Source organism: Ictidomys tridecemlineatus, chromosome Y, assembly GCF_052094955.1.
Source record: "Ictidomys tridecemlineatus isolate mIctTri1 chromosome Y, mIctTri1.hap1, whole genome shotgun sequence".
In the NCBI taxonomy this organism is placed as follows: domain Eukaryota; kingdom Metazoa; phylum Chordata; class Mammalia; order Rodentia; family Sciuridae; genus Ictidomys; species Ictidomys tridecemlineatus.
In genome coordinates, this window is record NC_135494.1 from 12,805,467 (window position 1) to 12,949,645 (window position 144,179).

A 144,179-nucleotide genomic window follows, 5' to 3' on the forward strand; every position below is an offset into this window, starting at 1 on the left:
GATAAATATTTAAACTTTCAAATAAATTTTTACTTATTTATTACCCAAATACCAAAGGATGATTTTGTTCACTGAAAACTTTAAAGAAAAAATGTTTTTCAAAGACAAATTCATTTCATGAATGACAGCAGACTTTGGGTGTTCAAGTAAAGTAAGCATTTTCTTTTCTTTTCTTTGATGGATCTTTATTTATTCATTTATTTATATGTGGTGCTGAGAATAAAACCCAGTATCTCACACATGCTAGGCAAGTGCTCTACCACTGAGTCCCAACTTCATCCCCTACATATATACTATTTTGCTTGTATTATTATACATAATATTTGGGTTTGTTTTTACATAATCATACATATATACATGGGATATAATTTACTCTATTTCAGGCTCCAGTTTCTCCCCTTCTCTCCCTTCTCCTTCTCCCTATTTTCCTTCCTCTACTCTTAAAGTAAGCATTTTGTATAGAAGTTTTTTGGTAATTTTAAAGAGAAAGGTAATTGGATCATCAGAGTACAACTTTGCCCCAAATATCTCAATCCATACATTGATATCAGGATGGCCAAAGCTTGGGAAAAAAAGAAAATTTTTTCTTGAAAAAAACTCAAAGCCCTGGGTACCTACTATTTATCCATGAGTCTTTCAGGCACTGAGTGACTATTCTAGATGAGGCACCAGAGTGAAGGAATACTACAGCATTATTCAAAGTGTAGCCATTCATCTGAGAAGACTTTCTGTTATTACTGAATTTATTCATGGGAAATAGTCATTTTTCCTTCTCAGTCATAGATGTGTGAAGAACAGTTTAACAAGTTGAACTTGACAGTTTCTTCTACCACAACCTGGTTTATTAGTTTCTCTTGAAATGAAGAATTTTTATTGAATTTATTAAAAATATGTGTGTAAACTATTGTCTTCTACTCTGTCCTCAGCAGCAAGAGAACTGATGTTCTATTTGCTTAAGTTCATTGCTTTTTACAAAACATCTCTAGGCTTCACATTTGGATTTCCATTTAAATTCAGCATGATGTTTATGATAGTGCTTCCCTTATTTCCCTATTTCTTAACACTGTGATATTTTCTTATATTCTCCTACTTTACAAACACCTAAATATTTTACTTAGTAATTATCCCAATGTGTGTGCATGCATGCCCCCCCCCACACACACACATGAAAAATGTTGATTCCACTTCTCATGGAACTTAGCTTTTAATTCAGAAGCATTTCATGATCTACATCCTGCTCCCATGGGACTCTATCACTTCCCTTGACTGATCCTCATGTGTTTTATTTATTTCAAAGCTTTTTACCTTCATTTCAGGAGCATTATGTCAAGAGTATAAATAACATTAAATTTCATTGGAAATAAATTTGATAATATTGGAGAGTTAGATTATTAAAATATTTTATCCCATCATTTCATACTTCCATGTAGAGACTCTGATAGAAATTATAGCTACTTTAAGTGTTGTTTGGATTAAAAATTTAAGATGTGGGCTAAAAACCTTGAGTAAAATACCCAAATTAGAGTCATGGCTGTGTTATTTAATGCAGTTTTACTAAGTTACCACAAAACTCTGGAGACACACACACACACACACACACACACACACACACACACATTTTTAAAGAAAGGAGTCTTGGAGGTGTCAGTCCTCTCCTGGGGAAAACAAAAATGTTTAAAAATATATTGTTTTTTTGACAACTAACATTTTTCAAAGCAAGCTAATTTAGGGTAGTCATTTATCCTCTAAAGCATGAAGTCTTGAGTGTACTACATTGATTCTCCCAAGCCAGGCTTTAACACAAGCCTAACAAATAAGATAAACCCAGCATCAGAGGAATTATCACCCCAGTTCTACAAGAAGTTGAAAAAAGAATGAACACTAATTGTTCTAAAATTATTTTATGAAATAGAAAATAGCAAAACCTTCTAACCTCCTTCTATGAAACTAATATCAACCTGATGCAAAATCCAGATAAAGACAAATCAAGGAAAGAATATTTCAGACCAGTATTCCTGATGAACAAAGATGTAATAATTCTCATTAAAATTATGGCAAGCAACGTACAAAATCATATTAAAAAGATATTACAACATGATCAGTAGGGTTTTTCCCAGGGATGCAGGGTTGGTTCAACACATGGAAATAAATAAACATTTTTTAAGTAAATAGATGTAAAGGCAAGAGTAAGAAAATTATCTCAATAATTGCAGGAAAAGCATTTCACTAAATACATGGTCAAAACAGTAGAAAACTATGTATAGTAGAGATATATCTGAACACTATAAAAGCTGTCTATCCTAAACACAAGGGAAACTTATACTGAAAACAGAAAACTGGGAGAACAACAGATTACAAAGAGGAATGTGGACCCACAGCAAAACAAAAACAAAAGAACAAAAGGGCAGGGGGCAGGGGTGTCAGAAGGACAGAAGGGGGTAGCCAGAGCAAGGAAAAGGCATAGTATTTTTTTCTTCACATTTTTTTCAAAAACAAACACAACATACATGCACACACAACTGTTTCTTCCCTATTAGAAACATAAATAGTGCAAAATCGAACACTTTGTTCTTCTCTCTTCAAAAGGCAAAAAAAAAAAGGAAAAGAAAAGGCAGGCTAGAGGCTGCTCCCCAAGAGCCCGCTTACACAGGAGCAGCCAAGGCGCTCAGGTTTGTGCAACACAGGGAAGCTTGGGCAACAGAGGCAGCTCCAGGGGAAACAGAGGCAGCGTGAAGGGGGCGTCATTTGCTCGACCCCTAAGGAGCAGGGGGTCCAACCTGTCAAGGTTCAGGGTGCCCTCTTTAAGTTCTGGGAACCCCCGGCAATATCCCTGGGGACCATGCTCTCTCTGTGTCCTGTGTCCTGGTCATCCTCAGAGAGAGGGTCGCCAGGGCCACATCCTCTCCAAGTACTGGGAGCCCAAGCCCCCCCACCAACCCACCCCTCAAGGAGCAGGTCACACACACATCAAATAGAGCAGTAATCTCCAAGATATATGAAGACCTCAACAATATTAATGCCAAAGAAGAGACATAACCCATCAATAAATGGACTAATGAACTGAACAGACACTTCATAGAATAAGAAATACAATTGATCAAAAAACATATAAAAAAGACCATCATTTTTAGCAATTAGAGAAATCCAAATCAAAACTATTTCAATACTTCATTTCACTAGAATGTAGTCATAATGGCAATTATCAAGAATACAAGCAATAATAGTGTTCATGAGGATATGGGAGAAATAGTACACTCATACATTGCTGGTGGTCACATCAATGTAGAGTAGGTCATTTCACAATGTCTAAACTAGGGAACCAACCTAGCTCTCTTCAACAGAAAAATACATAAATAAAATGTGATACACACACACACACACACATACATACACACACGCACACGTGTGTGTGTGTGTGTGTGTGTGTAATATTACTCAACCCTAAAAAGAATGAAATTATGCCACTTGCCAGCAAATGAAGGGAACTTGAGAATACCATGCTAATCTAAAAAACCAACAGAAAAGTTCCAAGCGCTGAATATTTTATCTGGTGTGCAAATGCTATTCACAATAAAAGAGACTAGAGAAGATTAAATGCACTTTGGATTAGAAAGAGAAAAAAGTAGGGAGGAAAATAGGTATGAGGTTTTGAAGGATAATGAAATGGATCAGATGTTATTACCCTCCATGCTTATACAATTACATGACTGGTGCAATTTTACATCATGTACAACAAGAAAAACGTGAAGTTATACTCCATTTATACATGCTGTGCCAATGCATTATACTGTTTAGTATAGATAATTGTAACAAATGCCAAAAAGATAGAATCAAACAAATTGCAAACTATAAAAATTAAAACACTGTTGTACTGAAATAGAGGCAACGTACAGACCAATGCAAAGAAAAGAGAACAAGGATAAGCCCGGACATTCACTTCACAATCATCTTTGAGGAGGGGGTAAATAATACAGAATGGATAAAGGATAGTCTCCTTAACAAATGGTGCTGAGTACACTCTATGTCCACATGGGGAAGAAAGAAAACCAAGACTTTTTTTACACCATATCAAAACATCAAGTCAGAGAGAAAAAAATATAACAGTGAGACGTGAGTCTGTAAAATTTCTGGAAGAAAATGCTTGGGTTCCATTTACTAATCTTTTCCCATCCTACTAAGGTGATAAATATTATCTTTACTCTGATTTGATCATTATACAGTGTTGCATGTGTCAAAATATCATGCTATACCACACAAGCAAATGAAGTTGCTATTTTTCAATCTAAATTTAAAAAAAAGAAAGAAAGAAGAGCATAAGTTTGTGAGCAAAATATAAAAGAAAACACAGAAGAAACACTTTACAACATTGCTTTAAGAAATGGTGCTTTGGCAATGACAGTAAAACGAAAGAGGACAGAACCATAAACAGACTAGTATAATTTTATTAAACCAAAAGCTTCTGCACAGCACACTAATGCATGAACAGGGAAAAGATTTAACTGTTAGAATGAGAGAAATTACTTACACATCACCTGAGAAGATTATAAAGTCTAAAACACACACAAAAAAATCCCTATGAAAAACCAGTAGACGAGCTGGGCACATTGGGACATACCTTGAATATCAGTGGTTTGAGAAGCTGAGGTGGCAAGATAACAAGTTAAAAACCAGCCTCATCAAATTAGCCAGGCACTAAGCCAGTAACTGAGTGAGACTGTGTCTCTAAATTAAAAATAAATAAATAAATAAATAAAAACTCTGGGGATGTGGCTCAGTGGTTAAATACTGTGGATTCAATCCTTAGTGGCAAAAACAAAAGGAAACAGAATAGGGCTGGGGATGTGGCTCAAGCGGTAGCGCGCTCGCCTGGCATGCGTACGGCCCGGGTTCGATCCTCAGCACCACATACCAACAAAGATGTTGTGTCCGCTGAGAACTAAAAAATAAATATTAAAAATTCTCTCTCTCTCTCTCTCTCTCTCTCTCTCTCTCTCTCTCTCTCTCTCTCTCTCTCCTCTCTCCTCTCTCACTCTTTCTTTAAAAACAACAACAACAACAAAAAAAAAAAAACAGAATAGTATGTTGTTTCCAAAGGAATGTGATTCAGGTAAAATGGGTGCTAATCTTCAATGGATATAAAAGTTTAATTGTATAAGATAAATAACTTCTAGATATTTGCAGAATACTTCTGTACTTACACTTTGCAATACTATAATGTTCACTTATATATGTTTTCAGAGTACATATATCCTACTCAGTGTTCTTACTATTGTGCAAGAGAGGAATGAAGGAAGCAAGTGATGGAGGGAGGAAAGAATGATGGAGAGAGAGAAGGAGGCAGAAGACAGAGAAAGGAGGCCTACCACATGATGCTCTTCTACACAGTCAGGATTCCTGCTCAAAGTGGACCTGTCCTTTATTGAATATTGTGCTATTGCTATCATAATTTTTATTGATTATATCTTACTACTTACTTTTCATAAGTAAATTCCAAGAAGACAATGGACCACAGGTATGAACACAGCACACAAATGTAACCTGCAGATATATCACATTTGGCCACCTCATGCATACTGAGATTTCATTCCCATCAGCAAAGAAGTCCAGTGGGCCAAGAAAATATGGGAGCTAAGAGAAAGTTGGGTACAAATGACCATGTCCTATCCACACATAAGTAAAAAAAGGGAGGATGATAAAACCCAGGGAGACCACACATTAATGTCCAAACAGAATTAGACTTAAATATAGAAAGAAGACAGCTTTGTCACTCAAGGTACTTCACTGTGTCAGCCCATCTCTCCAGCTGAAGATAAGGGAAAGTAGGGTGATCCACAGTCACTTTTCTTCCAGTTATTTCAAATTCATTAACAAACCAGGTGGAGAAACTTTCACAGTTATCAATGTGTAGTAAAAACAATTGCAGTGGTTCTGTGTAACATATTTACTTCTTTGGTATTAATGAAACCAACATGTATGTGCAAGCTCTACAATGTGACTTTTTAGTAAGTTTGCATATAGAATTGATGTAGTATACTTAAAGATGAATGTTAGAAGTCTTGCTAATAATTAAAAATGTTATAATAAAAAGAACAATTATAAGACAGACAAACTGTACCATGATATATGAAGAGACCACAGAAGAATGAAATAGATTTCTATGGCATGATGTCAATGGCACAGGTCACCTGCTTTTAGACAGGGACTGTAAGTTTTCATTTTGCATTGGACCTGAAAAAGTACACGTTTCCCTAAAAATACCAGTAAAAAGGTGTATATTTCCCTGGAGAAAGTGCTGATTCTAGGATCTGGTAAGATAAATTAAAAAATGAGCCTTAACATATGAAGGAGGAAGAGAAGAAAGAGTAGGAGGAGAATCTTCCAAGGTGTCCCATATGTGGATTTCTGAAAAGTGACTTAAGAACTAATGTAAAAGATCCTGAAATAGTGAAAGTTGGAAAAATGTGAGCAATAAAACAAAAACCTTTTACAGTAAATTATAAGTGAAAGCAGCAAATGAGTCTATATTTACTGATAAAACATAATAGACTTCATTGATAAAAAGTGATAGAAACAGACAATTCTTTTATATAGAAGAGTTCAAAACAATGCAGGATAATAGCATCCCCTCCTACATGTGGAGCTTAGAATCCTTGTTATTTTATGGATGGGCAGATTCAGTGACTTGATTGCAACAAATAATGAAGAAATAAGGAAAAAGTATTACATTTCCAAAGAATGAACCTGGCACAAATGACTTTTGACAATGGATGGACTGTAGCACTTTAAATGTTTCAGTGACCATTAGGTAACCTCATCATGCTGTGACAACAAGGCATTACAAATCCATACTATTCCTTCCAAAATTATTATTTTTTTAACAAATAACATAATTTTATTTTCTCATAGTTCTAGAGACTGGAATGCACAAGATCAAGATGCTAGCAGGTCCAGCTGTCTGGTGAAAACTTGAATACACATTCTTCTCATCAGTGCATGGAACAGTCTCCAAGATAGATCATAGGATAAGCCCCCAAATAAGTCTCAACACATGTTAAAATATCAAATTAATATTCCCTCCCCTCCCATCACATCTCTCTACCCATTCTACTGGGACACTTATCTCTCTTTTTTTCTTCCCTTCCTCCTCAAACCATCGTGTATGTCCATATATCTATCTTGTGAAAACATTCGGGTCTCCCTCCATTTTCCATGCAATTGCCCTTCTCCCTCCCACTCCCTCCCACCTCGCTGCAAATGCAATGATTTTGTTATTTTTTAGTGCTGAATACTATTCCATTGTGTATAAATGCCACATTTTTTATCCATTCATCTGTTGAAGGGCATCTAGGTTGGTTCCACAATCTAGCTATTGTGAATTGTGCTGCTATGAACATTGATGTAGCTGTGTCCCTGTAGTATGTTTTTTTTTAAGTCTGTTGGGTATAGTCAGAGAAGGGGAATAGCTGGGTCAAATGGTGGTTCAATTCCCAGCTTTCCAAGGAATCTCCACTTATTTAATTAGTTCTCTTTATAGGTGATTGACAGTGACCATTTTCACAAGCAGGAAACAAAGCATAAGAATACTCTCTCTCTCAGTGTTGAGTGCCTACCTTTCAGTGATCAAATAGAATAATTAGTTTTAATTTGTTTTTAATTAACAAATATTTATTGCATATGTTAATGGAATTGAGCATAATAATTCCAAATGCATGGTACTCAGTGATCATATTTAATTATCTATCTTCTACTTTCATCCCTTGCCCTGCCCCAGCACCCTTCCTACTATCCAGAAATTACTATGTGGCTTCCATATTCCTTTTAAAAAATCAACTTCAGGGTGTGGGTAGCAGACATGATAATAGAAAAAAAATTTCTGCAGCCACAAACAAGCAACTGCAGGAATTATCTTTTTCCATATCTCAGAGATTATAAATGTTAACATCTGACTAAGTCTCCCTTTATCTCATTGTGCACAATTAGAAAAACAATCTCCAGCTATTGCCTTCACTAAGCTGACCTTAATTTTTCCATAAATCATCCAATTGCTCTCAGTTCCCACAACCTAAAAACAGGGATTTCACTGAGATCATCATAAACCACTATGGTGCCAAATCTCAAGGTCTCTCCTTTGCCACCATGTAGTTCACTTTTAGTGGTTTCCAGAACACAAGGTTCTGCATTTCTTTTTAAATTCATCTCTTCCAGAAATCCATGTCATTACATTTCCCTGGTTTTCTATCTCCTTACCTGGATGCTATCAGAACTCTCTGCCTTTTTCATAGACTTTTTTTCTCCATTGATAAATATAGGTTTCTCTGAGCCCTAGATCAGAGAAATGGTCCCTGTACTTCTATATATTCACCCACACCCAGGGTCATGCTCAGTCTCATGGCAGTATTTTCCAAATTCCTCTGCCTCCCAAATATTCATTTTCTTCCCAGTCCTCTCCTGTCACCTTAAGACATGTTCAATTGGATATCTAGGAGAAATCACAACATCAACACAAAAGCCTTCTTTAAGACTAGCACTCTTTTCCCTGCCTCATTTGGTCTTTCTGCCCCATACAGGATTGGTTATCAGCAACTACCCTAGAGTGCTCAAGTCAAAAATTCAGCAATTGTCCTTGGTCTTTTCACCATTACACTCACCCCAAACCATCCCCAAACCTTGCTTATCTTAAAGACAATATTATAAACATATATGTGTGTGAGACAGAGAGATTCATATATTTAAAATCATAAATATATAAGTATACAATTATATGTATATTAAATATCTATAAAATATATAATTATAAATAAATAAATCAGGTTAAACTAATTTTATTCCTATTACCAAGTCATGCCATCATATTATATCATACATATTCTATTGGTAGTCATACCCATTGGGACAACTTCTGCTAAATGGTCACAAATTCTCATATCAAGGAACTTAAAATCTGCTTTTGCCAAAAAAAAACACTGATTATTCACTTAGGCCTACAGATGCCCAATAAGTGAGATAAAACTTGACATCTCTGAGATATATTTATTCTATTTATTGGCTTATAATAATCACAGCATAGAAAAGAGAAAGAAATACCTGCAATATTAGTAAGAACTCCTGAAACATCACAGGCACAATAGGTGTAGGAAGAGGCCATGACTGAATTGAAACACTTACCTCACTTCTGAATATAATTTTGAAAAAAAATACACATACACAAATACACAGACACACACACACATACACACACAAAAACATACATATATACACTAAGTGTAATACTCCCTTTGTTTGCTGGATGATTAATTTCATACATGCAATTAATGAAGATTTGTACGAAAAAAATGAAAAAGCTGCTTGTAAAACAAGTACTGAAGGGCTTTCTAAATGTTTCATAACCAAGCCAGCCAATAAGTAGGCAGACACTCTGGTGGACACTAGAAACTTAAATGGCTTTGCAGATGTGTAAATATTCATAATCAGTCTCATTTCATCTCTTTGTACAACAACAACAACAATAACAAACTACCACCACAATGTTCTACCATTTGTTTGATGGTACACGAAGCTAAAGCCTTAACAGTATTTTTACTTCATTAGATCATTCAAAGTTAAGCACTCTTTGGAGTTAATCTGCAAATTAAAAAAAAAACTTATAAAACTAATTTTTTTTTCATTTTATATCCTTTCACACTTTTTGAATAAACATAATATTAAAAATGAAGATAGATCACAAGTTAATAAATGTATAGATATTTATTTGCTATCAAGTTAGAATGATTATTTCTCTATGAATCATGATGTTATTGATAACAATTAAGAAGGAGCTTAATTTAATCTACCTCCCCATCCCTAGTACAAATTTCTCTCTAGCACTTCTGACACCTTTACCTATCATATTGTGTTCAATGCTGCAAACTTCTGAAACATTTATGTAAAATGCTCCAAAAGTTTGGAACATTTTCTTAGTGGTATCTTCCAGAATGGTTCTATGAAACTTTGCACTACCATTTGCTCAGCCTAACAATTTCTTAAGACAATGAGATGTTGATTCTTCATTTTTTTTTGTTTCACCCAAACATGAAAAGCATCAGTTATGATTAAAATCAATATAAAGTGAATATATAAATTACTTTTCATAAAACAAATGAAAAGTGATAGCAGCTGTCACATTTTCTAAGGTTATTAGTAATTTTAGAATTTTAAAACATGACTTTTACATATATTTCAGGTTTGTATTCCTGTTTCAATAACAAAAGTAGAAATACATGCTAAATGAGCTTAAAAATCAGTCTGCATTAAAACAGTGGGTTTTTAGACCTAGTTGGACAAATAAAAACCTGGGCTTAAAGAGGGGACTCTATGGGTTTTAAGTTAGGGGAGAAAAAAGTTTATGCCACAATTACTTAAATAATTTCAATTAAAATCTATTTAGCAAATTGTCTTAGAAATATCTCTTTTTAACATCAAAACAAAAAAAGCTTCTTCTTATACTTAAAAAGAAAATTCTTCATAAATCTTTACATAAGTGTAGCTACTTGGCAGAAAAAATATACTTTTCTCCAAGATTACATCATTTCACAATTTTTTTGAAATTATCATCCTTGACACCTTTGCATTCAGAATATTGTCTTTAGATTAAACATAACTAGTTTTTAAAAATACCAAATATTCTTGTTAGCCACTTAAATCTCCAAACAAAGAAAACCTGTCTACCATTATACAAATATATTGAATGTAAGATAGGCAAGAACACCTAATAACAAAGTGACAATTCTGTAATAGATTGCTACTATTAGACAAAAGTAAATAAAACTGTCATGATAAGATAAAAGAATAAATATAAATAAGCTGTGATTACTGTTTTGTCATTAGAGAAAGGAATATCCATCATAGCTCAATAAAAATTCAAGGGAAAGCCCACAGCTGTACAAGTAAAGAACAGGCCTGATCAAATCACTACTAGAAGCTAGATACAATTCAGGGATAAGAGTGATATCTAAACATCTATCAAAGAATAGAACAATGGGCTGCAAAAAGAAGGCGAGTGTTTTCTTAGGTTAAGGGTATGCAACATACTGAAGAATAATATTACATGGGCACTGGGAAAAAATAATTAAGCTATTCTCAAAACAGCTCTTTATTAAAGACTGAATTAAGACTATTAAGTGAGGATATTCTTTTCAAATCATTGGTAGTCTTAATTTGGTCACTTAATATGTAAATTGTTCCAGCAAGTATAATCAAGTGTGTCTCAAACTTTAATGTTTAGAGCAAATTAAATTCTAAGGACACAGAGAAAGCCAGGAAAATGTCATGCAAACATGGAGACAGAAGATGGCAATCTATATGTCAAAGAGTGCACTTCAAAAGAAATTATTCCAGCAATTGCCTTGATATACAAATTCTAGAATTAGAACAAATAAATTTCTATGTAACCCCATCAGTGCATTGTCTTACATCAGCTCTGTGAAACTAATGCAGCACATTTGGACACACATACACTGTCCCTCCCCCTGGCTGAATGAATGTACAATTGGATCACATCACCTTTAAAAAGCATTGAAAGTCTGACCTACTGCAAGAAAAGACATTTCTTACTAGAATATTCTTAATGTATGCAAAAACACAGCTCCTTACCTGATGGGGATATAGAGATTTGTGATATGGCACACTAATACAAAATATATACTATTTTACCTCCTTAATTAATATAACTCTTTCTTCTCTTTGTGTCAAACATACCTGGTGAGGATGTTTGTATATAATTTTCATAAAAGAACTAGAAGGCCAATGGAATTTACTGGTTCATGGGCTACTTGGGGCAGATGGCTAAAACAAAATCAGTAACATTACAAAAGAAATATTCAGTGCCCAAAAAATACTGACATTGATGTGAATGTGATTTTTCTGTTATTTCTACTTGTATGTAATCTGAATATCACACCTATTATGTTGTCAGGAAAAATAATACAGTCCAGATTATTTTGGAAAAGGCATGTAGGTCATTCAAGAGGTAAAGTTCTAAAAGTTTAGAGGATTTCCAATCATGGGTATTTGTTCTGGAATATTCTGACCAACTCCAGGGTTTTTCTGTGGAGACAATTCTCCAGAAGGCTCAGCTAACCTCAGACCTCAGATATCATTGTGAGTTTTGTGGTGCACTTGCTCTTTCCACAGGAGACAGAATTAAAATGTAGCTTCTTGATGGTCTACAAGAAGCTCTGCAAAGAGTTTGTCTTACATGTAGGACAGCAGTTAACCCTAACCATCATGGCTGTTTCCACAGGTGAAACTCCCACTGAAAAATTTTATACACAGATTAGAAATAGATGAATATATGCATAGGCCTCCATACATTAGATTACAGAATAAGGTCTTTGGATAATTATTTTAGTAGAAAAACTAGAATCCAATATTTAAATATCCACCCTACCACACATGTCCCAATATAACCTAATTCTGCCATTGCATGTGCCTGCAATTACTACCCACCCCTACACACACAGAGAGAAGGGGAAGGTCAAAAGACATTCCAGCTGTGATCCAAGATGAGGACGTGCCTGGATTGCTCTTGTCTGGATTGCTCTCTTTTACCTGTAAATACATCCTGATACCCTGGTGTGAAGGCTGAGACAACATGTAAATTTGCTCAGGACATTTTTGTGCCTAGAACCATGAAAGGTTTGCATACATCATAAAAAAATATTTTTCTCTTGTGCATTTTCATTTTAATGAGAGGAATAATGCACCCTCTCTGGAATGTGTGAGGCTGGTTACCAGAGTTCTAAGTTCTATTTGGTTCTAATGCTGAATAATTGAGTTTGATTCTTCAAAGTTTCATCACCTAGGCCACTTCCTATACTGAGGCCACGACAAAACATTTTTAAGAGTGCTGAATTTTTGTTTTTTTATCTGTGTAAAAATACATAAATGGATATAGTCTTTTAGTCTCTTGGGAAGTTGTCAATACATCTTGTAAAAGAACTATAAGCCCAGTGGAGTTGACTGGTACATGGGCTATCTGGGGTTGAGAGCTAAAACAAAAACAGTAGCAAAAGAAAAGAAATATTAAGTCCCAAGTAAACCCTGACAATGATAAGTGCACCCATTGGTGAAGGCTTCCAGCAGGCTCGGCAGGTGCCCTAGAGGAGACTTGGACCTGGATGGCAACATTAGAGCTTGATTTTTTCTGAGTTTCATCTGGAGGCAGAATGAAAGGATCAGAACAGAAGAGACATCAGAGAGCACAGACATGTGTACAACCCAGCTGTCTCTGGGCTCCCTTGCTCTCTTGTGAGGCATTTTTTAAGAGAATTACCTGTGGTTGCCACATGATGGCAGCATTGCACAGACCAAGGCAAACCTGTGCACTTTGTCTGGCTCCCCCCCCCACCTCACCTGAAACTTGGGCCCTGGGCGCTCACCTGTCTTTCCTCAAAAGCAAAAAAGAATATGCCCAGGGGTGCATCCATAATTAGAGCTGGACACTCTGCACTTTACAGAGAAAAAAAAATAACATTATTAACTGCTCACCTTTGCTTTCTTGTTTTGATGCAAACAGAGCAGATCTGATTCAAAGCAGAGTTCTGTATCTTACTCCCCAAATATCAGGGTTTCAAAAAAATCACATATTACAGACAATACTAATTGTTAAGAGAGGGTCAAGGGTCTCTCTCTTCAAAGAGAAAAAAAATATTTGTCTTTCATTGTGAATTCAGGAAAACTAATTCCAGATTTTTCTAATTCTATGAATAACTCCATATATGTGCCAATAAAAAAAATAGCTGAGCTTAATGCTAGCACAGACCCTTGATCATGGCACCCTGCTCCTCTGTGCCCTAGTTAAACCATGGGCTTCCTTGAGATTACCTGCGTCCTTGGATTCCTTTACCTGCATATCAATGCAAAAGGGGTACAGTCCCTTCTGCTCCTCTTTGCAGCATTCTGAACTTCTACCTCATTTTCAGGACTGAACTCCTTTGCATACTCCACTTGGGGAGAGACTCAGAAAATTCTGGAATAAACCTAAAGACATTTCATTATCAGACAATGATGCTATCAATTTATTCCTATGTTCCTATGCATTATTTTTAAATTTACGTTATTTTAGTTGTTCTTAATTAAATATGTCCGAATTTATTTTGGTAAAATTAAACAAGCATAGGAATTCCTACTTATGATTCATAATTGCCAGACACATGTGAAGAACTGCATTTGATCCTCAACACCACAAAAAAATAAATAAAATAAATAAAGGTATTGTGTTCATTTATAATTATTCTAATTCTGAATCTCATTGTTGTGGGTGGATATGATGGTGGAATTTATTTATATATTTTTATATGCATACAACCTAAGGTATGTTACCTTCATTCTTCTGTCATTTCTATTCCTATCTATTCTATCTTTCTTGAATGCTTCTTTGGATAATCTACTGAACTTCTCCTATTTCCCTCCCTCATTTATTGTGGTTTACCCTGGACATGCCAGCAAAAAATTTCACCTATTGTTTTTTTGGATTCTCCTTTTTCACTTAGCATATCAGTCTCCATATCCATTTATTTACTGGCAATGTCATAGAGTCATTCTTCTTTACGGCTGAGTAATATTTTATTGTGTGTATATATACAACAATTTCTCTATTTATTATCTGTTGATGGGCATCTAGCTTGGTCCCATAGCTTAGCTATTGTGAATTGGGTTGCTAAAAACATTGGTGTGGCTGTGTCACTGTAGTATGCTGATATTAATTTCTTTGTATATATGCCAAGGAATGTGATAATTGGTTCAAAAATCCTAGTGTTTTTTTTTTTTTTAGATCTGCATACTGCATTCCACAGAGGTTACACAAATTTGAAGTCTCACCACAATTTTTGAGTGTTTTCTTTCCCCCACATCCTCACCGAAATTTGCTTTTACTTATATTCTTGATAATTGACATCATAGTTAGTATGAGATGATATTTAGTTTTAATTTGCATTTTTCTAATTGCTAGAGATGTTGCCTTCTCAGTGTTTTTTACTTTTGCTTCTCAGTAACAACATCCATTGTATTCTGGGGACCAGATATGCTTTATTTATGAAGTGGGGACAAGATTTCACTTGAAAGATTGACTGGGAAGATTAAAGCACATGACCATGAGTCCAGGAATGACTTGTACACAGTTTTCTTGCCCATGATTATGAGAAAAAAATACATATGGGGAGAGAAGGTAAAAGGGAGAAAGGAGCAAGAAAGGAATAAAACATAGTGGGGCCAAAAACCACACCTTTCCTAATAAAGTGTAGGTTAATGAAAACCAGGCCTGGTCCTCAGATCTTGAGGAGAGAGATGGGTTATTTACCCAAAGACCAGTTCCTTAGCTAAGCCAAGCTTAGACTGGTAGCAATGTGCCCAAGATGCTCCAAGCTATGGTGTGCCATGCATCTCTGGAAGTAAAAACTTGAGGTAAGTATCTTCTTGAATTTTCAAGGTTAAATTAATGCGGCAAGCCTTTTGGGGCAATTTGGTCCAGGAGCTGAGCATAATGCTGGCACAGACTCTTGGTCATGGCAGACATGACCCACACTACCCTTGTATTTTCTGGCCAGTAGAGGTAGCAGTCCCAACAGGGAAGGGGACCACAGCTCTAGTTTTATCCCAGTGTTAACAAGCAGCATGTCAAACTATGGCCTTACACAGAGCTGATGAAGGAACTCCCTGTGTGATTCTGCTGGCAAAGTGAGCAGCAAGAAGAGAGACAGAAAAACAGACACAGAGAACTGTGGCTGTGGCACATGGCAGGTACTAGTGACCTTGAGTTCTCTTACAATACTGAAGAAGGAGCAAGATGTAATTGTATACCCCCTGAGGTCAGGGTCAGAGCTCAACCCCCAAGCAACACAAACACATTCATTCTTATTGGAATGTCCATGCTAAGCCTTAAAATTGAAAAAAAGAAATCCTCAAGACCATATGCACTCTGCAAAATACAGTGTCATTCTTCTTGGTGTGGCACCTCCTATGAAGGAGGACAGGTTAGGCACCTGGATGAGCTTCCTAGCATAAATTCTTAGAGACAGCTGTTTAAGGCATGCAGGCTGGAGTTGGGTATCCCAGGCCACTCTGAGGCACTGAGTGGTAACAGGGATTAGACTTGGGTGATATCTTTCTATATTTGAATGCACTAGTCCAGAAGTTCACTAGGTGCACTATAGTTGTATATGGGTTGAAACATTTTGCTCAAGAAATGTAGCATCACCTAGCACAGTAGTAATCTCATCACACATGCAACTAACTATTTTTTTTTTTTACATATGGACATTATCTGAATTAAACCATCCATATTTTTAAACCATCATTCTTAGGTCTGCATAAGAGCCTTTAGAAGAGTTGCACCATTGATACCCAGCCATATTGCTATCTTGGATGATTAGGTTCCTTATAATTTTTAGCTATTCAAAAAATAATCTGTAAAATATAAAGATTTTACCCCAAACTAATAAAACAAGAAGTGAGTGTAGAGAAAGTATTCTTGGTTGGGGAATAATTTCTGTTCTCTCCCATCCCTTTTCAACAAGATCACACTTTCTTGGAATTCTAGGTGTTTGGGAGAATATCTGTCCTTAAATTGTTTGGACCTCTGCTCCTTAGACTCTTTGTGTGTCTCACCCATACTCAGCTGTCTTTCTGGTGTAGTTGTACTGAGTTTGAATAGGTAGGATGCATTGACCCCCTAAAAATGACCCTTACCAAACTGAGAGAGGAGCCAGACTTAAACCAAGTTGTGAAATAGGGCTGAGCAGAAAGGAGCTAAGTGGCCAACTGTGAAAAAAAAGCCACAACCTGCCTTCTTGAAAACACAATGACTTCATATTGATTTCTGAAACAGAGTAAATGTCCTTTATGTGCAGCCTTCTGGTTTAAGCAGTCACATGAAGCCTTCTCCATGCACAGGATAAAAAGTCTTGGAGTCTTCAGAATGAGGGCAAGGTGTGGTGGGTTCTTTATATCCTTTTGTTTTTTCAAGTATTTTTTTTTAATTTCTATTTCTATAGGATCATTAGCTACTAGGATGTCATGTGGTTCATCTGCTAGGTGAGAGAAAGTCATTATGACTACATGGCTGTTCCACAGAGACTAAACAAATTTAGAAGGAGAAGTTTTCACATTCTATCCTTAGAGAAAGGAGATCAATGTCATTTGTGATAGAAATAATCACAGTTGAATAAAAGAAAACCTTGTGCAAGGAATCAGGGGATATTGATCAAATACAGCTCTATCACAGCTGTTTTTGGAAGATAGTTAGACTAGGTCCCTGAGAACTGACATTTTTCTCTTCACAGTGACTGGTATTTGTTCTTACTCTCAAAGACCCTCCTTGATTTTGGGGTTGGTGGCCTCTGTGTCTTCCCCTGAAATTTGGTCTAAGACAGACATTTGTGCAGCAGGTAGGCAGAAGAAAAGTGGGCAAATATGTGTATGGCCTAGCACTGCCGGGCTTCCTGGATACACTGTGCAAACCTGGTGACTTCTTCCCTGGGCACTTAAAGCAATAATCACACTAAAGGTAAAATGAGAATTATAACATGATACAATGTTCAGGCAAAATAGTGCTAGAAGAAACCAAGGCCCCTGAATAAATTTATACACCTATAAAACTATGTGTTCAGAAACTAGGGTTGCAGTGGCCACGACCTAGAGCCTGAGGATAAGATGTGGAGACTTGGACACATTTTGGGTAGGATAACATGGCATCCTGGTTTAGAGGAGCTGGTACTTCCTTAGACTTGCTCTTAGAGTGCAGAGGAAATTGTAGGAATGGAAAACTGCATGTGCAGGAGGAGAATAGGGTTCATTTGTGTTCTGGTGTGACCTGGTAGCTCTAGTTTTCAAAGTTGATTCTTAAGATGACACCTCAGTTTGGGGATGATATTAAATGGTGAACATATGGCTAGCCATTCATTTAATACTTTTATCAAATTTTAAAACTATTTTTTATTTGAGGCAAGCATTACTCATTTTGATTTAAAACTGCCACAAACACTTTAGGTTTTGAGGACATTTCTGTAAGTATAAGAGGCAAGTTGACTTAAGAAAAATAAGTGAACAAAAAACAATACTAATGCCAAAACTGCAAATGTGATGTGGGAATATATATATGTATCAATCACTAGAAGGTATCAGTAGGCAGGAAGCCTCCCAAACTCAGGAACAAACTTATCAGTACAAGGCCTATGTGAAGTTCTATCAGGAAATCTTTATATTTCCTGCTACCCCTCTTCCTCCTCTATGTCAATGAGAAGCTTTTTGTACTTGATAGAGACTAGCCTTGAGCTGGGAGGTCAAGACTGATTCAAAACAGTCTGGATTTGTCTTTATATTCAGGTCTACCACTTTCAAGGCCAGTGGCCTTTGACAGGAATTTTAACCCACTCTGAGTACTGTTTTCCTCATCTATGAAGTGGGGATTTCCTGAGCCCTGAGTGCTTGAAGAGTGTCATGAACTAACATAAACTTCTCAGCTCCACAGTACAGACAATCGCTTCCCTGAAGATCAGAAGGGAGTCTAATGTGTTATTTGTCTCCAGTGTCTGTTTTCTCTTCTTCCAGAAATTGCTTGTGTTTTTTTCTGGGAATCCCCTTCTGCATTCCACTCCATGTGGGGTGAGTCAGACAGGTTACCCAGACAAGAAGTCTTAGCCTGAAGCCCCCTGAACAAGCGGCACTTAACCTGCCAAGTTGGTTTAAGCTGGTCTGGGCATACTGTTCCAGAGGCAACAAATAACTGTAGAAAGTGTAGAAAGTGAGCATGGAAACCTTATTGCCCTGTAATGAAATGGGAAAATGAAATGGGAAGTGAGAGATGAAATAACACTGATTCCTGAAATCAGCTGTGCCTAAGTCAGAACTACCCACAAATATTTTACTTGTAAAAAAAAAAAATTGGGGGCCAGGTGCAGTAGTACATGCCTGTAATCCAAGTGGCCCTGGAGCCTGTGGAAGGAGCATCCTGAGTTCAAAGCCAGCCTCAGCAATACCACGGTATTAAGCAACTCTCTCTCTAAATAAAATTCAAAATAGGGCTGGGGATGTTGCTCAGTGGAGAAATTAACTCTGAAAGTGTTTGTTTTATTGTATTAAACTTACACTTATAAGTGGGCATACATTTATAGCCAATAATTTGTTTTTAGTTTCAGGCAAATTATTATTATTTTTTTAATAGTTCTGCAATGCATATTAAAACCACATCAACTGAGATAATTTTCTTGAGTGAGTAGAACAGGTAAAGCAAGGTTATTGTTTCCAGTTTCTTGAGTGTCCCTTGAGCAGGGATAACTTCTGATTGGCTCTATGTACTAGTGGTTTGAATAGGTTGAACAGAATTTGTGGGTGGAGATCAGATCATTGCTTATTTGTAAACTAAGAGTCGTGTATTCAGTCAAGCATTTACCAGAGACCTTTATGCTGCAGATACAGGATGGAACTGATTCTCTGATGGAATTCTTCTGGTTATCCAGTGCACAGCCTTACCATTTATTTTGATAATTTTCTAGCATAAAACACCTTACATGCAAATCTTTATTTGAAAGTGATGAAAATACGCATGTATCTTGTGGAGACATCTCATTCCTGGCCTCAAATACTGTGGATGATGACCATCCTAACCTCATTGGTTATTTGAACAGAGAAGTGGGAACCAAAGATCTTTGCAGCACAGGAACTGGACTCAACCTTATCTCCTGGTGGTCCTAACCACTAGAGTATGAGGAAAAAGACATTCACACCATTTAGCTTTATCTTAGCTCTATCTTTTGGCTTTTTCTGAAAGAGCTGGAGACTACAACTCTGTAAATCTTGAAAGTGTAGCTAGAGAAAGTTTAATGTAGATCATGAGAACTTTTTAAATGTTTAATGATACAAGGTTGGTGACTTCATATAAACTGAGACAGTAAGAAGGCCCCCTTCAAACTCTTAATTTTTGTAACTAAGTCAGAAAGATTTCAGACATTTCACTCAGAAAAACAAGAATTGGTTTATTGAACAGATAAACAAGGAAAGGGGACACTCTCATAGTAGATAATGGGTCCTCTGAAAGGAGAAAGAGACAGTGTGCCTTTCATGCAATCCATTTTTGTTGGGTATCCCAGAGAAGTTTCCAAAAAGTACCACCCAGGCCAACAACTTGACTTTGAACTGACAGCTGGATGACATCCAATTGTCAAGTCCCCACTGCTACGATAACTTTAGGTCACCTTGGCCAATGCAACTGATTCTCACTGAATTCTTTTTTTTTATTGGCTATTCAAAACATTACAAAAATTACAGAATTACATTGGTTACACATCCACATTTTTACATAATGCCATATTAGTAACTGTTGTATTCTGTTACCTTTCCTATCCTCTACTATCCCCCCTCCCCTCTCCTCCAATCTTCTCTCTCTACCCCATCTACTGTAATTCATTTCTCTAATTTTTTCCCATTCCCATCACAACCTCTTATATGTAATTTTGTATAACAATGAGGGTCTCCTTCCATTACCATGCAATTTTCCTTTTCTCTCCCTTTCCCTCCCACCTCATGACTCTGTTTAATGTTACTCTTTTCCTCCTGCTCTTCCTCCCTGCTCTGTTCTTAGTTGCTCTCATTATATCAAAGAAGACATTTGGCATTTGTTTTTTAGGGACTGGCTAGCTTCATTTAGCATAATCTGCTCTAATGTCATCCATTTCCCTGCAAATTCCATGATTTTGTCATTTCTTAGTGCTGCGTAGTACTCCATCGAGCATAAATGCCACATTTTTTTATCCATTCATCTATTGAGGGACATCGGGGTTGGCTCCACAGTCTAGATATTGTGAATTTTGCCACTATAAACATTGATGTGGCAATATCCCTGTAGTACACTCTTTTAAGGTCTACAGGGAATAGTCCAAGAAGGGCAATAGCTGTTTCAAATGGTGGGTTCCATTCCCAGCTTTCCCAGGAATCTCCATACTACTTTCCACATTGGCCACACCAATTTTCAGTCCCACCAGCAATGTACAAGAGTACCCTTTTCCCCACATCCTCGCCAGCATTCGTTGTTGTTTGACTTCATAATGGCTGCCAATCTTACTGGAGTGAGATGGTATCTTAGGGTGGTTTTGATCTGCATTTCTCTGACTGCTACAGATGGTGAGCATTTTTTTATGTACTTATTGATTGATTGTATGTCCTCCTCTGAGAAGTGTCTGTTTAGGTCTTTGGCTCATTTGCTGATTGGGTTATTTGTTTTCTTATTGTTTAAATTTTTGAGTTCTTTGTATTCTCTGGATATTAGGGCTCTATCTGAAGTGTGAGGAGTAAAAATTTGTTCCCATGATGTAGGCTCCCTGTTTACCTCTCTTATTGTTTCTCTTGCTGAGAAAAAAACTTTTTAGTTTAAGTAAGTCCCATTTGTTGATTCTTGTTATTAACTCTTGTGCTATGGGTGTCCTACTAAGAAATTTGAAGCCTGACCCCACAATATGTAGATCTGAGCCAACTTTTTCTTTTTTCAGACACAGAGTCTCTGATTTGATACAAAGCTCGTTGACTCCACAGTATGTAGATCGTAGCCAACTTTTTCTTCTATCAGACGCAGTGTCTCTGATTTGATATCAAGCTCTTTGATCTATTTTGAGTTAACTTTTGTGCATGGCGAGAGAAAGGGATTCAGTTTCATTTTGTTGCATATGGATTTCCAGTTTTCCCAACACCATTTGTTGAAGATGCTATCCTTCTTCCATTGTATGCTTTTAGCCCCTTTATCAAATATAAGGTAGTTGTAACATTGTGGATTAGTCTCTGTGTCCTCTATTCTATACCATTGGTCCACCCACCTGTTTTGGTACCAGTACCATGCTATTTTTGTCACTATTGCTCTGTAATATAGTTTGAAATCTGGTATCGCTATACCGCCTGATTCACACTTTCTGCTTAGAATTGCTTTTGCAATTCTGGGTCTTTTGTTTTTCATATGAATTTCATGATTGCTTTATCTATTTCTACAAGAAATGCCGTTGGGATTTTGATTGGCATTGCATTGAACCTATAGAGAACTTTTGGTAATATAACCATTTTGATGATGTTAGTTCTGCCTATCCATGAACAGGGTATATTTTTCCATCTTCTAAGATCTTCTTCTATTTTTCTCTTTAGGGTTCTGTAGTTTTCATTATATAAATCTTTCACCTCTTTTATTCCCAAGTATTTTATTTTATTTTTTGAAGATATTGTGAATGGGGTGGTTTTCCTCATTTCCAGTTCAGAAGATTTGTCGCTGATATACACGAATGCCTTAGATTTATGCATGTTGATTTTATATCCTGCCACTTTGCTGAATTCATTTATTAGCTCTAGTAGTTTCTTTGTAGACCCTAATGTGTCTTCTAGGTATAGGATCATATCATCCACAAATAGTGATAATTTAAGTTATTCTTTTTTTATCTTAATGCCTTTAATTTATTTTGTCTGTCTAATTGCTCTGGCCAGTATTTCAAGAACTATATTGAATAAAAGCAGTGAGACAGGGCGTCCCTGTCTTGTTCCAGATTTTAGAGGAAATGCCTTCAGTTTTTTTCCATTCAGAATGATGCTAGCCTGAGGCTTTGCATATATAGCTTTTACAATGTTGAGGTAAGTTCCTGTTATCCCTAGTTTTTCTAACGTTTTGAACATAAAGGGATGGTATACTTTGTCAAATGCTTTTTCTGCATTTATCTAGATGGTCATATGGTTCTTATCTTTATGTCTATTGATGTGGTGAATAATGTTTATTGATTTCCATATATTGAACCAGCCTTGCATCCCAGGGATGAATCCTACTTGATCATGGTGCAGGATATTTTTGATAGGTTTTTGTATATGATTTGCCAGAATTTTATTGAGTATTTTTGCATCTAAATTCATTAGGGATATTGGTCTGTAGTTTTCTTTCTTTGAGGTGTCCTTATCTGGTCTGGGAATCAGGGTGATATTGGCCTCATAGCATGAATTCGGAAGTTCTCCCTCATTTTCTATCTCCTGAAATACATTATGGAGTATTGGTATTAGTTCTTCATTAAAGTTCTTGTAAAACTCTGCTGTATATCCATCCGTTCCTGGGCTTTTCTTGGTTGGTAGTCTTTTGATGGCTTCTTCTATTTCCTCACTTAATATTGGTCTGTTTAGGTTGTTTATATCTTCCTGACATTGGATTCTTAACCATAAATTCTTGCAGATTTTAGAGCTAGGAAAAATATTTCTATCTCTCTGGGTTTAAGAATGTGGTACATGGAAAGAGTCACAAAAGTTCCCTTCTTAAGGGTAATACAGCTTCTTCTTATGGACATTATTTTATACCTGATTTTTTCTTGCTGACAACAGTTTATTGAGGAATGTGATATACCCTGACAACTTAAGTCAGGCTGGGTGGCAGGTTAATTTCTTCATGATAGAAAAGCATGTGGTGGTCAACACAGTGATCCCCACTTTTATATAATTATTCCCTGAACCTCATGCTCTCACCACTCAAATCTATCCCCTATCATTTAGTGAGAAGTAGTTTAGCCTAAGTCATACTATGGTTGATCCTGCATCCCAAAGACTGGGCCCCAGACAAACATCAGTTTTACCAGAGAACTGAATAGAAATGTGAATTCTCAGGTTGCAGTTCAGCCTTACTATATGAGACTCAGACTGGCTCAAAAATCTTAATTTTAATTATCCATTCAGTTGTATGGTTGGGGCTTAGAATCTGTGCCCTGATTTAGTCTCTACTCCAAGAACAATTTTTTTTCACCACTTTACAAAAAAAAAAGTTATTATGACCTCATTAACTTACAGCTTAATGACTTGCATCCAAAATTGTCTAGTTTCAGCCCTGATGGACAGACCCTGAGATTTAAGGGGCTGGGTGTATGGATCTCTACTGCTGAGATGTTCAGGGAATCCTGTTGCAATGACCGCATTAAGACCTTCAATCACAACACCCACAGCTAAGAGTCAAATCCCTGTAAACATTTTAACTGTTACTTCTCTTCCAGATATTAAAGCAATACCCAATCTCTTGTTTAAAACCTCTAAAGGGGGCTGGATTTGTGACTCAGTGGAAGTGTGTTCTCATAGCATGCATGAGTCACTGGGTTTGATCCTCAGCACAACATAGAATTAAAATTTAAATAAATTGCATCCACCTCAATCTAAAAACAAAATATTTTAAAAAATAAAAAAGAATCTCTAAAGGCCATGTTACTGCACTATAACCATGATAACCATGGACCATGGTTTTCTTAAATAAAGATTCTGGATCATGATGTACAGATACCCACAGTTGCCTAATAAGACCACTAGATGGTGAGCATGTTTTTTGTTTTGTTTTGTTTTCTTTTGTTTTTGCCAAAGGAGGGCGCTCTGCAGGTGACTGGGGGCTTCTGTTGGTTGCTTCCATCATTTTCCCTTAAGTGTTCTGTGCTGAGGCAGGTTTTACTTCAGATTCTAGGAAGTTATATGAAGCTAGGGTCTTTAACTACAGTACTACTCTAGTACTGTGGCTAGAAATTTATTTAGAATGGTACAGGTCCTCCTCTTCATATAGGACAGGCAGACTATTTCCCCACAGACTGAAGTCCTGGTGGTGGCACAGATATGGTCATAGGTGCTAATAATACCAATCTGGAGGAGAAAAGTAGAGACAATATTTTCTTCTCCTGAAAAGTATAATCTGGTTTTATAGAACATGTGGCCTGCCTTTTTTGATGCTTTAACGTGTTTATAAGGAAGGTAACTGAGAAGGTAGGAAGATATCTTGAATTTGAATCTTAGTGTACAAGCCTAGCTCTACTCCAGACTATTGTGGACTTTATCTGCTAATGTACCTCTTCTGCAAACCACGTTTACAACAATGGTGCAACAGGAATAGTGCCTGCACAATTCCCACATTCCAGGTGCAGTGCCCCTCTTTTCCACTCACCTCTGGCAGCCCTTTGTGCTCCCCAGCTCTATGAGAGGGAAGGCCTAACAGAAAGAAGGGGCTTCAGTGCCTCCTCATAAAAAAAATCAAGTGGTACAGGTTACAGATGTAGTTGCTCTGGCCCTTTTGAGTTTTATAGATTTTACATATCCCTAAGAGTGCCTTGAGTTGGTTTTAAACATATGTAGAAGATGCACATAAACACATACTCTGTCATAGAGAACAGTTTTCTACAAGCAGTACTGAAGAGGCATTTGGGAAGCTCCAGGGTTCGTCAGGAGATCAGGGTGTGGGAGATGATGGATAAAATGGGAAAGAGACTTTCTTGTATTTGTGCAGGAAGAAAAGATGAGATAGCATACGTGAATTTAGGGTTAGTATGTTATAATTTCAGTGAGCTTTAGAGGACATGAGCCATCTCTGGTATTCTGGTACCTGGACATGCCATGATTAGATCAGACAAAGCTGACTTTGGATGCTGGGAGCATAATAAGAAAGATATTGGTAGTATGGAAATAATATTAGTTAATTTTCACATGAACAACTTGGGAAGATGGCTAACTATTTCTAAGAATTAACTCGCTACAGAAAGTCATGACTGGGAGAAGTAGAGCATGCCTGGGTGTGGTGGTCCATACCTATAAATCAAGGGATTCAGGGGACTGAAGCTGGTGGATTTTAAGTTCAAGGTCAGCTGGAACAATTTAGTGAGACCCTGGCTCACAGTGAAATATACAAAAACACATCTAGGTATCTTCTTCCGGTATGGTAGAACAGCTGTAGAATGCTCTTGAGTTAAATCTTCAGTACCTTCCTCTGCCCCCAACATACACACACACACCCACACACATACACACAGTCAAAGAATTTATCCCCTTCATGTTCAGCAAAGCCCCATTGTCAAAGAAAGAGAGTCCAGGCTGTAAAAGGCTGCAGTAACACAGGTACATTCTATTTCCAAAAAAAAAAAAAAAAAAGGAAATGACTCTGTAGGTTCTTCTAGAGGCTTGATAGAGAGCAAAAGGGAGTAGAGCTCCCTCAGGAAAGAACCTGTTTGCGATTATTATTATTTTTTTTCTTCACTGACCCTATAGACCCTTGTGGGTGATTGCAGAGCAGCAGGACTTCTTGTTATAATAGAGTATCTTCCAGTGAGGCATAAAGGTTGGCCAGCAGAGCAGAGAAATCTAATGCCTGTCAACAGTCTCTCTTCTGTTCTTTGGTCCTCAATTTATCACCAAGTGTTACCTGCCTGTGGCAAGCTCAGGATGTTTGGGACAAGGCAAACTACTCAGGTAGAGAGATGCGGGCAGGGGCCTGGCTTTGAATCTCACTGGACCTTTTTTTCCCTCTCGTATAGCAACTTGGAAGGGGAAAGTGAAACACTGCACAGAAAATTGTGGAATGTGCAGGATCAGAAGTTAAATGTTTTTCTTGTAGATGGCAAGATAATGTCCCAGGCCCCCTGCTTCAGCATGGGGTTGCAAATTCTGATTGCCTGAATGTGTGTGTGTGTGTGTGTGTGTGTGTGTGTGCACGTGCGTGTGCGCATGTGTGCATGTGAATGCAGGTGAAGTCCTCAATGACTCACTATTCATTACTGGAATAGAAGAGCTGGAAAGACTACATCCTCAAAGACTGGTAAGGTTTGGGAAGGGTGGTAGATCTCTTGGTCAGAGAGTTAATAGCACCACAATCAGGGTCAAATTAATAATTCTTCTGCCTTCAAAATTTAGGTTTCTTCTGATAATATGCTGTGTTTCTCCTTTTGCTCCTTCTTTTGTTTCTTTCCTCCTTCCTCACTACTTGGAGACAATCATAGTGCTTAAAGCACTTGGGAGAAAATAATAAATTAGAAAAATACCAATGTTTTTTTTCCCCCCACATGTATGAGCTACCCCAGAGTTTCTGAGCCTAAGCATGGTTAAACTTAGAGACCAAAGACTTATTTTTGGCAAGGGGCTTGCCAACCATGATAATGTATAGTAAACCTATTCCCTACCTTGAAAATAAAAAATGCCTCTAAAATGCTCAATGTCCACTGGGTGTAACCACTGCCATGGCTGAGAACTTCTGAGCAGTGAGGTATAAAGCTAAGTTCACACCTGCAGTGGAGTTTACAAAGATGTCTCTGTGTCTTCTCGGGGTCTCTTTTCTTTAGAGCTATGATCTTCCTAACTTCCTAAGCTTTGCCACATTATTGATATTTGTATGGTTTCTCCCAAGTATGAATTCTCTGGTGTTGTTCTTTTATTAACAGTTTTGTCACCTTCTTTACGTTTCTATGGGTTTTCTCCAGTGTGAATTCTCTGGTGTTGATTAGGTCATGATTTTTGAGTCTGAATTGTGATCATGAACTAACTACAGCTATTATCATTTTTTTTTAAAAAAAGCTTTTTAAATGTTGCAGTTGTTCAGACTTATGCACAGCAAAAAACTGAGTCTGATGACCAAAAAACCTGAGTCTCAAACCAAAGTGCTCTCTACCACTGAGCCACATCCCCAAATCTTTTTATTTAGAGTTAAGATCTTCCTAAGTAGCTTAGATTCTTATAAAATGGCTGAGGCTGGTTTTGAAGTGATCCTCCTTCCTCAGCCTCTCCTGCTGCTTGGATGAAAAGTGTGTAGCACTGTGCCCAGATGAAGACTGAGTCTTCCAGAATCCTGAGAGAACCTGAAGTACTGCAGTGGAAGAGATGTCCTCATAGATTATTGACTGTTAAAAACATCATTCCCTGGAAAGAAGCACCTTGAGGAGCTGAGGATGGATTCTGGGAAAGATGTTAACTATATGAGCTTTCACAATGTGGCTTGGGACAGACATTTTTCCTGGGTGACACAACTGTATCCCTGCAAGTGTTACTAGCAGGATGGACTCATCAGTCCAAATGCTTTTCATTGACACCATTTTTTAACAATTCTTTTTTTTTTCAAATGTAACACAATCATTGATTTAAAAAGTGTGCAGGGCTGTGGTTTTCTTTTAAGAGAAAAAAGGGCAACTATGTTTCATCAGGAACTGGCTCAGTGTTCTCAAAAACAGATGTCAGATATATGCAAGCAGAGCAACACATTGGTACAAAGACACACAGTGCTACCCCTGGTCTGATAGTAACTGCTATAGTATGTTTAGGGGTGGAAAAAGGTAGTATGCTTCTTTCTCATATGTGCTAACCCTCTGGAGGATCAGGTGCTCAAAGTCATGGATGGAGTCTCAGGGCTCTCAGGGTCATAGACAGGCCTTCTGCTGTCTATTCAGTGTGAGCATTCATACCCACTACATGTGTGAATTTAACCACACATATATTGTATTTTGCTGTTCAAAATCTTTGTTTCTCAGCACCTGGTTTCAAACTTGTGAACTCTGCATTTGATGCAGAAAGCTAACATGTGTCATTTGAAAAGCTAGAATCTGATACCTGAAGTGTGACAAAAATATCTTTTTAATGCTTTTTATGCCCATAAAATCCTGAGTAAAAATTAACTAACCTCAGAGCGAAAGACATTGACATGCATGCTTGTCATCCAAGAAGCACAGGAGGCTGAGGCAGTAGAACCACAACTTGAAACCCAGCCTGAGTACTAGAAGTGAGGCCTTAATCAACTCAGTGAAATTGTGTCTATAAATAAATACAAACTAGGGCTGGGATGTGGCTTAATGTTTGAGTGCCCTGAATTAAATCCTCAGTATACCCCCAAAATAAAATAAATAAGACATTGACAAAGGAACATGCTGTCCATCTGAGGTTATGGGAAAAACATTGATGTGATCATAAACTTCAGGCATAAGATGATTTTATTAATGTGTCAGTTTGACACAAAAGAGGCCTTTACGTGCAGAAATAGCTTTGGAAAAAAATGATTTGAATTTAATCAATTCAAACAGAAACTGATGAAAGGACAAGTGAACCTGGAGAGGTCCACAGAAGGAAAGAGGGCCAAGTGTCCAACCATGCTTCCTGCCCACTTCCATGGGCTCCTGTGTAATGGCCAGTTGGGCAAGGGTTGAGGTTTTATGGAGTGAGCACTGCAGAGCTATCTCTGGACAATTGTAATTTTTCTTTCCAGTATGAAGTTTCTGGTGACCAATGAGGTGTGATCTTACAACAAATGACTTTTACAGTCTATAGATTTGTGAGAATTGTCTCAAGTATGAATGACCTCTTTCTTGTTAACAGTTGAAGCACACTTAAAACTTTGCCACATTCATAATATTGACATGGCTCTTATCCAGTATGAATATTTGGTGAACAACAATACTTTTATAAATAAAATAGCTTTGCCACATTCTTTGCTTTTCTACAGTTTCTCCCCAGTATGAATTCTCTGGTGTTTAGAAATGTGTGATCCTTGATAAAGAGCTTTGCCATATTGTTTACACTAGTATGGCTTTTCCCCAGTATTAATTCTCTGGTGTCAAATAATGTATGATTTTTGGTTAAAAACGTTGCCACATTCTATTCAGTTGTATGGCTTTTCTCCTATATGAAGTCTCTGGTGTTGACTAAGGAGTGACTTTCAATGAGAAGCTTTGCAACATTGATATTAGTATGGTGTCTCCCCAGTATGAATTCTCTGGTGTTGCATAAGGTATAATCTTTATTAAAAGCTTTGCCACATTCTTTACATTTGTATGGTTTTTTCCAGTATGAATTTTCTGATGTCCAGTAAGATGTGATTTTTGAATAAAAGCTTTTCCACATTTTTTACATTTGTATGGCTTTTCTCCAGTATGAATTCTCTGGTGTAGAGTAAGGCTTAGTCTATAATTAAAAGCTTTGCCACATTCTTTACATTTGTATTGCATTTCTCCAGTATGGATTCTCAGGTGTTCACTAAGGTGAGATTTTGAATTAAAAGCTTTGCCTCATTCTGTACATTTCTATGGCTTTTCTCCAGTATGAATTTTCTGGTGTCGAGTAAGGCTTAGTTTATAATTAAAAGCTCTCCCTCATTCTTTACACTTGTATGGCATTTCTCCAGTATGGATTCTCTGGTGTACACTAAGGTAAGATTTTGAATTAAAAGCCTTGCCACATTCTTTACATTTGTATGGCTTTTCTCCATTATGAATTCTCTGGTGTTCAGTAAGGTGTGATTTTTGATTAAAATCTTTGCCACATTCTGTACATGTGTATGGCTTTTCTCCAGTATGGATTCTCTGGTGTACACTAAGGTAATATTTTGAATTAAAAGCCTTGGCACATTCTTTACATTTGTATGGCATTTCTCCAGTATGGATCCTCTTGTGTTCACTAAGGTAATATTTTGAATTAAAGGCCTTGCCACATTCTTTACACTTGTATGGCATTTCTCCAGTATGGATTCTCTGGTGTACACTAAGGTAATATTTTGAATTAAAAGCCTTGCCACATTCTTTACATTTGTATGGCTTTTCTCCAGTATGAATTTTCTGGTGTCGAGTAAGGCTTAGTTTATAATTAAAAGCTTTCCCACATTCTTTACATTTGTATGACTTTTCTACAGTATGGATTCTCTGGTGTTCACTAAGGTAAGATTTTGAATTAAAAGCCTTGCCACATTCTTTACATTTGTATGGCTTTTCTCCAGTATGAATTCTCTGGTGTTGAGTAAGGCTTACTCCATTATTAAAAGCTTTGCCACATTCTGTACATTTGTATGGCTTTTCTCCAGTATGAATTCTCTGGTGTTGAGTAAGGCGTGATTTTTTATTAAAAGCCTTGCCACATTCTTTACATTTATATGGCTTTTCTCCAGTGTGAAGTCTCTGGTGTTCAGTAAGTTGTGATTTTTGATTAAAAGCTTTGCCACATTCTGAACATGTGTATGGCTTTTTTCCAGTATGGATTCTCTGGTGTACACTAAGGTAATATTTTGAATTAAAAGCCTTGCCACATTCTTTACATTTGTATGGCTTTTCTCCAGTATGAATTTTCTGGTGTCGAGTAAGGCTTAGTTTATAATTAAAAGCTTTCCCACATTCTTTACATTTGTATGGCATTTCTCCAGTATGGATTCTCTGGTGTTCACTAAGGTAAGATTTTGAATTAAAAGCCTTGCCACATTCTTTACATTTGTATGGCTTTTCTCCAGTATGAATTCTCTGGTGTTGAGTAAGGCGTGATGTTTTATTAAAAGCCTTGCCACATTCTTTACATTTGTATGGCTTTTCTCCAGTGTGAAGTCTCTGGTGTTCAGTAAGTTGTGATTTTCGATTAAAAGCTTTGCCACATTCTGTACATTTGTATGGCTTTTCTCCAGTATGAATTCTCTGGTGTCGTGTAAAGCTTAGTGTATAATTAAAAGCTTTGCCACATTCTGTACATTTGTATGGCTTTTCTCCAGTATAAATTTTCTGGTGTTCAGTAAGGTGTGATTTTTGATTAAAGGCTTTGACACTTTCTTTACCTTTCCAGATTTTCTCTCCAGTATGATTACTGTAGTGTTTAAAAAGGTTTGAGCAACACTTAAAGACATTTTCACATTTCTTCAATTTGTAGGGTATATCTTCATTGTAAAGCCTATGGTTTTTAGTAATGGATGGAATTTGAGGAAAATATTTTTCATATTCTTTACTTATGGAGGATTTTTCACTACTCTGATAAACAATTGAGGGATCTTTAAATGCTTTTACATATTCTTTAAACTTGTAGGGGTTCCCACAAAAATTAATTCTCTGGAGTTCAGAAATTCTTGTAGTTTTACTAAAAATGCTTTCACACACCTTATATCTGTAATTTGTCTCTTGATTATGAAAGCTTGGATAAATAAATTTTGGGCATGGATTAAAAACTTTTTCACTTTTATCATTGTAAAGCTCTTTTAACTGATCACATGGATGTTTTCTAGGATATAAAAAAAGGGAAATTTTAATGACTTTCACAGAATTTACATTGTTTTACACCAAATCTAATATACTGCTAATTACTTTGGGTAGAGATTGTCTACAGGTCCTGAACAGAAATATTTGTGGATATTTACAAAATGGTGCATTTCAAATTATTCAACTTACTAACTAAAGAATGAAATTGACTACAGAGCAAATTTTGTATCTTTTAGAGGAAGGGTATAGTTACAAAATGCTGTGCAAATATATTTAAAAGCACACATGAGTCCTCAAATATGACTGCCATATTTGTTGTTGTCTCTTTCCAGCTTAGCCAATGCCCCATATCCCTACAGTTCCAACTTGCCTCAAACACACTATTGTTTGGTTTTAATTTGCGGGAAATCCTGCAGGCACTGGAACATAAACATGGTGCTTATGTGTCAGAGCATTTTCATGAAGCCAAAGACCAAACTGCATCTGAGCTGGGCTGCTCAATTTTCCAGCAAAAATATATATCACTGAGGGTGTTGTTAAAATTCTTTCTATGTAACTAGCTCACTGAAATCAGTTAGAAAATACTTTGGATTTGTTGAAAACATATTCCTTGAGATGCACAGATGAGTAGTGCTATGGCCTGAGATTTAGTTCACTTGGGACATGTATAGGATCCAGGAAGTCTCTGGATCTTACACTTGGAAAGTTTTTCTCGTTCCACCCACAACCACAGAATGTATAGATATTTTGGGTATTCACTTGGAGATTGGTCAAAATCTCTGTTGATGTGAAAGATAAAGCAGTGCATGTCAGATGGATCTGCTGAAAGATATCTATGAACTCCACATGAAATTTTTTTTTTTTAAAAGCATGGAATCCATTAGGAGAAAAAGACTGGTATCTGTGAACTCACAGTTGAAATCCAGCTTGTTTGAGACTATCCAATACATGTTATATACTACCTAGTTTTGTCTAAATTCAGCATGGCACTGGAGATGGTATCATCTATTGGAGCCACATAGCCACAGCATCATAAAGATGGGTGAGCTTGCTAGAATGCCAATTTACATGTTTAAAGAAAGAATTTTACTGTTGAAATTTTATTCCTACATTTGATGTACACTCCCTTAAATAAAGAATGGAAAAATTATCAAGTCATCTTTTTTTTAGATCTTATGTGGTCTAGAGAATCTATAAGGTGCTTTACCTCTTTTATCATAAGTTATGGCCTTGTGTCATATTCCTTTATTTATTTATTTCAGATATTCATTTTTTTTTTCAGGTGGCTCATCACTTTCCAAGAAGGAAATGACTCAGGTGGAATGCTTGAGGTCCTATGACATGGAGTGATTATGCTAACTTGTAAGTCATGAATAGATAGGTAACTACACAAAGAGTGTTTCAAGTTGAATTAAAATTATAAATATTTACAAGCAACCTTGACTCAAACCATCAAGTTTCAGGGAGAAGGGTCTACAAAATGGTATCCGGAAACAGTAGAAAGAATCATGGAGTGACAAAGACATTATAGATCTTTGTTTCCTAAGGAGGAGAAATTTCATGGTAAGACATGCCCCATTCAAAGGTGGTCTTACCTCACCAATGTGGCTGTTTTAATTGTCTTAAAAGTTTTACAATTACAAGCTTCAGTCCTTCATTGTTTTTCATTAGCCCCACACCTTCCCTACTGCTTATGCACCAGGCATATTTTCTACTCCTCAGCATGAGCCCAGAAGAGTGTCAGAAGACTTACATTGTTCTCATAAGACCCCCATGTCTGCTTTTGAGGTGTGATGCATTCCTGCATGCCATTTGGGCTTTGGGTTTTCTGGGAGACTGTTCTAGAAGTTCCCGAGTCTTTCCTTTGTTTCAATTGCTGTAAATGACAGATGAGCTGTATGCTTATTTGATGTGTTTAAGAAGGACATTGCTGCTTCTCTTCTCTTTTATTAATTATTAATGCATTTAAAAAGAAATGGCTACCAAACTTTCACCTTAAACATATTTAATTAATCAATAGTTCTTTTCAAAAGAAAGTATTAGTGAGGCTTATTGCAGCATTTCCATTTCTCCTTAATCTGAATATTTTTTTTTGTCTCTAAGTAAAAATACATGTGTTTAAATGATGAGACAATTTGTCTATATTGTGTAGAAAATCACCTTGTTATAACTTCATAAATCAGATTAGAATATTGCAATTTTGTATTAGTGATCTTTAGACTTTTATCTAATGTGCAATCACATAGAGATTATTAAAAGTTAAAACATAACTGATCAATAAGCATTTTATTACTGTTTAGATTTTTTTCACTAAAATGCGAATTTCTATTCTAGTTTTATTTCTAAAGCTTCCAAAACTGGTTGAGTCTTTATTTTCCTGAAGGTATTTTAAAGACTAAGCTTTATAATGGCCTGTAAACATTGAATGTATATGTAGGTTGATACATATTTTTGCATTTGAAAATAGTATGCATTGTAGTGGTTTTATACAAAATATTTTAAAATTATAATAATGTACTTAAAAATTTTAACCAAACAAAAAGTGGCTGTCACAACTTGAGGAGTCAGTCTTCTGAGATGTTTGTAATAATGTAACCTGATTAATTTGTAATTTTGTGTAGAAATAATTTTCATTATTTTTTTTCCTCTTTATTAAAAATTTTTTGAACTTTTCTCTCTTTTAATTTCTATTTCTTGTTTAAAATTAAGTATATAACTCTCTTGGTATCCATACCTTCTCTTTATCAAGTTTTGCACAAAATATTTTATTTCTTCTTCTTCTGAAAATTCTTGGTTTGGATTAGAAGTCATACCTGAAATAAATTAAAATAGCAAGTTATTCCACTTATGACACTATGGGGAATAGACTCTGCAAATATATAAAAACTTATCAAGGTAGGGGAGGGGAATAGCACCAGAACAGAATAATTTAAAGCCATTATTACTCAAAAAATATACAGAATTTACTATATATGCTGAAAAAAGCTGTGAGAACTTTGAAAATCATCTTAAGAATTTGTAGCACCACAGATGAGGACAACATTCAACCTGACTGATTTCACAATCACAGCCCTTCACTTCAACATATTTAACTCCACCTGTGACTCAAATGTTGCAGAAAATAAATCTCTTATTTAGTTTTTTTTTCTATTTATCTTTTTGGGAAGTATTTCTTAGGATTAAACACAGTGATATTCTATCACTAAAATACATTCATAAATCTTTCTATGTTTATACTTTTTTTGAGACAGTTTATTACAACAATGCTAAAATTTATTTCAACCTGGAATTCCACTGCCATAGATTCCCAATTATATGGAATTACATTTATATATCATTGCACATGACCTGTTTTTGTTTACATTGTAACTTCCAAATATTTTCCAAAATGACTGATGATTTAGTTTAACATATTTTAAATAGAAAAATCTCAATGAAAATAATAGCTCACACAATAAAGGTTATACTCTACTCAAGCAAACCAAAAGTTGAGAGTTGGAAAATTGATGTTGTTAATTATCTAAGCAATGCCCAACAACCTCTTGAAAGATATTTATTAAACTAAATAAAAATGTTGAAAATTGAAAATAAATTCAGAAAAATAGGATCAGAAAAAGTAGAAATTATATACTAGAAATATTCATTTAAAAATGTCTCAGGCTGGGGATACATTTTAGATGGTAGATTGCTTGACTCACATGCAAAAGGCTGGTCTTGATTCCCAGGCCACCCCCCCCCAACACACACACACACACACAGTCTCATGAAGTAAAAATTTGAGGAATAAAATATATCAAATGCTAAAATTAATTAGAAGACGCAGGTAGTGTTGGACACAGCCATGCATAACATCAACCCCAGCATTTTGGGAAGCTGAGACAGGAGGATCAGGAGTTCAAGGACAGACTCGACAATGATGAGGCAGTAAGCACCTCAGTGAGAACCTGTCTCTAAGTGAAATATACAATAGTGATGGTGTTGTAACTCAATGGTTGAGTGCCTCTGAGTTGAATTCAAAATAAATAAATAAATAAATAAAGTTAATAAATTTATTACCAAACTTTTAAAACTCTTCAAAATATAATTGATATCAAAAGATATAAAAAGAGAAATTTTATTTACAAAGATATTCTTTTATGATTAACAGTTGATTTCTTTGCAGAAGACTTCCAGAAAGGAATTGGGATATATAGATATATATGTTGAAAAAAAAAGAAAATATGAACCTAGAATACTTTATCTACCAATACCATTATTTTTAACTTTATGAAAAATACATCTTTAAAGATATAAAAATATTCAAAAATTGCTTTACTTCTTGACCTGCTGTAAGAGAAATAATCAGTGGAATATTTGCAATAAAATATTCTTCACAACAGAACTCATATAAAATTTGAAAGCTCTTTTGGAAAAGAAAAATATATACAAATATATATTTTATTATACTTTCATTGTTGTATGTAAAACGTTTTATTCTACAATAGAATGTGGAAAACTGAAGCATAAAAATTATCATAAATATTTGATAATTAGTATAAATTAGAAAAGCAGGTGTGACATGAATAACAAATCATGGCAACACATGTAAAGAAATTCAGATTAAAATGTAGTGCAAACTAAGTACTTTATTTTTTTCATTAATTTTCCTTTACTTATACATGAGAGTAGAATGTATCTTCATATATCATACATTCATAAATTATAACAATCTATTCTTTTGGTGGTAAATTATGTGGAGTTACACTGGTTGCATATTCATTTAAGAATATAAGAATGTAATTTCCAATTTATTCTACTGTTTTTAAGCACTTAAATAATTACAAAGTAATGACAAAATAAACATCAAGGATAAAAAAATAGAAAAAAGTAAATTATCACCATAAAAAATGTATGAGCTATGCATTAAGGCATATTTTAATAGTAGAAAAAAAATATAAGAAATCAACAAAACTTGAAAACTATAGAAGTTTTTCCTCATCACTAATTTCAATATCAATAAACAATTTTGAAAAACAACTAATCAAAACACACTATGACAAACAAGATTAAACTTAAAAATATGTTAACTATGTCAGATTTAAATCTACAAAAATTCTCTTTAGATATAAGATCACAAAAAAATTAAAAACAAAAGGATAAAACAAATATTACATTCAAAATTGTTGATAATATTTATATAAATAAGAGACAAAGTAGAATATTATATAAAAATAAATATGCCAAATCCTTAGAATACAATCATATGGAATATATTTGTAACTCAAATAATGTTTTTCATCTATAGAAAAAAAAGACAAAATTCAACATCATAGAAAGCAAAAACATAATAATAGGAGACATCAATCCCCGATTAATACAAAGAATAAAAAATAGAATTTCATTATTACCCAAGGAATAAAAAAAAAAACCTTCAAATAACATTAAAAACCATTTTGGTTTACAGAGGCAATATTCTCTGTAGTCTCTGGAATATTATTCCAAAGAAATCAGGTTAAACGTGCAAAACAAATGTTAACAGATATTACAATATTGAAGTTGCATTCTAACATAACATAATAAGACAGAAATCAAAAGCAAAAGTGATATTTAAAATTTATGAATATGAGTTTAAAGCCAAATTCAGAAATTAAGCAAGGCCCTAAGCAACTTATCTAGACAATGTAGCAAAATGATATATAAAACAGCTGCCAGCCAGGCGTGATAACACACACTTTTAATTCAAGAAGCTTGGGAGTCTTAGAAAGCAAGATTGTGAGCTCAAATCCAGCCTCATCAAAACAAGGTGGTAAGCAACTAAAGAAGACCATGCTTCTAAATAAAATACAAAATGGGGCTTGGGATGTAGCTCAGTGGGCAAGTGACCCTAAGGTTAATCCCAAGTAACCTTCCCAAAAAAGGGGTGTAGATGTGGCTCAGAGGGTAAACACCTCTGTTACAGAAAAAAAGCCTAAAGCACCCAAAGTAATCTATGAAGTCCATGTAATACCAATCAAAAAATCAATATTATTTTTGCATGTACAAAATAAGTTATTTGAACAATTCTATGGAATATCCTGGGTACATACATAACTACATATATTAAAATTAAAAAATGCTTCCTTATATAAATACAATAAAAGTTACAATATTCAATAGAGCATTTTAGCTTGAGGTTAAATGAGGAAGACATGAGTAATAAAACTAAAAGCACATCAATTAGCCCTCAATTTGATGGTCAAATCAAAATATATTTACAGATCTATGCTCATTAAAACAACATTCAACAGAGACCAATGTGGCAAACCAATCAAATTACATTTCACATGACTACATGTAGGCAATTTTAAATGAAATATGAAAACTTTTAAATTTTTACAAAGATAAGAAATTGTGTAATATTTACAATGATCAACTTTTAAGATAGTATATTAAGTGAAATAGTAATACCAATAAAAAAAAAACAAATACCAGGTAACTCTATGTATGAGAGATATCTACTGTAGCCAAATATAGACACCAAAAAGAATGGCATCAGGGATGAAAAGGTGAGACAAAAAATCACTTGTTTGGAGAAAAAATAAACTTACATTTTATGTGATACACACATTCTAGAAAAAAAATCTTACAAACCAATTTATATGAATACTACTGAGAAGTAAATTCAAAATATATAAGACAGTAAGTTCAGGAAAGTTATACAGCATATAGTTTTTATCAAAATTAAAAATGTGACAAATACATAAAAGATAAACAGAATTGGAAACATCTTTATGGTAATTTTAAAATACTAAAGTCTTACTCCTAGACAAAAGAACAGATTCATATATAGAGAGACAATGAATATGCCATTAATTCTAGCAACTTGGAAGAAAGGCTGAGGCATGGAAATAGAATTTCAGCTTCAGCCACTTAGCAAGAGTCTATTGTAAACTAAAAGTCAAAAGGGCATGATGATGTAGCTCAGTATTATTAGAGTTCAATCTACTGTGTGCGTGTGTGTGTGTATGTATAAATATATAAACTTAAATACATATATAATTAAACACAAGAACTGAGTATAAACAATGTACTCTATAAAATCATATATAAAAAGGGTTAATATTTATACATGTAAAAAAATCATAGAAAACTTGATTGAAATTTGGAACATGGTTCACGTGCAGTTTAACTTCAACTAATGTTTTCCTAAAGTGACAAATCATGAAAATTTCTGTTCAATTATAACATATAGGTATAGAAATAAAAACAATATCACTGATGTGAGAAAACCTAATGAACAACACTGAAGCTCTCTATAGAATGAAACTCAGAAAAAAAAAAAAAACAGAAGAATTAGAAAAAAATAACCCACAAAATTCTGGATAATTGTATTACAATAGAAATATTTCTTTTTACTTTTTTTTTTTGTAGTGATAGGTGGACAGAATGCATTTATTATATCTGTTTATTTTTATGTAGTGCTAAGGATCAAACACAGTACCGCACACATGTGAGGAAAGCCCTCTGCCACTAAACTACAGCCCCAGCCCTGAAAATTCTTCTTTAAACCACATTGATCAGCTATACTTACATAACCATTAGGAGCAGGTATTATGAAATACTGCTATTTATTTCATGGTAGAAAAATAATTTTAAAAATACATGTGTAATGTCAAGGTGCTATGTCAATTCCCTACTTGAAAATGCTCTTCACTAGAGTGTTATCAGGCTCAAATATGATCTCTGGCACACAGCTCCTGGGAATAAAAAAACTCTCTTTATAGATAAGCACAACGTTTCACTGAGCCTAAAACTGTCTACGTAACAGTAAGTTTACAAAATGGACTTTCTTGAGAGCTACACAAAACTCCTAGCATTGCACATTACAACTTAGTATATAACTGAGGAATAAGTTGCATAATGTTTCTAAGTTGGTAACCTCCCTAGTAATAAAATGAACAATATGTAGTAGTGATGCCAATGAACTAAATTAACCTATTGATATGAGGCAGCTTGGCCTCCTTGCCATTATCCCACCTTTCCTGCCTCTTGACTCTGTCTTTTTTTTTTAAACAATGCTTTGTGTATTTGAATGTAGGCAGATCACTGGAGAACAAAAAGGAGCTTAAATAATTCATATGCATGATAAACATAGAGCATGCAATGCTCTTTAATTATTGTAACAGAAATAAACCTAGGCTTGAAAAAATTAATTTTTTGTTTAAGATTTTAGCTTATCAATTAACATTTTTAAATGTGAATTCTTCTTTGATATTTGAACCTCTTATCTGTATTATTTGCTTCATTGATTTCTACCCACTTTGATATATGTCTGCTGTCAATTTTCTCTTCAAATTCCAAGGTTATTTCTTTGGGGGAAAGAAAGGTGACCAAGGATAACTTACAGAGAGCAAGATGTTTTTGATGGAAAATGGAGTATGTCACATTTTGTTATTTTCTTGATAACTACAGAAGGCTTTTTAATATTTTCCTCCATAGAAAAAAATAAAAAAGAGAAAACACCCTTAAGATTCTACACAATTATTTTCCAAATCATTTTTCAGACAAAAACACTAAAATACTTTGAAACCATTTTTATTCTCTACATTGTGAGCACTAATTAGAAATGATAAGTTAAAGATAAAGAAAAATATTTAACACTTTCTTTTCTACAAAAACAAATGCCCAATCTTTGTCCTAAAAAACAAGAAACTAAAACTTTTTCATGCAAAATAGAAGCTGGCATAAGATACTCTATACAGTTAAAAAATTAAACATTGGTTTTGAATTAGAAGCTCTGAATAAAATTTAGGCTCACCAATAAAGAGTAGGTGTCTACACATCTCTAACATCACATCTCCATATAAATTCTGCTGAGAAGGGTCCAGGCATTTCCATTCCTCTTCTGAAAAATCAATGACCACATCCCTTAATGTTAATGGTTCCTGAAGCAAAAATGAATAAATACACATTACATAAACCATATAATTTATAACACAGTATTTAACTTCACAAAAATTTTAATGAGTTAAAAGAGGTGGTTTTCACATATGGTAGTGATGTCAACCGTTCAATAAGATACTTTTTTTATGGTGCTGGAGATTGAACCCAGGGCCTTGTGCATGAAAGGGAAGCACTCTACCAACTGAGCTATAACCCCAGTGCCAATAATTTGTTATAAGCAGTAAAATTGTTGGATAAATTTGGTATAATGAAACCCAGGAAGCAGCGCATGAGAAGCAAAGAACTGAAGCAAAAAAGTGGAAAAAAAATCCAACATAATTCAAAAGAATAAATAATAGTTGCAATTAGTTATTGAATATTCAAAAGAAGCACAACAAACAAAGCAATGATACTTAAGACATACATAGAAAAAATATACGTAATAACTATACTTATTCAACAGTGGTCACCTTAGCATGTTGAAGACATAAGAGATCACTAAAGACACACCAAAACTTTCAACAGTCCACATATTTATTTGAATGGTTATCTCCAAAGTTGTCTATCTTCTCATTATTTAAACATACCATAAATCTATACTATCTTAAAAAAAATATTTTTACTTCTGCAAACCACAATATCACACTTCTAAAATGATAACATTTTTAACTATCAAACTATTACAAAACACTTAGGTACTTGGGTCAACTTGAACTACATGGAAAAAAGTTATATAACAAAAATTAAAAATAAAAAAAAAACCAAATTAAGTGAACAGACTGTTAATCTCTTAGTTCATAAGGAAACTGACACATCAGGTTTAACTTTCCCAGATTTGTAAAATCACTCTGTGAAACTGTATCCTCACCTGGCTCATTTCAAAGTAGAAAGTGAGAGAATACTAAGCAATTAAGAACAAAAATTCTGAAAGGTTCTGGCACCCTAAATGCCTCCCTGACAACATAGAAGAAATACATCTTTTTTCAGGGTCTCACTTATCACTAGTGAACCAACACATACATGAAGTTAGTTTAACATTCTATGTGATGTCTTTTTTCTGAAACAGCATTATTATTTTTTTTAAATTAAAGATTTAACCCAGGAGCTCTCTACCCCTGAAATGCATTTCAAGATGTTTTAATTTTTTTTAATTGTGATAAATGGGCTTACAAAGTTGCTTAGGGTCTCCATATTACTGAGATTGGACTCAAATTTACTTTCTTCCTATCTCATTTTTCCACATCACTGTGATTACAGGTGTGAGCCACGACTCCTGACTCTGCAACCACTTTTGATACTAAATGTGTGAACAACAACCAATATTTCAAGAATTAGTAGTCTAATAATTCAAATCTGATAACATCTAGTACATATCGCACAAGGCTGGTGTTATGCCTATAAAATTTTCCTAAATGAAGTGCCAGTTTCAAATCCCAGAATAGAATAATATTTATATTTATGATTCATTTTCTATAAATTAGGGGTCTCTACATCTACACAAACAAGTTACTTATTCTGATAAAAAAGAACACACTTATGTATACTCACTTCTTATAAATTATATAAATAGGGAAGTTAAAAATTGAAATCTTGCATAGAATATAAAAAATTACAGAGGAAAATGGGACACATTATAGGCCATTTTAGGAAATAACTGGTTGAAGATATTACCTCCTATTTTTCTGTTCTACTACAGAAGAGCTTCCTTCCCAATATGATTTAGAAGATCCTCACTATTTTAAATATGATGGTTTAGAAACTCAATCAGAATATTCACATTCTTGTCCATAAAAAAATTAATTGAACACTTTTATATTCAGGGGTAAGAACAAAATATTTGTTTTAAAAAAAAGTGAATCTTAAGTCTCTCCTTTATGTGAAACCCTTAGAATATTAAGCCAATTCATGTCAGCCCAAAACAACATACACACAATTTTTTAAAAACTCCTAAGTATTTGTTGGCTTCAGGGTAAAGTAATCTTCGTCTGGAATTTTGATTTATTTTTTGGTAAGGGGGCATTCTACAACTAAGATATATTCTAGGCCTTTTATTTTTTTATTTTATTTATTTATTTATTTATTTATTTATTTATTTTGAGACAGTGTCTCACTAAGTTTCTACACTAAGCTTCAGGTTTGATCTTTCTTTCTCAACCTCCAGGATATTTTGATTACTGGCATGGCCTAATATGCCCAGAATTTCATGAATTTTATAACCCTAACCTCCTTTGGTCCATTTCACTTTCACCTTATTTATTTGTGATATTTCTTAAAAAAAAAAAAAACAAAAAAAAAAAACCTTGACAGCATAAGATTTTGGATGCATCCATATCTTATGTTTGATGACACTGAAGTATTGCAATGTAGATTTAGAAAAACAAAAGCTGCTTATTACCTATCTCTGAATTTTCCTACCCTGACATTCTAGAAATAGCTCTACAGCAAGAAATATTATAGCCATAGATACAACTAAGATCTTACTTAACCATCAATGATGTTCTTTTACAGGCTCAAAAAATTACCTTAGTTTGAATACAATTTTATTTGAAATTTAACTCTATCTTTTCTCTTTGCAAACTTTTTTTAAACCTTTCAAATATTAGTGATAAATTACATTTTATATGTAGTAAAAATATTAGAATAAGTGAGAGATTCTCAAACCATATAGTATTTACTTAAATATTTAGTTACCACCTCAAACATGGGGCACTACATTATGTCTTCCAATTAGCATATAGTGAGCTTTTCCTTGAAGACATCTGCACAAACACAGTAGGATTTTTTTTTTTTAATACTTGCTACAGTTTATTCTCCTTTCAAATTCTGGCACCTTATAAAAAAATCTTCCCTAGATGAGTATGAAAATGGAAGTCAAAAATCATATGTGCCTTTCTTTTAAGTTACAAAATCAATGGATCTGAGCAGCAATATATTTCTGTGGAGCTGAACCTAATAACATTTGGGGAAAATAATATTAATATTCCAATATTTGATGTTTACATGAATCTTATAAAAGATAATTCTGTAATCTCTAGAGTATCTAGAGTATTCATCTAGTTCAACAAGGTGCTCCATTTCCTGACCACAAGGTACTCTGTAGGAAGAGAGGATTACACCCAGTTTGGTATTCTCTAGGTAATTCAACATGGGAGCTGTGGGTACCATGGGTTAGCTTCATGTAATTTTTACACCATGGCCACTCAAAGACATGGCAGATACTCAAGAGACATCATACTAAAGTTTCTTAAGGGTACCCCAAACTTGCTATCTATGCTTATGAAAGACAAATAAACAAAAGGTTCAAAGATGTTTTTAATTTTAATACTAAAGATTAAACTCAGCAGTGTCTACACACTGAGCAACATCCCTCTCCCCTTTTTATGTTTTAGTCTCAATATATTGATCCTATTGCTTCAGCCTGCTAAAATCCTGAGACTATGAAAATGCATCTTCACACACAGCATTAGGTACCAATACTTTTTAAAGAGTTTCATGTTTTAACCCCATGTTTCTCTCATGTAGAAGTACAACCATACACATACACATACACACTCACTCACTTTTAAAAATTCCATCCAAAACCAAGGAAAAGATGAATTAAAACTATGTGCTATTTGAAATGTTCAAGGGAACCCTACTTCATAATATAGTGAATTAGCTGACAAAAGATGACATTTAGAAAAATCATGCTTACCACACATTTGGAAAATGCACTTTAAAAATTGGGTTCCACCTAGTAAGGAATCAGAAACTGAGAATTCCTTGGACCACAGCTACTCCCAAATATGAATTATTTACATGAGTCAAAATTCTCATGCCCTGATCCTGTCTATAACATCCACTCTGAAGAGGTGTAGGCAAGAAAAAACAGAGTTACTTTCAGGCCAAGAAGAGGTCACCAATCTGGAACAGGACAAAAAGTAGAATCCTCACTGTCAACCCCATTTTTAGGGCCAGAGGTGGCAGTATATTGAGCTTTAAAACACTTAGAGTAGGGTTAAAAGATTACAAAGGTGACCTCAAGAAAGCCTAGGTTCTCAAAATTAGTTCAGACTACTTTTACTCAACCCCTTTCTTCTGCTTCATAATGTCGAGCCCTGCAGACTTATCATTTTTAAAAATACTCAAGGGCCTGTGGTGGTGGCTCTGATAGACTCTTGCCTAGCATGCATGAGGCAATGGGTATGTAAAATGCACTCAGCTCTTGTTCAGGAATTTTGATGCAGCTAGAGTTTAGAAAAAGTAGATAATCTTCTATAGTATCATGCATACTTTAAAAAATAAAATGATAAATATGTATAACTGAGCTTTTAGATGCCATAAGTAAAACAAATAAATAATTATAATAATAAATAAATGTTTTTAAATTCTTATAATTTATGTTACAACAAATAATTTGTACTATACAATAATTTAAGATATAAAATAATTTAAAATTTTTATTACAATTATGATTATAATTTCTAGAAAAGTTATTTATATTTTAACCCAATATTATTCATAATTTTATTATCGTAATAGAGAAACAATGAAAATTGTTAGCTAACTACATGTGTTTTTTCATTAAACTTTCAAATCTCACACTTCTTTCCACTTCTAATACTTCTCAAGGTAGACCAGCCATATTCCAAGAACTCATTAGCCACATATGGCAAGTGGCTGCGACATCAAAAGTATATATTAAGTGCTGTGGTTTCCTACACTGCAAAAAAATGAATGACTAAAACCTTCCTTTCTTATCAGAGTTAAGAAAACATGTTTTCCTTAACAATATTTCTCCTTTAAACCAAATGAGAAAGAAATAATATTTTTAGACCCAGGAGGCTGCTATGAGAGTTGCCTAAAGCCAGCCATTCTTTCAACTGATAACTGTTATAGTAGCTGTTCGTATATTAAAGAGCAAACAACTGATGATGCAAATCCAGGGGGAAGTGTCCTCATATATCTTCATGTCTGTATATACTTTTTAGTTGTGAACAAAAAGATTAATTTTTCCATTGGGCCTTTATCCTAGTGATCCAGCGGTGGTTGTCTGGCTTATCTTTTGCTGTAGAGTATGCTGTGAGTTAAAGTACTAATAACATTTTCATGTCTATATTCATTTTGGCATTACTCAAAATTATTTTACAGATCTTTCAAATTAAATCAAGAAAAATAAATTCAGTGCTTCTTCCATGCCTAAATCTATGCAGTTAATTTGAAATTATTATATCTTGAATTCTGGCTTCCTGTTTCTATTAAATGTATTTTAAGCTATCAAGTATGACAAACTACCAGAAAACTTACTAATTCATGATTCAAATAAACAGTTTTTGAGTAAGCCAAAATTATATTGATTATGTGAGCTATTCTGATTTCAGCAGAAATTTTACATGTGTATGCTCCACTATTTGACATGGTTACCCTGTTCCTGGAAGAGAGATGACTCTCCATTTTGGTCTTTTCATTCTCACCCACATGGTCTCTTCTCATTTATAATCCTAATATGAGCTTCTTCTTCTTCTTAAGATGATGAAGTTTACAAAGATAAAAACTGGAAGAATTCAACATACTTTAGGTCTAAGCACAATACCAGTAGGTTTCCATATTTACCCTCTTCTAATGGATGTAATATAATAGCCACACTTTTTATTCACATATTGGCAAAGATATACTACCTCTTGATAAGGAGAGCTTTAACATAGAACTGCCAATTTGCTGGGATACAGGGAAGTATATGGAACTGGAGATATTTTTGCATTGTATACTCTTTTTTTCTTTTAGAGAATATTTGTATGTTTATTGTAAATTAATACAATTATACAATACCACAGGTAGTAAGAGGCTATTCAGGTTTTCAACTCAGAATCACAACTGTCTGTCTCAAAAACTCAAAAATTGTTCTAGATTATATAATCATGCTACATTTCTATGGCTCTTAATATAGTTCAATTGATAATGGTTGCCTTGAATGCAAAAGACCCTGGGATAAATTCCCAGCACCAAAAAAACAAAAACAAAAAAAAAATAAATAAAACTTTTCGAGGATTCTATGAACTAAAAAATTACACCTCTTCTATAGAAGCACATTTTTTAGCTTCATATCTTTAACTACTTTTTACTATTTAAATACTTTCAAGAACACTCCAGTATTTTTTTAACAGGGTATAATTTGGGTAAATCAATTTGGACTATGTTTTGAAAATTAAGCCAAATGATTCATTTTTATTTCTCACCATGAGATAATAGTAAAAATGTGCATAACATACAGTATATCTTCAACGTAGTTTATTTTTTTTTGTATTTGTAGTCTATTGTAATTTTGAACCTAGTCTAAACCTAGACATTCTTTTTATGAAATAGTTTCTTGATATGAAAGCAAGGAAACAAGATAAATCTACTGAAAAAAATACTTCCTCACCAAACAGTTTGTGTAAATACCTCAAAATTTAAGTAAATCATCCTTTTATTTTTTTCAACATGGCAAATCTGTTTACTCTAAACCCCCACATGAAAGGGTGAAGTGGACAAATCCACACAGCACACAAAGAAAACAAAGAGACTTAAAGCATTTTCAACTGGAAACAAGTGGTTTCCAATTCTGTCTTAAGTGTACAGGCACTTGAAGGGCTCTTTAATTTTAAAAAGAAAAAATGCATTAAAATAATGTAATCCATAACCCTAGATTTCATATGCCTGGAGAAAAACTAACCCATCAGTGTTCTTGAAAGATTGGAAAAAAATTACCATGTATAATAAAACTAATAAACACTACTTTAAATTAACATCTTTTAAAAAATGAGTTGCAAAGACACATAAGATATATGCTCATGAATTTAACTACACAATTTTTCAGTTTTTTGTTTTGTTTTGTTTTTAGCTATGAAAAGTACTTGTGATAATCAACTAACAAATAGAAAAAATCATATTTTAAATAAAAATTCTGGAGATTCTTGTTGATATGGTACTGGTATTACAGCTTTATATTTGAAGTGAGTAAGCACATTATGGCAGGGACACATGGCATAAAATTGCACCTGGTGTCTACAATTTGTTCCAAATACATACTCTACCAAGAACTAAACAATTCCCAATAGGTGTTACCTTCTAATGTTTTTACTAAATAAAATAACCTTAGGAACAGACTTCTAATACATGGACCATTATGAGGCAGTTATTTAAACCACAGAACCTGTATTGTATAATTGATGTCCTTTGCTTACACTGATCTTTGATAGTCATTTTTGCCCATTCAATTCAGTTAAAAATTACTGGTAATACACCAGGCACAGGACACAGTTATAAGTGTCTTGATTATGAAACATATCATTTTATCAAAGAATTAAATAGGAGACAATTATTAAAGAAAATTTCTTAAGCCATTGGTTGTGTTGCATGCCAATAATCGTACAATGAAGGTGTCTGGTACTGCTGGATTGCAAGTTCAATGACAGGCTTGGTAACATAACAAGGTGTCATTTATGGATGCACTTCAAATTGTTCATTTAAACATTCAAGAACATTTGAGTTAGTGGGGCCATCTATAATTTTAAATAAACAATTATTCCATTCAGCTTATTCTTTCCTAGTATTTCAATGACACTATATTTTATTTTTACTGGTTGCTATGAAAATCATAATTTCCATCTTATCATTTCAACTTAATTAGAGTCAATATTATATCTATTTACTAAATACAAACTAAAAACCTTACCACAGACTGTTTATTTTCTTGAACCCTTTGTGCAATTACTATAAATATTAATGTACACATTGTATATCCCCAAATACACCATATAATTTTTGCACAAAAAATCATAATTATAAAACAAATTTTAAAAAGTATCAATCATAAGACTAATAATGTATGCTATCCATGGTGGTACACACCTATAATTCCAGTGACTTGAAAGGATGAGGCAGGAAGATCACAAGGACAAATATTGCCTCTGTTACTTAGCAAGGCTCTAAGTCATTCAGCAAAATGCTATCTCTAATAAAAATATTAAAAAGGTGTAGGAGCTCAGGATGCAGCTCAGTGCTTAAGTGTACCTACATTCAATTAATGGTACCAAAATAAAGATTTCTAATATATTATAAAACTTAGGCTGTACGGTAAAACTAACAGGATATATTATTCTTTGTACTGATTGTTGTATGTTCTACAAAATACTTTGCTTTCAGCTTTCTAAAGTTTTTAGGAAAGTCAATTCAAGAATTCCAAAGTCACTAAACACTACACAATAAGGAGTATAGAGATCCTTTAATACCCCTGGTGAAAACTCTAAAACACATTAGAGATGAAAAACAGTTCTATGTGAACATTGTGAATTTAAGTCTTCACTCTCAAAATTGTATTTACACAATAAAAACACACTTTAGATAACATTCAGCCAGAAATTCACCACATAATACACATTAATCAGAAGCCCAAGTGCATATGCTTTGTTGACTTTTTCATTTTCTCAAAAGTATCCTATTTTTATATACTTCATTTATGAGGACCTTGAAAATATCTACTTTTTAAGTTCTGTCATTACTCATTTGAGAAAAGAACAAAATTAATATAGCAAAAGATAAAAAAGATCTTACTTTCACCATATTAAAAACATTGGTGAGCATCTCACAAACCTACAATTCAGAAACAAAACAACAACAACAACAACAACAAAAGACCACTAAAGAGACACAAATACATCCACTCAGAGAAAGAAGTGAAAGAAACATGAAACAGTAAATTTCCTGTTCTCAATTAAGTAGATGACAGAAGCAATAAAGAATTCCTCCAATCTTTAAAAATAAAAACAAATATTTTCAGAAAGTTTGTCAGAATCAGCCCTACACGTGAACACTGCAAAATATAAAATATATTCAAAAATATTTTATAACAAAATACTTTATAAAGAATAAGTAGTGAGAAGTTATATAAAACATAGAATACTTCCTAAAGTCACATCTACAGTAAGCAGAAGTTAAGAAATTAAAGGAAAAAAGTTTAAATACTGAAAAATTTGAAGAATGCTTTACCAAGCTGTTGTTTCTGTTTCTGAAAATATGATAGGCACCTTTCAATTATAATTTGCAAATATATGCACAACCTGAACAACAACTATTTATATTTGATACTTAATCACTTTAGCATCATTCTGTTTGGTCACATCACCAATTAAACTTGCTAAAAATCCCTAGATTCTCATTGCTACCAAAGGAAATAATCACAAATATAACAGTTTAAAATAATAGAAAGTCTTTTATAGACATGGATGTTTTTATTATCACAACAGAGGATTAATATCAAAGTATTAGCAAAGCCACACTCTTTCCACAAACTCTGGAAGAGAATCATTTTAGCTTCTAATGGCTATTGGTCTCTTTTCTGTGGTTACATGTTTCCCTTCTTTTTGTAGTGATGCAGCCTTCAAAAGAGTAAAGAGAAACAAACTCTCTGTAACTATATCTATCTAAACATTTGTAACCACAGAAAAGAGACCAGTAATCATTAGAAGCTAAAATAATTTTAGATAAATAGATATACATATGGATAGATATAGATAACAGAGTGTGAGAGAGAGCACATGGTGCTGTCACAGTAAGTTATGACATTAAACCTTCATAGAACCTGAGAACTGTAGAAATATAGAATGCAGATGCTGCATTGAGTTAGTTTATTCTTGCAGAGAATAATTGAAAGAATCACACAAAATGATATTTTATGCACAGTGGATGAAAAAAGAGAGGGAACACAGAGGCAGGAGAATGTAGCAAAAACAGGTTAATTATTCACAAAAGTGAGTGTAATGGGTGAAAAATGTGACATTATACACTGTCTCTAGATGCAGAGCAGAGGACAGCACCATGTCCAAAGTGCCAGTCTTATTTGTTTTTTCTTGGAACCCTGGAAACTCTCTCAATCCCATGGGGCATTGGATTATTCCAACTAATACTCTATTCATACTTTCTGCCTGTCCTTGATCATCCTCTTACAATAAGCATGCATGATACTTATTTGGAAACTGGTAAAGGAGAAACTACATCAGTGAGCTCTTTTACTTAATTTTTAAAAACTTCTCCTGTATATTTCCATGGATTTATGAACCTAAAGGGCATTTTTTAATATTTTAGAATGAGGAACACTCAGTTATCAAAGCTAAAATATAAGTTGGGAGAAAATACTTGCAAAGTACATATGTAGCAAAAAAAATGATATGATAGAATGAAAGTGAAGTTATATTTGTGAAAAAAAAAGACATACCAAAAGAGTATGTTACAGGGAAAAAAAAATTCTAAATCCACTTAATAAAAGATGAAATATTTAACCATCACATAAATTTTCAAAAAAAAGAGTATAAATCACTACAACTGAGACAAGATAACACTAAAGCAAATTCACTATTGCATACAAATCAGGAAGAAAAACATGAAAAAGAAGGGGAAAAAAAGATTGAAATTACAAACATGCTAATTTATTAGAATTGTCAAATCCTTTTCTTTGCCATGCAAAAATTTAGAGCCTTGTGGAAAAATTGATTTGGTACTGCCTAAATAGGTAAACATTAATGAGTCATCAGTTCTATTCTTGGGCAACAAAATATTCTGAATGTTTAAACAGGTAATTGCCACTGCAGTTTTCATCATGAAAATAGACTGCATCTGCCATGACCTTCTACATTCCAGATTCCCTAAGTCAAGGCCCTGGTTACCAAGATTCCCATAAGCCTATGCCCAGTACCACAACAATGTCAGAGTGAAGCATAAGGAATGTGGCATAGTTGAGAATCAAGGATCTGAACCTAGACACAATGGAAGAGAATGCAAACTAGAGAGAGTAGAAGAAAAAGTGGTGAGTGAGTAAAAGAATGGATCTGAGGAGGAAGAAGAAACTGTGAACTGTGTATTAGATGAGAAAAACTTTCATTCCAAGTGAGAGAAAACAAGACATATTGTGGCAGCATAATATTTACCTCAGTGGCCTCATATTTAGAAATTCCTAAAAACTAGAACTTAAAGGTGTAATGGTGTAATCAAATAAGTATGCAACACATATGGCTTCCTGCCTCTACCGTAGATGTTACACTATTTTTCTTTTAAGACTACTAATTTCTTCCTCTCTAGGCACTGCTCATACAACTTAAATCTGTTGTTGCTCCACTTCTGGACCTGTTCCATTTAAGCTCCCTCAGATTTTCTCCAGTAACTAATACCGATTTTTTTTCTTTTTCTTTAAACAATCCCACCAAATCCTTATACTCTTGTAATGTCTCATACCTGAAGTCTTAATGTGCTATCCCTGACATTTTGAGCTACCCCTCTTTTATTCTGACTCCTGAATCACCCTCCAATTAGTTCCACCAACAAAGCTTTAAGCATATTTGGTGTAAGATTGTGTTTCCTACACAATGCATTAGATATTTTACTCATTTTTATATAATTAAATAAATAAATGGTCCCACTCCTGTATATATTAATTATTTTAAAGAATAATACATTAAAAAAAAAGTTGGAATGGAAAAGTTGAAGTTACCACTAGGGTGACTGGAGGGTATATTGAAAGCAATAGGAAATGAAGCTCTTCTCTGTAGCATCATTAATGTTCTATTTCTTAACAGAAATAGTAGTTACATAGTAGGTTCCACTTTTAATAATTCATTGATCTGTAGAGTTTTGGTGCAGTTCAAGTACTTGCATCATTAAATAAGATCAAATTATTTCACAAAAGGTGGTGAAGAAGAGACTAAAAAATGGGCACTAGAAAATACTTTGGGGTAATGAATGAATTAATTCATTATTGAGCTAAAATGTGGTAAAGTGCTTGCCTCACATGCATAAGTCCCTTGGTTCTATTACCAGGACCAAAGAAAAAAATTTGTAAACTTTTTGAAAATTTGTTAATTTGTAAATGTTTTTGGAAATTAGACACATTTTGAAAAATATGTCTGAGTTATGGTTAAAAAGTAATTACACTATTAAATTATGAATTAAATATAAAACTAAGAATTCATTAGCTGTATATCAGTCTCAATATTTTGGGAAAGGATATTTTTTTTAGGTAGAGAGTAGAGGAAAATACTAACAAAGAAGTAATATTTAAAGATATTAACAGTGAATATAGCATAGAAATTAGCAGTAATTCCAAAAGTTGCATTGAGAATACAACTAAAATTAAAAGAATTCTGGTAAGTTTCACAAGTAAAATTTTATGTATTAGTAAAATTTTAAAGTATTATTTATGTATTGTATACTTATAAAATGTATGATATGTATAATGATGCCTCATTTAATGATGCGGATGCATTCTGGAAAATGCACCATAAAATGATTCTGTTATTTTGCTCTTGATGCAGGGTACTTACATAATTCTAGATGATATACACCACTATATACCTAGGTTATTATTTAGCCATTAGAGTACATAAAACATTGTGCCACACATGACTGTAGGATTTAAAATGAGCTACATATTTAACTCATTATTCTGTATAATTACATAAATAAATCATAAATATAGATCTCATAATGAGGTGAAAAATTAGCCCTGTGGAACTAAAGATATAATATTTAAAAAGACTCTTGCAATTTACACAATGATAAAACACAGAAATTGAACTACAATAAAGCGGAAAAAATGACGTTTCCAAAGAAATTTGCATAAAAATGGAGTATCTGAATAAAAAAAATGCCATTGTATCATTTCTTGGTATGACTTAATAAAGCATTCATTGGTAAAAATAATAATAATAATAATAATAATAATAATAATAATTTAATATAAAAGAAAAACATAAAATATGCAAAGTTTTTATAAGAAAGAAATTTATACAGTGTATCTAGTGGTGGTGACTGTAAAACCAGCTATTTAGAAGGAAAATGAAGAAAAATTTCAAAATCAAAATTAGCGTAAGCATCTTAGTGAGATGCTTACTCAAAATAAACTTGACATACGACTGTCAATGTGCCTGAGTAATATGGTACACCTTTCTTTAATTATCTAAAATTATAAAATAATAATATTAACAGACATAAGTATGGTTGTTTGTTTCCAAAGTTAAATGTTACCTTTATAGCAAAACAGATTGTCACATTCATAGAACTAAGAGTACAAAAAAAAATGATACTTATCTATGTTCATGCAGGGGCATCCATGGGCTTAAAACCCTGAGATCAGGACAGAGAAGTTAAATTACAAATAATTTGGTTTATGCATTTATGGGTGTTCAGCACACAAAGAGCTCCAGTCTCCAGCTTGCCCGTCTAAAATTTTCATGACAGCCAACTTTTCCCAGCAGAAAATTTTTTCTTCACTGACTGATGTAATCTTTTAACATCTTCCATTCAATGGAAGAAAAAGTCCAGAGTTCTGAATTTGAGGTTCTGCTTCTCAGACATATAGAAAGCACAGGAGAAAAAAGCAACTCAGTCACTTATACACCAGCAACACTTTTATGCAGAGAAAAAAAATACATCTGGATTTGGGATTCTCTCTTGATAATCATACCAATCAGTACCACAAAATCTGAGGAGATCCCATGCATCCAGAATAAAGCTGTTCACATATGCTCCAATCCATAGCTAAAGATACCATGATTGGATAGTACAGAATGTTCAGAATTTGAGCTGCTGATGATTTTTCCCACTGAATTGGCCAGAGGAGACTAAGAATGAACTTCTCTATAAGATGATTCATTTTTGCATGGAGTCTGCTGGGCAGTTCCCATCTACCAAAACCACTTCCAGCCATAGAAATTGCTGTTTGAAATGTCTTTCAAAAAGAGTCTCCCTTTAAAGTGTGCAGATACAGTCTAAAAACTGTGCACAGTCATTATTGCCTGGCTTTCAGGGTGACTTGCTTTCTCTCTATAGATTATTTTTATTATCTGGGTAGAAGCAGAATCTGGTTTTCCTGAGCATTGAGAAGAAAGCCTAGAAATGAATCTGAAAGAATGACAAGCTCCAGAAATTAAAACTCAAGTAGACAGTGTAAGTCATACCTTTTGTACTTATCATATGTTGGATTGAATGATTATCACCCAAGAGCAACTGAATATAATCTGCTGCCCTCTTAGCCTGAATCCACTGAGCCTACTATCCAAATGACAGGAGATGGCACCACCTCCAGGAATGAATGAGGTCAGAAGGAGTAAAGATAGGCAGGTTCTTGGGTACATTTACTTCACTTTTCTTTTAAGGTGATTAGAATTGAGTATAGATAACAGCTTTTTTAAAAGACAAGTTTTTTCAAAAGTGATGGAGTCTAGCCATGCAGTAGTATATTTAAATTAAGCCTTTTATATAGGATAATATCAATGTATGAATTATATGCATACTTATTGTTAATTATTGGAAACCATATAATGGGCAATAACTTTTTTTGTATTTAACTTTTCTGATCTATTTTCTAAAAAGGCAGTTAGAGCTCTCAAATGGGAAGTAACCCCCTAACATCCAATACAAATAGTGTTAGACACAGGTGTAGTTTTTAAGTATTTTAATATGTGCAATTAAAAAAGACATAGTTGAAATTTATTTTAATCACAAAACTGAATATATCAAGAGTAGTATTATTATGTGACAAATATATAATTACTAATAAAGAAGATATATGTATTTAGAGCTAAATTCTCACAACTCCCTCTATTTTAAGGCTCTAGAACATCTTAATTCATAGTGGTTACATTCAGTTTTGAGAATATGGTTACTCTGGCCTTGGCGAATCAAAGAGCCTGGACCCCTTCATTCTATGCAAGAGGTGGGAGAATACACTTTTTAATCAATGCTTTTCCACAAAACCAAATAGCAAAAGTGGCACTACCCTCAGAAAGAGAAGGAAGACAAAACAGACAGGGTCCAAAAGATAATGACATTATTTCAATTTGATGCTGAACACAAACTTATTTCCATTTTAGATGTCAGACAGCATAAAAGAGAAGACAGAGTTCCAAGAGTTGGATGTCTCATTTTGGTATATATTTTCACAGCCTTGACTCTAAAACTTAAATATATTAAAGACAAACATCTTATTTTGCAACTTAGCCTTTAACCTAATGCCTAGGATGTGATAACGTTTCCTCATTTGATATGAGGTATTGTGAGAGTTTTAGCATCAATGTGATGTATACATGTCTGCATAAGCTAATAGCACCTCAATAATGGTCCGGACTTAAATTAGGGAAAAAGAAAAACAGTACCAATAAGGCAACTGCTGTTTTCCACAGAATTTTCTCAAAGTATGAAAGAATCCTGGTTTCCAATTATAATTGATAGATGAGTAAGCCTAGTAATTATTAGAAGATGATTGGTCTTCAATTAATTCATGCTGGCCTTATCTGTTTTTTCATGGTAGAAACAGTTAGCTGATGACTGCTTAACTTCAGAGGGTAAGCTATCATCCTCACCAGAAGCACCTTAATTCTCTGCTTTGATAATTCCTCCTCTAATGTGGGCTTGTTATTTTGTACACAACAGGATTTGAAAAGCAAAATCAAAAGAAATAAAGACCTTTTGATTGTAGGTACTATACTATTCACTTTCATCTTTACTAGTTCCTATGAGCCACAATTAAAAAAAAAAATGCCAGGCACAGTGGTGCATGACCAAAAATCCAAGTGGCTTAAGAGACTGAGGCAGGATGATTGTTTAAAAAAGTTTAAATGGAGCCTCAGAAATGTCAAGGAACTAAGAAACTCAGTAGGACCCTGTCTAAAATAAAATATAAAATAGGGCTGGGGATGTGGCTCCGTAGCCAAGTGCTGCTGAGTTCAATCCCTAGTACTCCATACCCCCACAAAAAAAAAGAAAGAAAAGGAAAGAAGGAAGGAAGGAAGGAAGGAAGGAAGGAAGGAAGGAAGGAAGGAAGGAAGGAAGGAAGGAAAATAGAAAGAAGTAAAGAAAGAAAAGAATGAAGGAAGGAGATAGGGAAGAAAGAAAAAAAAGAAATATTACATCTTGGATTGAAAACAGATTCTGCATTTTAACAGGTCAAGATAAAAAACACAATACCTAGTTTATAAGTACAGAAAAGAAGAAATAATTGCTTATATCATGCACTCTATAGCATACTACCCTATTTTATACATGAAGCTTATATAATGATTTGAAGAAAATAAATGTGTTCAAATATCCACAGCTATTAAGCAGACTAGGTAGAATTCAGAATCAACTATGTATGTGACTCTAAATCCCCCAAATTTCCATTAGACCACATACCACATGCAAATTCTCTTACTCTTTGAGGTTTTGAATAGAGACATACCAGAAAAACAGGATCTTTGTTCATATTATGTATATCACTGATGGAAATAATATACTCAAGAGTGTTCTTCTGAAGCTTCTAGAAAGGACTTGGAATAATTTTGAGTAATGGCTGAAGTCTCAATTTAGAAAATCAATAATCAACAATACATTTTCATGAAAATACTACAATGCATTCCACAGGAATTTTGATAAAATATTCTTTAAAAATTCTAGAAAGAATACTTCATCTGTTTCCCAAAAGTGCTAAAAAGGAAGATTTGAAAACCCATAAAAAAGAGTGTAGCAGAACCAGCGCTTTTAAATAAGATACCAAAGAGTGCACTAGAACTCTCTGATGAGATTACTATCTGGGTCTTTCTATATAAGAACATGAAGCTACATGGAACTTGTGTCAATACAAAATGATTTTTAAATGACATAAATTGGAAGTAAATTCCATGATTATGATATATATGCATTGATAGGATAACACCTTAAATTTAATTGCAAGAATCATTCTAAATATTTAATGGAAAGAAATCCAAATATTAGTTTTAGTTAAAAAAAATATGAATACAAATTAATAAAAAACAAATAATAATTTAAATAAAAATCAATTCTACAACACACCTGATGTAAGTGAAGCCACCCCTGTCACAAGAGTGGATCCTGGTATAGAGATGAAAATTCAGTGTCAGCTATCAACTAAAGAGGCCACATTTATCCTAAAGTTTTTTGATTACTAACACTTCTGTTAATAAGTGAGAATAATTTCCAATAATACAGGTGAAAAATATTGCATCACTGTGAAATACTTAAACTAACCAAGAATGGTAGCACAAACCTAAAATTAAAGTGTCTCAAGAGGCTGAGATAGAAAAACAGTAAGTTCAAAGATAGTAGCAGTAACCTAGTGAAGCTCTAAACAACTTTGAGAAATTCTGTCTCTAAATAAAAATAAAAAGGTATAGGAATGTGGATCAGTGGTGCAGTGCCCCTGGGTTCAACCCCAGGTACAAAAAAAAAAAATTGAAATATTGTGCTTCAATTTTTCTCACTAGTTGTTCTTGTTTATGTCTCATAAAATTAAGTAAAAATTATCTATTGTTACATAGTATATCTTATTGACATTGATATATCCTATCACCTTAAGCATCATAATTATTTGAATATTCAGGTAGTACATATATGAACAAGATCGGACAATACAACAATGAAAAAAAAAACTAAAAGCCTATAAGTAAACTTCACACTTTCAGTCAATTTAATTTTGAACATTTTGTTAAAAATATTAAATGGAGAATAAGTAGTCTATGACTTAAGCAAGATTGATATAAATGCATATTTATGTTTCAAGTTATGTTATTGGATTTTAGATGACATTATGTACAATATCTTACACAAGAGTATGAGTTAAAACAATAAAACTTAAGAAAAAAACAATTACATATTTCTAAATCAGATATAACTGTGAAGTCTTAGTTATGCTTCCAAAGTAAAAATAAGAAATAATAAATTGGACTTGAAACAACTTCTGTACAAAAAATCACCTCAACATGAAAGTGAAGACATAATTATGAAGTTTTCCTTTTTGTTTTCAAAGAAGTATTTGTTCCAGTTTCTCACATTAGCTAGAGGGCAGTCAATCCTCCTTATTAAGAAGCTGATTGAGCCCACAGCCTATTATATATATATATATATATATATATATATATATATATATATATATATATATATATATATAATTTTTAGGATCTCACACTCCAGTGCTAAAATGCACCCTTCATAATTACCCCACAATAAGAGACTTAACCATTGAAAGATGTTATACATCCCAGAGACCCTCAAATTTTTCAAGCTGTTAAGTCAATGATAAGTCCTAAGATCTAGATGACTTCATAGCACTTGACATGTACAAATTTCAGACACAGTTCTAATTTGTTTTTGTGAGACTGTTGAATAAACCACTATGTGTTTATTTTCTGCACCATTCTTTTGTTCCTTTTGCCTATCCAAATACAACTATTTTACATTATGTAAAAAAATTAACATTTGCAAAAAAATACCCTAAAATGAATCAATATGGAAAAGAAAAATAGGTCATTATGCAGAAAATTGAAAATCTCATTCCTCTTTGATATAAAAGTAAAATTAACTTGGTGATTTTTTTGGTACAATAAAGAATTACTAGATGAACAAGCATTTACCTCTGAAATATACCAAAAGTAATTAGAAATCTGTCATTCACATAGGAATATTTATTGCTGGACTATTCATAAGAACCAAAATGTAAAATCAATGCAAGGTAAATAGATAAATGGAAACATGTAAAACCTTACAGTAGAATATTACTCAGCAATATTATCTTTCTGTTGCTAGGAATTGAACTCTGGGCCTCACACAGGCTAGAAAAGCACTCTACCTCTGAGCTGTTATCCCAGCAATATTGAACAAGTATGTTTCATGAGAGCACTAAATGTTACAATAAATGTGTACATGGAAACCTTAAGCTAATTGAAAATAAGCAGAAAAACTGTAATGTGTTTAACAATTAATATTATTTGTAATTTTCTGAGCAAGTAAATTCAAGAAGCAAAAACACATATTAGTCATTGCCAAGAGCTTTCTGAAAAAGAAAAAGAAAAAAAAAGAAAAAAGAAAAAACTGCTAGTGGACACTAATTTCTTTTCATCTAAAATAGTTCCTGAAACTAAATTTTGGAATGGTATACATGTGAATATGCTAAATGATAAAGAATTACACCCTGAAACTATTTATAAAGTTAATTTTATATTCACATGTTCTTTGCAGAAACTAAAAGATAAATAATTTATGGAATGCATAAAGAACTCAAAATTCTAGCCAGTAAAATAGAAAAATAAAAATGTAACTGATTATTGTTCAAAAAGACACTGAGTTTTCATTAGGAGATCCACTTACATTTATGTGAATATACTGTGGCTTTTTTAATTTTCATTTTTACTTCATAATTTTTAATAAGTATATAAAAAAACTATGTCTATACATCAACCACTATTGTAAAGTTGTCTAGTTTTTAATATTCTTATGTTAATAAATATTTGTGTGTGTGTGTGTGTGTGTGTGTGCGTGCGTGTGCATTCACTGAAGGAGATCAAACCCAAATTCTTGCACAAGCATGGCAGGTGTTTCACTGTTTTGCCACAACCCATACACAAATGTATGTTTTTAATCATGGTTCGTTCTCTCTCTCCCTCTCTCTCTCTCTCTCTCTCTCTCTCTCTCTCTCTCTCTCTCTCAGCCCTTTATTTTCTAACTTTCTCTCACTCTGTTTTTTATTTTTAGACACAGAGGGCACCTTGGGGTCATATACCAATGAATTACATCCCTAATCCTTTTGATTACTTTTTACAGTGGCAGACAGTTTTTCTAAGTATATTAGGCCGGCCTCCAATTTATAATCCTCCTGCCTCAGCCCTCAGTCATGGGATTACAAGTATGTCTTGCAATATCTGTCTATTTATCTTTTTTTGAAAGGATATCTAATGCCAATTTTTAACTTTATATTATATATATTTCTTATTGCTAAAATTAACATTTATTATGTTCTAATGAACATTCTGGTAATAATCTATTGATCGTTGTTGCTGTTTTATGAGTGAATAAATATTTTACATGATTAACTACTATCTTCTAATACTTCACACATATGCTTTCTTGTATTGTCTACTTATTTTATACAGAATATAAACTTGATCTCCCTGCTGATTAGTGTTCTCAGTCTCACACACTCCTCAGTTCTCTGGGTTCCTCAGCCTCCTCAATCCCGCTTTTGCTCTAGTTAAGTGTCAGCAATCTTCTTATCTATGCTTGTGCATATGTTCTGGGTCTTATTCTAACATAGCAAGGCACAGGTCTGTGTTAAAACAAATAAAAATCATCTATATCTCATGGCCATGTTTTCAGACAGAAGGAACTATGCATAGGGACAGTCAGATTTATGAAAAAGGAGTCACAAGCATTTACTAAAAGACAAAATGAAAACTGAGAAATAAGTTCCTGAGGATCAAGTTCCTTGATATTATTTACACATGAGTAATACTCAATTTATCATACATCTGTAAAACTGGCAATTTTGGAAGCTGAGGCCAGAGGATTACAAATATAAAGCCAGCTAAGCAAGGTCATTCTATTTCCAATTGTGCTCTCTTAAAATCTAATAACTGTAGGGGGGCACTGAAACACTACTGTAATTAAAGAAATGTTGAAGGTTGAGTCAGGAGGATTGCAAGTTGGAGTCCAACTTTAACAAGTTAGTGAGATCCTATGCAACAGAGAGAGAACATGTCTTAAAATTGAAAATACTCAGGCTGTGACTCATTGGTAAAGGGTCAATGGGGTCAATCACCAAAACCCCTAAAATAACTAATACCTTAAATTTATTAAAAATAAATTAATTATCTAATAGTTCTTTAAATTACAAAATCAGCACTTAGTTCTTAGGTGAAAAAAATCTGACTAAATGTTGTTTAGCCTCAATTTTAATTTCTACTTGAAGGAGATAAATTAAATTTGCAAATGAAAGGTACATAATATACATTGTAAATAACTGAAGAATTGTAATCCCCTAAGACCAGGATATATACATTACTTTTAGTTCATTATCCAGATTCATGAAGCCTAACTATTATAATAGTATGAGTTTAATAACCAGTGTTATTTATACATATATGCTTTGTAGATGGATTTTTATTTATTTATTTATGTATATGTGATGCTGAGAATTTAACCCAGTACCTCACTTGCTCAGCAAGCACCAGGCATGATGGTGTACATCTATAATTTTAGTAAGTTGTGATGGTGAGGCCAACCAATAAGTACAAGACTCCTTGTTATGATGGTGAATTTCTGTAATAACGGTAGCTCAGAAGGCAAAAGCACGTGATTCTCAAGGTTAAAGACAACCACAGAAATTTAACAACAAAAAAAAGTTTTTGAACAAACTCAGTGGTTAAGTTTCTCTGGGTTTAATTCCTCATACTAATGAAAGTACAAAAAAAATTGGACAACATAAGCAGACATGATTTTCCTCAATTATAGAGCACTGCTAGACTTGATCCCCATTACAAAGAAAAATAAAAATAAGAAGAATAAAGAGCCACATATTTACTTATGCCAATTCCAGAATACAATTAAAAAAAAACCAATTAATTAATTAATTAATCAGTGCATTAGTTACGTTGGTGGGCTTACAGAATTCAGAACAGAGCACTGCTCCTACATATTCACTAAGAGAAAACTTGGATTAAATGAAATTGAATGATAGTTTCTCCTCACCCCATATGAGGGCTGATTTCCACTGGTGAATAACTAATGTGGCACTAAGTACATGCAAGACTACAAGATACACATCCTGAAGCCTTCGGTAAATTAGTAGAATTAAACCAGAATTTTTATACATAGCCAAATGTATATGTGTGCATGTGTGATGAATAAAAATGTTAAACACTAAAGTCTGAAGACACTCTCTATTTTTTATGTTTTTCTTTAGAATCCCCAAATTATGTGTCAAATAATATAAAGAAGAATACTTAGAATGCTTTTCACATAGTGTGAGTTTTTTTTTTTTTAAATTTTGGAGGTACTAGAGACATATTCTAAATATGCAGTTTTATACGTTGTTTTCAATATCCATTAAGAAAGTAGAAAATGTGTATTTTTATTGCCTTTTATAATTTTGTTTGTAACTTTACTTGTCTATTTTCTTGAGCTACATTTCTGGACCAGAAATTATAAATAGTTAGATTTTTTTTTTTCCTGTTCGTTAGTTCTGCTGGGCTAAACGTTCATGCATATCATCATGCTTTCATGCTAAAGGTCTCTCAAAAGATCATATTTTAAAGAATGTACACTGAGTAAATTATGAGCTGTTTCCAATGGATAAATTGTGGTAACATATTAATTACTAAAACAACTCACAATCACCTATGAAGTAGGCACACTACTATGTTCTTTATAGGCTTATCACATGTGATGATAACCTGAATAAATAGAATTAAATGATTCTATTTTGAATGAATCTAAATTTTTCATTGGCTTACTGATCATAAAATGACAAATTTGAGTACAAACACTAAAAAGTGTGTCTGAAACTAGCTACATTGGGGTCATTTAAGATTGAAGAAATATGAGCTTATTTATTTTTAGTTACAAGATAGCTATAAGAATATTAAATGCTGTAAATAATATTGAATTTTTTTAGTTACAAGATAGCTACAAAAATATTAAATGATATATCATGTTAGTGCCAATAACATGACACTAACATGATATATTATATATTTAATTTAGTAAGTACAACAGATAAATTAAAGAGAAAAAATACTCCCCCCAGAAAATTACTACCACAATAATAGCTTAATATAATGAATGGAAATATATTTCTGTAAGTGCAATATAGTTGTATTAGCAAGTTTAAAATGACATCAAATTAAAATGTGCAAGATCTAGCTGGGTAATATGGCTTAAGCCTATAATCCCAGTAGCTCTGGAGACTGAGGAAGGAGGATTTCAATTCCAAAGCTATGCTCAGCAGCAAGGAACTAAGCAAATCTGTGAGGTCCTGACACTGAATCAAATACAAAATAGGTCAAGGTATGAGGCTCAGTGCTCCAGTAGCACTGAATTTAGTTTCTAGTTATCCCCACCACCAATCAGAGACTTTGATGGGAAACTTTGAAGAAACCAATATCAATGAGGTAGAAAATTAGAGAATGAAACTATAAAATTGAGCAAATTACATTCACTTGATGAAACAAATGATAGGAAAGTAGCCAACAAATTGACCAAGTTTAAATTGAGTAGGTTAAAAAGCTGAAAATGTAACAGCCAATCTCCAAAATATAAAACAAGAATGATCAGAATATATATATCAGTAGAAAACCTCGTTTTGTGAAAAATCAGGTTTTTTTAGTTCCAAATAATAAAATGTATCCCTATTAGACTCATGAGAAAATAATATTTAAGACAGAAGTTATCAGAAGTAACTAAAAGCAAAGAGAACATGTGAGTGTCTAACATAAAAAGAAGAGTTTATTAAAAAACACCAATAAGTTACATCACAAAGTAACTGATATTTCTCCCTCACCCTCTCCCTCTCCCTCTCCCTCTCCCTCTCCTAGTGCTAGGGATTGAACCCAGGAATTGTGCATGCAAGGCAAGCACTTTACCAACTGAGCTATATACCCAGCCCTGGAAACTGGTACTGAAAAATGAATCACAAATACACTTACATACTATTTAGAAATTTAAAGCTGCTTTTTGAACCTGTTTCTGACACTCTTAAAAGGCAGGAAAGTTTCAATCATGTTTTATAGCAACTTTGTTCAATGTTCTCTTAATTCCTACTTAATGCTGATCACATTATCATGATGGAAATTTGAAGACATATATTTAATTTGCAGTAATTTCTGATTTTTAGTATGGCTAAAAAAAAATTAAGTCACTTATTGAAATGAAATAACCAGAAATTATTTTTTATAATTAGGGATTATTTAAATACAAGACTTTCACAGTGTGAGTGACAGTGAGTATATAAATTTTTATCAAAGTGATGAAATAGCCATACTTCCTATAGAAGTCTAAGAGAAAACTATTCCTTGCATTTTCTCAAATCTCATAGCTTCTAGTGTTCTTTAGCTTGTGACCACAAATGCTTCTCTTCTGAGTTGGTGGAGTACTCAAAACACAAAAGATAGATAAGCCTTCTCAAAGGGAAGATGATAGTAACATAGCAGGTAAATACCCTCAATTCCCACAGGGTCTGAGAACCATATTATATGATATGGAAGACCCTCCAATAGACTGACTATTCCAAACATTGCTTACAAAGAAAGATAAAAGTCAGTTACAATTATGCCAGTATACATATACATATAAAAATATTGACAAAAACATAAAATTAACAAATATACTTTTTGAAAAAATTGTTAAAGTTTTTTAAATGCTCAAGAAAAAAATGATTCATAACCCACTAATAATAATTTTGGGTAGCAGAGCAAGGCTGCACATGTCTATGCTCCCAGTGGCTAAGAAGGATAAAAAAGGAGAATCTCAAGTTCAAAACCAGTCTCAGCAATTTGGCAAGGTCTTAACCAAATGAGTGAGATGCTGTCTCAAAAAAGGTAAACAGGTTGTTATATAGCACAGTGACAAAATGCCCATGGGTTAATCTAGAGTGACTCAATAAATAAAAATAATAATAATAAATCTAGGTAAAAAGTGACATACAATCACGTAATAATATTTCTGGGCATACATCTAAATGAATTGGAAAACTTTTCTCAAGAAATAACTGCAATTCCATTTTCATTGTAGCTTTATTCACAGTATCTAATACAAAAAGAATATGAAATGCCAGCCAGGAATGGTTGGAAATTCCTGTAATCCCAGAGGCTTGGGATTTTTAGGCAGAGGATGAAAAAGCCTCTTTCCAAAGGAAAATGTAATAGGGCTGGGGATGAAGCTAAGTGGTGGAGTGCCTCTGAGTTTAATTCCTGGTATGCACCCCCAAAACAAACTTCCTTTTAAATGAAAGAAACATCAGAAGATTCCTTCCAGCTTCACAGCATTCAACTACTCCACGTAGATGCTACACACTTATACTTTAAACTGATCTCTAGAAGACAAGACTTCTAAATATGCTAAGAGACATTAGTATCTGTGGACACCTTATTTCAGACTGTTTTAAAATTAAGGACTGGACAAATATGAGAGATTGGAATGAGAACACAGCACACAGTTAAGTTCTTCAAAGGGAAACCATAACTCAGACACTGTGATATCTGAAACCTCAGTTGAAGATAAAATTAGATTCTTTGCTTCACTTATTTCTGGGTTATTAATTCAATTCAAACATATATTGAAAAAGTATTAAGGCTACTGGTTAATGTCTATGTAAAACAGGTTATTAAAAATGTACCAGGTTAGGGCTGGGGTTTTGGTTCAGTGGCAGAGGGCTTGCCTAGCATTTGTGAGGCACTGTGTTCAATCCTCAGATCCACATATCAAAAAGTAAACATGCAGTCTCACCAGGCACACCCACAGAGTCCTCCAGTATGGTCTAAAAAAGGTTAATTCAGCTCAACCTGATAAACAGAGTGAAATATCTGGCAGGATATACTTGCCTTAAAAGAGCGAAAGGGAAAAAGATCAGGGTGCAGACCACAGAACAGAAGATTCTGACCCCAGGGTAAATGATGTCATGGAGAAATCCCATGATATCTAATAAGAATTGCTAATAAGAATTGAAAGAGAGGTCAAAAGCCCCCAAATTTAGTATAAATAATAGAGCTAATGAATAGGGATTTAGCCAGCTGAAACAAGGATGCACTCAAGGTGAAAAGCCTGATAAGGACCTGACATCCCATCACTTGTCATTGTTCTTCTGATCCTCTGCATTATTTTCTCATCTCTCAAACTCTATCACTTCATCTGGACTTTGGTGAAAGCCACAACTTCTACATAGGTCCTCACCTCAAGCTGTTGTCACTCCAAGCCAGAAAAAGCCTGCCTTGGTTCTGGACCTGGACACCACCTGAGTGTACATCTGCTGGATTAAAAGCCTAAGGCTTAATAATTTTGATCTGAAATTTAAACTTAGCACACAGAGGGAATATCTGTCAATAGCCTGTCATGATTAAGTGAGTTTTTCAGTGTTTAGAATTAATCTAGGTTTGTTAGCAGTAAATTAATCAACCTAATTTTTTGCTTTGAATGGATTATGTCTACTGCAGGGACTAGCATTCAGGATTGTTATTTTCTCGAGTAAGAACCTATAGAGTATAAATGCATTGAGCAATTTGAGTGAATAAAGTATTGAAAGGGGCAAAAGAATTGACATTTTTTATTTCTCTCCTTCACTGCATATGTTGCAATTTTGACCCCTGGCAACTGAGACACGCTGACTATATTATTTTATTTATGATAAATTTGAGTACAAACACTAAAAAGTGTGCCTGAAACTAGCTACATTGGGGTCATATAAGATTGAACAATTATGAGCTTATTCATTTTTAGTTACTAGATAGCTACAAAAATTTTAAATGTTGTAAAAACTGTCAATAACATGACATTAACATGATATATTATATATTTAATTTAGTAAGTACAACAGAAAAATTATAGAGAAACATTACCCACCCAAAAAGAATTGCTATCACAATAATAGTTGCATAATAAATGGAAATATATTTCTGTAAGTGCAACATAGTTGTATTTGCAAGTTTAAAATGACACCAAATTAAAACATACAAGATCTAGCTGCTTAAGTTGGCTTAAGCCTAGAATCCCAGTAGCTCTGGAGACTGAGGATGGGGGAATTCAACTTCAAAGCTATCCTCAGCTACAAGGCACTAAGCAAATCTGTGAGGCCCTGACACTGAATCAAATACAAAAAAAGTCTGGGTATGAGGCTCAGTACTCCAGTAGCACTGAGTTTAGTTTCTAGTTATCCCAACCACCAATCAGAAACTTTTGATGGGAAACTTTAAAGAAACTAATATCAATGAGGTATAAAAGTAGAGAGTAGTACCATAAAATTGATCAAACTACATTCACTTGATGAAACAAATGATAGGAAACTAGCCAACAAATTGACCAAGTTTAAATTGAGTAGGTTAAAAAGCTGAAAATAAAACAGCCAATTTCCAAAATATAAAACTAGAATGATCAGAATATATATAACAGTAGAAAACCTCCTTTTGTGAAAATCAGTTTTTTTAGTTCCAAATAATAAAATGTATCCCTATTAGGTTCATAAAAAAATAATAATTAAGGCAGAAGTTATCAGAAATAACTAAAAGCAAAGAGAACATGTGAGTATCTAACAGGAAGAGAATAGTTTAGCAAAGAACACCAATAAGTTACATCACAAAGAAAATGGTATTTTTTTTTTTGTGTGTGTGTGTGTGTGTGTGTGTGCTAGGGGTTGAACGCAGGGCCTTGTGCATGCAAGGCAAGCACTCTACCAACTGAGCTATATCCCCAGCCCTGGAAACTAGTACTGAAAAATAAATCACAAATAAACTTACATACTATTCAGAAATTTAAAGCTGCTTCATCAACCTTTTTCTGACACTTAAAAAAGGCAGGGAAGTTTCAATCATGTTCTATAGCATCTTTGTTCAATGTTCTCTTAATTCCTACTTAATTCAGATCACATTATCATGATGTAAATTTGAGTGTATAGATTTAATTTTCAGTAATTTCTGATTTTTAATATGGATAAAAAAATTAAGTCACTTATTGGAAAGAAATAACCAGAAATTATTTCTTACAATTATGGATTATTTAAATACAAGACTTTCACAGTGTGAATGACTTTGAGTACATAAATTTTTATCAAAGTGATGAAATAGCCATACTTTCTATAAAAGTCGAAGAAAAAATTATTCCTTGCATTTTCTCAAATCTTGTAGCTTCTAGTGTTCTTTAGCTTGTGACCACAAATACTTCTTTTCTGAGTTTGTGAAATACTCAAATCACAAAAAGATAGATAAGCCTTCTCACAAGGAAGATGATAGTAACGTAGCAGATAAATACCCTCAATTCCCACAGGGTCTGAGAACCATATTATATAATATGGAAGACACTCCAACAGACTGACTATTCCAAACATTGTTTGCAAAGTTAGAAAAAAGTCAGTTCATTGAACAAAATGAGTGAAGTGGGTTTGTGCCTCTTCAGATGAGAATAGTTTTAAAAGAGCAACAAAAATAAGTTCAGGACTGGGCATTACAAGACATAGCTGGGGGCTGGGGCTGGGGCTCAAGTGGTAGCACGCTTGCCTGGTATGCGTGTGGCCCGGGTTTGATCCTCACCATCACATACAAAAAAGATGTTGTGTCTGCTGAAAACTAAAAAATAAATATTAAGATTCTATCTCAAAAAAAAAACAACAACAACAAAAAAAAAAAAAACAAGACATACAAGACATAGCTGACAAAATCCTAAAAAACAAAACAAAAAAAAAAAAAACAAAAACTCAGAAAGCACTTTACCCAGCTAAGCTTATTTGAGAGAATCAAATTCAGATGAACAGCAGAGGAAAGAGGCATACCCAAAGGGATATAACAGAATCTATTTTTATTAAATTTTATTATTATTCCCCACAATTATAGAGTTCTGTATCACCTCAATTACTACTTTCTTCATCTTTTAGGTGTTATCATGACCTTGTCCATACAACTCATGTACACTAAATTTACCCCTGCATTTATGAGCTTATCATTTACCTTTTTCTCTGTTTAACTGTATATGTATGTTTATATTTTTATCCCACATTTCCAGGATTCTGCCATTAAAATTTCTTTGATACCACCTCCATGAAATGAATTTTTGTCATTTCAGTTCAGTACATCTAAATGTTCTATTCCACGTAGTTGGGAAAGATGGGGCTATTGCAAGGTCTTTCTTATTTTACTAATTATCAACTAGAGTTAAAGATCAACCTTGGTGCCTCCAGAGGATTTAATTCTCATTCACCTTTCTTATACATAGTGTTTTATTTTTTATGCAAGCAGCAATAACTGTATTTAAAAGGTGAGTAAAAGATTCTGATATGGTCATGGTACTTTAGAGGTCCCCAAATCCCTAAGGTGGTGGTTCTGACACCACTTTACCACTGAAGCATCTTGATTGCATTCCACGTTGGACACTGGTACTATGCTTCCACTGAAAGTGATTCATTAGTTATGAATATTGTTCTTTTTCTGCTCTCAATACTATTGAAATGTGAGGATTTGTGATAGGCTTAGAATCATATTTTTCAACACACTTATCATAGACCCATTTGATAACAAGAGAAACACATATCTAAGAAAAAGAAAGAAGAGAAAGAAGACCAATTATCAATCCTAAAGAGGTAACAGAATAAACTCTGGGAATAAAATAGTAGTCATCTTATAAATTTGTTTCAAAAAATATTTTAGATGGTAATATATTACTACATTAAAAAAGAGTGATATAAATGCAATTTCAATTATTAGAGTTGTGACTGATTTTTTAAAGAGAATATCAAAAGCTCTATGCAGTGGTGCATGCCTGTAATTCTGGAGTCTTCTGAGGCTGTGGGTGAAAGATCACCCAGTTCAAAAGCAGCTATCCTCAGCAACTTAGAGAGGCTCTAAGAAACTCCCCAAAACCCTTTAAACAATAGTGGGATTGTTGATGAAAACTCATCTACATTTATTAAATGCTGAATTCAGAAATTAGTAGGTTCTCAAATATATATAAGTGAGACAGGAGTCCTATATTAGGTGTAAATAGGAACAAAGAGGAGATTTGACACAGCTTTTAATTGACCCAGATGCCCACTTTAGTTTGTGATTGGAATTATGCTCATGAGCTAGATCCTTAAGCTGTTTAAAATAATGTGTTTTTATCAAGTATTTATAAAACAAGATTAAGATTTAATATAAATCAGGCTTGGCAAGGGGGAAATTGTTCAAATAATAAGTATATACATAAACACATAAACCAATATTAGATAAGTTTACATTCAGGATATTTATGCCATTATATAATCACTAGAAATGTAAAAACAATGACAAGAAAAAGTGAGTAAATAAAGAAACAAATAAATAATTGAATGAATGAATGAATAACTAAAAAGTACAAAGATGTTATGTGACTGGAATTGTAAAAGAGAGCTTGTAGCCTTGAAAAAGTTTAAAGGTACTTTGATATGGTATTCTACTACTTACTGAGGAATACCTTATGAACTGTCAATTCTACTTCTAGATGGGAAGAGTTAAAAACAGAACCCAGTCACCTGGGTCTCTCACTTGGGAATAGTGCAACAGTTACCTTTTTCTTTCTCCCCAAATTTTATTTCTGCTTTCAAGAACACTACCCCTGTAACCTCATAATGCCATTGTAGACTTGTTGCATCTAAACCCTTCTGCTGCTCAAGTTTTTTTTTTAATTGATCTATTTCTCCCTACCCTCATATATTCCACAATTTTTAATGTGTTTATTTTCAGTTGTAGTTGGACACAATATCTTTATTTTATTTATTTATTTTATGTGGTGTTGATGATCAAACACAGGGCCTCTTATGTGCTAGGTCAAAAATCTAGAGCTGAGCCAAAAACCCAGCCCCTCCACCAATATTTAAAAAATAATAATAATAATGTCACATACATACTTAGCATCCAGCAGTCTTTCATTCTCCTCCATCCATTTCCTGCTTTGTGCATGAATAATTTTGAGATTTTTTCCATTCAGACATCAATAGTCCAGAGTGCTCAGAATTGGGGGTAAATTTTACAGAATATTAGAGGTCAATTACACAACATTAAAACTTTATATAGTGGAATGCACCTAAAGCTGAGGATAAAAAGAAAATCTACAGACTTCACTAGTTAAAATAAAACATCTAAAATTCATGAAAATGAATAATTTTGAAAAGACAATTTCATAAAAAGGAGAGTAAAGGGCAGAAGATACTAAGCAAAAGCAAAATTTTTACACCACAAAAAATGTACATTTGTATAGAGTGACATGTGTGGGTTATTCCAAAAGAAAAATTAAATTGAAAGAGATATGATTAATTTGAGATGTAGCAATTAAATATTAATTGTATATAAAAGTAATAAATATGTACCTGTACAAAATATGCCTCATTTAATAATAGATATACATTGCAAGAAATGAACTCTAAAATTTTAACTTTTTTTTAATTTATCTTATTTATTTTTTATATGTCATAGAGAATACTGACATCTAGAATTTTGTATTGCCAAATGTTCAGGCTACATATTATATTTACTTGAACTACATCACTGAACAAGATGGATTTTACCACACATTGTTGTACAATATGAACTTATAGAAATGATTAAATACCTTATAATAAAATGAATAAATAGATGTGTGTAAGTAACACAGAACCTTTATTAAGAAAAAGAAAATGAAACAAAACAAAACAAACAACAAGAAACTTGAAATTTAGAGAAAGTTTGCAGTGCATTGCAGAAATAGGAATATGACATTCTTTCCAAAAACAATCATTGGGACAAGAAATTATTTTTGAGAAAACCATTATATGCTTTATTAAACCAGAAGAAACTCATTTTCAGAAGTATTATATTCTTCAATATAAAAATAAAATATATCTGTGGATGGTATTACACAAATAATTTCAATGACTTCGGAGGTGGAATCAGAAGAACCAGAAGTTCAAAGAAAGCCTCATCAATACAGGAAGGCCATGACCACCAAAAGGAAGTTTCTGTCTCAAAATAAAATATTGAATGGCCTGGGTATGTGGCTGTGACTTAAGGGTATACCACCCCTAGATTCAATAATCCATATATATCTGTCAAAAGTTACTATAACAAGGAATTTATGCTAGGTGTGGTGGCACATGCCTGTGCCGCAGTCTTGGCTGGGCACAAAATCACAAGCCACCACACACCTTGTAGATTCAAACAGTAATTATTTATTCCCGAACTCACACCGGCCTCTACACACGTTTTCGGGAAATCCAAGTTCTGCCGCCGCCCAATTCACCTACTCCAGGAGGCTTTTTTCAAATACTTTTTGAATCTGGAGAGAACTCAATAGGAACTCAAGCAGCAGGAATGCCCTATTCCAAGCAGCAATAATCTTCAACATCCAACTTCCCTAAAACCCACATTGTCTTAAACCTGGAATGCCCTAAACTTATCTTAAACTGGGAATGCCTTAAATCCAAGGAGCTGGATACTTCCTCAAACTGCAGGATACACCCTAAATCTGGATCCACCCTCTTCCTTGACCAGGATCACCTTTCTCAAACACACATGCAAAGTCAACAGCGAAATTCCAAGGCAAGTCCATTTAACATGGGGTATGCTGGCAAGGAAATTTTGATGTGTCATTCCTACTTGGCAATGGCCCTCAGCATGCCTGCAATCCCAACACTCTAAAGACTGAGGCAGGAGGATTGTGAGTTCAATTTCAGCCACAACAAAAAGAGTCACTAAAAAGCTCAGTGAAACTCTGTCACTATATAATATTTAAAATAATCCTAGGAATATGATTCATTTGTCAGTTGCCTCTGCATTAAATCCCCAGCATGAATAAAAGGGATTTATATTGAAAATGTCATAGTACTTGCCTATAATGCCATCTATTTGGAAGACTAAGGCAGAAAGGTTAAAATTTCAAGGTTAGCTTGGCCACTTGCCAACAACCTGTCTCTATATAAATAGATTTTAATTTTTTGAGTTCTTTGTATACTCTGGATATTAGGGCTGTATCTGAAGTGTGAGGAGTAAAAAGTTGTTCCCATGATGTAGGCTCCCTATTTACCTCTCTTATTGTTTCTCTTGCTAATAAAAAAAAAACAAATAAATAAACAATAAGATAACAAATAACCCAATCAACAAATGGGCCAAGGAACTGAACAGACACTTCTCAGAGAAGAACATACAATCAATCAACAAGTACATAAAAAAATGCTCACCATCTCTAGCAGTCAGAGAAATGCAAATCAAAACCACCCTAAGATACCATCTCACTCCAGTAAGATTGGCAGCCATTAGGAAGTCCAACAGCAACAAGTGCTGGCAAGGATGTGGGGAAAAGGGTACTCTTCTACATTGCTGGTGGGACTGCAATTTGGTGCGGCCAATTTGGAAAGCAGTATGGAGATTCCTGGGAAAGCTGGGAATGGAACCACCATTTGACCCAGCTATTCCCCTACTCAGACTATTCCCTGAAGACCTTAAAAGAGCGTACTACAGGGATACTGCCACATCGATGTTCATAGCAGCACAATTCACAATAGCTAGACTGTGGAACCAACCCAGATGCCCTTCAATAGATGAATGGATTAAAAAATGTGGCATTTATACACAATGGAGCATTACGCAGCACTAGAAAATGACAAAATCATGGAATTTGCAGGGAAATGGATGGCATTAGAGCAGATTATGCTAAGTGAAGCAAGCAAATTTCTAAAAAACAAATGCCAAATGTCTTCTTTAATATAATGAGAGCAACTAAGAACAGAGCAGGGAGGAAGAGCAGGAGGAAAAGATTACCATTAAACAGGGACATGAGATGGGAGGGAAAGGGAGAGAAAGGGGAAATTGCATGGAAATGGAAGGAGACTCTCATGGTTATACAAAATTACATATAAGAGATTGTGAGGGGAATGGAAAAAAATAAGGAGAAATAAATTACAGTAGATGGGTAGAGAGAGAAGATGTGAGGGGAGACGAGGGGGGATAGTAGAGAATAGGAAAGGTAGCAGAATACAATAGTTACTAATATGGCATTATATAAAAATGTGGATGTGTAACCTTTGTGATTCTGCAATCTGTATTTGAGGTAAAAATGGGAGTTCATAACCTACTTGAATCTAATGTATGAAATATGATCTGTCAAGAAGCTTTGTAATGTTTTGAGCAACCAATAAAAAAAAGAAAGAAAATAAAATAAAAATAAAGAGATTTTTAAAAAATGTCTGGGGATGTTGATGAGTGTAATGGCAACTTTGGTTTAAATCTCAAGAACCACAAAACAGAGCAGTTATTTATTTTCAGAAAGTTACATAAATATGTTAAAAAATTATAAATTTGGCAACATTAAGAAATAAACTTTTTTTTGTTAAGTGGTACAAAGATGAGCTGGAGTTCTGCATCAGTGGCAGATCACTCACCTGGTACATGTGAGGCCCTTGGTTCCATCCTCAGCACCACATAAAAAAAAATAAATAACATAAGGGTATTTTGTCCAGCCACATTTAAATAAATAATAAAATAATTTTAAGAAAAAGTATAAAGAAAAGTGGGAGAACTCATGAGTTCACATAAAAGTTAAGAATATTTAATAAAAAAGAAAATGACACTTATGGTAGGAGAAATGTTCAAAAATTAAAACCTCTTAACAACTTAACAAATTATAAAAATGCAAACTAACATCTGATGCCAAAAAATTACACAGTATTGATGAGGGCAAGAAACAAATTCTCTTTAATTAGAGAAAATATAAATTGCTATTTTTTTGTGTGTAAAGTGTTTATTTAATATACATGATACTCCTCAAACAGTAGCAAAGCCTATATAAAATATTGTGTTTCTGATCCTGATAATATGTAGTTATATGATAGCATAAGGCTACAAATATGTTCGTCCATGCTGCTGAAACCAGAAAAATAGGTGCAAAGATGAAGTACACTCAAAATGAAATAAATACTATAGTTTGAAAAAACTGCTTTCTTGGGATCAGACACATTTTTAGTTTCATTGAAGTAGCTCCTATTTTCTCCACAGAAATTTTTAACTAGGCTTCTCCAGCAAACATAGACTTGGCTGATTTTTGGACTGTCACCAAAAGAGTCTCTACAAAAGAGTTCAATGTAGATACATTTTCAATTTCAATGTTGCCCTGTTTTAATTGGCCAATGGCTGGGACAAAATCAGCACTCCAGGTACTGTACACCCACTTACTAGTTTCTCACAAACATGTATCCAGGAGAGTAGTTTGTAAAAAAAAGAAAACCATGTAAACAAGGCCTCTTGGCATGGATCTGGGGCTTCACACAGCTGTTTACATTTCTAAGATAAGATAAGTTACCAATTGGGCTCCCCAAAAATAGCAGGCAGGAGGAGGAATGAAAGGGGAGAAGAATCTCTCCCATTCTCAGGTGCAATCCTTAAAGGGTTAACTTGCTGAGAAACATGAAAGAAAAAAAAAAGAAAAGCTACTTTTATGTGAACTTCTCCAGACTGTGAGCTTCTGAGCACTCCACTTATATGCTGGGAATAGAACTTTGAAGCTACCCAAACTTGGGGTTAAGGGGTTTGATTGATTATACCAAAAGCTATGCCCTCTGAACCTGGCTGCAGCCAAAGAAAACTGTTTCCTTTTATCTTCCATGACTTGTATCATTTGTCCCCACAACATAATTTTATTCAGTTTAATTGACAGAACAAAATATTGCATAAGCATTATATACAGGTTATATCTGTGTAACACATTATATAGAGAGAGGCTTTCAAAGAAAATATGTGCAATTTATCACAAAACAAAAATTTACAGAGGACATAAAATGCTCCATTGTATATACCATGTGTGTAAATAAAACTCATAATTACAAAGAAAACGATTTCTCTCAGTTTAATGTATAATATTTTCCCTTTAAAATTTTAGTATGCATGAACTGTTCTTTTAAAATTTATGTAGAAAAAAATATGTAAAATAGCCAAAAACCTTCTATTTTTAAGTCCAAATAAAGTTGCTATTGTTTTGTGACATTAATGTGTACTATGAAACTGTATGGCAATAATACAAATAAATCATAAATTATCCAAATTTGAATCCACAAAAATGTCATTTTTTGGCATTGTTAAGAGCAATAGGAAGGCCTAAATGAAAACTATCAATATGAAAAATGATATTAGACATGAATAGTAAAATTATCCAATATGAAGTTAGAATTTGGGACTAGTAGCACAATTTACAAGTAGAGTGTGTGTGTGAATGTGCAAGGTACTTGGTTCCAAACTTAGAAACACAATTAATAAAAGGCATATGTTAATGGGGGATGATGTTAAAAATTAGGCAGAATATTAAAATTCTAGAGTTTTCCTCCATCTAAAAATATAATTAATAAAAAGCTACTCATGTTCTGAGTGTCTCTTTCACAAAGTTATTAATGAATAGAGAGAATGAAATACATTCAGCAATTTAGAAAATATTCACCTTCAATCAGAATGAAAATCTGGGGTACACTGAGTATTAGCCCAGTCTTGAGCAAATTACCACATATGAGAACAAATACCCAATGGCCAATATCACCCACAGTAAACAGAAGTGTGGAAATAGTGATACAGAAGTGTGGAAATAGTGATACAGAAGTGTCTAAGCCACAGAATGTTTGGTGATTTCTAGAGGCAATGAAAGCCTCTGCAGTGTTTTATCAGCTGGGATCAAGGCCAAATATCAAAGCTGTTGTTTATCTCAAGAAAACATTTGCCAACATATTTTCCCAATTGCTGTTGCTGTCAGATGATATTCTCCCTAGATTTTATTGTGGATATAATAGGAGGAAATACAATGAATCCCCTGGTACCCTGAGTAAAATAATAGCAGTTCATGAGCCCAGCCCCAACCCTGCTAACTCCAGTAATAAAGCCAGAACTACCAATTGCTCATAGGAGGAGTTTGCTTGTATACTAAATTTCTAAACTTAAACATCTTTTGTTCAAGTTACTATGTCCTGAACTTCTAAGCTCTGGAAGCAAAAGAGACTGAGAATGTGCAAATCAACATAGATTGAAAACCAATAAAATACATTGCATTTCTCTCACCTTTATGGACTATGATAACCAATATTAGTAATCAGAAACCACAAATCTGTTTATTCAAATAAATCTAAACAGAACACTCCTACACTGGCTACTTCACATAAACTTGCCTCAGAAATTTAATGTATGAATTCAATCAATTTTCTGTGCCCTCTGCAAGGCTCTTAAAATGTCTCTAGGTAAAATCTGAGAGCCAGGTGTTGTGGCAGAGGCCTGTAATCCCAGAGGTTTATAATTGTGATTTGAAAGACACTCTCAGCATCTTAGCAAGCCTCTAAGTAAGTTACTTAGTTAGTTAGACATTGTCTCAAAATAAAACACAAAAAGGACTGGGGATGTGGCTTTGTGGTTTGCACTCCTGGGTTTATCTCCCAGTATAAAACCAACTAAGGTAAACAATTTCTGAAAGATTACAATTATGCCAGTGTACATATACATGTAAAAATATTAGTGAAAATTAATAAATATATTTTTTGAAAAAAGTGTTAAGGTTCTTCAAAAGCTCAAGATAAAAATGACATATAATTAACTAATAATAATTTTGGGTAGCAAAGCAAGGCTGCATATGCCTATACTCCAATGGCTCAGGAGTATAACAAGGGAGAATCTCAAGCTTAAGACCAGTCTCAGCAATTTGGCAAGGTTGTAACCAAATGAGTGAGATGCTGTCTCAAAAAAAGGGAAACAGGTTAGTGTATAGCACAGTGACAAAGTGCCCATGGGTTAATCTATAGTGACTCAAATAATAATGATAATAATAATAATAATAATAATAATAATAATAATAAAAATCTTGCTAAAAAAATGCCATATAATCCAGTAATAATATTTCTGGGCATACATCTAAATGAATTGGAAAACTTTTCTCAAAGAAATAACAGCAATTCCATTTTTATTGTAGCTTTATTCACAGTATCTAATAAAAAAAATAAAATAAAATGCCAGCCAGGCATGGTGGGAAATGCCTCTAATCCCAGGGGCTTGGGAGTTTGAGGCAGATGATGGAGAGTTCAAAGCAGCTTCAGCAATGGTAAGGCACTAAGCAACTCTTTCCAAAGAAAATGTAAAATAGGGCTGGAGATGAAGTTAAGTGGTGGAGTGCCTCTGAGTTTAATTCCTGGTATGCACCCTCCAAAAAAAACATCCTTTTAGATAAAAGGAACATCAAAAGATTCCTTCCAGCTTCACAGCACCAAACTACTCCCCTTAGATGCTACACACTTATAGTTCAAACTGATCTCTAGAAGACAAGACTCAGATAATGATATTTTCTAAATAGGCTAAGAGACATTGATATCTGTGGACACCTTATGTCACTGTTCTAAACTAAGGACTTGGCAAATATGGGAGGTTGGAATGAGAACACAACATAGAGTTAAGTTCTTTAAAGGGGAATCTTAACTCATACACTGTGATATCTGAAACCACAGTTGGAGATAAAATTAGATTATTTGCTTCACTGAATTCTTGGTTATTAATTCAATCCAAACAGATATTGAAAAAGTATTAAGGCTACTGGTTAATGTCTATGTAAAACAGGTTATTAAAAATGTATCAGGTTAGGACTGGGGTTTCAGCTCAGTAACAGAGTGCTTGCCTAGCATGTTGAGTCACTGGGTTTGATCCTCAGATCCACATATCAATAAGTAAAATAAAAGTTCATTGATAACTAACTTTTTTTTAAATGTACCATGTTTCTCACATGGCTTTTGATGTTCAGATTCACTATGTACTCTAGCCCTTGTGATTAAACTTCCTTATAGTTTAAATCAAGTCCAGTCCCATCTTTATTTTCCTTTACACTAGGACAAAGATGTTTGCTGGAAATGTTTGGAATGCTTCTACAGGTCATTTTAATAAAGTGGTCTTACATATATGGAGGGATGAACATCAATTAAGATCCCATTACATTTTTTAAAAGTCTTTAATTGGGACTGTGAGGATGGCCTTAGCCCTGAGCTTAAAAAACTCCATTTTAAAAACTCCAGTTTGAAACATGCAGTCACACCAGGCACACCCAAAGATTCCTCCAGTATTGCCTAAAAAAAAAAAAAAAGTTACTTCCCCTTAACCTGATAAAGAGAGTGAAATATCTGGCAAGCTATACTTGCCTGAGAAGAGAGAAAGACAAGAAAATCAGAGTGGAGACCACAAGACCAGAAGTTTCTGACTCCAGGATAAATGATGTCATGGAGAAATCTTATGATATCTAATAAGAATTGAAAGAGAGGTTAAAAGCCCCCAAATTTAGTGTAAATAATAGAGCTAATGAGCAGGGATTTAGCCAGCAGAAACTAGGATGCACTCAAGTTGAGAGACTGATGAGGACCTGACATACCATCACTTGTCATTGCTCTGCTGATCCTCTGCATGATTTTCTCATCTCTCAAACTCTACCACTTCATCTGAATTTTGGTGAAAGCCACAACTTCTCCAAACTTCTCTCCTCAACATGCTGTCTACTCCAAGCCAGGAGAAGCCTGCCTTGGTTCTGGATCTGGTCACCATGGTCTGAGTGAGTGTACATCTGCTGGACTAAAAGCCTAAGGCTTAATAATTTTGTTCTGAAATTTAAACTTAGTACACAGAGAGAATGTCTGTCACTAGCCTATCATGATTAAGTGACTTTTGCAGTGTTTAGAATTAATCTAGAATTCTTAGCAGTAAATTAATCAACTTTTTTTTTTTGCTGTGAATGGATTATGTCTACTGCAGGGCCAAGCATTCAGGATTGTTATTTTCTTGATTAAGAACCTATAGAGTATAAATGCATTGAGCAATTTGAGTGAATAAAGCATTGAAAGGGGCAAAAGAATTTGGACATTTTTTATTTCTCTCCTTGACTGCATATGTTGCAATTTTGCCCCTGGCAACTGGGACACATTGACTATATTATTTTATTAAAAAAAATGTAGTAATTTTTAATATCATCTAATTTTTCCCTGCTTTTTTCTTATGTGAAAGTCTCACAAGGATAAAGCAAAATCTTTTAAAATTGCCATCCAGTTCTTGGAGAAAAAAAAATACAAATAAAGCATCCCTTTAAAACAAAACATGGGAAAAAATAATTATGTTGAAACTGAAGTTTTGAGATGAAACTAAATTTCCCATTTAACCAATTTTCTCTGGGATCTTGCCTCACAAGTTTTGCAGAATAAAATCTATGGACACTCCATGAAAGTAATAGTAAAAAGAATAGGATTTATTTTAGCAAGAAGAAATACAACTCCCAAAATGTGAGAGAGGGCATGATAGCAGAAGAACCCATTTTTTCTGTGTCAGGTTGGAAGTTTAAATATGGTTTTTGGCAGAGCATTGGTTAAAATCTATTTAAAATGAGTATTGAAAAAGACATTCTTATTACCAAATAGGCTGAAGTTTGTCCTTTTGGTATCCCATCCTCCTTCCAGTGACTTCCAATTGGGTTCACCCCAAGGACAAAGAATTTGGTTGAAGGTATTCCCACAAGTGAATCTGAAGAGTTTTTTCAATTTGAATAGGCCTTAATGGTGCTCATTAACATATCTATCCATTAACTTTCAGGTGTGGTTAAATAAGATGTTCATTATACAGCTGCCTTGTCATTTTACTATCTATTTTATTTTATTTCTTTTCAATCAAGTTGAGCAAAAAACCTGTTTTGAGAATGTAAAAAGAGCTGGAAATTTGGGATTTAATCTCAGACCTATAAATAGCTTAACTATCAAAAAGCCATTCAGGATTTGAGTTACTTTTTAGTCTACATTTTAAAAGCTCAAGAGGCATGAGGATGTTGAGTTCAAAAGCAGCGTGAGCAAGTTAGTGAGGTTCTATGAAACTCAGTAAGACCTTGTCTCTACATAAATATATAGAAAAAGGTTGAGAATGTGGGTCAGTAGATAAACACCCCTGGGAATAATTCCTGGTCTAAAATAAACAAACATATATACAACAACAATAAACACTTAGGAGGAACAAGAACAGGGGTCCCTAAAAAAGCCACAGCTTCTCTCACACAGGAACAAAACTAATGAAGTTTGGGTCTTCTTCTGATGATTATCCCAGTCTTCACCACATATTCTGGGTACATGCTGAGATAATGGCACAGAGATGCCCACATAGGAATTCAGCAAGGCCCTGAAAATACCATACAATTATGGAACAAAAGACTTGAGGTCTCAAATACTGATCTAAGCTCCACTATACTAGTCAGAGAAAACTAAAGGCTAAGCTGCCAAGGAGAGACCTTCTACCCACCAGACTCTGAAGACAATTATGAGGAGTTTCCAGCCACCATTGCCAATCCCACTGGCTTCAAACAGCCTCCCTACCCAGTTTCAAAATAAGAACACACACTTACCATTTCCTGGATTTCAGGATGCTTAGTGTTCCCCTTATATTTTTTTTCAGCTCCAGTGTAGCATGGAAACCTGGAAGCATAGAAATGGATTCAATGAATGGCAGACTCCAAAAACAAAAGGAATAGAACACTGTGGAAGTCTGCCCCCTCATCACTGGCTGTGTCTTGATTGGACAGCTCTCACCCAAGAGACAGATTGGAAAGGGCTTCAGGAACTTCCTCCAAAATTGAGGCTGGTAGTGACACCACTGGTAACTAATGACAAGTCTTACTTTTCCACATGTTGAAGTTTAAACATTAGAGAAGCATGTTCAGGGAAGCATACAAAGCAGGGTTTATTTAGAAAAGAGTAACATAGACTTCTCCCACAAGGGAGAAGTGGGACATAGCTGGAATCAGGGTATCCCAAGAAGCAAGGTGTTCTACCCTTTTTATATGTCCTAGGCTTCCTTTGTTCTCTTGCCTTTGCCCCCTTATCTTTCTCCTTCCTGAGGACATGTCTAGGCCCAAAAATTCTTGGTGGAATGGCCTAAAGTTGGGAAATAGGTAGGTTTAATGGGGGAGGGCAGGATGGAGTACAAGGACACATTAACAATCTTATAGCTCTCTGTAGGGAGGGGAAATTCCTGGGACACCTTGGCAACAGGTTGGAGCAGGGGCAGTTTCCTGATAATATCCCTCAGGGGATAGTCTCCAACTTTCCAGATTCACTCAAAATTGGCTTCCTAGATTCAACCTGATTAGATTTACGAATCTATACTGTCTGTTTGTTTAATTAAGTAGGCCTACTGTTTGAGTGATAGTAAATTTCATCCATATCAGAATCAAATAAGGACACAAAGACAGGTTTTTGTCTACTCTGTTTTTGTTGATTAAACACTGGGGATCTACCACATGCAGGGGTGCATGCCTGTAATCCAAGCAACTGGAGAGGCTGAGGCAGGAGGACAGTGAGTTCAAAGCGAGCCTCAGCAATGGCAAGGCACTAAGAACCTCACTGAGATGATGTGTGAGTGTGGTCTCAGTGGTCATGTGCCCCTGAGTTCAATTGTCAGTCTGAAAAAAAAAAATACTGGAGATCAGATCCATGGGTATTATTCACTACAAAGTCCCAGGACCACAGATGAAGAGATTGAAAAATTAATAGAAACATAGATAGAGTCCTGGGGAAGGGTCTCAAATTCTCCTCTGATGGCTTTTCAAGTAACTGATATTACAATATTACAGGCATGCTCCACAGCCTTGGAATCTTTTTATTTTATTTTTATTTTATTTTATTTTATTTTATTTTATTTTATTTTATTTATTTATTTATTTATTTATTTATTTATTTATTTTGCTGTGAATATCATTAAATGCCTCAGGATAAAATTATTTCATGGCAGAGTTTCCTCCCAATATTTAGATCTAGCCCAGACAGAAGTGCATTTATATAAAAATTAAGTATCACAAGTACTTTAAAATTTTATCTAATATTTCTGTTCTCTGGCCTTATGAGAAAAGAGCTTGAGACTTCAACTCATAAGTAATTCCCTGAGGCAGCATTGTCCCTACTCCTCTACAAAAAATGGGGCAAAAATAAAATTTAAAGTTTTTAGTTTAATAAAATAAACAAGAGGTGAACAGTGCCAGGTCTCTAGATCTCTCAGTATTTCAGAACCTAGAGTATAAGGAATTAAAAAATAAATTATTTGCAATTTTGCCTTGAGCATAATAATAGAATTATGATGTCTGTTTTTTCTTTGGTATGGGGTACTATGAGAATATTAGCACAAATCTCAGGCATTATGTCTATAGAGATTTTTTTCTATAATTCAATACAGCCCATCAACAGAGTCAACTTCAAATTTAAATAAAGAAAATTTTAATTATTATTTCCAGTGTCCAGCCAGAGCAGGAATTCAGGGGTCCTGAAGTATGAATAGCATTGGGTACTGAAGGATATGTGGCCTTAGCAAAAGAAGAGGAGACAGGATGACAGGCTGAAAGTTACAAGCAGCCTTCAGAACGATCTGAGGCCCATAGAGGGGACTTTATTTTTATACCTTTTTTACAGGTATTTATTCATGTAGTTAAAATAGCATCAAAGCCCAAAACTTCTTTCATTTACATAATTTTCAAGAGCTGCAATCTTTTCTGACATATATTAACTTCATAAGATATTGAACACATTGTTTAAAATATGTTCCTGTAACCTTTGCCAATCATGATTAAGCTTTTACATTTTCACTTCAATAACTAAGTACTAGACTATGCAACTTGACTACCTGTATCATGACCTATTATTAACTTTTAACTTTAAAGCATACCTATGGGTATTGGTAAGCTTTTTTGCTTCTAAAGTCCTAATAATACAAACTTAAAAGAGTGAAAGCCTATTACTTAAAATCCTACTACTCTGAACTGACTTTAAAATATATCTATATAAAATTTTACATTATTCTGTTTTTCCAAAGTAATTTTCTTTTTTCACATGACCTATTTAACTGCTTTTTGAAAGAGTTTCTTTGGTCCTTCATCAAATTTTGAATTCTTATCTCCTTATAATTTTTAATTAAAGAGCAGGCTCTGCACTTCAACTCATTTGCTATTACTATTAACTATGTGTTTCCTATTTTCATCATGAATTCCTGTGTAGGGCAAAGAAGGCTTTGTTAGTAAAAGGAATGTATGTTGGATAGGTTGTGGCTTTAGAATGAGGGGCTTAGTGTAAATTGTTAAGCTTTTCTCAGGAACCTTAATTTGCAATCTTTTCCCTGTGAATATCTTAAGAAATAACACTATTGTTTGTATTGTCAGAGATACTAAAATACATCTCAGGACATATCTTATTCGTATCCTTAATCTCATTCTGGGAATTTTCCTGCAATCTCAGGCAACATGTACTTTTATTATTGACTGTTGTATGCCCTATTATCTGTCTCATGAGTATCATAAACAAAATACTAAACATTACCCATTGTGGTGCAGCCCTGCCACAGAATCCCCCACACTGTGACCCTGTCAGACAGGAGGTGCAGAAACATCTTCACCACACTGTCTATAAGATACCAGGTATTTTCCACATAGAAACTAGCTGGTATCTTGTGATTGAATTGTGGCATCCAGTCAATAGTGAGTGGATTATTTATCTGTCATTGGATAACAAGTCATTCTAAAATGTATTCACTCACTGGACCCCTGAGCCAAATCTCAATCCCTATTTTGTATTTTAATTTGAGAAAGATTCTCACTGAGTTGCTTAACACCTCACCTTTGCTGAAGCTAAAATTGAACTCATTATCCTCCTGCTTCAGCCTTCCAAGATACTGGGATTATAGGAGTGCACAATTGCACTCAGCTCTGTTCACATATTTAATGCCAGAATACTCTCTTTGCGTTATCAACTGTTTCTTTTTTTCTATTGTACATTTCAAGTAAATGCAGTATTCTCCAAGAACTGGATGTCAGATTAAAGATTTTCATTTCTCTTTGTGAGGATTTCAGATGAGAGAAAAGCAGACAAGTGTAACTTGGCAATTTTAAAACTAAGAACAATTTGTCTCTGCTCTTTGTCTTCCCAGGTACACCTTATCACAATATCTGATTTGAAATTCCTCCTTTAAGAATTTCTGGTGTGATGTGTCCTCATTCTAACCTCCTATATTGTCCTATTTGTGGGTTTCATAACTGCTTAACAAAAGGTTTGAACAGCCACCATGTCTAAATTCTTTTGGAATGCCTAGTGAATATCATTCCCTGCATCTTTTTTTTCTAGAGAGCAATATAAACTATTAAGTGAAGACACTCCAGGGAGTCTCTGATAACCCTTCAGCTGGCAAGGATCTTTTAGTGATACAGGGCTGGGACACTCAGAAACACTGAGATAGAATGAAGACCACCACCTTCAAATGCAGACTTTTTTTTTCAATCAAGATATAAGTTTCTAAACTTATCAGAGTGGCAGGCAATGAGTTTATTAGAAGTGATGTGAAGGAGGAACAGGGTGACACTCTAACAGAAGAAAGTGTGTTCTCTCTAAAAAGATAATAGCATGGCTCTCTTGAACTTAAGTTTCTTTGAAGATTTAAAGAAAGTTCGAAAAGAATCTTGACCAGGTACACTTCTTGACTTTGAACTGACAGTAGGATAACGTAAAACTCTCAAGTATCCTCTGCCGTGACAACTTTAGGTTAATTAGGCTCATGTTCACCATTTCTAATTGAATTCTTAAGCACTAATTCCAGGAAACCCTTTTGAAATTAAAAATTTTATTTACATTCCAGTCCTCAGAGGGTCATGTTCTTCTCCTGTAGATCCTCAGCACCACATAAAAATAAGTAAATAAATTAAAGGTATTGTGTCCATCTAAAAAAAAAATAACACCGGAAAGCTGGGCACACAGGTGCCTATAATCCCAGCTGCACAGGAGACAGAGACAGTAGAATGATAAGTTCAAGGCAAACTTCAGCAACTGAGACCCTGCCCCAAAATAAAAAGGACTGGGGATTTAGTTCAGTGGCAGAGCATCCCTGAGTTCCATCCCTACCACTGCAAAAAGCAAAAGAAAGTAACAAAAAAAATAACACTTAGGATTTGCTCTCAGAAATTATTTCACAGATTTGAAAAAAGTAAGGTACCCCAAACATTAGTTTCTGCTAGTTCCTCTTTTTTTTAATCTTTATTTATTTTTTTTATGTTGTGCTAAGGATCAAACCTCATGCCTCATATGTGAGGGAAACACTCTACCAATGAGCTACAGCACACTTCTCTGTGCCTCAATATTTTTATGTCTCAGGGAGGAAATAATTTAAATCACAATCTTCAAAAAAGCATATTTTATGTATAAAAATTTTTAAATATGGTAAAAGAAATAATTAAATCACATGCAGAGAGTAAACGAGAAAAAGAAGTAATGAAGAAAGAGCAAAAAGATCAATAAATAAACAACAGAAAAAAGTAGAGAAAAATAAACTAATTAAATGCTAGTTCTTGGGCTGAGGTATAACTCAGTAGTACGGTGTGTACTTACCATGTGTAAGGCCCTGGCTTGACCCCAAGCGCACACACACACACACACACACAAAATAAATAATAAATAAATAAATAAATAAATAAAACACTGGTTCTTTGAGAAGACAGAAAAAAAGTGGAAACCTCCAGTTGGGCTAATGAGGGATAAAAGAGAGAATATACATATTACTAATATCAGGAAAGAAAAGATGATATCACCATAGTTTGTAGAGATATAAAAAGGACATATGCCAATAAATCCATCAACCTAAATAAAAACAACAAATTTCTAGAAAGATACCACCAAACTTGCCTACAATGAAAACCTGAATTGAGTAGTCACAGGTTTATATTTAAGAGAATTTGTATTTTTTTTTAAAAAAAGGAGAGAATTAAACAACAGCAGATGGGGGAGAGAGGGAAAATGAGAGGGAAGGGGAGGGGGGATAGTAAGGGATATGAAAGTTAGCAGAATACAACAGTCATTAATATGGTATTATGTAAAAATGTGGATGTGTAACTGATGTGATTCTGTAACTTGTATTTGGGGTAAAAAATGGGAGTTCATAACCCACTTGAATCGAATGTATGGAAGATGATATGTCATGAGCTTTGTAATGTTTTGAACAACCAATAAAAGAAAAAAGTACAAAAAAAAAGAATTTGTAGCTTGAAAATCTTCTGTTAAAATTTTTTTCAGATCCAGATAGCTTCACTGAAAAATTCCAACAAACATGTAGGGGAAAAAAAGAATTATACCAATTCTATAAGAAAACTTAAAAGGAGGAAATACTTCCTAACTTATTCTGAGGCCAGCATTAACCTGCTATCAAAGCCAGAAAATGACATTACAAGAGGTTGTGATACCTCTCATGAACACAGGTGCAAAATTCTATACAAAAATTGTGGGGACAGTGGGGGGTTGTAAAAAGGAATAGAAACCAGGGCTTCACACATGCTAAGATAATGCTCTAATGTGGCTAGGCTAATGCCACATCATCAATTTTTTTTATTTTGATACAGGGTCTCACTTAGTTACCCATCGTAGCCTTGAACTTGTGAACCTCCTGCCTCAGAGTAGCTGGGGTTATAAGTGTATGCTACCACATCCAGTTCCCAAGCAAAATTTAAATGAATTAAATACAATAATATATAAAATGAATAATACCTCATGACTAAATGAGATTCATGCTAATATTTCAAAGCTGGTTTGCCATTCAAAACATATTACACATCATTATATTAGCAAACAAATAATAACAATCCAATACCCATTCTTAGTTCAAAAACAACAATAAAAACCTTAGGAATACAACAGTCTCTTTCTGATAAAAAGAATCCACAAAATAAACCTATATTTAACAGCACACATAATTTAAAAAAGATTGAATGTTTTTCTTTTAACATAGAAAACAAGATAAGGATTACCACTCCCATCATCTCTATCCAACAATATACCAGAGATTTTGCTTACTTTAATAAGGCAAGAAAAAAAACTGACATTCAAGTGAGAAAGGAAGAATTCAAGCTATATTTTTAAATGATGAGATTATCTATATAGGAAAATCCAATGAAATATACTCCCAAAAAAACTACTGCTAGAAGGTGAGTTTGGCAAAGCTGCATGATACAAGAGCTAGATACGGAACTGAATTGTTCTGTTGGTAATGAAAAATTTTATATTGAATTTTTTAAACATACTATAATAATACCAAAAATGTCAAATATTTAAGACAAATTTGAAAGGGATATGCAAGACTTCTACTTTTAAAAGATTGCTGAGAGAAATTAAAGAAAATCTACACAAATGGGAAGAAATAACATGTTCATTTGTTGGAAGACTCAATGATGTTAAGAAGTCAATCCTCTCCAAGTTGATTTATAGATCCAGTATCTGAGAATCTCAGCAGGCTGTTTTGTATAAACAGGTAAGCTGATTATAAACTTCCAATGCATATGCAAAGGACCCAGAACAGTCCAAAGAACTTTGCAAAAAAAAAAAAAAATCATAAGACAAACACTATTACAAAGGTAAAGTAATTCAGACAATGTGGTACTGATATAAAGATAAACAAGTAGATCATGGTACAAAATAGAGGCCAAAATAGATTCATGTACACAGAAAACTTATTTTGGCAATGGTACAAAGGCAATACAGCAAAGAGACAATGTTCATTTTTAATAAATGTTGCTGGAAAACTAAAAACCCATATACAATAACTGATGAATTTTTACCCCTGCCTTGTAACACATACAGAAATTAACTCAAAATGGGTCATATTCCTAAGTGTAAAACCTAAATCAATACACCTCCTCAAGAAAACAGGAGCTAACTTCTGTGACTTGGGGTTAGGCAAAGAGTTCTTAGATATGATACCAAAAGTGCATTAAAGAACAATTAGTAAATTGAATTTTATCAAAATTAAGAACATCTGTTTTTTGAAAAACACTGCTAGGGAAATGTAAAAAATGTCAGCCTGGGACAAAATATCATAAATCTGATAAAAAATTTGTATCCAGAATATAAAAAGAACTTTTAAAACTTAATAAATAAGAAAACCAAATACCCCAATAAATAATAGCATAAAAGATTTGATACTTTACCAAAGAATGGAGAATAAGCACGTGAAAATATGCTGAACATCATCATCAGCCAATAGGAAAATACAAATAAATATCACAATGAGGGGCTGGGGTTGTGACTCAGTGGCACAGCACTTGCCTTGCACATACCGGGCACTCGGTTCAATCTTCAGGACTGCATAAAAATAAATTTAAAAAATTAGGTATTGTGTACATCTGCAACTAAAAAAAATATTTTAAAAATCACAATGAGGTAATACTATGTATCTATTAGAGGAATAAAATTTAAAAAGACTACCACAGTAAGTATTTAAGATGGAGACTTGGGGCAACTGATTCTTCATTCACTGCTGGTAGGAATGTAAAAGGAAACAACAACTTGAAAACAGTTTTGCAGTTTTAAAAATTAAAAATACCCTACCACATGGTCTACTTATATCATTTCTGGGTATTTTCCAAAGAGAAAAGCGAGCATAAATCCACACAAAGAGCTATAATACAGTTGTTCAGATATATTTAGTTCTAAGAGCCAAAAGCTGGAAACACCCAAATTGCTGTCAATGTTGAACAGATACATCCATACAATGGAATACTTTGAGCACTCAAAAGAATAAACAACTGGTATAATCAGAAACAGAGATAAATCTCAAAATAATTACACTGAGTGAAAGAGCCAAAAAATAAAAAAAAGAGTACATGTGATATAAATTCATTTACATAAAACACTAGAATAAGTAAACTAACTGATAGTGACAGCAGATCAGTAGATTGGTGGTTGTCTGGAGAAAGGGACAGAGGACTATGAGGAGAGAAAAACATAGAAATTTGGGGTAGTGATGGATCTTTTCATTCTCCTCATTGTTATGATGGTTTCTTGGGTGTGAATATGTGTCAAAAATGATTAAATCATACACTTTAAACATTAAGTTTATTGGATGTCAATTATACCTCAATAAAACTGTCTTTTAAAAAAGCTACCTGAATTATATAATATCAATTTTACATTGTCCCTTTTCCATTAGCATACCGAAAATTTTCACTGTAGCAAACTTACTCATGTAACTGCTTCAAATACACCTTTTCCTTTGACATTTTCTCTATATAAACACGACTGTAAAAAGTAAATTACTGGATTATGGATGTAGCTCAAGTGGTAACGTGCTCACCTAGCATGAGTGTGGTGCTGACTTTGATCCTCAGGACCACATAAAAATGAAATAAAAATGTTGTATTCACCAAAACCTAAAAAACAAATATTAACAAATTCTCATTCATATTCTCTCTCTCTCTCTCTCTCTCTCTCTCTCTCTCTCTCTCTCTCTCTCTCTCTCTCAAAATAAACCTAAATTACTATTGGATAGAAAGTTAACAAATTGATCTCCCTGGACTGCACAGTTGTCTGTTTACTGGCTTCAAATGAACTCTGAATGTTTAGCTAAACTATCAGTACTGAAGGCTCAGTCACTGAATACTGAAAACACTGTGTTTGAAAGCAGCCCTAAAGCAATTCATTAATTCAAATAAATGTTTACTGCACATGTGCTCTCTGTATGTTATGGTTAAAAGGGCTGGAGTTATTGCAGAATGGACAGTACCAAATTACAAAGTTATTCCATGTCTCTTTTGGAATAATTTGTAAGGTTTAGCAATACTTAAATCACATAATGAAAGAATAGCAATGGAAGCAGACCACAGACAGTGAAGAAGAGTGACTCTTCTAATTAAAGGTTAAAATAATAAATTTCAATAACATGACTTAAGTACTGTTTACTAACAGCTTAGAATTCCAAAATGATAAGTATCTCTCATATCTTAAGTGAACTCAGAACAAAGATTAAAAATTACTTTCAAACACAGCAAGTATGGAGTCTGCCAGCTCTAAGTAGTCATTCTGGCTTAGAAATATAAAAGGATACGAAAAGACAGACATCAAAATTATTATTTTTTTAAATATCAATAACAAATAGAAAGTTTTAAGTAAATTCTCTAACAGTTGGTATCAAAAATAATATTCTGTAACAGCATATTCTTCATTACTGAACTCAGCTAACTGGACCAAGAATGGAAATTACTATACTTTATAGAAGATACAAGCTTGGGCTGGGGATGTGGCTCAAGCGGTAGTGCGCTCGCCTGGCATGCGTGCTGCCCGGGTTCGATCCTCAGCACCACATACCAACAAAGATGTTGTGTCCGCCAAGAACTAAAAAATAAATATTAAAAAATTCTCTCTCTCTCTCTCTTTAAAGAAAAAAAAAAGAAGAAGATACAAGCTTAATTATTCACCAAAATACAACCATCCATAGCTCTGCCATAATATACAAGACCTTTTACAACACAGCAAGGTCAGCCATTTGAAAACCTTACACTATCTTTTTCCCTTGCAATGATAATACCGTTTAAGGTTGTTTATCTAAAAGAACCCAACATCTCCTCCATTTGTGTACAATGAATTGAAGCATTTTATTCTGTCATGTATAACTGATTACAACTAATGAATAATTTAAAAAAAGAACCCAGGAACTCATGCCAGGTACCCAAAAATCTATAAAAATAGTTAGTGGTAACTGTGGATGGTATGTGCTTCAGATTCACTTAAAAATTTACTCTTCTTCTAAATTTGTTCAGATTCTTCAAAACTGTCATGTTTTGTGTTCTCAAAGGTATAATTTTGCTAAACAATGAGCTGTTAATGAATTTTGACTGACATGATTTCTCTACACGTCTTTCAAACACATCATACCCAAATTTATATCTACATTAAACACTACTAATCCTGAGTGTTCAGTAACCATGGAATCTAGACAATGAGTTCTGCAAGCAAAATACCCAAGTATTCTTATCTTCACTGAGAAGCAATATGCTAAACAAAAGATGAAGAAGACAACCATAGTATTCAGTTATTGATTTTTTTGGAGTTTTACAAATGAAAATGGTTTGCTTTAGGTAAATTGGTGAAAAAAAAGCAAAGACATTTAACCACTTATAATTAAAATTATGAAACATTACATCTGATCTCTGATACTGATTGTAATTAATATTGTGAAATAACAATACAGCTTGAGTTCCATTGAAGCTAAGAGCCTCTTGACACCTCTGGTGGTTCCTCTTGACACCTCCACTGTCAATTACTGCCCTCCTGTAGCATTTAAATTTGAACAAAACCACTGTATCTTACAGTAATTTAAAAAGCTGAGATGCTATAACTTAATTTGAATTCTTAGAAATGTCTATTACAACTTGCTAAAAGACACTGCTGCATCTGAAAGATTTTTGGCAAAAAAAATTAAGTAAATTTTTTTAAAAGGCTCACATATACTGCAGGGAATAGGAAGATTTGAGACAATAAACATAATTGTTAAAAACACATTGGTGGGCTGGGGTTGTGGCTCAGCATTAGAGCACTCACCTAGCACATGAGAGGCCCTGGGGTCAATCCTCAGTACCTTATAAAAATAAATAAAGATATTGTGTCTAACTACAACTAAAAAAATAAATAAATATTTTAAAAATTGGTCTTTAATATTCCAGGGTTCTACATGCATGGATTTGACCAACTGAAGATAAAAAATATTTGGGAAAGAACATGCTTTTGTTCTGAACATGTACAGACTTTTTGGAGTTTCATTATTCCCTAAGTAATACAACATCACAAATATTTACACCATATTTATACTATATTAGATATTGTAAACAATCTAGAGATGATAGAGAGTACATGAAACAATGGGTATAATTTACATGCAAATATTACATCATTTTATATAAGAGAGTTTAACATCTGCAGATTTTGGTGTCCAAGGAGGGTTCTGAAGCCAATTTCCCACACACACCAAGGGACAAACAAATATGCAACTGACTATGATATTGTGTTATATGATAGGGTGGTAGGACAAAAATATTTAGCCTCTAAGTTAATATAACTATATTTTGGCCTTAATTTTTTAAAAGAAACAAACAGCCACTCCCAAGTAGGAGGGTAATATTACTAATTTACATAAACACAATTATGTTTTTATGAAATTTAATAATAAAAATTATGGCATACCTAAGCTAAAGATAATTTGGCTTTACTGAATATGGAGTGAAGACTAAATTAGAAGCACAGTCATCTCAAAATTAAAGAGTAAAAATATCAAAGTTGAATTCCATTCTAGACTGGTATTCCAATAACTATTAAGAGATAGGAATCAGGAGTCAGATTTCAAGATGCCAAAATATGAAATTTGTAATCATTTTATTTTTGAATAAGAAATGGAACTACATTAACTTCTGCTACTCAGAATACACAATCTTCACATCAACTGAATTCTTACGTTTAAGGTAAACTTTCAGTCCTTTCCATTCACAAATAAGACCTGATTTATTAAGTTCCCTGATTTGTGTCTTTAGAGTAGATCACAGCACATTTTCTTAGTACAATATATATTGTTCCAAGTGTTTTATAAACATCTTTTGTGAGAGTTTACAGGAGTGATCTGAAATCACTTCCAAGATTTCATCCTGTAACTCAGTTATTCTTAAAAAAAAAAAAAATAGAGTTTCTCTGCCTTATCACTTTCATTTCCCTATTTATCACAAGTCTGATTCTAATCTGCCCCTCACACACACACATAAAATCACTGGCAGGATTATAAACAGATAATTACCCGCATTAAATTCTAGGCAGGGCAAAAAGGCACAATTTTGTAACTTAGACATGAAAATTACAGGTCCACACCACAACTAAACTTTCATAAAAGTCTTTTAGCTAATAAGAATAAATCTCAATACTTATCAATCACTTAGCTCTACATGGGGCTCCTAAATCTATATTTCTTGATCAAATGATCTATCCTGTGCCTGCTATGCATAGCCTCCTATATGCATTCATTCACAGATGTGCAAAGTACAGTAATGCTAGGCTCTGGAAGTCATAGCAAAGAAAATAACCAGTCCCTAGAGAGGCTTCTATTAGTGAATAGAGTCAAGTGAATAGTCACAGGAACATAACATCTGGACAGTCACATCCCAAACTAAGCTGGTCTAAAAGTGAACTTGGTTTACTTCATGCATTCTAGTCTACTCACTTGTGAACCTTGATCTTGCTCAGAAATGCTATCATGACAGGCTACTCATTCCACAAACTTCTGAGGCATTCTCAACCTTCTGCTTCAAATCTTAATAACTGCCCAAGCCAGATTGAATTAAAAAAAAAAAAAAAACCAGATGGCTCTGCTCCACAATGCTTCCCAAATTCTGGGAATGCTAGTGATGATAGCAGGGAGTTCCCAGCAAAGCTTCTGCATTAGCAGGAGGCAATAAAACCAAGCCTACAAGTAATCTTGGGGGCTGCGGTTGTGGCTCAGTGATAGAGAACATGTCTAGCATATGTAAGCCACCAGGTTTGATTCTCAGAACCACATAAAAATAAACAAAATTAAGTTCATCAACAACTAAAAAATATATATATACATTAAAAAAAAAGAGTGCTCTTGGGATTTTAAAAAAGCACAGCTGGGAGGAGACCCTCTTTCCTCCCTCTTGTTGGAGAGCCTGAAGATGACCCCTGCTCTGTCACTTTTAACCCCAAGGGCCTAAAATCTTGCAAGCTTCTGTGGCATTTCATTCCTTTGAAACCTTCTTCAGAAATCTTTCTTCTTTAGTAATCCTCCTTTTAACTTATGATGGTTGATTGCAGCCAAGCATCCAGATTTGCATGTTCAAAAAATTTCCAGTATGTGTATTCACCTCAACCATCAGTATACTAGCTCAGGTCTTAATTGGCACTTATCTGGACTAGTCCAACAGCCCCACAATTCTCTTATTTCTAGTCTTCACAACCACCATCTGTGATACAATAACAGGAAAAAACATGTTTCCCACAAACACCCAAACTCATCAATAGCTCTGAATTATGAAAGAAAGATCTAAAATCTTTAACAGGACTCACCCCACTCTCTATACACAATCTTCTCTCCAGCCAAATAGCTGTTCCTTCTTGACTCACATTTTAGCTCTGACTACCCAGAACTGCTTGGCTTTGGGCTGGATCTCAGAAATCCACAACCACCACACTGAATTAATTAGTAAGTAGGAAGTTCCCATTTTTGAAAACCTGAAGAAATCAAAGAAAAGTGGCTTTTTTCAGGTTTGCTCCTGGGTATCAAAGTCATCACAATGATTTCTACATTTCATTACATTGATATCCATAAATATTGCTGTTACAGATCACTGGTGCCAATGTACACAACACACACAGCAGCAAGTATCTGAAAAGAAGAATCAAAGATTATAACAAAAGGTTCTGATTATTCATGCATCTCTGCAGACAGAACACCAGCACTTACTCGCTCTGAGGATTTCTCACCCAGACAGTGCCCCTTATCCTCCAATGGCGATATTACCCTCTATAGAAATCTGTAGCCTGGCACATGATTTCTTGTTTCTAACAAACAGGACCATGTCCCCAGCATTCCTGAATCTCCAAGCCCAGTCAAGTCCTCAGAATACATTAGACACCTATAAATATTTACAGAATTATATGTGCATTCTGAGCTAAGCAGAACACTCAAAGACATTTCCTGATTTTAAAGAGGGCACTAGATATCAGGTTTGAAATCTTGGGTTTCTCCCATTAATTTCATGAAAATATTTGAAAACACAATTTTTTAAATATCTCTAACCCATTGTGTAGTTAATGAAATGACCATTATTTCTATAGAAAAAAAATTAATGAGAGATTTGAGAAATAAGGTCTGAGGTTTTTTTAACTTATAAAAAATTTCAGAAAAACTGCATAAGGAGACAAAAAACTGGTAAATTAGACTCCAATGAAAAATCTACATGCTTCATAAGATGTGAAAAGACTATAGAATAAGAAAAATATTATACTTCACATATCTGATAAGAGTACATTTGTGTACATCCAGAATACATAAGAACTATTACAACTGAACAAGAAAAAAACAGCTCAATTTTAAAATGGGCAAAGGATCTGAATAGTCATTTGTCTAAGAAAGATAAACAATGGCAAACAATTACATGAAAATATTCAATTTCATTAGTTATCAGGGAAATCCAAATCAAAACCACAATGAGATGCCACTTCATACCCATTAGGATGACTACTATGGAAAAATACCATGATAAAGTGTTGGCAAGGATATGAAGAAATGGAATCTTCAAACATTGCTGATGGGAATGTAACATGGTAGAGTCACTTTATAAAACAGTCTGGCAGAGTTACTTATGGCCATTAAATTTCACTCCTAAGTATCTACCCAAAAAAAAAAAAAACATAAGTCAACTCAAAAACAAAAATATTCACAGCAGCATGATAATAAGAACCACAAAGTGCAAGTCACCAAAATATCCATCAAAAAATAAATGGATAAACAAACTTCAGTGTATCCATATAACAGAACACTATTTAAATAAAAAAAATATTATTTATTTTAATAAAAAAGGAATAAAGTTCTGTTATGTGCTACCTCAAAAACAGGCTAAGAAGCCAGACACAAAGGGCCATATACTGAATGATTACATTTATATAACATGTCCAGAACAAGTAAATCCACAAAGAGAGAAAGGAGATTCATAGCTACATGGAGCAAGAGTGAGTGGAGTGTGATGACTAAAGGGTATGGGTCTTCTTTGAAGGTGATAAAAGTGTTTCAGAATTAGACAGCAGGATAGGCACACAACTATATGAATATACTAAAACTCAGTGAATTGCACATTTCAGGAGTGACCTTGATGGTAATGTGAATTATATATCAATAAAGCTGTTTTTTTTTTTTTTTAATGGCTACACAAGTCATATAGTAACACCTCTGCACAAGGATCTGGTGAATCACTCTGCCTGTGACAGAATCATCTGTCATAAAAACATACAATCTTTTCAAATGGGGAAATAATCTATGTTCCTACCAATAAATCCCTATTGCAACCAATCATAAGATCCAAAGTAAAAGGAGCAGAGAACAAAAGAGAATGCAATTCACAATTAGCTGGCAGGTTACAGAATGAAACTAACCAAGGACTACAAAAAGAAAAATGTTTATTAAGACTATCCAGTTCTTATCAATTACATGGATATAAACAAGTCAAAATCCTGTAAACTCATAAAAAAATCTGCCAGCTTATTTATTAGCACAAAGCAAGGAAAAACAAGCATTCTCTCCTATAACCAAATTAACATCCCACAGAAGGTCTGTTTGTACTTGGCAGCATGAACCTTTCATTTTGGACTGCTGCTAAATTAAACAAGCCTATGTTGTATTGAACACAATGAGCCAGAAACCCTGGCATGCTCCTAGACTTCATTAGTTGATGCTGAGGAACATTAAAAATAAAAAGGATAGTATGAATTAGGGCAAGGGTGGTGAGAGAATAAAGTTCTTGTCAAGTCTTTTCAACATTTCCATTATCTACAATACAACAATGGAAACAGTCTAACAACTTTCTTTTTTTTTTCTTTTTTAGTGGAACTGAGGATTGAACGACACATGGATGTACTATAAAGGGGCTAAACCCCCAGACCTTTTTTTTTAATACATGGTCTCACTAAGTTGCTGAAGCTGGCCTTATACTATTGATCTTCCTGTTGCAGCCTCTGAAGTCCAATACAATTTTCTAAGATTCTACCAATACGCTTCTCTGTATGCATTACCCTTCTCTGTATGCATAAGAAAGCACTGGAACTTAGATAGAGAAATCTGAATTCAAGTGATTTTTTTGTTTGTTTGTTTTAATTTTTTTAAACATGCTAGCTACATGCCCAAGAACAAATTTCACAATTTTACTGAGTCCTTATTGTTTTGAGAACAAAATGAAGTAATAATGCACACAAAGAGCACAGTGCAATGCTCAATCCAAGCCCACCACAAAAATCCTCACTGTTCACAACTCTTCACAGCAAATACTCATTTCAGAACTTATACCAGAGTAGGGGTAATTAATATTGGCCATCCTTCTACCTTGTAAACATCTAAAGATCTATGAAGATTTAATACTGAATGAATAATCTTCCTCCTCCATTCCCCTCCCACATGTTTTTGAAAAGCTATCAATAAAGTCTCTAAAAATATTAAATCACAGCATGAAACAAAGCATTCATTCACCTAAAAGGTATTTAAAAGTACTGAACTGAGAGAAAGAAAAACATGGAGAGAAACACTCTATTAGAAAAAAATGCCTATTTTGCAGTGCAATAATTGGTAATCTTTCCATAAAGATGGATGAAATATGTTTATAATTTCCAAGTGTCAGTAATCTGATTTTAAGGTAAAAGAAAAAAGAAGTGGGATAATTTCAACCACCAAGAAAATATGTGAGAAGATATCCTTTCTCGTTGACAGCAATTAATGTTTGAGTGATGGCTTCTAGAATGTTCAGACTGAAGAAAATTGTTTTATTAGAACAGACTGAAATATATCTAAAACGAAACACAGGGGGTTTAACATATACAAACACAATCTGCACCTAGGTGTCCTCTCTAAACAAACCAAAGAAGGAAAAGCTTCCATGAAACACCAATTGCACTGCTATAGATAAGGTGTGGGGGTGGGGGATAGTGGTTTTCAGCCATATTCCCATGCTGGATGTCCAATTAAAGACAGCATCTAGACTCTGTAGTAATAGACTTGTTCTGCCTAGCTCCACACAAATTTGCATTATGTCACACACTGGACAAAACTTTCAGGGTTAGCAGGAAAGAAATTTCTCAGGGGAATGGGATGTTCAGAACTTTGGGAGTTTCACTAAGCTCTGAAATCATTATAGACCTTGTGCCCCAAAGCTACTGTTATTCCCTCCTCTTTCTAAAACTCCACTCATAAGACTTTGAGTTAACAGTGCCCCTTGGGGAGATCTGGTCAGTTGCAAAGTCCACAGAATGAACCCTGAGTGGCTCTTATCTACACTGCACACCAGCACTTGGCATCTCTCCTCCCACTGCAGCTCAGTACTACCACCTTGATTGCAAAGCTGTTTTATCTCAAAGAGTACAAAGTCTCAAATTCTTCACAGGAAGACTGAACTTCTCTGTCTACCCAACTTTCCAATAAAATGATCACTTACTATTCCAGTCTAAATTAAGCTTTATGCCTAATATAGGAAGAAACTGTTTCAAATGCACAAAATCCAACCCATGTCATAGTAATGAAGTTTTTTTTTTGATAGTTGTAGAAGAACATAATAGATTGATTGTTTAATTAATTGATTGATTGATTTTTGTGCTGAGGATAAAACCCAGTGCTTCACACATGCCAGGAAGGCACTCTACCACTGAGCCACAATCCAAGCACTGTAATAAAGTCTTAATATCTATTTAAATGTAGTATAAAAATTTTAACAAATGCAGCTGACAGGAGAAATAAAGGATAAAGCCTTCATTTTAATTACAACTTCTATTTAATCCCTCACTTTTCAGGAATATTTTTAGTAGGCATTAGGGCACAAATTAAAGAAATGAACTCATCAGTATAATAAAAGGCACTGTATAAACAAATTCCTCTACTGCCACAGAAGAGATTCAAGAACCTCAAACTTCAAGATTTTAGAAAACAAATAAGATTACATCATTAGCCACAATAAGATCCCAGAAGGAAAACCTCAGAAAAACCTCATTAATCTTGCCCAATAATGAAGACTCAATAATTTCAAGTCTGCCTTGATTTAATTTTGGACTATGTATTAAGAAATAATGGCTAGGGGCTAGTGTTATGGCTCTGTGGTACAGTGCTTGCCTGGCGCATGCAGGGCTGTGGGTTCAATACTCAGCATCACATATAAATCAATAAAGGTATTGTGTCCAACTAAAACTAAAAAATGAATATTAAAAAAAGAAACAATTGCTAGGCAAATTAAAGTGCAAATAAAAATTGCTAGAGGATTATTTGATTTTAAGATTTTCACATGAAAAATTACTTCTGCAATAATACTAATTAAAACGAGTTACATTTATTCTTTAGAATCCTGTATTCCAATAGAAATAAACTATACAAAATACAGAATAAAACACTGGTTAAATCTATTATATCATTAATTTTTCCATCTCTCTGTTTACTTTGGCTGTGAAAAACTGGTTTAGGAGTCAGAAAAACTTCACAGACAGGTCCCAGACAAAGACTTATTCATTCTACTCAAATACTGGCAATCTAATTTTCTGCTATTATTTTTTAAAAAATGTAAACCATACAATTATATTTACTTTATTTGTGGGGTGGGCATTTACTTTATCCTTATTTTCAAACAACATATTGTGAAAAATATTGCCATGCCTAGACTGGAAAACATAAACAGATCTTAAACAAAATCCAGCAGCATACCTAGTTTAAATACTTACTCTGCCCATAATGAAAAAAAAATAAAGATTTAAAATACATGGCTTATGTTATTTAAAAATTAACTAGAATGTAGTACAAATCAAATTTTGAAACATAGTACCATCAAATAAAATAGTAGCAAGTGCCTTAGAGTTATTCACATCTAAATTAAATGAAACTATGTTAGTCTTCTCTAAATTAAAATGTATGGGTATTGACTTTCACATCTTTAACCTAATAATAAATACATATAACCACTGGGAGATTGAGGCTTAGGCAGGAGAATCCTACGTTCATGGCCAGCCTTAAGAACCTAGTGAGGCCCTAAGCAACTTAGCAAGGCCCTATCTCAAAATAAAAAAATTAATAAACAAAAGGGCTGAAGATGTGTTTCTGAGGTAAAGTGCCCCTAGATTAAATCCCCAGTACCAAAAAATTAAACAAATAAGTAAATAATGATTTGGGTGTCTGTGGATGCCCACGAGGTAGGTAGGTACTCAGTGCTGAATAAAATATGGTGAATAAATCACCAGTTGGACCATATGGTCCCAACCTTGGGGTACTCTGTAGAAAATGTTAATTGAAGTGAAAACAAAAGCCCCCTCAGGAAAGGCAATCAAGATGTACTTTATATATAGAATAGAGTTTAATGTTTTTTTATTAAGCAAAAGAATAAACAGTAGGTCAATGACAAAGTTGTGAATCTGCTTCATGTGAGGCCATCCTTATATGTAACTCTTATTTGATTGAAATAAAATCTAAAGCAAATATAAAATTAAAAATCATATTTACATCAGGACATGATAAAATCTTTTGGACAGAAGAAATACACATAGGTTTAATACACATAGGTCTACACATGAACACACAATCAGATAGTTTACATGACTCAAAAACACTATATTATCAACCAATTATGGAAATAATATTCTGTATGCTATTCAGCCATTGGTATCCATGTTTTAAAATTGTTAAAAAATTTATTTTGAAAGTTACTTTAGGCTTCTCTTCAGTGAATAGAACACAAAAATACTGTTCTTTGCAGAGGAAAAAATTCTGTATTTAAAACAATTATACCTGGTTGATCAAGTTTTCAATTTTTTTTAATATTTACTTTTTATGTGGACACAATGTCTTTATTTTAATTTAATGTGGTGCTGAGGATTGAACCCAGTGCCTCATACATGCCAGGCTAGCACACTACCACTTGAGCCACATCCCAAACCTCAAGTTTTCAAATATTAATATTGATTTAAAATCAAGGCAAAAGACAAATAAAAACAACTCAATATATTTAAATATTTGCATCACATTTATGCCTAAGAATATCTGACACATAAGAGTCACAAGTATGTAAATAAGGAGAGAATTCTCTGTTAATAAGAATATTGAATGAAAGAAATCTTTGAATAACACAAGGTTTCCTTCAATAGTTGAATACAGTGGAACACACCTGTTATTCCAGAAACTCAGGAGACTGAGGCAGGAGGATCACAAGTTCAAGGACAGCCTCAGCAACTTAGCGAGGCCCTGTCTCAAAATAATAAAATAAAATATAAATAAAAGGTTTTGGGAATCTAATTTACTGGTGAGGTGCCCCTGGGTTAAATCCCCAATACCAATTAAAAACATGTTATCTCAAAAATGTACTTTTTCTTACCTATTAGATTAGCAAAGATTAAAAAGATTAACAAAACTTGGTATGAGCAAGGGTTTTGAAAATAAGATTCCCATGGTCATTGAAGGGGATAGTTTTTACAGATAACAGCTTAGCCATAGTTATTAATATTTAAAACATACATAATATTTGACCTGGCAGTTATACCTCTGAAAAGATAAATGAATAAGTATACTATCATCAACATACCATTATTCACAAGAAAGAAAAACAAGTAACAATGTAAATGGTTATCAAAGGAGTAGATAGATAAAGTATGATGCCTCTAAATGATGGAAAACTAGGCAGCAAAGGGCTGGGGTTGTAGCTCAGTGGTAGAGCACTGGCCTGGAAGCTGTGAAGAACAGGGTTTGATTCTCAGCACTGCATATATAAATAAAGATCTACTGACAAATAAAAAAAAATAATTAAAAAAATAAAACTAGGCAGCCAGTTAATTGATCACCCATTATTATGCACATCAGTTTCAACTCACAAATAGAGATATGACCACATAGCTTCATATAGAGAGAAACTGCTATTTATTGAAAGTCTCTATTACTGCTATTTATTTAAAGTCTTCTGTATAGTTTCATATCCATCAATAAGTTTCCAAACATGAGTTAATGGTGGCCATTTCTTTGTGAAGGAATTGAGGGCTTACCATTGTTATTATGTTGTTTTTATGGGTAGAAATTTTTCTAATTATTATAATAAAAAATCACAACAAACTTTTAAGATAAAGAAGTGCCTCTATATCACCAGAATTACTTCAAGTCTTTTCAACCTCCTATTTAAGAGAAAAGAATTCATTGAATGTTGCTAGATGTAATACAGGATCTCCTTCTCAGAACCACACTTTAAAATGACAAGATAATAGAAATTAAAATATTAGAGTCAAAGAGATAGGGAAAGACAAACATCATTATTCAGACAGCTCACATTATTGGTATCCACCTTACCACCCACAGGTTCTATGAACTGAAACACTCCTAAAAAATATCCCTTTTACAACTTAAAGAAGCAGAATAAATAATAATAATAATAATTAAAGAATTTTTAAGATGTAAAATCATAAAACACCACAGTGAAAATATTTAATTATTTTTCTGTCTTACATTCTATCTTAGCACTTGGAAAAAAAAAGTTTGGAGAATTTAAATAGATTTTAAATGTATACACTTAATCTGATGTTTATTTCTTTTAGATTTTTGTTTTTCTGGGACTAGACAAAATAGTTCAAAAGTACTCATGGAAAAATAAGCAAGCAAGAATTCCTAGGAATATAAAAAGCAACAAGGGGAAACTAGTTTTAAAAGATGTTAAAACTTTTATAAAACAAATAATGTGATGCTGGTGTATGAAGAAAAAGACTAATAGAATACAAACCCCAGACACACCCCAATACATCCAAGAGTTAACAATACCATAAGAGTATTCAAAGAAGGGCTCTAAAATCAACAGGTGAAAATAACAGGCACACAGAAAAAGATAAAGTTGAACCTATGCATCATTCTGAACACCAGAAAAAATCCTAGTTTGAATATTTAGATATAAAAGTGATACCATAAAAGTACTTAAAGAAACCATGGGCAAATTCTAAAAATCTTGGAGGCCTTTCAGGGACTTAAAATCCAGATATCTGGACTGGAGCTGTAGCTCAGTTGTAGAGTGCTTGCCTAGCACTTGTGAGGCACTGGGTTCAATCCTCAGCACCACATAGAAATAAAGAAAAATTTTAAAAAAATATCAAGATACCATAATGAGTAATATAAACTGTAGAATTCAAAGAAAAAAAATGTAAGGCTTCTGTATATCAAAATATGTGAAGGTAAATAAAAAATAAGTGAAAATTTGGGGAAAAACTACAATTCATATCACACAGGGCTAATCTCTACAATTTATAAATTTCTAGAAATTAATTAGGGGGAAAAAAGCAATTTGAAACACATATGTGAAAAAACACACGAATAGAGAATTTACAGGAAAAGAAGTAAAACTAGTTTTTAAGCATAGGAGCTCAACCTCATTAATAGTGATAGTAATGTACATTAAAACAACTCTATATTGATAATTCTCATCCATCAAACTGTTAACAAATTCAAGGGTTGTAAAGGCACAGTACATTGGAAAGGCCCCAGAAAAACAGGAATTCTCTCATACACTTCAATCTGCCCTCCTGTATCTGTGGTATTCAAACTGGATTTAAAAAATTTTAAAAAATTATCATGCAGAACACATACTAACTTTTTTCCTTGCCATTAGTCCCTAAATAATACAGTGTAACAACTATTTACATGGCATTAATATTGTATTAGGTCTTTTAAGCAATCTAAAGATGATTTAAATGTATGCAGATGTACATAGGTTATATGCAAATACTTTGCTTTTTATATAATAGACTCAAGCATCCTTGAATCTCAGTATCCACAAAGGGGTCCTCAAACCAATCCTCCAAGGATAAGGAGGAGCAACTGTACTTTTTGGAGTTTAAAATGGTGCAACACTTAAGAAAGGAAGTATTTAACACAGCCATAAATGTCCTGCCCACTGGCACAGTGATCCCACTTCTAGGAATGCATCCCACAGATGTACCTGCATATGTAAAATGATATATATACAAGCTGTTTCACCACAGTACGGTTTTTGATAAACCTAGAGAAGACCCAAATACCCACAAGGGTGGCTGGTTAAGTAAACAAGGCACTTAATAGATGCTGTTTAAACACAGATGATTTTTTTTAAAGTGTTTTCTATAAACAAAGATTATATTCTTTCTAAATAAATACTAATAGAAAAAGATCTCAAGAGAATATAAAGAAAAAGCCATGGGACAGAATTAGTTACATATTATGCTACAGTTTATATAAAAAGAATATAGTAAACTGGCATTTCTCCAACTATAAAAGGAAACAATTGACATCTATGGGAAATAAATTAAAGGAGGTTATTCAAGAAAGAGGGGTGAAGGAGGGAGGGGCAAAGCAGTTGGAAATCAGATTTTCCCAAGCATGGCTGTGTCATTTTAACTTTTAACAAAAAGAACATTAAAAAGTTTTTTTAACGTTTAAGTTTTTTAAACATTAAAAAGAATACTTACACAAAGAAGAGAAAGAGACACCTATAGATAAGACTTGAAAACAAGCTTTAAATAGATTTTTATATAGATTTTTTGCTCTGAAATTAGATGCTGAAAAGCAATCTTGGTGTGGTTATTACAAAAAATATGCTTTTTCCCCCTTCAATCAAGTTAAAGGATATGATAATCTGTTTTAAAAAAGCTATTTGAAGGAGTAAGAAATTAGGAAAGCAGTAGGATCCCAAGTTTGAGACTGGTTCAACAGCTTCAGAAGATCCCATTTTAAGAAGGGGAAAAAAAGGGTTATAACTCAGTGGTAGAGCGCCTATGAGTTCAATCCAATCCCTGTAAGTAACCCAGCCCCTAAGTGATGACATGAATGTATATTCTATGCAACTCAGACATGCTATCATACACACTGCTGTCACTGCCCAACTCTTTTCTAACATCAAACTTCTAAAATGATTCTAGTGTTGTCAACATTTCTAATTTGAATTTTCATCAAACACAGACAAGATTTTGTGACAGGAAACAACTTTGCCTCCCAAGATTCTAGAATAATTGACAAGACCATGTCTATGTTATATGTCAGACACTTCAGAAAAAAAAAAAATTTCCTAGAAAAAAGTTGTTTGTCACCCCTTTCTTGTTAAAATTAAGTAGATAATGGATATGTTCTTAATAGTATTCTCAAAGAGTCAGAAATGTCCTTAAGAAAAATTTTTAGTTATCAAAGAGTTTGGGGGACACCTTGGGGCATTTAGTATTTGGGAGCCAGGATCTAGGCTTCACACAATGCTTGGGTGGGATGGATCTGTATCATCAAGATTCATCATGGTCACAAGAATTTTGATCTTAAAATGGTTTAATCAATCCCACTTTAAGTGAGCATTTCTTTAAAACATAAAATTTAAAAATAAAAAAAAAATTAAATAAAAGACATAATATTTAAAGCTTTTATAGGAAACCCCACAGCTTGCCTCTAATTACGTAAGACAAAGTAGTAAGGGATGATTCAGCAGAATAAGGAAACTGTCTGAAAATTAGTGCTCATTTTTTTACACTACACATTAACGCGACATAAATTTAATAATGAGTATGCATAGAGTAGTATATATGCTAACAGTATGAGATAGCAGATAAATTTCACCTTAATGAATCCAAAAATTTCAATCTTGTTAATACTTTACTCTTATTACTAGCAACTGAAGGAACACATTACTGTTCCTTCAAGTAGTAGTACCTCAAAGCACAAGACACAAAGGATGTCCTGTGACATAGTGGGTAAAGGGATCCATGGAAGGGCCATAGTATGATCTGTGGGTAGACTGAGGCACCCTGTAATTGACCTTGACATGTCATCCCTACTTCAATCTAGCCTTTCCTTTTTATTAGCTTAAATAAAGTTATCCCATCACTAAGTGTTTTCTCCCTAGTTTCCATCTTCATCTCCCTCTTTGATTTTTTTGTTTGAACTAGATCCTAATAACACTCAAACTTCTTGATTGGCAGCAGGTGCAAGCACTCAAAAGCATGCTGTCTTCCACCACAGCTGAAAGTTCTGGTTATAAGTGAGACAGCACTGCATATCATACATTGTTCTTTCCTTATTTCTCTTTTACATGTAAGTGAAAGTATCATACCCACTTTCACTTATGTGTGTAGGTAGGTTCTCTGATTTAGGAACCTCACTGCTCAGTAGTGAAGTGGGCTCTACAAATGCTCAACACCAAACCCAGGGGCCTTGTTTCTGTGGTTGACAACCAATTGTTCCAGGCTAGAATCACGTGCTTCAATGGGAATCAAACTTTCTTTTGCCTAAGGCAAGCCTTGGGCTAGTGACCCCACACCTAGTGTTCAAAGGTCACTCTATGCCCACCTCTTCTCTCTCACACAGGACTAAATAACAGATTAGGGGTGGAAGACCTTCCAGGAATTGAACAAAAGGCTTGAAAAATCCCTTTCCCAATGAATTCACATACCATGCTGCATCTAATTTCAGAGTGGGTCTGACACACCATCTGCAGCCCCACCAGGACCCCAGGAAACCAGCTGCAAGCAATGCTTGAAGAAGGATCTGAGGCAAGGAAGGGGCACAGGCCTGTGAAAGTATTGGGAGCCCCATTCCACCACATCCAAGCAGTGCAACTTTGGGCAGGGCGCTGCACCTCTCTGTGCAGCCCTAGCATGGAAGTGAACAAGTTAAGTGCCTGGCAAACAGCAAAGTGAGCCAGTTATGGCCAGCAGTGCCAAACCCACCGCCCTGGGAGACTGAGGTGGGTCCGGGGTCCCACCGAGCGCGAGATCTCACTGGCCAGGGGGAACTGGCCCAAGGCCCAGCCGCCCCACCGTGCACCTTCAGGTATGGCGCCGACCAGGCGGCGCCGCTTCAGCCCCAGGCCCTGCTGGACTGCCTCCAAAGAGCTGGCCACCCACCCGCCCCGCTCTCCTTGCCAGGGGATGGGTCTCTGCCGCTTTCACCCTGTTCAGCTCCCAATAGCCGCCGCCGCCAGCGGCACCGCCACCTCTGCCCAAGGCCCGCTGCTCACCTCTCCTGCTGTCTCCTCTGCAACCACTAACGCCAGCGCTGTGAGATCTCCCGAGACTTTGGTCCTCCCCTCACTACTCCGCCCTCACCACTGTGCAAACCCAGCCTGGAACTAGCTTGGCCCCTCCCCTTTACACCGCCCACCGCGCCTGAGGGTCAGTACTAGCAATTCTTGCAACCTTCTCTCCATATCCCCATCCCTGAATCCACTCCACCCACCCCATGACCCCAAAGGATTAAAACCCAGGTGCTAAGCAGCACCTCTGTTTTATGTGGCCCATCAGTGTTTTTGCGCATGCGCCTGCCCAGGTCCTGAACCTGGGAGCCTCAGCCCCCATGGTAAAAATAGTAATCATAGCAGCTGAGAACTTTAACAACACCCCTTGGATCCTCACAACTGCCCTAAGAGGGTATTACCATCCTCCCTATTTCACAGAGGAAAAATTAGCGTGGCAAGATTAAGCAATGGGCTCCAAGTCATACAGCTGGGAAGTGGAAAGAGCCCACATTAGAATCTGGGCTCCTCTGGAGCCCAAACCAGTGCCCTCCATGACAACCCCTAGGCCCTATCCCTGCTTGCACCAAGGGCACTGCCTCTTAGCCCAAGTCTTCACTCCCCATCCCATCCCTGGCCCCAATGTTCACCAAAGTAAACAGAGACACGACTAGGAGGTCATCTGCTAAAATCTCCCGATCTTGATAAAATTGTTATCAATAAAATGTTTCAGCTTCATTGCATGAATTTCCTAAGGCCTCCCTGTGATATTTTTTGTGCAGGATCCAGAAAATGATGAGACTGTATTGAATTCTGTAGTCTCCTTGGATAACATTTTGCTGATACAAAGTATGATGGAATGGCATAGAGGAGATAGAATATACATGATGTTAGGGAGAAGACACATGGCATTTCTTCCCAGGGGAAATCGTAATAATTGTTTCTAAAGAAGAGGAGCTAAAATTTACTGAAGGTATATATTCTTCCAGTCCTGGAGATGAAGAAACTTGCAAAAGTGTTCATAGTTAGTCAGAATTTGAACCTGAGTCTGAATTTTATCCTGTTCCACAAGCAGCATAGTCTACCTCTTTTGGGTCAGGTTCTGTAAATTCATGAGCCTTTAAAGTTCAATTTACCCCTTTGTTGGAGTCTTTCTTACATGATAGTTATGTCTGTTAGAAAATAGGCCCACTCACCCTCCAAGATAGTTCACTCTCCAGGAAATAATTCTGCTATATGAGCCAGAGCATATGAGTTGCCTTCTACATATCAACCCAACCCAATCCACCAGCTGAAAGAGTGGATCAGGAGACACAATCACATCAAAGGGGCAGCTACAAGGTGCCTAGCACAGCTCCAAGTGCTGTCCACTCACTAACACATTTAGTCTGATAATTCAGTATCAGTTAGGATAAGCAGCACTGGGCTGACAGCAGCAGGAGTTGAAGCAAGGGAAGACTCCTGGCACATGGCACTCCAGGGAAGCAAGGGAGAAGCCATCCTTAGTTCATCTGGCCAAGCCTCCATGTGGTTTGGGGCATTTTTCTTTGAAGCTTAGCCTCAAGTTCTTTTCTCCAGCCCTACCAATGATTCTTGGGATGCCTAACATCCTCTAGTGTACTAACCTTTCTACTTAAAGCAGCTAGTATTTCTACCCAAGAACACTGGCCTCTCATAAGCCATTAGAGCCCAGGATATTTTGGGGAAGTTTGCTAGAGACAGTGGTAATAGAAAATTTATCTGCTTTAAGAGAGAGCCCCGGGCAGATGAGGTGGAACATGCCTGTATTCCCAGCTACTTGGAAGGCTGAGCTAGGAGAATGGCAAGCTTAAAGTTAGCCTATGCAACTTAGTAAGACCATATCTCAATATAAATGCTTTTCAAAAGGGCTGGAGATGTAGCTTAGTAGTAAAGTGCACATGCAAGATCATGGTTCAATCCCCATACTGCAAAATGAAGTTAGATAGATAAATAGAGAGAGAGAGAGAGAATATGCAGGAAGCCTGTACATCTCCTTTACTTAGCTTATTCATGTGGTTAAACCAACTCCACTTGGCTTCTCTGTTTCTTACAGCCCAAATATTCACACTGGGTCAGGCCAGAAGACAGCAATTGGTGGGGGATAGACATGCATCGTCCCTGCCACGTGGAGCCACCAGAATTTGTGTGCTATATTCTAAAGTAGCCCTCTCCTCATCAGTTCTACTCAGGTAAGTTCTGTCTGGTTCTAAGCACTAAATTTGAGAAAGAACCTCTTTCCTTGGCCTCTCACATCCCTTGATTGCCTCTTTGATGGGTATAAATGGTTTTTTACTTGCCCAGCTCACACATCTGATAAGTGGCAGAGCTGAAGGTCTGGATACCATCCAGATTCCAGGCTTTTAACCACCAAGTTTAATGTCATATACCATCTAGACTCATTAATTTTTTTTAAAAGGCAAAACAAAAAAAAAAATAGGGCCCTGAGACTAACCAGAAAAACAAAAAAATCTCAAATTCCACTTCATATTTTCTATTTGGCTTTGAACTCACCTCATAAGTATTGCTGTGAAATAAAGTTGGTGGTGTCAATTTTGTAGAGTCTAGTAGTCATTTGCACTGCTCACCAATGACTTCTGGCTCTCCACCTTCTGGGCACCTGCAGGATTGACTTCCTGGTCACGTGACTAGTCCTGACCAAAGAGTGTACATGGAAGGAGTTTGTGCCATTTCTGGGTGGAGCATTTAATGCTAGTGAAAGAGGAGCCTGAGATATGTCTTTCTGATAGGACAAACAATAATGCCCGTGATCGTGTTTTCAACATTGAGAAAACTATCAACCAAACCAAACTATCATTGTTGCATAATATGAGCAAAACACAGATCTTTTTGATTTTAAGCCGTTTAAATTTGGGGGTTAATAACTATCATAGCCTGCTGTAGTCTATCCTGACTGATTCAGCTGGCCTCCTATATCCATAGTTTCACCAGTTGAGGATCAAAAACTTTCTTTAAAAAAACTGCTTTGAGGGCTGGGGCTATAGCTCAGTGGCAGAGTGTTTGCCTAGTATGTGTGAGGCACAGGGTTTGACCCTTACACTGCATAAAATAAACAAACAAAATAAAGACATGCTGTTCATTGACAACTACAAAAATAATTTTTAAAAAAACTGCATTTATGGGATGTGGTGATGGCTTAGTTGTAGAGCACTTGCCTAGCATATGTGAGGAACTGGGTTTGATTCTCAGTCTCACATTTAAAAAAAAATAGATAAAACCAACAAATAAAATAAAGGTATTGTGTCCATATGTAAATAAAAATACTTTAAAAACTGAATTTATACTGAACATGTATAGAAATTTCTTCTTGTCATTATTTCCTAAACAATACAGTATAACAATATGTTCATATAATTTACATTGTACTATGTTTATAAGTAATTTAGAGGTGATTCAAAATGTACCAAAAAATATGTATAGGTTATACAAATATCCACTTTGTATAAAGTAAAGAACATCCATGGATTTGGGAATCCAGGAGAGGTCCTGAAACCAGTCCCTCAAGGATACCAAGGGACAATTGTACATACAGTGTGATTGTTTACTCATTGATTCAAACATTTTTTTTTCCCAGCTGGTCAAGAGTAAAAGCTCAAGCCACATTCCTGAAGGTCCCAGTTTAATACATCTGGGATGGGGAACAGACCTCTGCACTGTCTGGTATGCCCAGCCAATTCTAATGGTCTAGCAAGGTTGAGATTCCTGCATGGCTACATCTTGTGATGGTAGATTAAAATATGGTGTCTACCCTTGAGGGATACCTAGACTGGGAGGACAAGCCCAGAGCCAGAAAAATTACACTACTAACAGGGAAAATGACCAGAAATATGCAAAAGTAAGTAAGAATATATAAGCAATTGATGAAAACTAAAGTTATACATGTAATAGAAAGTAGATATGCTTCCTGGAAAATCCATTCATCAACTATGTGACCACAAGACCAGGTACCCAAGCTGTCCGCTTAACATGGAGAATATTATCTGTCACTATGCTTTTCAGTTATGTAAAACAAAGCTTAGAAAAGCTTTAAAAATGTGTCCCAGATTCAAAATAGTTAGCACAGGGCTAAATTGGACTCCAGATCCATTCTTTTATCTATCTAGGGCCCAAGGCCTTGGCTGATTCATTTACGGTCCCTGCTTCTCTTCCAGATTTTTTTCTTGTTTCCCCCTTTACCTTTAACCATGTATTCTGACCACATTAAACTGCCTGTCACTGCAGGCCCATACCATTCCACTTACTGCACACTGCAGTGCTTTGGCTCCAGCTGTCCTGTATGTCTGGCATGCCTTCCCTCAATCCTCACCACCTTGTTTCTGAACCCCAGCCAGGTTATTGAATACTTGATTGGCTGGCCCCATCCTTGGTGCTATGACTGCCCCCAACAGCAATTCCTTTACTGGCTAACTGAGCATCTCCATCATTAGGTTGCAGTTGGGTCTCAGTTTTTTTTCTCTGAGTCATGTAACTAGCATTTGGGACACTGTGCTAAAGCGCCAGCCATGACCCCGTGAATGCTTAACTCAGCTAAATCACATTCCTACAACCCACAAGACAGATCCTTTCAACAAGACCACACAGTGAAATATTTATGAAATGCCTTTGTTTTCTGGTAATTTTGTGACCACTGTACAATTCTCTACCTTTGTGAATCTCAGTTGTCAGAAGTAAAGTAGACTAATGGGAGTAACTGCCTCATGGTTGTGAGAATTTATTAAGATGTAAACTTGAGTGCCTTGCCTGGTTCATAAGGGAGACATGAACTAAATTCCAACCACCTTGGTTGTTATGAGTATCTTCTTATTACAACACTGCTATTTTCTCTACTCAGCATACTCCCATAGATGTCATCATTAATATTATCACTCATACTTCCAACCATGTCTAAGTGACTGTGCTAAACATTCCTTCCTAGAATGCATAGTATTCTCAGAATTCTCAAAATGTATTCTTCACAGTCTTGTATTGGTTGGGTGTCCCAATCATAAATTATCTCCCTGGTACCTTCAGGAATCTCTCCAGTGCATCCTTGGAAAGTCTGTGGCTGCCAGACAGTTCCATTCAGGCTTTCTGGATATGGCTAAAAAAACATAGGTTCTCTTTAGCCTCCCACTTTCACTGACATTCTTCTCACTATGGGTGTTTCCAATTCATTTATGGTCAGCCCAGGCCACTGTGGAGATGGCCCCTATGTCTCCCTATGGAAGGATCAGGATGGCAGTCAAACAGGCCTGTGGGCTTCTGAAATCATTGATAACTCTAAAAGGAATAATACCTGCACAAAACTTATTTTTTTCTTACTAGAAGGAACTCTAATAATGGGGATTTTAGTTGGGAATAATAATGCCCTAAGAGTGATCTAATCTTGTCCCCCTTCCCTCCTCATCTTTCACATATCTGAAGCACAGTAGGCAAAATTGGGGTTTTGGTGAGCATTTCCAGTTGAGATTGCCTGTTGAATGAGTCTGGGCTATTATAAAATGACAAGAAAAGAGATCCTTTCCTCACTACCCAAATGTCATCAGAACAGGAAACCTTTGAGGGAAAACAAAGCTTAAGCTACAGAATAAAAAAAAAATGGAATCTTGACTTTTCTGATTGAAAAGATTCTGAAGACCCAAGCTTTGAGTGGTGTTTGCTGAGACCCCACACTGAGATGAACACCCAGAGGGCATGTGAAAAATAAAGGAGAGCCCCATTTGTAGGAAGAAAAGAAAACAGCAGGTATGTTGGCATTGTTGGTATGAGAAGAGACCAGAAATCAATGAAGAGATAAAGAGGTGGCCCAAAAGGCAAGTTGCCTCCAGGAAGGTCAATGACCAAAGTGAGAAGGCCTCAGATTGGGAATTTTTCCCAGAGGGATGGAGTGAGAAAAAGCTTTTTTTTTTGTTTTGTTTTGTTTTGTTTTGTTTCCTTTCAGAACCTTGTTGACACACAATGGCTTAAATAAATGTTCATTCCCATCTTATCTGACTCATTTTGCTGGAACAATGAGCTTACATTCCACAGCCTGGACTGACCCTCCTGTACCCCACTACTGATAAAGCATAAAGGGTATGATTAGTGCTTTTTGCATGAAGAAGGACTATGAAATCAGCTGGCTTCTCTTTTGTATAGCTTCTGACAGCAATATATAGCAACCAATCTTGTATTCTTGTGTCAGCCATTTCTAGGGGAAAAAAAAGTTTGGGAGGCATGATCGAGGAACATTTTTCACAATTTAGCAATATGTAAGAAACAGCCTTTCGATGTAAAAAAGAGAAGGAAGAACAAATTCCACAGTTACAAGTAAGGAAAGAGGACATTAGATGGGTGCAGTAGTGCAGGCCTGTGATTCCAACTACTCAGGAAGCTGAGGCAGCAGGATCGAAAGTTTGAGACCAATCTAAGCAATTTAGTGAGACCCTGTCCCAAAATAAAATAAAAAAGGCTAGAGAGGTAGCCCAGTGGTAGAATGTCCCCGAGTTCAATCCGAGTATAAAAAAAAAAAAAAAAAAGATGGCATTAGGATGAACACTGTGGTAAAGAATTGAAATTAGTAGTATCATTATAAACTAAAGCTTTTTAATGAAAGGAAAAAGAAAACAAATAAAAAGAGATGTATATGTATGCATGCATTTATAGACAAAACATAGTTCCAAATTCTGAACACTAAGAGGACTTAGAACTCTTGTTCCATAGAAATGAGCAGGACAGATCTCCACCCAGATCTGGATTCTAAATACTATTCTCCAATAATAGAGACTTGAAGAAATTGTTGCTGCCAGAAATGGAGCAGGAAAATAATGTAAAATAATCCTGGAACACCTTGTGGTGGCAGAAAATAGAGAGATACTTAATAAGGAATAAGGGGCTTAATTTTTTTTAAATGGTAAATTATAATTAGATATATCAGGAGGATTCCTTGTAACATATATGTGATGATTGCAGCATAAATTGGTTGATTTGATAGGGACTTATTGAAAAGATACAGGAACCAATATGAAAGAGTTTCCAACAGCCAAAGTTGGAACATTTTGAGCAACTAAATATAGTATTGGACTGTAAGTCATAGAATTAAATAGATAACCATAAGTCCATATGAATAGAAAAAAATAAGAAAGAAAAGAATAGAAAAAGAGACAGTTGTTTCCTTAAAGATAATTACAGTTTATAAATAAAGAAAAGATAAGTGAAATAAAAATAAAATAACCTTTAGGAAACCATAATAATAAGTGTTATGGGTAAGATCTATGAATGGATGCCAAAAATGTAAGTGAGCAAAAACATTTTTTTCCTCTAGTATGGGAATTTAATCTAGGGCCTCATGCATGACACACCAGTATTCTACCACTGAGCCACATCCCCTAAATAAGTAAAAATTGAGAGAGAAATAAAATATTTTCAAGGTATCTTTCCCAAGATATTTATTAATCACAAAGGCAGAAATAGTAAGTTTATAATAAGAAATCGAAGAAGCATCACAAGATTGAAATTAATATCACTCCTAACCAGTCATGTTGATGTATCCCCCTTCCCACCAAATAATCCCATAAGAACCTTTCACCTGTGTGGCATCTCCCGGCCAAATCATAAGTAAACACCAAACCCAAGAGGAGAGACCTTGTTCAAAACATCTGACCAGCATCTTTTAAAAGGATCATGGTCATAAAAGACTAGAGAGACTGAGGCACTGCCATAGACTTGAAGAGACTAAGGAGTCATTATGACTAAATGCAACACAAGATCCCAGTCAGAAACAAGACCTTAAAGAAAAATTGGTGAAATTCAAATAAAGTCTATAGATTAGTTGATAGTTTTATACCCAGGTTTTTGTCTTTGTTTTGATAGTTATACTATAATTATTTATTTATGTATTTGTACTGGGGATTGAAGCCAGGGGTTCATGGCCATTGAGAGAAAACCCTATCCCTTTTTATTTTATTTATTTATTTATTTGAGACAAGGTCTTGCTAAGTTGCTTAGGGCCTTTCTTACTTGCTGAGGCTAGCCTCAAGCTTGATATCCACCTGCCTCACCCCCCTGAGTTTCTGGGATTACAGGAATTCACCCTTGTGCCCAGCCTAGTTAATCCTTTTAAGAGTTAATATGAGTGGAAACTGGGTGAAGGGACTGCAGGAATATTCTGTGATTATGTAGAGGGCGAAAAATACTTTAAACAACACCAATACAAAACCCTTGGTTAATAATGATAGAATCAATCGAGAGGTGAGCTTCACACCAGCATTTTAGGTTAGGTGTGTGTGAGGGCATGTGACATAGTTCACATCAGTGGGCAAGTAAATCTCTCTCCTGCTCTTTTTCCCTGGCAAAACCTGATGTGAGGGCAGGAGATCAAATCAGAGGGTGTTTCTCAGCATAGCTAGATCATCAGAAGAGAGAGGTGCAAAGAGAAGTCCAGAGCAGACTTTGAAATTAGGGAGTTTAAAAGAAACAAATTGTTCTGTTAAGGGAAACAGTGGAGGAGAATATTGGGGAAGGGCAGGGAATATAAAAGTTGGAAAGGGACAGAAGTTCAGGGAGCTTTGAAGGAAGATTCCTAGCATTCACAACTTACACAAGTTGTTTGCATTAAAAACTCCTTCCATATCCCCAGACCTTTGTAAAGTCTGCTGCACATACAAGCTTGGTGTCTGTGTCCATGGGTCTCTGTCTATTAATTTGTATGTGTGTGTGTATGTCTAACTATGTCAGTGTCTATGTTTGTCTATATTTTTATGTTTTTATTTTTTTGGTTCTGTGAGGCAGTCCATATCTGTGTGTGTACATTTGTTTGTCTTTATTTCTATGTATTTGAGTCCATCCATAAGAGTGCATCTCTGTGTGTATATTTTTGAGCCTGTATGTATTCTTTTTGTGTGTATGTGTGTTTATTGGAAATCCCAGCAAAGGACTGATTTCTTGTGAAAATGGATTTACATACAAAGTCACAGGACTCAGAGGACCAACAAGACATCAGCCAAGACAGAAGGAAATTGAGCCCTAGGTATCATAAGAATGTAAGGTCTTAGGAATTCAATGACATCTTTGCAAAGGCATTGGAATTTACCCCAGGCACTTGGAATGCTGGTGGGGGTGGAGTTTAATGTCAGTAATAGCTAGAGACTTCAGAGGGCAGGATGATTCTACTCCAAGTCAGCTTACTCTGTATTATCTCCATTTTACAGGTGGGGAAACTGAGTCTCACAACAGCACTTTGATGAGACTGAAGAGAAACAGCCAGCTGATGAGCCAGCAGAGGCCTCTGGGTGAATTGAACACAGTGAACTGCAGTGAGGAAAATCAGCATCCGATCTATTTTCTTTCAGTCTTTCTGATAATAAAGTCTCTTGGGCATAGTCCATCTGCAACACCTCTTTCTTATTGCTAGTGTTTCTTTATTATCAGTCAACACATGCTAGGAGCATCACAATCTCAGGATACAACCAAACATATTCTTCCATGAATGTGCAAAATGACAGCTCTGCAGATATGTGATGTCACAATCATAGCACACCCTGCCCCACCCCTCCAAAAAAAGGAAAAGTCTAGTTGGATTCTTAGATAACGTGGCTGTCTTATCTACATATACTTATTGACAGAGCAGATACTATTTTTTTCCATTTAGGAGACATTTTAATTTTGATAATAATTTTGGGTATAAAACATGAATCATTAAATTCACTAAAAACCATTTAACTTCTGAAGGCCTCCTGAGCTCCTAAAAAATTTTAAAATAAATTTTATGTATTTTTTAGTTGTAGATGGACACAATACCTTGTTTTTTTAATTTAATTTTTATGTGGTGCTTAGGATTGAACTCAGTACCTCACACATGCTCAGCAAGTGCTCTACCAGTTCTCCAAAATTTTTTTTTTGAGATTTGTGCCATGAGAAGTAAATTCAAGAGAGTTTCTGTTTGTTTGTGTAATTTTTTTATTTTAGAAATATTCAAGGCTATGAAAGAGTTACAAGAACAGCAAAATAATCTTTTATACACTAGATTTGACAGCTATTATTTCTGACCAATTTACCTTGTAAGCTCTTGTGTGTGCATGCCTCTCTTTCTGTACGTATTTATATGTGTATAGGTATATGTTTATGCACATGCATATTACACACACACACTATTTTAAAGCATTGAGATTCCAATGTTAGGATCTTTAGTTCTAAATATTTCAAGTATTTCCTAAGACCAGGGACATTCCTTTGTATAACCACAATATGGTTACCAAATTCTGGAATGTAATGTGGACACCATGATATTATTCAACATATAATCTATAGTCAAATCTTCTGGTTGTCCCAATGAAGTCATTTTCAATATTTTTATTTTTTTCTGATGCACAACCAATTAGGAATCAGATTACAAATATTTTTCATTTAACCTGGAATAGTTCCTCAATCTTTCTTAATCCTTAGGACCTTGATCACAGCCTATTTTTAACAAAGAGAAAGCAAGCTTCAGGTTTGGAGTCTTGAGCTCATCACAATATCCAGCTAGAATGCCATAGATTTTAGTTTTTTGAGTATGTATCTTCCAATTATCATCTATTTATAGAAAGTGACACGAGTTTCTACTTTTGGGGAGTAATTTATGGTGTCTTTTAAAACTCTGCTTTAAAAGTAAAATATTTAAAGGAAAATACTAGAGAAATAAAAAAGCAGGCATGTAAGTCAGCCACATTTTCTCAGCCTCAGCACTATTAGCACTTGAGGCCACAAAATTCTGTGTCATGGAGTGTCCTTCATATTGTAGAATATTCTTCAGTGTTCCTGGCCAATACCTACTAGAGGCCAGTAGCATTCCCCCACTCTCTCTCTAGTTATGACAGCCAAATATGCATGCAGATATTACCAAATATCGCCTTGGAGGCAAACTTACCCAGCTGAGAGCCATTGACCTAGCCAAAAGATGTAAGTGGAGGGTGAGTTGGTGCAGGAGCTCACAGATCTTAGAGAAAAGTACTCGCTTCTGTCCAGTTCAGTTCAAGCCATGTTGATCAATCACTGGTCAAATGTCTTGCCCTGTGCAAAGCCCTGGAGAGACAGATGGGCAGGAAATAGTCCAGTTCTTCAAGAGCTTCCCTGAATTAAGCAGCAGGCAGGGGGTGTGTAAGAGGAAGAAATAATTAACCAAGAGGAAGGAGCTGTGAAAAACTATAACATAACCTGAAATTAGATCTTCTTATTAAGCCTCCTCACTCTCAAAAGAGCTCACTTCTGCCAAAGTAATTGTTTTTAAAACATGAATCAGATCATGTCAGTCCTCTGATGAAAAGCTTTCACCTTCCCACTACACTTAGAACCAAATAACTTTCAACTCTTTGTGGGACCTGCACCATCTAGCTCCTTTCTCTCTTTTGGCCTTAATTTTGTTTGCTCTCTTTTGGTCTTGAGCTGCAACTACCCTGGGCCTCTGTCTCCTGAGATCTCCCCATGATCATTTCCAAACAAAGTTCTTTGCATTGTGATGTTCTCTATGTGGAAAAGTGTCCCAAGTATTTTCAGGGTTGGCTCCTGGTCACAGAGGTTCAAATGTCACTTTCCCTGACTACCTTTTGCACTGAATCCCTCTAACCAGTTACCCCATGTAAATTTCTTCCATGGTACTTTCTGTATCAGGCACTGTTGGTAGTGGACATGACTTCCAATGTAACTGCTCTTCTTTTTTGTGGCTAGCTGGGCAGAGGTGGCCCATGAGAGATGCAGAAATCTGCTTGCCCTACCTGATATAGACACTGTCTCCACCTCTTTACCTACTGCTGAAGTACAGGAATGAGGAGAGGAGGGGAGGTCTTTGAACACTGCAGGACCCCAGGGAGAATGCAAATGTCAGAGCCACATATCCAGTACCAGCATCCTCCTATCTTCTGTTCCAGGGAGAAAATCAAAGGCCTAGGGTGTGAGCCATGATAATCAGGTTATCTTCTACTTGCCTCCAAAAGCATGCCTAACTAAAATACTATTTGAAATTACTGTGAATTTTGTTGCTTGCTTTAATATGTGTGTATGCATTTAATAAATATGTGTATATAAATTTTAATTGGCACATAATTGTCCATGTTTATGGGGTCTAGTGTGACATTATGATACATGTATACAATGCATGGTGATCAGGTCAGGGAAATTGGCATAGCCATCACCTCAAACATTTATTATTTCTTTCTACTGGGAGCATTACAAGACCTCTCTAGTGGCTATTTTGAAATATGCAATTGAATGTGGTCAAGCGTAGTTACCCCACCATGTCCTGAAATATTAGATGTGATTGTTGCTGCCCTGCAAGCCTGTACCCATTAACCATCCTCTCCCATTTCTTGTCCCCAGTTGTTTGGCTTTTGTGCATATCCCACCCCTAGGCAGGATGAGGAAGACCTGTCTTACTTATTCACTGCTACATCTTTGGCTTCTGGGCACAGAGTTAACTCAGGATAGAGTTCCAAAGCTACTGACCTAGATGTTCTCTAATTCATCTCATGTATAAAATAAAATCATCACAACACCTTGAAATATTTTGAGGACTGAATGAGCAAATCTGCATATAGCACTTAGTGTAGTACGTGGCACCCTGTCATTGCTCAAAGAATTGCTAGTATTTGTTGACTTAATGAACTAATTAATGTATGGAGAAAGGGTTTTTTTTCTGCTTGCTTTTTCAGCCCCATGTCCTTTGGCTCTCTCTTTCTCTTCAAATCAAAGTTGTTTTACTTGGTGCTGACAAGTCAGGCTATTGATTAAGAAACATGACCACACAGTGAGAAGAAATTCACACCTCTTACTTTGAGCTGATGGATCAGCACTTGCTGGAGGTTGAGAAGAGACAAGCATTGCAAATAGAAGGACAGGGTCCATATAGCCCAGAACAGGAAGTGCTGGAAATAAAATTTAATAAGCTGTTTTGCTTTTGCACACCATGGGATGGGTAGAACCCAGCCAATAAGTGCGTGACAAAAATCACTTGGATGTCAAGTGAAGGTTATAGGGACAGAGATTCAAAAATGTAGTGGGGGAGGCTGAAACCCATCTGAACCTAAGAAATACTTATTCATTAACTCAACAGAATATTAAGCACCTACTCTGTGTGATGTAGACAGGGATCTGGCAGAGAAACAATAAGGGGATTCCCACAGAGATTCCCACGGACTCTGCTGACTTTTTTTCATAATAGCCTTGCCACCAAGTAGACACTAATTAAAAATTTTAGATCCCATTTGGCTTAGTTCATGATCAGTATTACTGCCACTAGCTAATAGTTCCAGTACTGACTCTGTACTAGGCACTCTGCTGTGACCACTTTACCAACTGTGGTCAGGGACACTTGCTAGGAACCTAACCAGCATCTATTTCCTTCTTCCTTACTAGAACAAAAACTAACTTTTATTCAAGGTGGCACCAAATAACACAAATCCCTCCAAAAATGGCACTCAAACTTTGTCACTAGCATCCAAACACATGTGTGAGTGGGACTTAGATATGTTATTTCACCCCAGGAGTCAGTGAGGTGAGGGTTAATGTTATTCTTATTTTACAGCCAAGCATACTGAGGTTTAGAGTTTAAATGAAATGTCATATGTCATACAGCTTCCTGCTGGTGAAGGTCGGATGTGAATCCAAGCCATCTGTTCTTCTGGTCTATTCTTAATTGAACAGATAGCATATATATGCACAATGGCATTTAGTCCTCTCAAGAACATCAATGGGCAGGGCGACTGGTAAAACTTTCTGATACCTGCCACCATATGTTCTCTGATCATCTGACATCTTCCCTGGGGTCACCTCTCTGGCAGCTTCAAAGGCTAGCCGCTCTCCAGCCCAGTGGAGCCTGGAGTATGGAAGAAGAAGAAGAGACAGGTGGGGAAGTGGTCAGATTTTAGATGTTCATCTAGGCAGAACTCCTAGCAGAAGATTCCAGATAGAGGGCATGGAAAAGTAAGAAGCAGAGAAGATTTGGCATCATTTCCTATGTGAAATTCTGACTAGGGACAATGTCAAAATATAATCAGCATACAGTGTGATTAGGCAGAATGAGAGTTTGCAGTTTGCATCCAAAAATTTCTAGAAAGTTCCATGTGTCCTGAAGAGGGACACAGAAAGAAACTGATTGTGGTAGTGAGACTAACAGGAGTTGCTGTGGGAGGGGTGAAGTGGCTCTGAGACTGCAAGTTACAAGGTGACCAGAGATGACCAAGGAAAAATGGGTGGAGCAACAAGTTTTCTAGTAGAAAATTAGCACCAGAAAGGTAGGGCTGGTCAACTTGGAGGTGCCAGGATTGGACTGGGTGGACCATCACTGTCCAGAAGTCAAGCAGCTGTAGGACGTGCAACTGTAGCCTGCTGAACCAGTGACAGAGGGCAAGGAGGTCACTGTCCCAGAGACTGGCAAGGGCTTACAGAGCAGTAGCTTGAGGCATTGGATTCTCTTCCACAGCCCCACACCATCTTGGTGAAACTAGAAAAGAGGGAGGAATTCTGAAACAATGGAGTCTTTTTGTGAAAAGACCTCTTAAACCAAGGGAATATGGGTCACGGAGTAACCATTTTCATTCAAGTTTCTAGTTGCTCTCAACAGAGGGTTTAGTCTGGGATGAATACTGGGGGAGTCACATACCTCCAGAAGTAGCTTACTTCCACACACTTAAGCTGTGGGGAGAACGTGCTTATGATGGGTCCTGCCGTGGCAGATACTGCCTTCCTCCAGGTCTCCTAGACAAACAAAGTGGAAGGCACCATGGAAATACACAACTGTCTCTGGGCCTCAGTATTTTCATTTTTCCAATGGGAACCAAGGTCACCTCCCAGTGTTAACAGGACTGATGAGGGGCAGAGCCATGGAGCAGCTTGGCAAAGTCACAGGCTAGACAGTGAACCTCTATTTTCATTTTCACTTCCATCCTTTTGGCTTCCTATGGACACTGTCAAAGTTGTGCCTTGAGCCAGCTGGGACCAGGGAGGGGACTCAGTGACTGCAAAAGGATTGACAAGCTTCATTTTAATGCTCAAGTTGTATCATATCACCAGGAGGTGTTCATGGATATTTAGTAAACTGATTGAATGAATGAATGAATAATTATGGGAGTCATAGACATCAATGATGTCCAGCGAGGCTCTGATGTGCTTTTGGTGGGATTGCCTAAGTAGCAAAGGCAGTCATTTTTCAGCCTCAGTTTGAATATCACCTTCTGCAAGAGGACTCCCCTGATACCTTCATCAGGTATAAGTGCCCACTTTGCACTCTTCTCTACCCTTCCCCTATATACTAGATGGTTCATTGTGGTTTTCACTTGACCTTGAGTTCTTAGAGACAAGGTTACATCTCATTTAATTTTCCTGCATCCCTAGCACAGGGTCTAGACCAACGAAATAACAAGAACATTTTATTAAGTGTTTTCCAGGTACCAGGCATTGTTCTAAGTGCTTTAGCTATCAATATGCTTGACTACCTGAATATCAGGTTTCAGGGTGACATTCTCATGCCATTGTGCAGGTAAGAACACTGAGGCTCAGAGGAGGTAAGAAGCCTGATATTTCTTCCGGCTTTCTGCATCCTTCTCTATCAGACAGCCTAATTTTTGAGGTTTGAGAACAGTATGAAAATCACAGTGATGGGACAGTCTGTCTATCTGACTGGGTAGGTGTATAGAAAGAGAGAACAATGAAGAGACAGCACATGTAAGCAGCTGACAACCCTGCCATATGTCAGACACAATGCATTCTCTGTCACAGAACTACAACACTGATACCACACCAGAAGCAGTGCCTCTGAATGGGGATTGTTTTCTTTGCGCACTACAGGAACCATCTGCTAGTAGATTCAGAACAAATGGGTACACGTATATGCTGTTAGGGGTATGATATTTATGGCAGGAATACCAGGGAAAACAAAACCAAGGTAATGTCTCAAAACCTCAGCAACACACATGGAAATGTGCAGAAGTGAGCTCATGTGGAATAGAGACAGTAACACAACAATATCGACACCCACAACCAAGAGTAAAGAAAAGTTCTTTTAAAATCTTAAACCATGTACCAAGTTTTTGGTTGAAATTGTGTAGGATAAGTTAAACTTAAATTGCATTCTATTAACCAATGTGAGTGTATTTCTGTAAGCATAGTTATGTTGAAACAAAGTTTTAAAAAGCAAAAAAAAAAAAAAAAAGAAAAGTTCAACACCCTGTTGGCACATTCAGTTTCAAAAATAGAACAAAATAGGGCCACAATCTTGCTTTTTGAGGGAACTCCTGAAATCTCCCAGAGGATCTGTTCTTTCATAAACCTTTCCTGCCCACACTTCTTGTTACCCATAAATCTTACCCTCTACATGGCAAGGGGGCCTGAAGAGCTTGGAGATTTAATGGAGCAAATAACTTTGCAAAAATAATGTATCCCATAAACAATTCTGGTGGAAAGCATCCAGCCCCATACAATGGAGCTAATCTTCTGGTCACACATTTCCCATCTGGGGTATTAGCATGGACGCCACTTTCTTCCAGGTGGAGGAAATAGCCACTTAGCCCGCATGTCCAAAAACAACAATGCTTGGCAGATTCTCTACTCATGTGGAGTTCAAAAGGCAGCAATTCAGAAGCATGGAGCAGCTCTTTCTCCTCTACTTTTTTTCCTTAAAAAATCACTGCAAATTTGAGGACAGGGTGACATATTGATGCATATAGCTTTGTGGGCCATGATCTTGACTTCTACTTTAGCTCTATCACTGATGAGCCCTGTACTCTGAGGCAAGGGATTTAACTTCCCAGAAGTATAATTTCCCATTGTTCAAGAGGGATTGTGTATAGATGCCTAAACCCACTGGTGCTTGGTAAGGTATAAAATCAAACTGTTGAGTGGTACTGTTAGCACAACAATGACAAGTGTTGTTGAGAATGTTGAGAAATTAGAAAATTTGTTCCCTGGGTAGTAATGTAGAAAGGTGAGTGCACTTGAAAACAGCATAAAGGTTCATTAAAAAATTAATAACAGAACTGCCATGTTGCCCATCAATGCTATTTCTGGAATATATGTTTGGAAAAACTGAAAAAAAAAAATTATACACCTGTGTATATAGCAACATTTTCCAAAATAGCTGAGGTATGGAAACAACATAAAATTCCATCTATAGACAAATAAGAAAAAAAATATGGCATATGCATACAATGAAATATTATGCAAACTTGGAAAGGAGGAAATCCTGTCACATACCACAATTTAGATGTACATAGAGTTCACTATGCTGAGATAAAGCCAGATGCAAAAAATACAAATATGTACTATGTACACATATTTATGTATCTTAAGTAGTCAAATTTCTACAACAAAAAGAATTGTAGCATCCAGGGGCTGAAGAAGGCAAATGGAGAGCTATTGAATGAATATGGGTTTCAGTTTTGCAAGAGGAAGAAGTTCTAGAGATCTGTTCCACTACAATGTGAATATAGTTAACACTACTGAACTGGTCACTTTAAAGATGGCTACATTGGGAAATTTGATGTGTTTTTTTTAAAAAAATAAAAATAATAAATATATATATTTTTTATGTTTCAGATTGGCAAAATTTAAAATGCCTGGCTGCAGGGAGAGTTGGTTATATCAAAGAGAAATGGAAACATTTCTACTCTGTGAACAGCTGTGAAATTCATGTGACTATTCTAAGGGGCAATTGATAATTAGATACACACATTCTACAACCCAGCAATTTCTCTTCTCATTATTTATCGTAGGGCAGGTACAAAGATTTTCACTGTTATAAGAACAAAAGTTGGAGACGATCTAAATGACCATTAATAGGGCAAAGGATAAAGAAAAATGGCAAATACTCACAAATTAATGAAGGAATCAGATCTATACCAATGTATATTTCAAAAACATATTATTGAGTAAAGAAAAACAGGTTATACAATAACACAGACAGCATGCCACTCAAAAGAATGCAGAAGATTAAACGTATAAATTTCTAGTGTACCAGTCTTGAGATGCTTCCAGTGATCCCTGATAATTATGCCTTTGTGGAGATCTTTCTACAGTGAATAAAGCTCAGCTGTATCTTACTCATTCCACAGAGACCTAATAGGGTTCTATGAATGTGGCTTCCAAGGCTAAATATAAGATATGCTGCTACAATGTTGCTCTCTGGTTTTTCCTATTGCTCATTCTGAAGGAAGTCAGCCACCACACTGTGAAGATGCTCAGGCAGGCTGGGCAGAGGCCTCGAAGATAAAGAACTGAGGGCTCCTGCCAACTGCCAGCAAAACTGGGAGCCACCTTAGAGGTGAATGCACAAGTACAAGTGAAGCCTTCAGATGACAGCAACCTTAGGAGAGAGCATGAATCAGAAACACCCACCTAAGTCATTATTGAGTTCCTGAACCTACGAACTTTGATATATCAAAGGTGCATTTTTTAGTACTTAGAGTTTGAGGGTGATTTGTTACACAGCAATAGGTAACCCATATATTTATGGTTACCACCTAAGGGTCTGTTCCTGCGGCCTGCTTTCCATTTGTACCAGTGTCAAAAAGATGTTAAAGACACATTACTATCAAGCTGAACACTTCCTTCTTCAAGTACTCAGAAAAATGGATAGTTCTCTAAGTTTGATTTTTTTTTTGACATGAAGTCATCTTCACCAGTAGCAGCAGCCCATGCTTTGGACAATGCTGATCTGGTCTGTTATTGACTGAATTCCATGCCTTTAACATTCAGATGTTGAAGTCATGACCCAAATATCTCATGATTTGGAGACAGGGTCTTTACAAAGATAATTTATTTAAAATGAGGTCATCAGGATTTGCCCAATACAAGTTATCAGTATAAGAAAAGATTAGGGGGCTGGTGTTATGGCTCAGTGGTAGAGCACTTGTCTCACACGTGCAAGACCCTGGGTTCAATCCTAAGCAACACATAAATAAATAAATAAATAGTAGATGAATAAATAAAAAAATAAAGTTTAAAAAGAAAACAAAAGATTAGTACATAGGTACACTGCAAGGGAAAACTATGTGAACACAGGGAAGATGCTTAGAGTACCTATAAGAGGGGTGAGAGGCCTCAGGAGAAACCAACACTTCTGACTCATAGGTCTTGGACTTCTGGCTTCCAGAACAGTGAGAAAATAAATTTTCTTTGTGTAAGCCACCCAGTTTGTAGTCCTTTGTTTATGACAGCCCAGAAAATGAATGCACAATCCAACACCCTTGCTTCATACCTGATGACCTTGGGTCCAGAGGTAGAAGTGATTTAGCTAAAGAAACAGGGAAAACAGAAAGGAGAAGCACAGAGTGAATTTGAAATGAGCAAATGCTCTTCAGTAAGAACCCAGACTCCCTTGCCTGACAAGTGTGCAGACAGGCCTCAGACCCCTCCTAGGCCTTGAATACTTGATCATCAGAATACTTGATGAGATGGGTATGAGTTCCAGGCTAAGGTTGAGGATTAGATTCACCTGGGTGAACCCCTCCTCTCCCTGGTTCATCACTCTTTATCCCCTTCTGGAACAGTATCTCATCACCAGAAGCATGATCTTCCCAGAGAACACTTCCCTGTCAAGCACCTAGATGGTGAAGATGGTGATGGAGCAGGGAGTGGGGCAGTGGTTATGCAAATAAAGTGTGGCAAATAAAGTGTTTCTATTGTTGTTTTCTTTTGCCATGCTGAGATTTGTCCTCAGGCTTTGTGTTATCTATGCAAGTACTCTACCACTGAGCCTCACCCCCTTACCCTGAAAATATTGTTTTATTGGAATGCCATCAGGCATTTAGTTATTATATATTGCAGATTTGAGGCTATTATCACAGAAAAAATTTGGTTCACAAAGCCTAAAGTTTTCATGATGTTGCCCTCTGAAGAAATATTTCCCTGATATAATTTTAATATCACCAAATATATTGGCAGGTTTGTGGAAAAGGGAACCCTATGTGCAATTCACCAGCAGCATTCAGGTTAATTTGAGAGTCAAATATTTTGAGTAATTATCAACTGGTAATGAAAATTAAAATTTAATTATGAATAAAATTTTTGTAACCAGGTAGAGTGCTAGTGTAGCAGGCAGCTTCTTTCTGCAACTTGGCAAGTTGTCAGAAGTATTAGAACAAAATGAACTTAAGATGTGTTAACAAACTAGAGCTTTAAATGTGCTTTGTATTTGAAATAATACATATTCTATAAATCTCACCTTATTTTCAAAAATGATTACATACTACATTATTTTACAGATATAAAAACTGAAGGCTTAAAGAGTACTTAGACAATTTCTAAAAAAATTTGTAATAAATATTCTTTACATGTCTATATGTAATTTATCAGTATAAATCTTTTTATAAATGAATATATACAGACAAAATCAGAATATATGCAAAAGATCCTTCTTCATGTGTTTTTTATATAAAATACACACATTTTGGTCTGGGGTTGTGCCTCAGTGGTAGAGGGCTTACCTAGCATGAGTGAGGCACTGGGCTTTATTCACAGCACCGTGCATCAATATAGAAAATAAAGGGTCATTGACAACTAAAAATGTATTAAAAAGAAAAAAAATACACATTTATATATTATAGATATGATACATGTCCTTAACATGAAAACCCCAAAGGTAATAATGAAAACCACCACAAATACTTGTCAGATATTCCTCCTCTAACAGAAAACAGAGCTTTCAGCTAATTTTAGCTCTGGAACAAGAAAATAAATGATGTGCTTGAAACATTTTGTTTTGCAAGAAAGTCAAATGTACTCCAGGATGAATTGGACGCATCAAAAAGATGTGTAATCAGCTTTAAATTGCCGTTGCTGTCTACATCTGTCTGGGGTGAGAGAGTACCAAAATGATAAGCTTTTTCTTATTGCCCTCTTTTGGTTGGTTTTTCTATTTTTGGTTATGTAGAATCAATGAAAAAAATCATCATTTGGCTATCCCAATAGTAATAATTTGACACAAGGAGGAATCATCAATGAAATATTAATTCTAGTAGGTGAAATTATAGGGACCAAGGATATATTTATAAACTCCCAAAGTATCTCCACACAAAATATTTATGAACTGTAAAGTGTAAATAAATACAATGTTTACCATGGACCAACCTGGCAGATACTACTTAACCAAATAATTAGTCAACAATAACCAGAGATGGAACCAACTGACACTGTATATCTCCAGAGTGTCTTGTGCCTGTGTGATTGAGGCCCCATATCTTTGCTTACATTTAAGTAGAGGTTGACTCTAGATCCTAGACAATATGTCCAAAATTACTAGAGGCTGATCATAATTTTTGACCATGTCTTTCAGTGCTTCCAGAATATGCTCTAGTGTAAGAACTAGGAATTGCATACATGATGGTCTTCTTCTAATGGCATAACCTGAATCCACTCATGAGAAAACATTATGATTCTAATTTGAAGGAAAATCTACAGAATGACTACTGACATAAACCATTAAAAAATTAATAGGTGTCTTGAATAGCCCATAGATACTCAGGAACCATCCTAGATTTAAAAAAAAAATAGAAGAAAAAGACCACTGGATACAATGAATAATTGATATTCAAATTTTTTCAAACTGGATTTATTTTTTTCATAGACAATTGTTAAAATAACGTCAAATTTTGAATAAGATTTGTAGAGTGAATATTCATAATATAGTTTCCCTATTTTGATCATTGCACCATATTTATAGAAGATAACTTCTCATTTTTAGAAAATGTGAATATTTAGGAATAAAAAGACATTGTGTGCATCTTGCAAATGGCTCACAGATAAAAAACTCTTATGTACCTATACTTATCTAGAAATGGAAAAGAAGAGATAAAACCAGTTAACAAAATAGTAACATTTGTGTAATGTTTCTTAGAAATTCTTTTCACTACTGTTTTAAATCTTCTATAAATCTGAAATTGTCAAAATAGAACATTTTTGAAAGAAAAATAAATTTTTAAAATATTAATAATTAACAGCATACTCAATGAAATAAACCATGAATTTGTATAGGTTTAATAAATGAACAAATTTTATGGTGAATAATTAACAAAGGTATTTATAGTCTCAAACTATCTCCCCACAAAAAATAATTACAAAGTAAAATCCTGCAATACCACCTTAAAGACTAAGATTAACATCAGCCGTAATGATGATATTATAGGTCACATGATGTGATTCAAAGAGAAAAATCACAGAATTGATTCTGAGATACTCTTGCCAAAAAACATGTAATCTAGTTCCAATCATAAAAAAACCAGAGAATCTATCTTAAGCACATTTTATGAGCTTTCTCCCTGAAAAGTTTCAAGGTCATGAAAGTTAAGAAAAGACTAAGGAATATTTAAATCTGAAGGCATCTATAAAATACAACAATTAAGATAATTTTATGGCTCTGAAAGAAATATTTTTATAAAGGACAATATCAGGCTACTAGAAAAACATGAAAATAATCTGAGGATTAAGTGGTTGAAGGCATTATGATAAAATGTATGAGTATTGATTTAAGAAACAGCATTTGCTTAATGTTTTTTTTTTCATTTTTTTCTTTATAAAATCTTGGAAAATATTTTTGAAGTTATAGGTTCTACTATAAATTACTTTTGTCCACTGAAGCATTTTAAAGTAAATTACTAATATATGCCATATTTCGTGATATTTTTATTATTTCCTACAAGTCAGAACATGCTAGATAACAAAATAACCTTTATAATGAAACTGATATTATTAACAAGTATACTGTTACTTGTTAATATTTGAAAAATTCATTCATCATGAATGAAGATTGTATTGTCTTTATCTAGCATGTTCTGACTTGTAGAAAATACTAAAAATATCATGAATGATAGTATATGTTTGCAATTTAATTTAAAATGCTTCAGCAGACAAAATTACTGTATATTAGAACCTGTAAATTTACTATTGTTTCCCAAGATTGTGTAAACAAAGAGAAATTTAAAAAAATTAAGCAAATATTGTTTTTTTTTTTAGGAAAAATTCTTAAGTCAGTGCCTCAAATTAAAATTATAAAATATTAAGAATTATATGTTTGATGACAGTATAATAATTTTAATACATTTATCCACTAGTGAATATAATAGTAACCAGTATACCAAAATAATGTTGCCTAATTCTCTGGATACATATTCCATGATATATTTTTATAATACAAATAATCCATCATTAATGTGATATTTAGATCTATCAAATTAGTGTTGACAATTTGGTTGTTGAATTGAGTGTAAATGCTAGCATTTAGATAGTTTGAAAGCACATCTTAGTGAAAACTGGGTTTGCAATTGCATTTCAAATTTTCTTATAGATATAAATAATTTTCATATTTTGAATATTTCATCATATATATGATACACACATCCATTTCAATAAATTTTTATATCATACATTTTATAAACAATTTAAATATTATGTCAACAGTCTAAAAACACAATATTAGCTTTCATATATTTTTTCTTAAAATTTTTGTATATCCTTATGATGTTTCCAAAAGCACATCTTTTCTTGGCTTATTAGTAAATTTTAAGGCAGAATCTCCCATGGTCAGGATTCAAATTCTGCAGCAAGTGAAGAGAAAAAGAATTATATTTTTGCCTCAAAGATTTTCTAAGTATGAATCAGTGAAGATGTTGAGAACTTTTCATTGTTTATAAGAATGAAAAAATAGATATGTAGGTCCACAATATAAAATTGAAAAGCAATATACCCATATTTTCATACACAGTTATCATTATGACAAAGTATTAGAGCTTTGGGTTTTCTATCCTTTATGCATAAATTTGACAACCATATTCTAGGGTATTCTGGCAAGCACTGGAATGACAACATGGAAATGATAATGGACACCCCTCACCAGTCATATACCATAGCTTGAAAAGCAGGCAAGCAGGCAATTTTCATACAGAGTCATTGGCATTATGACAGGGATAATACTGGAACACTTAGAAGGGACTTCTGTCCCAAATTTGTGTCAGTATTTTAGTTTTTTTAGTGAAAGTTATATGTCACTTAACATCTGAAAGAAAAGGAGAAATTGTGACAGAGAGGTAAGAGGTGCATGCAGACACCAAGATGAGAAAGAACACTTATGGAATCACAGTGGAACAGTGTCACTAGAGTCTAGAGTAAAGTGACAGTAAGAAAGTGAGAGGAGACAGGCTTAATAACCTGACAAAAATCCAAGTGATTTGAGTATTTTAATTTTTGGCTAAGAAATTTCATACTTTTCTTGAGGGCAACATGTAAACTAACGATGAAGTCAGGACAGGGTATTTTAAATGCATGACTGTTATAGGTCAGTAACAGTCATAAATTTTGGCCAGAAACAACAGAAAATGGGTGGTGACATTTTTTTTCCACAAAAAATATTCAGCCTATAGTCTGACAGTTTCATAGTGGGAAAGGAGCAAAAAAAGGCAGTTTCAAACTTAAGATATTTGATTTTAATTTTCAGACTTGGAAAAAAATACATAGCTCTTTAATTGTAATTGATTTCTTCTCAGAAGTTAATGACCAGCATTTTTTAAGCATTTGGCCCATTTTAGATGTGTACTTTATGAGAAATGTGTGAAAATACTTCCAACTCTTAATATAAATATCACCATGTAGAGTGTTCTTTGTATAAAAGCTGTTTTCTTACTAATTCCCTCCAAAGAGTCTAAAATAGATTACTAAACATGGTAAGTATGTCGTTGTGATAACAATAAGGTGACATCCAATTCCTTTACAATTTTGATGTGAAAAAAAAATGATTTTGACTGACAGAATTCCCATTCCTGTCTTTCTCTTATTCTGTTCTATTTTTCAAGGAAATTATTTTATACAAAATTTTTACTGGTGCATTTAATTATACATAATAGTGGAATTGATTATGAAATATTCACAGACACACATAAAATAATTTATCACTCTTCCTCTCTAGTATTTTTCTCCTTTCCTCTTTTGTGGCATTCTGCATTGATTAAGGAGACATATATTTGTATCTTGATAGAAGAATATTTTTTAAACTCTCACATTAAGGCTAGCATGATATAGAAAATAGAAAATTAATGTTCCACAAGGAAATGTAGAAGTATTAGATTAATTTTTAAATAAACTAGCTTATGAATAAGTAAAAAAAAAAAAACACATCACTTTCTCCCAGAAATACTATGGAAAAAGAGTTGCCCCCCAAAATCTCCCTTTACATTGTGTCTACATTCACACACAATGTATCATTCTTTTGTAAATGGTAAATTATCTCATTTTTTTCTGGTAAGAACTAATAAGAAGAACTTATACTTGCATCATGCATAACAACTAAATTTCATGCTCTTTTTGTTCATGGTCATCCAATTTCATGACTCAAGCATTCAAATCTCATTCTCTCATTTTTTCAGAAAGGTATTCATGTAAGCTAAGAAACTGAAATCTATATCTATATCTATATCTATATCTATATCTATATCTATATCTATATCTATATCTATATCTATATCTATATCTAGATATAGATATAGATATAGATATAGATATAGATAGATATATATCAGCTATTTAATTACATTATAATTTATATAATACAATTATTTCTGTCACACTATTTAATTTCAGTGTTGTTTTTTTAAAGCTTAGATTTGTTCTCCTGTGATTTTTTTAGGTCAAATGGCAAATAAAAGAATAAGGCTGAGGCCACATTTCCACAGGTATGCACTACTTTACTGTGTGCTAAGAAGATCATCAAAACACCATGGAAGCAGGGTGTGATGACACATTCCTATAATTGCAGTGGCTTAAGAAGTAGAGACAGAAGGGTCTTGAGTTCAAAGCCAGCCTCAGAAATGGTGAGCCTCTAAGCAACTCAGTGAGACTCTTGAGTTTTGTATTTTATTTCTAAATAAAATACAAAATAGGCCTGGGTATGTGGCTCAATAATTGAGTGCCCCTGGGTTCAATCCCTTTTACAAAAAAAAAAAAATGGAAATAGCATGGAATCTCTAAACCAAGGTGCATTAAAATGGGTATTCAAACAACAATGACGGAAAATGAAAGCAAGATGTTATCTTTAATTTGTTCTTTTTCAAGCACATATTTCATTGTTACAATATGACCTCTGAATAAAATTTTTCAAATATTATAGAAATATCTTCAAATGGATTAAAAATAGTTGAATATTTTTTCAGCTCTTAAAAATATAGCTCATCATTGCTGGAATAATATTTGACTTGTTCAAATGAAGTCTTAGTATAAAGAAAATCACCTGGTTGTACTGAAGGGCTCCTGTTACACAATGCAACCATAACCCTAACCCTAAAACTAACCCAACCCAACCCAGTTGGGGACAACACTCAGTATAGAATAGTGGAATGAATCTGATAATTTTTTTTCTAGGTATGTATATGAACATACCACAGTAAATTTCATCTTAATGTGTATCCATAGTGTATAATTTTTAAAAAAAATTAAAAACTACAAATATATGTAAGATCAGTATAGCAGAAGAAAGAGAACACAGGGATGAAGCAGGAGAGATAAAGTGGAAGTACTGGTCACTTAATTGGAGCACAATATATTTTATGCTTATGTCAAAATTAACCTCAATTTTATCTATATATAAAATCATTTTTTAAATTTTCATGAAATAAAAAAACAATTTAAAAAGTTGTCATAAAAGTAAGTGGAGGGATTGTGGCTCAGTGGTAGAGTACTTGCCTACATGTGCTCGGCACTAGGTTCAATTCTCAATATAAAATGAATAAACAAAATAAAAACATTATGTCCATCTACAATTAAATAAAACATTTTTTAAAAAAGAGTAGGTGGAAATTCTAAGTAAGTGGGCACAACACTGAAAAGAATCAGAAAAGAGGTAGTGCATGCAATTGTGGGTTCGTAATTTTTCTAAAGCAGTGTACATATTTCTAGGGGGCTTCAAACTTGCAATTAAAGCAATGTAGGTGAAAGAGAGACAGAAATCAGAGATGTATGGTGTGGCAGGTAACAATGCTGCCTTCTTGAAAGATTCTGCTTGGAAGACTCTTGAGGAAGCCTTTAGAAATATTGGTATTTTAAAGATAAATATAGCAGATGATGTATACATTATTTTAGCTGACTACCGAAGCCATTTTATTGTGTCGGTTTCTTTAAATATATGCAACTAGAAAATCTTACTAAGACTAGAAAGATTCATATTTAGTGAACTAGTTCAAGGACTTCAAGAATATTTCTTGAAGATTTTTTCAAGAATTTTTCTGCACATTCTACTTATTACCTAGGTAAATTAAGGATTTGGCACTGAGACAATTCAAAGCAACAACCACTGGTGCAGAATAAGATAGCTGGGTTGGTGATCAAGATATATTAAAACTGCTGCCAAGAAAGTTGGATCATGAATTTGTTACCAGGGCTTCAAGAGACTCTTTTCCATTTATTCTGTCATTTACAGGCCCCAACACTGACCACGAGAATATTTTTAACAACTTTGCATGTTATACTTCCCTTCATCCCCATGATTATGTTTCCCTTCATCACAAGTATTACAATGTAGAGAGGAAAAACTATATAGAACATTTTGTCTCTATGTACATGTAAGGATAATATCAAAGATTAAAATAAAAAGCAGTTAATATATCAGGAATTAGAATGTGCTCAGAGTGCAGTTTATAGCAACACTGGACACTTAAGGTTTAAGTTATAAACTTTCAAAATTGTGAAACTTGTTCATGTTTCCACGTAGAAGCAGTTTTGTCACAATATAACTATCTGAATTGAAAAACTTCAAAAACACTTAACTAAAAGTTTAATAGACCAGATTACATATAGGAGAACAGTAGGGGAAGAAAGCTTGATAGTTTGCTTCCAGATGTGAAATGCAAAGGTGGGTGAAAGATAAACTTTCCTAACATTAATTCCACAAATTATATTATCTAGTTACTTTTGCATGCTACTGATCTCATGAACCTGTCTCAAAGTTATGCAGTATAGACAAATTAAGGAGACTAAGTTGCTCTCTTTCATTCTAGGTTTTTACATACTTTTCAAATTTGGATTTTTCTACATAGAAATGCCTATACTCTTTCAGTTGTATTTTCTAGAATTTTCAGTTTAGATTCCAGATTTCTAATTCTGAGTTCCATCTGACTTCTTATTGAAGCAAAATTATTCTTTTTTAACTGCTCTTAAATTTATGCAGCTACTGATTGTGCCTAAAGAAAATGAAAAGAATATATTTTTTTAAAAAATTAGAACCCAATTATTATGTATTTATTTCATTTAGTTCTGAGTAAAAAATTCAGACAGCAATTTTAAATGTGAAGAAAAAAGATGCCAGACTTTAAACTTCTCTCATCTCTCTCTCAATTACATTAAATAAGAACTAGTAATTAAATTCTTCCTCTCCTCTTTTTCCTCCACATTCCTTGCCCTCCTCCTCCTCCCTATCCCCCTCCCCCCTGGTGCCTCCTCCTCCTCCTTTCTATTGCAAATGGAACCCAGGCCCTTGCACAAGCTAGGCTAGCTATGTACCATTGGAAAGTGATCTCAGTCATGAATCATTCTCATGTTAGTACTTAGATCATCTGACAATTTAAAGAATAATAGAATCAATTCAAAATATAAAAGTTGAAAAATTTAACCTAACAATTCAAAAGTATGTTATATTTCTGCATCACATTTTTTTCTTTTCTCCTCATAGTTTTATTTATGCCCACTATTATCAAGTATCCAACAGTTATCAGATGAAAATCACTACTCAGATGGAATTAGCTATAAGAATGATGTAAACTGAGGTATTTTAAGGGTTAACAAATGTTTTCTTCCTCTTAGAAATCTACACAACAACTTTCCTCAAGAGATATAGAATACACATGTAATGTATATGTCCAAAATATAATTTACAAAACACACTGGATCAAAACACACTGCAGATAAATAAGATAGCATATAAAACCAGAAGTATTTATTTTTACTTCTCCTCTAAATTCCATCTTGCTCATTGTTCAATGTCACATTCCTACCATACTTCTTGGCCTCATTTTACTCCAGTGCTCTGTGTGTGCCTTGAGAAGTATATAACATTTTCTTCCAACTTCTTTTGACTTCTCTCTTTTTTTTCAAATTTATCTTGTATACTTTACCCCCCAAAGAAAACAAGTTCTGCATAAAAAAGTCATATTTATTTTCAATTGTAAATATTGTAAATGCTTTAAAGATACATTGTCCATCTTTGTAGTAAGATCATATATCTGCATGAATAAAATAAGTATGAAATAACACAACATGAAAATAAGGTATATAAAATATTTGACACAAACTGAAACAACAAATTTTAAATAAATTCAATTGCAACAAAACATAATTTATACCAGCATTTTGATGAGTAGATTAAGTGTCTATAATAAGATATATTAGCTTTTCAGTTGGTCGAGAATTACAGATCTATAAATTCCAATTCTGGCATAATAAATGTTGGGGAAATCTATATAGAAGATTTTTTCAAATACTAACAAAAGTATGAACATTCTACAGATGAATTCACTATTGGATTATGTTAATTTAATTTTATGTTTTATCACTGAAATAGAATAAAAGACTTGACAGGTCAATCTACTAACAAAAATTATTGGTTGATATCAAATAATAATTTTGTTTAAAGAATATTAGTCAGTAATATTTTCCATTCATTCTAGAATAGGTGTGAACATTAAATAGTACTCTAACCTTGAGTGAATTTTTTGCTTAATAAGATAATCATCATGCAAATACTGTTGGTGAAAGAAAAGTCAGAGAAAGTGCATGAAAAGAAAAATTTACTTTTATGTGAGCTCTGAGTAAAAGAGATAAAGTCAACAAAAACAGGCAATACAGAAAGCACAACATAAGTATGACAGAGATATGGTACTGCAAATTGGTGCAAAAACTCTGAAAAGAAGTATGGAGAGTCCTCAGCAATCTTGAAATGTAGCCACCATTTGACCCACTTATCTAACTCCTTGGTTTACACACAAAATCCTTAATATCATCATACTACAGGGACGCAGCCACAACAATGTCTGTAGCAGCTCAAATCACAATAATTAAGCTATTAAACCAAATGAGGTGTCCTTTAATAGAAGAATGGATTTTTAAAAATATGTCATATACACACAATGGAATATTACTCAGCTGGGAGAAAGAATGAAATTATGGCATTTGCCAATAAATGAATAGAACTGGAGATTAACATGCTAAGTGAAATAAGCCAATCCCCCATATCCAAAGGCTGGAAGTTGTCTCTCATAAGTGGATGCTAACACACAGTAGGAATTTGGGAGAAAAGAATAGAATTTTATTGGATTAGACAAAAGGGATGGGAGTGAGAATGAATACAGAGAAAACAGTAGAATAAATATGACACGACTTTCCTATGTTCACATATGAATACGTGACCAGTGTAACTCCACATTAGTATAAATAAAATAATGTGAAGTTATACTCCATGTATTTAAATGTGAAAATACAGTCTACTGACATATATATGTAAAAATAAAAATAAATATATAAGTAAATTAATATTGTTTACATTTATAAATAACTAAAAAGTATATTGGTAGTTTTCCAGGACTTTGGAAGTGTAGGGATTAAAAAACTGAAGGCTAAAAGGTTTCAGGTTTCTTTTAAAAACATAAAAATGTTCTAAAAATTATCTGTTTAAATGGTTATATAACTCTGTTAATGAACTAAGAGACACTGAATTTTACATGTTAAATGGGTGAATTGGATGTGCATTACATATATCATAAAAATGCCTTTTAAGAGATCAACTGAAAAAAAATCTTAGCTAACATTTTTTATTTACTAGTTTGGAATATCAGTCCAGAAATAATACAAATATTTATATGCTTTCATAATGTATCTAAAATAAAACAAAAAGAAACAGCACAAGTTTTTCAATAATTAAACAATAACCTAAAATATACCTGCATTTTGAGAAATGCATAAAACCTTTTTGTAATCATTTTTTTAAAAAATTAATTTATCAATTACCTGCAGATTCTGTATAGATGCACAAAAATGATAGTAAAAGTAACAAAATTTTCTGAAACATTCTATTAAAAAGTACCTCTGATTTAATTTTTCTTATTGTAACATGAAAGTAGAGATAGCATTAAAAGCTTCTGGGTTATAGAAAAAAGTCTCAGCTGTCCTCAGATTAGATATTTTAATAAAAGATGCATGAGTTTGTAAGACAAAAATTTCAAAATACAATTTTAAGTGTAAGAAATAAATGCAGTATAAAGATCCCCATATATAATAAAATCAATTATAATTAAAATATAAAGAAAGCTGTTCATTGAAATTACTATCCTAGAACATTTTTTATTACTTAAGTAGATGTAGATTTACAGTTGACATGTTCAATTTTAGACATACTTGTCATTTGTCTTAGTGTCTTCATTAAATCCTGTCTTTGTCTTTCAAATTTATGTGAAAATGTGGTAAATCTTTTAGTGAAAACTCTGATACAAATGGTAATTTCATGTTATCAGTCTCACAACTGTCTGATATTTCTGTTAATGATTTTGTTACTCAGCTCCCTTTAAAAGTATATTAATAACATTTTGTAATTATGTTTACTCTGAAAAATATCATTACATACATGTTTATTCTCCTTTTTTTTTACATGTTTGTACACTCCTGTTTATTTCTGAATTCGCTTAGGGAAGGTTGTGTACTCCTGCCTAACAACTATCACATTCCTTAGACAACAGGGTCAAACCCTGTATCTCTACATACTGCCCTTGATAATGTTGTAATGTTTAACAACCTACTGAATTCTCAATGAGAAATGGTTACACAGGTCTCATTGGTGGTGGTGAATTCTGCAGAGGTTATTATCCTTCTCTTATTAGAAGCTCAAATTAATACCCCACATCCTCACATCTTTAAACTTTGTTAAAATAATTCCAATATACATTCATGAATCTTTGATACAATAATTCCAATATACTTTCACAAAGAATAAAGGAGACCCTAGGTAACCTGGTTTCCACCTCACTGCCTGTCCATATCTTCTAGAATTCTCACTGGTCCTCACACCACTCCTACTATACATAAACCCTGCCACCCTCATTAGTCTGGACATGGGGGTTCAGTGACAAATTAATGAAATTTAGATAGCTACAATTATCTTTCTACTTAAAGAAACTATATAAATTTCAGAATAGAAAATGGGCCATGAAATGAAGAAAACTATTAGCAAGTTATCATGGATATATGCAATAAATTACAGATGAAAAAATTTTGGTTTTGCTACAATTCATCACATTAGTCCCAATTTACTACAATGACATATAGATGCTTTTAAAGAGGTGGACAAGACATGAATGAAACAGAAAATATCAGGACAGTTATTTTCAGATTTAAGTTGAATTGAAATGACTAACAGTAAATTTACCAATTAGATATATATAAAAATAGCAAAGAAAGTCTATTACAAAATACAGCATCTACATTTCAGTTCAACTAGGAAATTTGGAATGAACAGTCAAAGTAACTAATTTAATTGAAACTAGGTATGAGCATTTCCATTATCTGTTTCATTGTGATCTTAAAGTATGGCAATAAGAACACATTAAAATTGTAATTCAGTGATAGAATGTAGCTCATTGGTAGAATATGTGTAAACTTTGGGTTGAATAAACAGCACCAAAATTAGATATTGTTTCAACATTATTGATACCATATAACTAATGTCAGTGTATACATCTACAAAAAATCTGTAACTCAATCTCTTAAATTTTTTTTAAAGAGAGAATTTATTTATTTATTATTTTTTAGTTTTCGATGGACACAACATCTTTGTTTGTATGTGGTGCTGAGGATCGAACCCGGGCCGCACGCATGCCAGGCGAGAACGCTACCGCTTGAACCACATTCCCAGCCCTCTCTTAAATCTTTATAAGAAACATAATTTCTTAAATTGAGGGATCTGTCAGGCCCAAGGTTAAAATAAATTTCCTTCTTTTTAAATATTAAAATCCATCTAAGTCTTTTGTGTTTAGTTGGCATATGAGTAACTATAGATATTTTAAAATATGTACACAGAGTGTAAGAATCAGAATAGGGAAATTGGAAGGCTTAGCACTTCAAACACAGATTGGTTGTTCTGTGAATGATGCCTAAATTATATTTGCTGGAAAACAGGTTGTACTCTTTTGATATAAAAAACACAGTTTTAATATCTACACTTTTTATATTCATCAAGATTCAACATTTTAGCCATAAGCAGGTATCACTTTGAATATTCCTTCGAAGACCCTTTATACAGTTAACTTGCTTGATACTTCTTCTGCTTTCTCCTTTCCATATTGATCCAGTTGTTCTTTTAAATGATTGGTTTTATTGATTAATTCCAAATATTTGTTTTCCAGCATGAGATGATATCTTTCATTCTGAGCTTGAAGTTTTTTTATAACTATTATGTTATAAGTATATTATGATTTGGGTTTGACTATTAATAACTCTATCTTTTTATTGTCACCTTTGTTCTGATAGTCATGCAATTGGTCTTCACACAATGTAGTTTCACTTTGTAGTTTAGGTACCTTCTCTCTAGAAGCTTCTTGCTTTCTGAGGTGTTCATTCCTTTTTCTTTGTTCATTTTGATACCGGTGTTCCATCCCCTTCAGTTGGCACTGTCTGTTTTAGGTGTCTGTTTACCTGTTCTGTAGCCAAAGTCATTACTCTCAGAGTACCTCTTGTCTGACATGGCTTGTTTTCTAGGTCATTTTTTTTTCAGACTTTGGAATCTGTTGGAAAGAAATCTCACAAATAACTTTTAGGTTAGATATATTAATATTATTTTCTTTCTGCGAACTAAAGTCTTCATCTTTTGTTTTCTGGAAAGCAAGTTCTAGATTTCTTTTTGGTGTTGGACTTTCACCATGATGGTGTGGATCAGTGCCAGGTCTGGTAGGGTGGGATTTGACTTCTGTTTCTGGTATTTCTATGCTTTGTTTTTCCACTCTCCAGTGTACTCTGAGATTTCCAAATATCCAACTGTTTTTTTTTTGTCCTTGAATATTTTCGTAAGTGTTTCCTCATTCAATTCTTGTGTCCATGGAAGAGTGCTATTCTTTTCTGTTAAAATTTGAGGATTCTCAAAGCACTTATTTTCCAGGTTCTGATATTTTATTGTGTCCATTTCCAGTCTCTTTATGGAGATTTCATCCTTATTCCTGTAATATTGATGCAATAGCTTGTTCTCTGTCCTATCACTAGTGGAAACCTAAATAAAACCAAGGAAACATTTAGCTAGCATTTAATAAAATGTTATTTCATATTTTTCACTGAAATTAAAGAATAACCTGTACATTTATATGGTGAAAGGGTTTCAATAAATAGATAGCCCACTGAATAAAAGTTAGATGTAAACTTCTGAGCTCATAGAAATATAAATTCCCAAGAGTTCAAAAGTGAATTCAAGAAAATGGATCTATGAGAGTAAAAAAAAGTTACAACTTAAACGATGTAAGAACTGACAGGTCCAGAGGCATATGCCCCTAATACCAATGTCTCAGGAGACTGAGGCTGGAGGATCACAGGTTCAAACAAATCTTCAGCAATTCAGTGAGACACTGAATCATTCATAAATAAATAAATAAATAAATAAATGGCTGGAAATGCATCTCAGTTGTTGAGCACCCTCATTCAATTCCTGATTATAAAAAAAATATTAAGGGATAAAAAAATCTTCATTACACCAGAATGAAAGAATAGATTAAGTGATTAGTTAGTTTTCCAATGTAAAAAAAAAATAACTTTGCAGAAACAGAAGAGAAGTCACCAAGAAAACCCACATAAATACAGTTATCTAGTACTAGACAAACACACTATAAAACATGTATTGGGAAATAGGATAGGTTCTTCAACTAATGGTTCTGAGAAAACTGAAAATCCATGTGTAGTAGGAGAAATTTAACCCCTATTTCTAACTCCATGCAAAACTCAACACAAAGTGGATCAAGGACCTAGACATTAGAAAAAAAAATCTTAGGCCTATTACAAGACAAGACGGGCCCAGCACTCCATCATGTTTGTGCAGGAACTGAATTCCTCAAAAAGACCCTTAAAGCACAAGAAGTACAATAAATAATCAATAAATCGGATGGTATCTTTACAACAAAGGAACCATCAAAAATGTGAGTAGACAGCCTAGAGAGTGGGAGAAAATCTTTGTTACTGACACCTCAGATAGAGCATTAATCTCCAGAATATATAAACAACTCAAAAATATAACATACAGAAGCACCCTCCCCCACACAGAATAAACAAATAAATAACCAAATCAATAAATGAACAAAAAAACTGAGCAGGCACTTTAAAGAAGAAGATGTGCAAACAGTTCACAAGTATATGAAAATAAAATGTTCAATATCTTTAGCATTTAGAAAAATGCAAATTAAAACTATATTGAGATTCCACCTCACACTAGTTAAAATGATAAATATAAAGAATGCAAGTCACAATAAATGTTGGTAAGAGTGTGGGAAAAAGATTCACTCATACATTGCACCAAGCAATCACTCAGGAAAGCAGTATAGAATGGAATGACCATTTGACCCAGTTATTCTGCTCCTCAGTATATACTCAAATGATACTATAGTGACACAGCCACATAAATATTTATAGCAGCTTTTCACAAAAGCTAAGCTGTGAAACCGACCTAGGTGACTTTCAACATTTGAATGGATAAAGAAATTTTTTCATATATAAACAACGGACTCAGCCATGAAGAATGAAATTATGGCATTTGTTGGTAAATCGTTGGAACTGGAGAGTATCATGTCAAGTGAAATAAGCCAGTTTTCCAAATCCAAAGTCTGAATATTCTCCTTAATATGTGGATGATAACACACCTAAGTGTGGGGTAGGAAAGAATAGAAGTTTGTTGGATTAGACAGAAGGGAATAAAGGGCTGAGAAGGGAGGGGAAAGAAAGTACAATGTATCTGACATCACATTCCTATGTTCACATATGAATATATGACCAGCAAATCTCTACAACATTTTCAACCACAGGAATGGGATCCTAAATAGAAGAAGTTATATACTATACAAAACCTACTCTACTGTAATTATACCTTTAAAAAGTCAATAAAAAATAAAAATTCACTATTTCTCACATTGATCCACTTTTAGGATCATATGATCTACATGTTAAACAGTTAAAAACCCCAAATATTTTATTATGGACCTATCTTTTGGGATGGCTTCAGTGGCAATTAAAAGAACATTTAACTTTAAGAAAAATATGTTCACCATCTGATACTTTATGTATTCAACCAGCCCATAGTAAAAGCCTTAGCTCTACATCTACCAAGACATACAAAAGTTCCCCAAAGTCTTTTCCTAAAAATATTCCTAGTATATTTTGCTTTCTAACATTTTGTAGCTGTGAATAAAAATTGCATGTATTGATAAATGATAAATGTAGGAACAGCATTAAACACATTATGTACATCAATGA

At 34.5% G+C, this 144,179-nt stretch overlaps 1 protein-coding gene and 1 long non-coding RNA gene across 2 annotated transcripts; both read right to left on the reverse strand.

Annotated features, from left to right (window-relative positions):
* Positions 1 to 29,725: 29,725 nt before the first annotated feature.
* On the reverse strand, positions 29,726 to 34,562 carry LOC144372030 (uncharacterized). Its single transcript, XM_078035455.1, has 2 exons — positions 34,486 to 34,562; positions 29,726 to 31,773 (listed from the first exon to the last, which is right to left on the reverse strand). The coding sequence occupies exons 1-2, from the start codon at positions 34,560 to 34,562 to the stop codon at positions 29,898 to 29,900; spliced, it is 1,953 nt and encodes a 650-aa protein (XP_077891581.1). The 3' UTR covers positions 29,726 to 29,897.
* A 5,980-nt stretch (positions 34,563 to 40,542) lies between these two features.
* LOC144372032 (uncharacterized) lies at positions 40,543 to 107,753 on the reverse strand. The gene is made up of 3 exons (XR_013432072.1): positions 107,706 to 107,753; positions 81,537 to 81,606; positions 40,543 to 40,654 (listed from the first exon to the last, which is right to left on the reverse strand). It is a non-coding gene; the product is annotated as an uncharacterized LOC144372032 (long non-coding RNA).
* Positions 107,754 to 144,179: the final 36,426 nt, after the last annotated feature.

What these genes read in the sequence shown, in the direction of transcription:
- LOC144372030 (XM_078035455.1), bottom strand. Translation starts at nt 34,562, where the DNA reads ATGACTTCTAATCCAAACCAAGAATTTTCAGAAGAAGAAGAAATAAAA. An exon ending in CAAAACTTGATAAAGAGAAG is followed by an intron (nt 31,774 to 34,485) that starts GTATGGATACCA and finishes TTTATATCCTAG; the next exon opens with AAAACATCCATGTGATCAGT.